This window comes from Crassostrea angulata, chromosome 4, assembly GCF_025612915.1.
Source record: "Crassostrea angulata isolate pt1a10 chromosome 4, ASM2561291v2, whole genome shotgun sequence".
Lineage (NCBI taxonomy): Eukaryota > Metazoa > Mollusca > Bivalvia > Ostreida > Ostreidae > Magallana > Magallana angulata.
This window is the reverse complement of record NC_069114.1, coordinates 37,448,933-37,588,513: the sequence shown is the minus strand read 5'-3', so window position 1 is coordinate 37,588,513 and position 139,581 is coordinate 37,448,933. Positions and strand designations below refer to the sequence as shown.

General features: G+C 33.0%; 8 protein-coding genes and 1 long non-coding RNA gene across 20 annotated transcripts; 4 read left to right on the top strand and 5 right to left on the bottom strand.

The window, feature by feature from the left end:
• Positions 1-2,609: 2,609 nt before the first annotated feature.
• Positions 2,610-14,508, top strand: LOC128181393 (glycoprotein 3-alpha-L-fucosyltransferase A-like). 2 transcript variants are annotated; one of them, XM_052849787.1, is made up of 2 exons: positions 2,610-2,969; positions 11,940-14,508. In XM_052849787.1, exon 2 carries the CDS (start codon positions 11,945-11,947, stop codon positions 13,055-13,057), a length of 1,113 nt encoding a protein of 370 aa, XP_052705747.1. In that variant the 5' UTR covers positions 2,610-2,969; positions 11,940-11,944; the 3' UTR covers positions 13,058-14,508. The 2 variants fall into 2 exon arrangements, with proteins under 2 accessions (XP_052705747.1, XP_052705748.1); XM_052849788.1 differs by lacking the exon at positions 2,610-2,969 and adding an exon at positions 3,006-3,090.
• A 9,791-nt stretch (positions 14,509-24,299) lies between these two features.
• On the bottom strand, positions 24,300-40,541 carry LOC128181786 (uncharacterized). 4 transcript variants are annotated; one of them, XM_052850311.1, is made up of 15 exons: positions 40,407-40,541; positions 40,138-40,261; positions 35,677-35,706; positions 35,046-35,135; positions 31,174-31,272; positions 30,060-30,158; positions 29,833-29,931; positions 29,222-29,341; positions 29,081-29,099; positions 28,552-28,812; positions 27,526-28,140; positions 27,310-27,416; positions 25,954-27,156; positions 25,683-25,755; positions 24,301-25,575 (listed from the first exon to the last, which is right to left on the bottom strand). In XM_052850311.1, the coding sequence occupies exons 3-15, from the start codon at positions 35,689-35,691 to the stop codon at positions 24,995-24,997; spliced, it is 3,381 nt and encodes a 1,126-aa protein (XP_052706271.1). In that variant the 5' UTR covers positions 35,692-35,706; positions 40,138-40,261; positions 40,407-40,541; the 3' UTR covers positions 24,301-24,994. The 4 variants fall into 4 exon arrangements, with proteins under 4 accessions (XP_052706270.1, XP_052706271.1, XP_052706273.1 ...); XM_052850313.1 differs by lacking the exon at positions 40,407-40,541 and having other exon boundaries at positions 40,138-40,375; XM_052850310.1 differs by lacking the exons at positions 35,677-35,706; positions 40,138-40,261; positions 40,407-40,541 and adding an exon at positions 35,471-35,660 and having other exon boundaries at positions 24,300-25,575.
• A 7,918-nt stretch (positions 40,542-48,459) lies between these two features.
• Positions 48,460-55,604, top strand: LOC128181776 (probable tRNA(His) guanylyltransferase). Of its 4 annotated transcripts, none has more exons than XM_052850296.1 (8): positions 48,460-48,494; positions 48,589-48,680; positions 50,989-51,151; positions 53,133-53,309; positions 54,195-54,364; positions 54,568-54,656; positions 54,754-54,861; positions 54,993-55,604. In XM_052850296.1, the coding sequence occupies exons 3-8, from the start codon at positions 51,048-51,050 to the stop codon at positions 55,170-55,172; spliced, it is 828 nt and encodes a 275-aa protein (XP_052706256.1). In that variant the 5' UTR covers positions 48,460-48,494; positions 48,589-48,680; positions 50,989-51,047; the 3' UTR covers positions 55,173-55,604. The 4 variants fall into 4 exon arrangements, with proteins under 4 accessions (XP_052706256.1, XP_052706257.1, XP_052706255.1 ...); XM_052850297.1 differs by having other exon boundaries at positions 48,462-48,480; XM_052850295.1 differs by lacking the exon at positions 48,460-48,494 and having other exon boundaries at positions 48,511-48,680.
• Positions 55,605-57,579: 1,975 nt separating this feature from the next.
• On the bottom strand, positions 57,580-64,793 carry LOC128181936 (solute carrier family 49 member A3-like). Its single transcript, XM_052850519.1, has 11 exons — positions 64,021-64,793; positions 62,738-62,896; positions 62,159-62,375; positions 61,787-61,869; positions 61,498-61,632; positions 61,242-61,358; positions 60,686-60,838; positions 59,975-60,132; positions 59,633-59,724; positions 59,272-59,322; positions 57,580-58,877 (listed from the first exon to the last, which is right to left on the bottom strand). Exons 1-11 carry the CDS (start codon positions 64,198-64,200, stop codon positions 58,705-58,707), a joined length of 1,518 nt encoding a protein of 505 aa, XP_052706479.1. The 5' UTR covers positions 64,201-64,793; the 3' UTR covers positions 57,580-58,704.
• A 2,865-nt stretch (positions 64,794-67,658) lies between these two features.
• On the bottom strand, positions 67,659-78,239 carry LOC128179725 (neurofilament heavy polypeptide-like). 3 transcript variants are annotated; one of them, XM_052847266.1, is made up of 4 exons: positions 78,141-78,239; positions 74,165-74,258; positions 73,899-74,006; positions 67,659-70,423 (listed from the first exon to the last, which is right to left on the bottom strand). In XM_052847266.1, the coding sequence occupies exons 2-4, from the start codon at positions 74,230-74,232 to the stop codon at positions 68,776-68,778; spliced, it is 1,824 nt and encodes a 607-aa protein (XP_052703226.1). In that variant the 5' UTR covers positions 74,233-74,258; positions 78,141-78,239; the 3' UTR covers positions 67,659-68,775. The 3 variants fall into 3 exon arrangements, with proteins under 3 accessions (XP_052703226.1, XP_052703227.1, XP_052703229.1); XM_052847267.1 differs by having other exon boundaries at positions 78,137-78,214; XM_052847269.1 differs by lacking the exon at positions 78,141-78,239 and adding an exon at positions 77,927-78,073.
• A 207-nt stretch (positions 78,240-78,446) lies between these two features.
• Positions 78,447-89,444, top strand: LOC128179724 (nascent polypeptide-associated complex subunit alpha, muscle-specific form-like). Of its 2 annotated transcripts, none has more exons than XM_052847265.1 (14): positions 78,447-78,532; positions 79,007-79,095; positions 79,290-79,368; positions 79,555-79,737; positions 81,440-82,595; positions 82,751-82,773; positions 83,108-83,141; positions 83,411-84,762; positions 85,065-85,217; positions 85,401-85,700; positions 85,844-85,887; positions 86,319-86,477; positions 86,614-86,651; positions 86,919-89,444. In XM_052847265.1, the coding sequence occupies exons 2-14, from the start codon at positions 79,007-79,009 to the stop codon at positions 88,502-88,504; spliced, it is 5,196 nt and encodes a 1,731-aa protein (XP_052703225.1). In that variant the 5' UTR covers positions 78,447-78,532; the 3' UTR covers positions 88,505-89,444. The 2 variants fall into 2 exon arrangements, with proteins under 2 accessions (XP_052703225.1, XP_052703224.1); XM_052847264.1 differs by having other exon boundaries at positions 85,398-85,700.
• Positions 89,445-96,154: 6,710 nt separating this feature from the next.
• On the bottom strand, positions 96,155-106,274 carry LOC128181370 (protein unc-93 homolog A-like). Its single transcript, XM_052849744.1, has 5 exons — positions 103,975-106,274; positions 97,588-97,721; positions 97,250-97,363; positions 96,779-97,043; positions 96,155-96,642 (listed from the first exon to the last, which is right to left on the bottom strand). The coding sequence occupies exons 1-5, from the start codon at positions 105,149-105,151 to the stop codon at positions 96,383-96,385; spliced, it is 1,950 nt and encodes a 649-aa protein (XP_052705704.1). The 5' UTR covers positions 105,152-106,274; the 3' UTR covers positions 96,155-96,382.
• LOC128181371 (uncharacterized) lies at positions 103,575-118,415 on the top strand. 2 transcript variants are annotated; one of them, XM_052849746.1, is made up of 2 exons: positions 103,575-103,711; positions 114,592-118,415. In XM_052849746.1, the coding sequence occupies exon 2, from the start codon at positions 114,644-114,646 to the stop codon at positions 115,826-115,828; it is 1,185 nt and encodes a 394-aa protein (XP_052705706.1). In that variant the 5' UTR covers positions 103,575-103,711; positions 114,592-114,643; the 3' UTR covers positions 115,829-118,415. The 2 variants fall into 2 exon arrangements, with proteins under 2 accessions (XP_052705706.1, XP_052705705.1); XM_052849745.1 differs by lacking the exon at positions 103,575-103,711 and adding an exon at positions 111,345-111,480 and having other exon boundaries at positions 114,592-118,410.
• On the bottom strand, positions 108,074-110,451 carry LOC128181372 (uncharacterized). Its single transcript, XR_008243310.1, has 3 exons — positions 110,123-110,451; positions 109,284-109,424; positions 108,074-108,637 (listed from the first exon to the last, which is right to left on the bottom strand). It is a non-coding gene; the product is annotated as an uncharacterized LOC128181372 (long non-coding RNA).
• Positions 118,416-139,581: the final 21,166 nt, after the last annotated feature.

Sequence of the window (139,581 nt, the reverse complement as noted above, 5' to 3'; positions counted from 1 at the left end):
CCGAAATAATGCCTCCGTCTATCAGTACTTTAATTTTAATTTTGTTGCTGCAAATCCGACTCATCAGGAGTTAATTTGCATTACTGTATGTGTATGTACATAGTACATAGATTAGTTATTGTTTAATTATTGAGGAGGTGAGAATATCATCAATATTTTTATTACGTTTGTAGGACACAATCGGTAATTCTGAGAAAATTTGTCTACATTCTTGTTCTTTTGTAAGAATGTGCCAGTATTTAGTCAGTTTTTGTTTAAGGTGCCATATGGCTGGGTTATATTTGGTGACAAAAACAAGATGAATTTTTCCGTTTTTAGTTTTGTTTTTATTTTTCAATGGACTGTCTCTGCTATATACATTGTATACTTGTTTTGATTTCCTTTTCACTGAAGCCTTTTTTTAAAAGATGCATTTCAAATTCACGTAGAATACTTTGCAGAGTATTTTCATTGCTAGTAGGAGTTATGAGCACTGCTACGTTCCAAATATTGGAATATATTTGTTGGTTTTATATAGGTTTTGAAGTCAAGGATTAAATTCTACATGTATTTCCTTTAAACACCGTTGTATCGAGAAAATTAATTTCTTGTGTAGAAATTAATTCATACGTGATCGTCTGCGATGGCATTGTTTAAGCGAATTATGGAATCCTCTGCTGCAATATTGCTAAACATGTAGAGCCAGGTTGCACCCTTTTTATTCCAATTGGTGAAACAACAAGCATCAACTGTAAAATTTTGAAGAAGAAATCTAACTAATCATCAACAATCTAAAGTCATCGAAGGATACCATTTAGACTAAGTATGAGTTCAACTACTGTACGTATCTTTTCATACATTATTTTGCTCTAACATGCACTCAAATATGGTTAGTTAATAGAAATTGTAAACAATTAAAAACAAGAAACATGCACTATAACAAATAAAGAACACATTTTATTTTTTCGAAATGAATCATATATATACATGTATATACCTACATATTTCCGTCAGCGATATCAAACTCTATTTAAACTGAGCATCTCAACAAAACCTATTGCAATAATCTACCAATACGCAAAAGATAATGCCGAATTACCGATAGAATGAATTGTATTTCAGAACTTTTTTGATACATCAGATTTTGCTTAATTTGCGCAGATAAACAGTTAACTGTTTGATTTACCGAAGTCTCTGTTTGAATTAATACTTAAAAATCACGAAATACAGAAGATAGTTCCCAGCTAGGTTACAAAGCATAAATAATGAAAACGAAACGAAAATCAGAACAAGTTAACACCAACCTCATGTGTGAAAACTGTCAACGCATTGAAATATTTAGCCTCAATTTACTTCACAAAATCGGCACCAATATATTTTGCATGTTTCAAAAATTTCTCTTCATACGCGAACTGTTGCACAACAAGCAAATTCATCATAGTCAGATCGACCCTTTTCCATATAATGTCATGGCTGCTTCAAACAAAGAACCTCGTTTTAGAAGTATGGAATACGAGTCTTGGTAAAATGGGTATGCAAACCAGGGCCGTGGCAAAATGAAAGCCGGGGCAGATCATCAATCGTCAATTCCAAATACGCATTATTTTGCAGCAATATTTACAGCAAATACAAATATACTGGTCCATCAAATATCCTGAAATTTTAATGAGATTGGCAGATTAATAACTGCCAATCTTTTGTTTTGCCCAGGCCAAGTCTTGCCTACCCATTTTACCGGATGCCGAACCCGAAGCTATTAAACTGATTGAAATACGCCTTTCCTTTATTATTATTTTTGTAATAACTCGGATTTGAAACAGAATAAGCCCTTAATTTTTGCAATTTATATTTTCCTTCCCATAAGGAAAATTTATGCTAAACTACGTTGAATTGGACTCAGTAGTTCTTGAGAAGAAGATTTTTAAAAATGCACCCCCCCCCCCTTCCTTTTCCTACAGTTTCAAGGTTTTCTCCGCTTTGAATACAGATCAAACTTTTATTTCTGCAATTTATATTTGCCCTCCCATACGGATGCTTTGTGCCAAATTTTTTTTTTGAAATCGGATAAGCGGTTTTAGAGAAGAAGTTCAAAATGTAAAAAGTTTACAGACGAACAGACAGACAGACAGACAGACGACGGACAAAAAGTGATCAGAATAGCTCTCTTGAGCTTTCAGCTCAGGTGAGCTAAAAAAAAATACCTAAATTATAAACCGATTCCTTTTTCAAAACCATTTATTACTTATTAACCTTGTGTCACAACGCCGAAACACTAAATTAGTGTAGATTGAATGGAGGTGCGTGGCTGATGGGAGCCACTTTTTTGAAAAAAGCATGTACGATTATGAGAAGTTTGATGTTGCTAGAATACAGGTTTTTATATCCATGACTTGTCTGTTTATTTCAGATTTTGAATCTCGTATTACGAATCTGAAGCCTTCTGGGCTTTCGTAGATCTGTAACGCACTGCATTGTAAGGAATGTAAGGAACAATATAAAAAACATTGTGTTTGTGCAACAGGTTGTGGGGTTTTTTGCCCCGATTTCCAACAGGTGCCAGCCTGTCTGCAACACTTGTAGCTATCGAATACACGCATAAACAAAGCTGCTACCGGAAAAAATTACCAAGGACAGCACAAAAACTAAAGAGCTGAAATACTATGTAAAACTTTATAATTTAAATATAGAAAAGCAATATTGATTGACTTAACGTTACTACTTTTTTATGGTAACTGATGTTGCATGCCGGCACGGATCGTCACCCTCGCTAGGGAAGGTGGTTGCATGCTTCCTGTCCTATCAGGAGAGCGATTGCTTCTGTCGAGGTCGAATGGGTAAAGTCGGCAACTCTACGCTAAAGAAAACAAAATATGAACCCAGTCTTTGTTTTAATGTTAATCATAAAAAAAATATCCAGGCATTTAACTATTGAGGACACATTATGAAGTTTTACACATGTGAGGTGCATGCATAAGAGATTGGCCCAAAAGGTAAGCATTTTAATTACGCAACGTTTTTTATGTTTGTCCTGCAACGAAATTTGGAAGTAAAATCTCAGCATCGATTAACCTTCGTCACAATCGGCAAATAATATTTCGCAATTTTTCAAAGGTAGGCATTCTTCGTTAAGTTAATATTCTTGCTACATAATTTTGAAAACTAATGCGTAAAATTCAAATATAATAAATATATTTAATAGGATAAAAAGATTGTAACTTATTAGATGTCTGTAAGCTGAATGAGATCCATGAAAGCCACTGTTAAGAAGGTAAAGTCTCAGACCTTAATGGCTTTCAACCAGCATATCTTCATAGTCACTCAGTATCAAACCTGAATGTGATTTGTTTTTTCATCTATGACCAAAACGGTTTTTTTATTCAATCAAAGTTAAATGAAATAAGACAATGATTTTTTTATGAATTGATTCATTATGGCCGCCATGTTCCTGTTTGTATTTTGCTGCCTGTTGTCAATAGAAAATTAGAATGTAAACACGTGACTATTTTCATCCAACGAAAAAGCGTCATTTTAACAGTTATCATTTGTATATCGGGCAGCATTGATTCTTTCTAATTGCAGTCAGGCAGTCGAGTTTTTTCCCGTTGTGACATAATTTCAAACCTTTTTAGAAATGAAAGAGTAATCATTATGGAAGGGTAAAAATTAAAAGGAAAATTTTGAGAGGAATTGCCGTAGGGCAAAATAATGTTGAAAAAGGTCAAAAGTATTTGATATTTTACTGCGCAGTAGAAATCCGAAACATTAAAAATTCTTTAGAAGTCGCGGTGCTTGCCACATAACAGCACATACAAAGTTTTATATAATTGATGCCTAGGAAAAGAGAAATAGAAAAGATCGTATAACTTCAGTTTCTTCAAAATAAAATAGAAATACACATTATTTCAAAATTGAGCTGTTTCCCAATTTTTTGGCTAGCCTGTTAGCTTTCCAATCGATATTGCGCAACCAAACATCCTGTACAATGTAAGAGGTGTCTAAAAATATAAAACAAAAAATAAGCAAAAAGAAATCCAAACCTGACTAATTTCTTGAAGAAAAAAAAAAGAAACAATCGAGAAGATGCCAAGATCTTAACATGATGTGTTTCATGCACTGATTCAGTATATATCTCCCTGCACTTTAAAAGCAACGAATTATGTTTGAAATAATACGATAACAATCTGATAATTTTCTTTCATCTACATATAAGTACACATATTACCATGTGAATTTGTATGTATCCTATCATTGTAAATCTATACACGTACTTAATCATAGAGTGAATTTGAATTTACCAATAAACTAGGGTTGTCGTAAAAATTCGTGGACACATGAAATTTTACTTTGAAAACGACACCATTTTTAGGAATGTATCTTAATATATATTGAAATTAACTGTAATAAAGTATATATATAATAGTCAGAGTAATGCATCTTCCTATAATGGAGTTTCCATTATATAAACATTCAAGATTCATTTACTCTTTTTCTAAATATGGATCAATCTATTTTATAAAAATTCAACAGCATTGCAAAAAATCAATTCTTATTTTTAAACATATTTTAAACTTAATAACCCCCCCCCCCCCCCAACCAAAACTCCTGTTTTAAGTGTCATGATATTTAGAAGACAGCTTTATAGTCTTTGTTGATAATTAATATGCAGTAAGTGTCTATAGTATTTGATTAATGTCAGTAGACCTAAAGAATATTAATACATTATTTACATTTACACTGTATTACCGATTTTTTCCACCTCCTGCAGTAAAAATCCCTACCCTTGGGGTCATGGATTTAACATTTTTGGTAGAGGGTTTAATAATCTTTTTTAAATATGCAATCAGTTTCAATTCAATTTCAGAAGAGGTAAAGAAGAAGATTTTTAAAGATTATACATGTATATATTAACACTATATAGCTATTGTGGCACCATACTAAAGTCAAAACTCCTACCCCAGGTGATATGAAATTTACAATCTATGTAAAGGGCTTAATGAATTTTCCAAAATATGTAGTCATTTTTTATTTAGTATCAGTAAAAGTAAAGAAAAAGATTTTTAAACATTTCATACATTTACACTATATGGCCCTTTTAGCCTCGTCCTAGAGTCGGAACCCCTACCATAAGAGACCTGAAATTTACAATGTTGGTAAATGGTTTTATAATCTTTTTTTAATATGCAGTCAGTTTTTATTCAGTATCAGCAGAAGTAGAAAATGATTTGTAAACAATAAATGCATTAACACTATACCACCATTTTGGCCCTAAACTAAAGTAAAAACCCCATCTCCGAGGGACATGAAATTTACTCTTTTGTATATGGCTTTATGATCTTTCTTTATATGAAGTTGGTTTCTATTCAGTTTAAACAATATCTGCATGCATTAACAATATGCTACTCTATGACCATTGACTACATAGTATCTTGAATACTCTTTTTCACTGAGACTTTAAACTATGAACATAAATAAATGTTATTGAGAAGGGGTGCACGCAACCAAAATATTTGACTTTTGCCTATTTTGCCTTTCAAGCGTTTTCTAAAAAAATATTTGTCCGGTGTCGTATAATTTAAGGTCCGGTCCGTAAAATGGTCCGGCCGAACGTTTAATGTTAACATTTAAGGTCGGGCTTTCCCCTATAAGAAAAGGTCCTACCCGTAGTCACTTATTGCAATTTATCTCAGAGTTATTATTCTTTTTGTTCATGTGCATTTACATGTATCTAAAATATGTCTGTGTTTATATGAACCAGTCGGCCATTTGCGTATGGTACATCACAGTATAGCCGTATCACCAAATTATTTTGTGGAATATTAAATATTGATAGCGGATTAGATTTTGACAAACTGTTTACGAATCTGAGTAAAAAAAGAAAATAACACATGAGTATTTTTACAATAATTTTAACACCCTATTTAGTCGCTTTGTTTTTAAATCTCTTTCGGTGTATACGGATTAGCGGAGGATTTCACGACACGTACACACGGGTAAATGAAGCCCTGCAGGCATTCACACCTAACCTCATCAGAATGTACACCCCTGATCTGAGAGAGAAACAAGTATTCCTTCTAAAGGAATGATCGGCAATAATGATTTATAGATAGCTAGAAGCAATCAACATGATCAGTTTGATGTAAAATAATTAAAAAATACTGTATTTTTACAAAGTATAGAATATTTTGAATCTGTACACCATAATTTCATCATTATAAACCGTCAACAAATTTAATTTTGAAATAAATTTGGGGAAAACCGTTAGTAAACTCCTTGTCTAGTTTTATATTTTTAACGTAATTATTAAATGTTAATGTATCTTCTTCTTCAGCAGAATACTAGGTAGGGCTCTTCAAAGAGTATTAACACGTATACAAAGAAACAGTTGTATTAAAATGATTTAATGCGACTGAAAAACATTGAATGCCATCATAACTAGCTATTGAGGTCGCATTATAGCTACTATCATGCAACATCAATAGATCGAGGTCAGTTCATGGAGCATCTTCTTATGATCGTGGTCAGTTCATCGAGGTCAACTGCATTACTGCATTTTATTTAATGTATGTTTGCATCTCTTAAGGTAAATGAATTGAAATAAAACTGAGTAAAATATTATATAAATACTAAACCAAAGTTTCAAGTTTTTATAAGAACTACTTATTCAAGCGGAATGTGTGCGCACGTGGAAGCATTTGCCGGATGCCTCATATAGACACAACAGTGATCGGCCGAAGCCGATCACAAAAAGGCTCCACTGTAGTGTTCTGCACAACCAATGATATGCTCTCTCTCTCTCTCTCTTTCTCTCTCTCTCTCTCTCTCTCTCTCTCTCTCTCTCAAGGTTCCAAAAAAAGATAAAAGGTATATAATTTGTGTAATTTTGCTATGGTACAAAGCGTTTTGATGCAGAAATATATTTGTACACTGCCTAGCAATTATCTTCAGATTGCTGTCTGAGCGCCTTTAAGGCACCATTCTAATTTGTTTTACTACTTCACATTTCAAAACCTCACAAAATTAGATGCATTTCTTTACATAAAAAATTAAAGAATAATTTAGTTTAAAGGGAAAAGTGGAGAAAAATTAGGACATTCTTTAATCGGAGTTAGTGATAAATGAAAGAAAAAAATTATCAGTCAGATAATCTCTACCTCATTCGAGCTTGACGTTAGATGAGACTTTCACATGAATAGCATTCGGAGACATTTATACTTTGCAGATCACCATATACACAACACTGTAGAATACGAGGGTTGCTCCAAAAGTAGTGTCACAGTTGCAATAAAATTATAGGTAAGGACAGTAGCCGCACGCCTGCAACTTTGTTTATGTATTTTTGACGTTTTGTTTTAAATTCATACTTCTGTGCTTTACAAAGAAATGGTTGGGATGCTATATCCACACTTTATTGTAATTGTTTCTATTAAATATCAATACTGTGTATTTTATCTGTGACTTCCGGTCGTCATCGGTAACAAACAAAATTCTGTGTTCTATTATTGTAATTTCAATATAATTTTCCAGATTGTTTTTAAAACATTACACAGTATTGAAATGGCAAATACTTGAAAAGTGCATTTCCTCTGTTGAGATATTTCAGATCTTATTGAGATGCTAATTTTCTGAGTTTCTTCGCGCGAGATCTCAATAAAGTCTAGTGACTGAACAACCAATCATTGCTATAAAATAGACCTTAACATGTTAATGTGCAGAATAGATACAGTGTATCAGTTATTAGTCCATCACTTCAGTAGTCACCGAAGGTGACACCAAAAATCGGCTTTTAAAAGTTTTTGCTTTTTTTGATGAAAAATTCTATCTATTTTAGATCCTTTCGAATGAAATATACGTTATCCTCATTTGAGATATTTCAGATATCTATTTGATATGTTTCTTTTCTGATTTTGTACGCATTATATCTCAAAAACAGTAAGTGATTGAGCAACCAATCTTTGCTTTATGATAGACCTTTTCATGAATATGTGCAGAATACGTATCAATAACTTGTCTGTCAGTTCTGGTCGTAACCAGAAGCAAACAAATTTGTTCTTTTTACTTTTATAATTTTCGATAGAATTTTCCAGACTTTTTTTTTTTAAATTTCAGCGCATTATTGTAATGATAAATACATGAGTAATGCTTTTTTTCTACTGAGGTATCTCAGATATTTTCAGAATCTTTTCTGATTTTGTCTGTGCAAGACTCAATAACGGAAAGTGATTGAATAACCAAGATTTGCTATATGATAGACCTAAACATTTAGATGTGCAGCAAAGGTATCAATGATTTATCCGGCATGTCCAGTCGTCACCGGAACCAAACAAAATTGTATTTTTTAAAACTTTCTAATTAATGATAGTATATTCCAGATTTTTTCAAAAATTCAACCCAGGATTAAAATCTCATGGTAAATCATCCTGATGATTATTGCGTTTCTTATGTTGAGATATCTCGGATATATCATTTAGATGTTTCTTTTTTTTTGGGGGGGGGGGGGGGTTATTTTCATGTTTTATTTGAAATGTCAGAGTATCAACAGAGGAACACGTTTTCTTTTTTTATTATGGTTTTCTGCTTTGCAATTGCAAATGCAACGAAGTGTTTAATGACAACTTTTGTAGTTTATAGTTTAGGGTTTTAAAATTCGTCTATGGAAGACCTATTTGTTGCTCGCAACGAGATTGCATCTATAGTTACATTTACTTTTCAGTTATAAAAGTGGTGCCCATTGCATGTACATGCATTGTATCCCCAAAAATACAGTTAAATTAGTGTTATTTAATTTTAAAAAAAAGTAGTAAAACATATTTGTAACTAAGTTTCATCCGACGGTTTTTTAAAAATTAACATTCATCTAATGACTTTCTTATCTTTTTATAATGGAGGGGCCGGCAAGAAATGCATGTTATGATATTTGTGAAAAAAAAATTAATGATACGCGTATATGTGAGTGTAGAAGATTAGACAATTAGATTATTAAGGGGTCCTCTAAGGGGCACAGGTATAAAGGATACCTACGTTCACCTGAAAAGTACAAGAGCTGATTTGATTATTCATTTTTACTTTCGTCATATGTTGAATTCATTTTATTTCATTGTAAAAAGTTACAAGGTATGAACACGATTTCTTAAAGCAAAATGAGCTGTATTCTTTAGAAATTTATTTTGCTATAAAAACCTGTTAACTATAGTATGTTAAGTCTACATGTGACTCAAACTTTTATGATAAATAATGTTGGAAAAAATCATTAATATTTGTCAGAGGAAAGATATTTCTTCTAAGGAACATATAGCATATCAATTTTTGTACAGGACGACAATAATTCAATTTCGCTCCAATTAAGGTTCCTTAACGGCCCTTTTCACAAAAATTGGGCGAAAAGAAATTTTAAAACCATGATATTTTTGTCATTTTAGTTAAAGATAACATTTTCGTTAAAAAAAAATTCATTATGAAAGTTGCAGCTCATATTGCTTTAAACTAAGATGTTACTCTCCTTCTTAAGACTAAAGAGCATTATATATATAGATACCTACTCCAAAATTTCCTAAATGTTTCTATTAGAAGCAAACAAATTTTTATAAGAAAGATAAGATAAAAATATGAAATAACTTAATTGAAAAACTTAAAATATTTTCAAAATTAGGGATATCGTTTTTATTTTGCTCATATTAGTGAAATGTAATCTATCCTTAATTATCGTGATAAATTATAAAAACTAAAACAAAGATAAAATATAAAACAAACGACAGACAAAACAAATGTTTTGCCTTTTTATCAAATCCTAATGTAAGAGATAGAAATGCATTGAATTCCCTTGAGAAGATATTTCTTTTAACAACAATAATTTATAAGATCTTTTTATAGTAATATAAATATAAATATATATATATATATATATATATATATATATATATATATATATATATATATATATATATATATATATATAAATGAAAACTAATGTTTAGGGGATATCAGAGGGATTCGAGACAGTTAGTGCAATTTACATGTACCAATATTTTAAACAAAAATTAACTGGCTAGTATTTTTTTTCTGTACAAATGTCAAATTTTGTATGCTATTCTTTTTAAAGGGGCATGGTCACGATTTCGGTCAAAAATTATTTTTCCGATTTTAATGTATACAATACTTCATTAAGGCAATTATGATAGGCAGCGAAAAGTCGAGTGCCATTCGTTAAGTTATCAGCGATTTATTTACTGAGCTTACAATTCTTTGCTATGTGAACAAACATTTTGCTTACATTCTTAATGTCGAAGACCTAAAATGAATGTGTTAAATATTAGAAACTTTTTTTGGTTAAAATGAATATTAAGAAGATAAATTAAGCCATACTTATCCCGTAAAATTGCTTTTTAGTGCTCAAATTAATCAAATATTTCACATGAATATTTAGTTATGGAGAGAGACACATCATCATGATCGAAACTCCAGGAGGAAGAGAGAGAGAGAGAGAGAGAGAGAGAGAGCAAGAGAGAGGGGGAGCATATGATGTAATGGTTCGGGCTGGGTGGTTGGGTTGATTATGGATGCTGATTCTAAAATGTTAATATGTTAATCAAAGTAACAGAAATTATAAAAATACATGTATACATGGATAATTAAAAAGATAAATTGATTGGTATCCTTCACTTTGGGACTTAAAATTGAATTAAAATTAAAACTCTCGATATTAAAAAGGTAGAAATGAAATGTATACCCCGGACCTTTTATGTTAGGCGGACCTCTTCTTATACGGGCTGGACCCTTTTATAGCAAAGGCGGACCTTAAATGTTGAAATTAAAGGTCCAGCCGGACCCTTTTACGGGGCGGACCTTTAATTATACGACACCGGACCATAACACAAGATTCCTTATACATATAGACTTTAAACTTGTATGTATCCCAAAAAAATACTATATAACCTATCAAACCCTACCCAAAGTTTTGACCTTTACCTTATTTTTTCATTTCAAGGTCAATTTAAATAACATTGAAACCCTTTGACTGAAAGACGCTAAAATCAAAACAAGAGTTTAATCTAAAAAATGTCTGACCTTAAGTCTTTGACCTAGACTTATTATGAATTTCAAGGTCATTTATAATTAAAAAGATACTGCCCTAATAATTACATAACAAAGAAACTCTTAAATTGAAGACTTGTTACAAATATGGATGATAAAAAAACAGACTTATATTTGGATTTTAAAGAATTAGTTTTAAAAAACAAGATTTTGGCTTAACCTGAATGATAATGATATGACATTTGGACTAGCTATCATCATACTTTCTACCTATTAAATTTGCCCCACATTACAAACTAAGGGGAGACTTCTGGGTTTAAAAAAAAAATACCAATCTAATAGTAAATGATGGAAATTGTTGTCAAATCCACAGAAACTAGCAAACTATTTATCTTCTGGGACTTTTTTGGGGTGTAAAATCTATACAAGTTATGTTCAATTGAAATGTAGTTATTATTATGTTTAATGATAATCCCTACAATGTGATAATATCATATTATGTGTTTTCTTTTTTGTTTTATCACGTATAATATTTATTTACACCTATTATGTCTTTTACTTGGTTGTCTAATGATTTTGTAATTATTTGGTGTCTATCTCTTTCAGTCAATATTCTATTATTAATTTCATCTGTGTAATAATAAAGTTTTAACCAATTAACGTGGCTCCTTCAGTCACATGGCCATAATCGGTTTGTTTACTTGATGAGAAAGCCACGCTTAATGTTCATATTTATGTATCTGTCATAAGAACCTTTATTCGTATTTCCACATTTTCAAATAATTTTGTTTTCTTATCTTTATTTTCAAAAGGCCCATGTATCATTCGTATATATTTTGACTTAAAATCTGCTGGAAAATGCCCTCTTTGTTCAACATTCGTTCAACATTCGTTAAAGTTTAAAGTTTATATTCTTATTCTTCTTTTTCCAGAAAACATGCCATTTCAACAACATACCATTTACTTCTTCGTCGTTATAGTGACTTCAGTTCTTGTTTCTGTTTTTTGGATAAATTTACTTTCTGAATTTAAAATGGATTTTATTTCATTCGGAATTACAAATACGAGTAAACAAAAAAATTTGATTGTGCCTAAAAAAGAAGTTGTCATATCAAAAGAAAATTTAACGTTTGATATATTGATTTATAATGGGCCATATCTAAAGCCATACGTAGAACCTTTCCGAAAAAAGAAGTGTCCGTCAGTAACAAACTGCATCGTTACTGACAATGTAAAGGACATTAATAACAGCCATGCTGTTATATTTACTCACACGAGTTTACCTGGAAAGCCACCATATAAAGCTTCCAATCAATTTTGGATATTCCATTCTTTGGAAACCGTGCATTACACCCACAAACCACCGAAACATTGGGATGACAAGTTTGATTACACGATGTCTTTTCGAAGGCACTCAGAAGTACTTAGATCTTATGGGAAAATTGTTCGCCGTGAAAAGGAATTAAAAAGAAACTACAGCGAAGTGTATCGAAAGAAAAAGTTTGGGGCAGTGTGGATGTCGGGCCATTGCCCTGTTCCTTCAAAGCGGAAAGCGTTAGCACAGGAGTTGGGAAAATATATGCATGTTGACCTCTTTGGCTCGTGTGGTACACGTCCTTGTGGAATCAGAACCCCTTCTTTAAGTGATTGTTTGAAAAATGTGTCTCGAGATTATAAATTTTACTTTTCGTTTGAAAATACAATATGTCCTGACTATACCACTGAGAAGTTATTCAATTTGTTTTTGTATGACCTTGAAATCGTTCCCGTAGTGAATGGACCTGCCAATGCAGCAGAGTATATACCAAATGGAACATTTATCAATTATCAAGATTTTCCATCGGCGGCAGAACTTGCTAAAAAGTTGCTAGAAATTGGATCGAATGAGGAAAATTACACGAAATACCTCAAAGAGAAAGATAAATACCACGATATTGGCAATGGCGGAGTCTTTGATCTTGCAATGTGTCAGTTGTGTAATAAACTTGCGACTAATCCGACCAAAAATTCTCTAAATTACTGGACATCGTTGATGAAGAATAAATGTTGAAATAGCTTTATTTTCATGATTTGATTTAAGAAATGAAGATTATAAGTTTTCTATTGATCGACGTATCAAAGAAAAAATTGACCGGAAAACTTCATCAATGTAGCAAAACTTCATCAATGTAGCGCATTGATGAAGTTTTCCGGTCAATTTTTTCTTTGATACGTCGATCAATAGAAAAATTATTATCTTCATTTCTTATCATTTAATAAAACATTTTCAAGTCATAAAACGTGAAGTGTCATTGATAAAAAATGTAAATAATTTAAATGAAGCGGCACGTATGAATACAAAACAACAACATCAACAATATTCAAAATGGATGCGCCTTCAGGTAATGCAGAGCTATTGAGCTGAATTTAATGGATTAAACACAAATAGTGAGTCAAAATCTGAACCGGCTGAATTGAAAACGAAAGGAAAATACATGCGATAGCTTGTGATGTTATTCAATTTGCAGAAAGATTCGTTAAAACTGGTTTTCATGTGAGATCGCTGGAATATGCAACTGGGAATAACATTGCAAGGAGAGGCGATCGTGAACGAAAATGGTTGATATGTCGACAAAGAATAATATGTATAAGCGACTTTTCTAAACGTTGTGATAACTAGATAGCCAGTGATGTACTTAAATCAGTAAATGGTATATCTGCCGCTTGGAATGCGCCGCAGGAGTTGATGCATTACTCATAGCTTTGCTTTACGATGCTTTTTCTGATGACCTATCATGTACATGTGTAAATTTAAAAATCATCGTTACCAAATTTGAACAGCAGTGTTGCCGTGAAATTGTATAGGCCTATATGTTTGTATAATTATTCTGGAAAAGGAACAGCCAGCTTCGCAGTAATGTTGATTGATCTCAAGCAGACGAAATCGTGACAAGACGCTTACAGTACCGATCAGACCCAACCTAACAGAAAGTAAACACAAACTAAATCCTGGGTTTACTTTCTGTGTTTACTTCGGGTTTACTAGAGTGGCTCCAGAGTAAACCCAAGTAAACCCAGAGTGGACACAGAGAGTAAACCCAGTCAGAAGAATACCCCTGAAAGCAGACACTAACTGTGTATGCGGAATATACAAAGGGTAGGAATTACAGGCAGTAGGATGGTAAGATAAAATACTAGTCTGCTTCACACCTCAGTGCATACAGTTGACCTCAAAAGCAAAATCAAAGAACATTGTAAACCCAAAGTAAACCCCGAGTAAACCCAAAGTAAACCCCGAGTGGACCAAAATTTTCAAAAAGTAAACCCAGATTAAACCCAAAAAGTAAACCCGGGGTTTTGTTGGGTTTTACTCTAATGTTAGGTTGGGTCTGATCGGTACTGTAATTTTCTCTTTCGTGAATCAAATAATGTGTTTTGTTTATTTTTGAAGGTTAAACTTTCAAATTTTTATGTTTATAAAGTTGTATTTTGTTTGCTGACAATAAAACAGACACAACTTTACATTTTGTTGACAGTGTTTATTTTGGAAATTCCTCTTCTATAAATAGTGTTAGATTAGAACAGTTTAAAAAAGTAGATCCGGCTAAATTTTATTGATGCAGGTATCAAAGAAATTTCTCGACCAATCAGAAGCGCCAATATCTCATCAAACGAATAAATATTAAATGATATCAGTTTTCTAATTGTTTTCTTTTTACGGCAAACTACTGAAAGACTTTGACGATATTTGCTTGACATGCAATAAAATTACAAAAATCTATTTCGTTAAGTTTTTAGTTTCAGTTTCAATTCAAATTAGTAGAATGAAGAAGCGTAACACACACTGTACATGCTATGAGGTGAGGTCAATATCCATTGTCCTGAAAGTAAAATTGCAGTCAAAAAATAATTGTCTAGCAAATAATCATTTGTTATGTTATGCTTTACAGTAGAAACTAGTCAATCTGAAATATAGAGTAGTTTTTTGTAAGTCAGCATTCGTGATACTGTGGTTTCATCCATATTTTTAGCTCACCTGAACCGAAGGTTCAAGTGAGCTTTTCTGATCACCTGTTGTCCGTCGTCCGTCCGTCCGTCCGTCCGTCTGTCTGTCCGTCCGTCTGTAAACTTTTCACATTTTCAACTTCTTCTCAAAAACCACTGGGCCAAATTTAACCAAATTTAGTACAAAGCATCCTTATGGAAAGGGGATTATAAATTGTTAAAAAAAAGGGCACAGCCCTTTTCAAAAGGGAGATAATTGCGAAACAGTAAGTATAGGGTGCATGTCTTTAAAAATCTTCTTCTCAAGAACCACTGCACCATAAAATGCCAATATTTACACAAAAGCTTGTATACATATTGAAGATTCTAAATTGTAAAAATCGTGACCCTCGGACCAACACTGGGGCCCCAGGCGGGGTTCAAAGTTTAACATAGAAATACATAGGAAAATGTTTAAAAAATCTTCTTCTCAAGAACGACTGCACCGGAAATGCCAATATTTACACAAAAGCTTGTATATATAGTGAAGATTCTAAATTGTAAAAATCGTGACCCTCGGACCAAAACTGGGGCCCCAGGCGGGGTTCAAAGTTTAACATAGAAATACATAGGAAAATGTTTAAAAAATCTTCTTCTCAAGAACCACTGCACCAGAAATGCCAATATTTACACAAAAGCTTGTATGTATAATGAAGATTCTAAATTGTAGAAATCGAGACCCTCAGACCAAAACTGCAGCCCCAGGCGGGGTTCAAAGTTTAACATAGAACTACATATGAAAAATGTTTAAAAATTTTCTACTCAAGAACCACTTCACCAAAAATGCCAATACATACACAAAAGGTTGTATATATAGTGAAGATTGTAAAAATCGTGACCCCCGAACAAAAAGTGGGGCCCCAGTAGGGGTTTACATTTTAACATATATAGGAAAATGTTTTAAAATCTTCTTCTCAAGAACTATAGTGCAACTGTTTGGGATATTACTATGCATACATGTACATCCTTAAATAATGTAGATTCAAAAAATTGTAACTCCCGGACAATTGATGGGCACCAAGAGGGGTTCAAAATTTAAACATTTTAAAAAACATAAAGTGGAATTTCTATGCATGCATCCTTCGCTTATCTAGATTCCTAATTGGTAAAATCGTGACCCCCGGACCAATACTGGGGCCCCAAGATGGGGTCAAAGTTTATTATAGAAATATAAAGGTAACATGTTAAAAAATCTTCTTCTCGAGAACTACAATGCTTCAATTTGTGAGATTACTATCATGCATACAACCTTGGATAATGAAGGTTCGACAGTTTTAAAATAGTGACCCCTGGACTAATACTAGGGACACAAGATGGGTTTAAAGTTAAATGTAGAAGTACCGGTATATATGGAAAATGTTTAAAAATCTTCTTTTCGAGAACTACAATGCATCAATTTGTCAGATAACTACGTAAGCACCCTCAAATAGTGTAGATTCGAAATTATAAAAGCCGTGACCTCAATCTAATACTGGGGCCCCGAGAGGTGTTCAAAGTTTAGCATAGAAATATAGAGGGAAAATGTTGAAAAATCTTTTTCTAGGGAACTATAATGCTTCAGCTTGTGAGATAACTATGCAAGCATCCTTAAATAATGTAGATTCCAAATAATTAAAAAGTTTAGCACTGGACTAATACTGTGGCCCCAAGAGGGGTTCAAAGTTTAACATAGAAAGATATATTGAAAATGTTTTTAAAAAGTTTTTCTCGAGAACTATAATGCTACAGTTTGTGAGATTACTATGCAAGGATCCTCAAATTGTGTAAACTCTAATGTAGTGGAACCAAGAGTTATCTTTCTTGATGTTCTGTACTGTCTGAGAGTTATTCCTCTTGAAGTGGAACTCTTCTACGTTCAGTTTTTCAGGTTGTGTACGTGCAGTCCCACCGCAGTGCTACACATTTTCATTCCTATGTTACTATTTATGTTGTTCAAGCCAACCATAAACCTCGGACCATAACTGGGTCCCCAGAAAGGGGTTCAATATTTAAAATAGAAAAACCATATGCTACGAAATGTAATGTTACAAGGAACTGCTGTTCAGGTGAGCGATATGGCCCATGGGCCTCTTGTTTTAATACAAATTTTCGTGGATTTCGTTGTTAAGTTTATCATTGAAATCAAATGTTCATTGAAGTGCAATTTTTACTAACAATTTGTATTGTTAGGGTCATTTGCCAGGAATTTACGTATCCTTGATATTGTGAATTTCACTTTATTTACGAAATTAGATATTCTTGAATATTAATGAAACGACAGTAGTTTGACTTAGGTTGTGGTAAACAGATAGGTCGTTAGACGATTTGCGTAGTTTTGTTAAGCATAATTACCTATGCGACTTCAATCACTTTCTGTTATACAAACTAAATGAGTTCATACACTGATATATCGAGAACAAAAAGACAATATTTTATATGTAACAAATATTTGCATTTCTTTTCATAAGGAATGTTGTCTTTATCCTGTGAATTCGGACATGCAGAATAATTGAAACATTTGGAGATAATATAAGAGAGAAATTGAAACATTAATTTAAATATGGTGATGTCCTGATACTTGGGCGAATGCTTAGGTATCGAATAAAGAATTCTTCAGATGATATATTTTATTGCGCTTTTATGATGAAAATGAAGTTTGTAAGGGGTATATGTTTTCAATGACCATGTTAACATTTTGGGGACAGCAAGCATAGATATATATATATATATATATATATATATATATATATATATATATATATATATATATATATATATATATATATATATATATATATATATATATATATATATATCAGGCTTGGGGTAATGCTAAATGTAATGGTAATGCATTGCAATGCATTACATGTTTTCAAAGTAATGCTAGTAATGTGTAATGCCTCAAAATTAGCATTACAAGTAATGCTAATGTAATGCATTACTTTCCAAAATCTAGTGTAATGCTGGCATTACATGGCATTACTTTGCATTACTATGCATATTTATGCATGTTCACTTTAAAAAATGTGATGAATAAATGATTAGTTGAAATTGAATTTGATTAAATTTATTTTTAAAAAAGAAAGAAATAATTCTAATTAAGAAAAAAATGTTTTAATTGTACATGTTTTATTAAAAAAGGTTTTTTAAAATTCATTTTTGAATTGTTTATATTACTAAAGATAACAGCACAATTTCATAACATTTTTAAGAGTGTTGTTATTAAGAGTTTTTAATCATTTAAACAATTTACTCCAATTAGTTTGCACTTCAATAAGAAATGTCAACAACACACTATGCCCCCAGGATAATCTAAGTATCAAAACAATCTATTGTTATAAGAAGTGCTAAACACCCCAATCCCCTTCCCTTCGCTATGTCACAATAGAATAGGAGACAGACATGCACCTTTAAAAGCAAAATGAATGCACTGTCCATCCAAGATGAAAATCAATATCACTTCCAATATTATAACCCATTTGAAAATAATCTTACTTATTTTCTCTCTCTTTCTCTCTGTCTCTGTCTCTTTGTCTCTCTCTCTCTATCTTGTATATTAATTACACTGTACATTAGTTTGGACTGATAGAAAATACAAGATTTATGTATTTAATCTATTATTGCACTTAATATATCCTAAGATAAAGATCGTCAAACAGTATTTTCCAGCCCAAGCTTTGACTGCTCCTGCAAAACATTTATTTAGTATAGCCCGGAAGATGGATGCATTTAAAAGATGAACCCTTTGAAACTTCGATCATAAGTGCAACAACAATCTTTTGTCTTAAAGTGTCCTCCGTAAAAAGAAATACGATTAAAATATATTAAGAAATATAACTGGGAAAAATCATCTGTTTATAAATTACCGGTAATAAAATGAAGTGTCCAAAATTATAAAGATTTGTGTAATCTGGGGATATATCTATATTTAGCTTTTAAAAACCGCAACATTATTTCATAAATTGTTTTTTGTTACGCATGTTATCCTGTGTCTCTATTTCATATCTGATATTGTATCATGCCAAATGTCTATAAATATCATTTTACTTATGTAATATGTTGTTCATATTTCCACAATATGATTATATATTGAGCAAATAAAGAATGACTCTTGAATATTCATTGAATTTGAACCTGATACTGAGCATGAAGCTGTACATATGTTAAAGAGTGTTGTATATTTGAAACATTTGCAAACACTCTTTATTAGCTTCACTTTAAAAAAAAAAGTAATGGTAATGGTAATGCATTACTTTACTCATGTAATGGTAATGTAATGCATTACTCCAAGAAAATCAAGTAATGGTAATGGTAATTTAATGCCAAAATTCATGAAGTAATGGTAATGTAATGCATTACTTTACAATGTAATTCGCCCCAAGCCTGATATATATATATATATATATATATATATATATATATATATATATATATATATATATATATATATATATATATATATATATATATCTATATGTATATATATATATATATATATATATATATATATATATATATATATATAAAAGCACTAAAAATAACCAACGACACGAACAATAAAGTAAAATATTGTCAAATTTTCGGGACAACCAGTAAAATATTGTCAAATTTTCGGGACAACCCGTCCCTGGACGGGTTGTCCCGAAAATTTGACAATATTTTACTTTATTGTTCGTGTCGTTGGTTATTTTTAGTGTTTTTTTATATCTCATCTTATATCCGTGTATCTTTTGATCCGGCACTTTAGATAACGAGTGATGTTGGTTTGCTAGTGCTTCTTATATATATATATATATATATATATATATATATATATATATATATATATATATATATATATATATATATATATATTTATCTCATACGTGTGGTGTATATTACCCGTGTGATAAACCTTTGCTATATCACACGGGTGATGCTATATCAAATACTTCCGGTCGGAACTACTTTTGACACAGCCCCTCGCTTCAAAGCTTCAGTGACCTATATTCGAAGGGTTGCTAGTACTTTCAACATAACTATATATACTACAAAAGTTAATATAAAATTGATTTTGTTAAAGATTTAAATTACAAATATGAAGGAAAACACATAACTGCGTAGCACAGGCGTCGGAACCGGGGGGCTATTGTGAGTGGGGGGGGGGGGGGTTAGCCCCCCCCACCACACCTTTTTTGCAAAGTTATTCATAACCGTAACCACAAGACCCTTTTTTTTTGTCAAGAATTTTGATAAATATAGCCCACTTCCAACTTTCAATTTGCTTTGTGAAGTTTATAAAACTACAAATTACGTTAACTATCAAGGAGTTCATCCTGACGACGCGATGAAAACAGAGCGCTCTGGTTGTGTTTATAAACAAGAACTTACCGAAATAATGTTTCATGAGACTTTTATTCCACCACCAGTAAGCATCCTTATTCACTATTTTCAATTTTGAATCATAAGGCTAGCCTAGTGTTTGTTTTATTAAACATCATGCATCAACAACTGTCTTCGTTCGAGTCAATTCAAACTAACGAGCATTCGCAACTTTGTGTATGTCAACAAAACTGATTATTCAAGTCTTCTAATCGGAATTTCCATTTAATCAAGTGAAAAAGCTCTAAGAAAAATTATCTAGAGCTAAAAATTATTTTAAGGTTTATTTCAGTGAAACTTTACATTAAAAAAGTTAGATTTATCTCAGGAATGACGTACTAAATTGTATTGCGCAAGGTCACAATAGCCGCATAACACAACGTTGCATCATCGTTTTTAATCTTTGAAGAATAAAACCAATTTGGGTCACACAAGGGACTGTCTCAAAAGCTTCATAATATAAATCAAATTGTATGAGATAAATAGAACATCTATAATTGTGTGATTTTATATTTGCTTTATCCAACTCGTTGAAATGGTTATATTCGCTCGGCAAGCCTCGCGAATATATACACCATTTCAACTCGTTGGATAAAGCAAATATAAAATCACACAATATAGATATCCTCTATATATATATATAAAGAGCTACTTAATATATTAATATTCTAGTAAATATAAGAATTAGTAACTTTTTTTTATTTTACTGTCCATGTTTTCTGCCGGCCGTCTGGAGGCGGTTGATTATGATATGAAACTTTTAAGTAGCTATGTGTTTCTGCGGAGCTGTTATGAACAAGTCACGTTCAACAAGACACGTTTATGCAATAATTTGATTCAACAAAAACTTACGTTATTCAACGACTGTTCGGGCGAGCGCAGCAGGAATTATACATATCTCTTGTTGGCTGTATATATAATGTGACTGTATAAATAATATTAACCCACTGCCGTAAAGGATTGTGCATTTACACATGTAACTGCTCATGCATGAATGCGTCCCTATACTTTCAAATAAATGTATACCCTTCCACATGTGCATGACAACTTGGTATGTGTTATATCAGATGTAACAGACTATGCTCACTTATCCACTACTATCTTTACATATGCACACTCTCTTGAAAATCCTTGCTATAGTATAGTTGCAGTAAATAACCTTGCTCCTTATGACACATATGTTTTATCGTATCCAAAATCATTTTATATACTTGCAACAGACTATAATGCATAACAGCTTGTAATATGGATCTGGACAATCTTTTCATATATTTAAATATAGCTACTTTTTATAATCATTATTATATCATTGGTTTTTTTTTAAATAAATTGGTCCTTCTCTCCCAGCAAATTATCGTTCCCATGAAATTATTTGACTTAATAAATCGACATGCATGGCTCTCGTGGGTAACCCTTGCCCGCTAATTTAGATCCCCACAACGTATCTGCAAGCACATGTTTTATATTGTTTTAAGGAATAGAACTTAATTGCTATCAACGAAATTACGTCCCCACGAACAAGGAAAATTTGGCTACCCACGAACATTGACCCCCCTGAATAAAAATGATTCCACAGTAAAACATTTTTAAGTTAGCAAAGCACTTTTGAACATTAAATAATGTTTTTGAAATCATTTGGTTATTCATATAATATCATAATGATACATTTGATATTTACTCTTTCACCAATCGATCGACAGTCTCTCAACTTCAGGCCCCGGGGCCATAAAACTAAGACGAGCTCACTTTTGATCTTAGTCTCACTTCTCACAAATACTTATGTCCGATGTGTTTTGTCAAAGACACTCAAAAGTACGTAGATCTCACGGGAAAGTTGTTCGCCGTTATTTGGAGTTCAATAAATATCACAGAATTTATTGCAAGAGAATTTATGCTGATTTAATACCGAACAGTGTACAGTATCTTCGGAGTATGATCATTTTAGAAATCAATGGAATACCTGCATTATGACCTGATTGGTTCCTGTTATACCAGTAGACGCTGTATACTTGTTTCCTATCATATCGCGGTATTTCTGTTTACGTATAGTAGCATGCGCTGAAATTGACATCTGACGTCGGGATATTTTCAGACAAAGTAAACAGAAACACACTGAACATCACTGAGGTGTAATATGAGGAAACTCCCAAGTGTCTGAAAATATTTCCGTGTTGATAGATTTTTCAACAAAATTATTTAACTACCGCGAAATCATGGGACCTGCTCATACCATAATAACTTCTCACCTTGTTCCTCCTTTAAAAAAGAGTGTGATTTAACTACGTATCAGGAAAGATATTTCGTTTGAATAAAAAATTGAAATCAATCCAGCGGTTCATGTAACTTCCAGTGAAATAGACCAAACGGAATCTTTTCATTGCTATCAGAAGTTGCTTTAAGCATCGAAAGCCGTGCACAATAGAGTGAACAATACATGACCTAACCACCTTGAGGCAACAATCGAGACTGATGATGCCTCATTTCATGTGTCAAACTAGCAAAAAATCTGATGATAATATCACCCCTGGGAATGTTATTGTCATTCAAATTTTAGACCACGTGGTTTTATTTGACCCTTTCAGTTTCGCAGTAAAAATCGTACCTCGTGTATAAAGTCTATTTCACAGCAGATCTAGGTTCTTGTAGTCAAATATAAAATCTAGAGGTTTATTGATTTCAAACTTTATCTTCATTAATTGGTTGATAAAATGTGTTCTAGAAATAAATGTGACTTCAAAAATTAGTTTTTGTCTGTTGTTGCAACAACTAACATGCTTAAAAGAGATCCCTCCTGAGGATTAATTTTCGATCCGCGCCTGACCTAGTAATTACATCAATAGTGAAACAGACTATACCATTTTATGCAGAACGTTCCTTGAAAATGGCTCGATATACTAAGTTTTAATGCAAAACAGACACCCATTACTTTTTTTAAAACATGGTATTGCACACCACAAGCATCAAACATGGCTATGGTTTTATTAAGCAACCCAATGTTTATATTTTCAACCAATCTATACGTGGTTGAACGCGAACGATAACTCTGTTCTGAATATTATCGTTTAATATAAATAACTGCTAGATGGTGAAATAAGACATACATCTTGAAAGCTTTTCCCGTTTTAAAATAAATCAAAGTAGGATATGATATGAAAAACGACCAGTACTTACGTATTTTGAGAATATTATCCGAACACTTATACTTCTGCTCGAAATTTCACAGGAACTGAACAAATCTCGGTGAAGTCTCGCGAACATTCATTTGAGCACCTCTGGATTTATTACGTACTTAGCAACGATAAAGAAAACATTCCGAACACATTCGCAGGGGTGAATATTGTGGAATTACATGACATGCACATAATACAATTTAGTTATTAAAAAGGTATGATTTATATGTTTGAGGTTAATTATATTCATAGCAAATTGTCCCCAGCAAAAACGATATTATTCTAAGGCCGGTGAGTGTAGTTTAATTCATATAAGAATATCGTATGTGCATTTAAAATAAACAATACGTGATAAATTGCCATATTTTGGGGATATGGATATAGGTTGTAATTTGGTTGTATGAATACCTTAAGAATAAACGTAAAATAAAATTGATTTTATATTGGCCTTTTTTGTTAATTTTATATCCAGACGGTAGGGGATTAAATCTACGTTTTCTTTCTAATGCAGCCCATAGCCATATTGTAATTAGTTCACAATTTTAATCAGAAAAGCTTACCTTGGTCTAAGGCTTTCATGTACGTGGTGTGCATATTCGAGAATTTTATTTCAATCAGCTTTATGGATCAATATTTTCTTATTTTTTTAATTGGGTTTAGAATAATGACAATTTGTTGGTTTAATATAGTGTGTTTACTGACAGGAAAGTTCACGAAGATTATTTTTAAAAAACCCGTTAATTTCCATTTGATAAAATCAGAAAAGCGCTTCGTGCTGCAAATAAAGCAAAGTATTTTTCGACAGCGACCAAACCAATTTTCATTGTAATTGTGAAAGACCGTAGCGAGTCTTGATAAATAATGCACATGTAAGATTATTGTTAATGGAGAATTATCTAAAAGATAAGCTAAAAAGATACTTCGTCAAAATTATACATTGTTGCTTAAATAATCATGATGATCCATGGACCTTCCTTTTTATTTCTTAAGTAAAATTGGGCTGTGGTGGGCAATAAGTTTGTATACGAGTTATCAAGGTCACACATTTTTATGAATTTTTTCTAGAATTTCGATATTTATATTTTTAATAAATCTATACTAGTAGATGCTTGTCAAATAAGTGTTGATTCTAATAGGCTTATAAATAAAAACAAACTTGGATATAGTATATAAAAATGTGAAAGATTGGTCTCTTCCATGTGAACACAGCGGTCAACATTTAACTGACATTCTTGATTGTCAAAAAGAAGCATTTTTTATATCTAAACTTTTTAATTAAAACTTTTTTTAATATATATGTTTGTCATGGTTGAGATCGTGTATAAATAATACTTGGATATATACAACCTTTGAAATACTATCAAAACATAAAATTCACAGTTCTTAATAGAAAATTCAAAAGTTTTAGTAAACTTCTAACTAAAAGTATGTCATCTAAATTGTGTCAATGTGTATTATACTTTCCACTGTGTTACCAATCTATCGACTAAGTCTCTCAATTCCATATATAGCAGGGCTGCACAAAGATTTAATCTAGTTGCATTGGAATTCAATGATTTCCATCTTGAAAGCGATATTAAAGATATGTAATCAGCAGCTTCTCCCTTCAATTCTCTTTCACAATCATCAATGTCCTCTTGAGGAACTTTAAGAAACCTAAGCAATCGTTTGAAGTGTTTCACGTTTTTAGACACAATGACTAAATCTTTGTCTGAAGTCTGTTCTTCGGGTCCTGAAATGTCCAGCAGAGACGCAGAATCCCAGTATTTTTTGAATGAGAAGGTTTTCATTTCTTCAACCATTTCCCTGTGTTCCGTATTCTCCAGAGCTTGTAGTAACAAATTTTTACTGTGAGGAAAAGGGTGAGATTTTTCCCAGTTATAAAGAATATTGAAAACCAATTCATGTTGACTGGCGAACTCATGTCGCTGTTTTTCCACAAGATGTAAGCCAAATCCAAGAGCAGCGGCAAGAAACACACAATCGGTTCCTGGAAATCTGCTTGCAATATAGTCCAAGAAACACTCTTTGTTTTCTAAAACGACAAATCAATTGTCACATAAAAACATTTTGCATTCAATTATTTAGTTAAGAAAACAACGCATTAGAACTTCTTTAGCGTACTAGTGTGTAAAAAAATACCTTTAATGGCCGGGATTTCATCAGATGAATGGTTTTCTGTAGAAATGACGGGGTCTCTATCCGCCTCTATTTCCTAAGAAAAAAATTACAGATTTTATAATAATTATGAAAAAAAAATCTTTCATATAAACCTTTTCAAAAGTTGCACATAAAAACCCCAATCCATGACCAATTTAGGAACTTTATGGACTCAGTTTTTACATTAACTTGATTACGTGTTTTTCTTTAACAACTCCCATTTAGTATTGCTATTTCAAGTGCTAAAAAAAACCTTTATTCCAAATATTTCTTCTAATACTTCAACGCTACAAAGGTAGTCTCCGTGATGTGGACATTGGTAGCGACTGAGACCATGGAACACCTCTTTGCTAATGTAACAAAGAGGACTTCTACAACCCTGGCAATGTATTTCAAATGGCAAGTCGTTCTGTCGTAGAGCAGGATTCTGGAACGCGCTGTATATTTTCAGAAGGTCTCTGAGACAGTCTAGAGTAATACTGTAGACACCGCGGAAAGCTTTCAAGTCTGCAGCTTTACCTCTACGGTCGCTGATGTATGTAAATACCAGAATTTCATGTCCTTCTTTACAGAGCATCGTCCATCTGCTGCGCGACAGTTCAAAAATTGCACAATCGTTGAAAAGTTGTGTTGACAATGGTGAACTATTCTCAAACATTGATATGAATGCTGCCACCATTCTATTGTAGATTGCAGGTGGAAGAAAATTGTTCTTAAAAGAAATCTTAAAGGAAACTAATCCTATCTTAGTTGCCGATTGTATATCGTTGACAATCTGAGCAGGACACTTTTCTGTCACCATTCCAGGAACGTAAAAGACATCTTCGCTCTTACTTTGGGTAATCATATCAAGTCTGCAAAGAACGCCCAGCAAGTAATCTTTAAATGGATAAAAACTGGAATGTCCCAATACATCTTCTATAAAACTACTGCTTAGTTTTCCTTTGACTCGGAGGTTGGTCCATTCTGCAGATTTGGTATTTGTAGGGTATTTGGTTGTTCCTTCGTCAGTGATGAATGAAGATAACGCATCTATTACCCAACATGGATCTAAGATGACATTTTCAAAGAGATGACTTTCCTTGAAGTAAAGAACCTTGCTGTATGAATGTTGGAATGTTAAGAAATCTTCAATTTCCTGGCGCTTGAAGTAGAATTCGTTGGATAACACAGATTGCAGTTTCTCTACAGATACCACTTTGCACCCGGATGATTTCATATCTGCTATTAGGTTTTCTAACACAACCCACTTATGTGGAATGGGTAAGCCCCAGTCCGGCAAAGATTCGGCAATTTCCATGACACACTGACGTAGAATGTCAAATGGAACACCCTCTGCATCCCTAGCATCGATAAAGTAACGGGGACTAATAACCAAATGTTGTCTTTGAACGCTTCGTCGGAAGTATTTTTCCAATCTCTGGAAAATTTTCCATAAAGACGATCCTTTCTGCTCCTACATGAACAGGAAATGAAATAAAGTGATATACATGTAATTGCGTTTAACTCAAACATTCTAAACTTGCAAATTGTGAATTAGATGGTGAAAGTATGATAAAGAATGAATGTAAATTTATAGACTTATCCTGAAGACATATAAGATACATACTACGGGGAAGCAATCAGCATGAGTTCCAATAAGGACAATTTTAGGGTATCCCAACACAGAATGCTTTGCATATGTGATCACGGAATTAATCCAAAATGATATTGTATCTAGAGAAAAAAATTCCTAAATTAAATTTTTGTGTTATATAATTTTTTTTTCAATGGATTTTTTATAATGAAAGACTTCAGTTAGTTTGAAAAAAATCAAAATTCTTGCCTAAAGTAGTATTTGATGTTTTCATGGGATCAGATTCCTGCCAAAGTTCGAACAAATTAAAGGCCATCATGTAGACACAACTTGAAGACAGGAAGGTTTGATGTGTAGTGTAAAACACTTCTTGTCCTCCAAAATCCCAAATAGTAATGGGCACAAGTCTCTCTGGTTTTTCCTCGGTTGATGACAACTTAGCTCGATTGACTAGACTTTTAACAAGTGTTGATGACGTAGGTAAAGAATCTTGGGTAGTTACGTCAGACATCGAGTTTTCGATGTTCGACATTGACACTGTAGGATTCGTTTGATTCATATCATCAGTTACTACAGTGCAAGTAAATGAGTCTTGGTTCGCATGCGAGGATGCCGAGTATGTTTCTGAATTTCCTTGAAAACTTGCGGAATCTAATAATTGAGGATCTATCTTTGTATAGTTGTCTTCATGTGCCGCTGTCACACCTTCACATATTAATTGTTTCTTTTCATGAATAAATGAGTAGTTTGAGGGATTTTCCAAGGATTCCTCGGGAACCCTGCCTGAACATTGTACGGGAGTTCCTTTCAAGGACATCTGTATCAAACTGCCAATTCTCTGATTTAAGCTATGATCACTGTTATCTGTGTGGTATTATTGAGGAATTATATTATTTATTCATGAATGTTTTAATGTGTGGTTAGCTAACGATGACCAGTTAAACATTATGCATGCATGAATAGATTTGTAAAAAGCCAAAAACTATTATAATTTTTTCTATTATAAAACAAATGAGAAAAATGGAGAGTATTTTATAAAGCTATCATACAAAAGACAGTATGAAATGTCAAATAGAGATGAATGATAATCTTGAAAGAAGATAATATAATTATTCTCAAATGCATATTTTTACACAGTAAACAATAAATTCGAGAAAACAGATTTAAACCCGTTAAACAGTACACTTTGGACAGCAAGCCATTTAAAATGACTCTTCAAAATTGACATGCTTCAAGAGAAATTCGAGAAGGAATGAATATGAACGTCAAACAAACCTTCGGATACAGGGTAGATATGTCTTGTCTGCCTGTCGTATTTACACCTGTGTTGGTGAAGGTCAATGCCATTGGTGCTGGCTGGTATTACATGAGGGTCTAGTTCTCCTAACAGCCCTTTGGTAAGTGTTGTTTTCCCTACACCCGCCTGACCAATAAACATCAAATTGATTTCGTAATGATCCTCCGAACCTTGCTGTAGGTATTTGTGAAATCTGGACTCCGCATCTTCTCCAAAATTTTGCAGAATACTTGGTTGCTCTTTTGAAAATATTTGCAGATTTGTTTATACGATTTAGCCATTAAATATTGGTTTACAAATAATAACCAAGGACATTCAACAATGATAGAAATTGCTTTTGTCTCTTGTATTTTAAACGTTTCGAAAGCTATCCTTATTTCTGCATTCTCTGCAAACCTTGTCTTTATATATATTAAAATAAATATAAAAAGGCATCTTTCTACATTTCTACAGGGTCTTTAACACATTGTAACTTCGATGATTTTTTTCAGTTCGAAATCTACCTACTGATTCTGTCCACTGCTTTCTGAAATGAAAAAGAGGTAAATCGATGCATTTTAATCACTAGTATTTAATTTACACATGTACCTATCATATGTTTGGGAAGGCAAGAAAAGTCTTTTGAGTTAAAAAAAAAAAAACAAATACCTTGTGGGAACTTTCCAGAAGTGCTACTGCTTTATACAAAGGTTCTGCCTCCGCAGTTAGGCCTTCGTCCTTTTTCTCTTCTATCTTTTTTCTAGCTAAATCCAAGGGCGAGTGGCCATGCTGTGAGTTAAAAGCTAGCATTTCTACCAAACCATTTATACATATAGAACATATGGCTACTGTCTCAAATGTAAACGATAATTGGGAAAGGGCAAGTAATCTGTCAGAGGCTTATTATCTCTTATACTTCAATACAGTAACAAGTTACTAGTATTCTATCCATATGCCTCTGTAAACGTAAATTGTTTTTTTTATGTTGATACTATAACTGCTGATATATTTTATTACATATAATGAAATAATTTTTCAAATATTTTTTTTCCTTTTTACATAAATGATCCATAATTATTCAATGAAAGTTTTAAATTAACTATGTTGGTGTATATACATGTATACAATGTTTACCTTAAAATATTATTATCTATTATTTATTTATTTTGTATTTCCACATACAAAGTAAATTCAAAATTAACAACATAAAACTCAAAACACGACTTTATTTCACTGATTATAGCAATGTACTCTAGTATATGTTCCCTATATATACACACTTTGTCTAGTGCCTCAATGCTTGCCGTCTCCGAAATGAGTAATTGTATTGATTTAAAATCTCCATTTATGGCAGCGATGTGTAGTGGTGTCCGGCCGTCCTGTAAAAAAACCCAAAAGGCATTATGGCTTGTGAAAAAGACTGAATAGATGTAATTATGTAATTTTTCAATGTAAATTAAAAATGTTATTGTCTTCACCCGTATTAATTAAGACCAAGCACGCATACCCTGTTCTGAGCGTCAACACAAGCTCCAGCTCTGAGCAGATGTTGCATGATTACCCGGTGTCCATTAGTGACGGCCATGTGGAGAGCAGTCAGACCGTCCTGAGGTAAAACGGAAACTTATTGTTAATGAGGTTTTCTAAAAGATTGATTAAATTATAAACATCTACGCCACTTCTTGAACAAAAATAATGTGTTATCTCAGTCTAAAATGTTCAACATGATTTTACCTAGAAACACGTTTCCTTGTATATAAATTTACATGAAGTTTGAAACAAGTCGTTAACATTTTTCATCCACTCTAAAAATTTAAAACTCAAAGGGCAGACAACTCTATCAGCATTATCTAGCAGTGTATGACCCTTTGAAGACTTCAACAACTACATAAAACCGTCATTTAATGTAAAACCTTAATTAATGTGGTTGTAGACTGGGCCTTGTTAAAAAAAAAATAAACATAACTATGCATTGAATTTTATCAATATACGATGTATTTTGCTATGGCTACAATTACACCCTAAAACTGTTTGGGTTTTTCGACTTCTTCTGGTGGCCGGTATAAAAGTTAAGATTGAACAAGTTTTCTTTTTCAACATTCTAATTTTTTTGTTATTTTATTATTTTCTTGACTTCTTTTCACATTTTAATCAATGTTTTTTTTTTTATTTTGATAACATAAGTATGATGTGTTCGTTGCATTTAAAAAGAAATGAAGTTTGTTTTGAGAATTTCATTTGCTGCAATAGGTATCTTAATGATAACTATGGTTGTAGATTGGGCCTTGTTAAAAAATGAAACATAAACTAAGCATTAAATTTTAACAATATACGATGTATTTTGCTATAGCTACAATCACACCCTAAAAATGTTTGTTTTTTTTCTAATAAAAATATGAATTGTATAGGGAAGTTTATCGACCCTTATCACAGAGGAACAATAACATTGGCAGGTTATAATGCATAAAAATTACTGTGTATTTAATACAAATACATGTAATTTTCTAGATGAACCAGAAAAATCAGAAAAAGATGATAAGTATTAAAAACCTGAAAAATTACAAATTACAAAATATTTGTGAAGATAAAAATATTGGGTTTGTGTCGCGTGCTCTTCATACCCCATCCTCCTGGTTGATATTGGCGCTAATCCTCAGAAGGACGTCCACAGCGGCTGACTTGCCCATCAGTGAGGCTCTGTGAAGAGCCGTTGCTTTAAACTAAAAATAGGTAGACAGTTTGATTTCAGAAGTATTTGTAAGTAAATTGTTATTTGACAAGGCATTATCTCATGCTATATACAATGTTACATGGTAGTGTGCCAACATGTTTAGTGAATCAATAAATCAAATCAAATCTGTTGTTAAAATGGTTCTATTTTGTTAATTTTTTTCATAAAAAATCCAATAGCTGGTTTTCAGATATCAGGGCTATATATTTATAGTGTGCATTTTTATTTATTTATTTTTTCATAACTTTTGTTGTTGTTGTTTTTGCTGCTTGTATATCCATCAGGCTAAAGAGAACTTTTTTTAAACATCGATCTATATTTATTACTTATGCTTGTCCTATATTTCCGATGATATGTTTTACTTTTTTTGCGTGATTCTTGTATCAAAGTCCTCGTCTTTTTTTTAGAGTTACGCAATAAGAAACATTTAACCTCTGTTTCATTTTCTCTGTGCTGGCGTTACAAATTCGTGGCTGATATGCCCGCAATGCAATCTTTGTTTATAATTGCAGGGTTTTTTTGTGTAAAGTTAGCTACTTTTGTGCATTTGCTTACAGATAATCAAATTTATATACAGCTGATGATATGAACGAAGCGCAACAGATATGCAAATAGGTTAGCATAAATGTTATTTTTAAAAGACTTACCTATGCTACTGTATTAAAATAATAGACTCGAATTTTTGGGCTTTAATGCCGATAAATCAGAAGAGTACTGTCTTTTTTTATATATATATTTTAAACATCATTGGTACTTGAAGATTACCAATTTGTTTTTATTTTTTCTCAATCAAGCTTCGCCAATTATTAATCAACAAAAATTCCTTTTAAAAATCTGGAAATAATCTGGATTTTTTGGATTTTACAATCTTACACATGCGCATTACATTCACGCTAAATCACAGGAGGCTCCTTAGTTTATGTTTCCACAATATTCACATTTGCATGGATAAACTCAGAAACGATAAAAATTTGTCCTACATTCTGTTCATCAAAGGAATACGGGAGATAACTCTAACTCAGTGCATTTAATATGAAATTAATAGCATTATTGTAATCTTAAAGCTTGGATATGTAAATGACAACAATACGGTGTGTCGATGTATCTATTTCGTAAAATAATGTTCGATATCATGTGCAATGTCAACCCGTGCACGCACGGGTCAAAATCTAGTTTTAAGAAATATTTTAATATATTTTTGAGATTGGTCTCTCTCTCTCTCTCTCTCTCTCTCTCTCTCTCTCTCTCTCTCTTCTCTCTCTCTCTCTCTCTCTCTCTCTCTCTCTCTCTCTCTCTCTCTCTCTCTCTCTCTCTCTCTCTCTCAGTTTTAGTATCTCTTTAAGTAAAGATACCTTAACAAAGTATTAAACAACAATTCTAAAATCGCAGTATAAAATAACAAGAGGCCCATGGCCCACATCGCTCACCTGAGCAACAATAGACGATAAAATTAGCTTCGTTGAGTTATAACACAAAATATCTGGACAAGGTGGTATAATACATGTAGATCCTGTATTAAAAATAATAATGGATATTCTTATATTTAATCAAGTCCCTTTTCTAACAGGATGATTTTATAGTCATATCACATTCAGCATTGCAGTTTTCAAAAAAATCCCTAACAATTGTTTATATACTGGATATAAATCTACATCAAACTATGAACCCCTTGTGAGGCCCAATTATCGTCCAGGGGCTAATCCTATGTAAAAATTTGTCTCCCCCCCCCCGGTGACCCCATCCTACCCCCTTGGAATCATGATTTGAATAAACTTGAATTTTCACTACCTGACGATGCTTCAACACAAGTTTCAGCTTTGCTGGCCAAATGCATGATTTTGAAAAGAAGATTTTTAAAGATTTACTTTATATATTCCTATATGAAAATTCATCCCCCATTGTGGCCTCACCCTACCCCTGGGGGCCATGATTTTCACAACTTTGAATCTACACTACCTGAGGTTATTTCCACAAAAGTTTCAGCTTTCCTGGCCTAATGGTTTCTGAGAAGAAGATTTTTGAAAATGTCTCGAAAATTTTCAATAATTCTTAATTATCCGGATAGACGACAGACAAAATGTGATCAGAATAGCTCACTTGAGCTTTCAGCACAGGTGAGCTAAAAATATCAAACAAGTCGCGAATGTACACATGTACGTGGGCAAAATCCATGTACGCCTCTACTTTTCTCTGGATACAACTACTCGGCATAACTTGATTTTTTATTGTGTTGTTTTTCAGAGAACCGACTTTGGAGAAACCGGTAATATTCAAAAAACAGAGACTAAAACACGTAGTTCTAGTATAATTAATCCCGACCTGTGACATGTTAGCAAACAAAACAAAGGAGTGGGCCAACGTCATCGCCGATTAACTGTTACCGTATCGAGTCTGAAGTGGAGAGAGTGCGTAGATATTTAGAAGTTGAAGTGCATTCTTTTATATAGTTCAGATTCCAGTAAATTCTTACGTACATAATTCGGGCTTTTCAGGACTTAGGGGCACATCATCATGTCTTAAGAGAGATTATGGTCGGGTCCATTTTTACATTGTTTTAATCTGCTTTAGACGGAGGTGTTTGAATTATAACATGATATAGGAAAATATTCAATTTGCAAAAAATACCAATTTATTAGGATTTTCCCTTTAGTATGCTGTAGTACTCTGTGGCTAAAAAATATCTTAATTTTAAGGATTTTTTCTTTTTCAAAGTAAAAATAATTAACTGCTTAAAAGAAAAAGTGTAATAATATCTAAATTTTTAAGGTAGATCTGTTTGATTTTTGTTGATAATTTATTGTTGTTGGTATGTTTTTTATGTTATGAATATATTTAATTATTTATCAGTCAATACTTGCAGATTTATTATTTTAATTAACATGAAAGTAATTTCATATACAGTTTTATTACACAGAGAATTAAAGACCGTTATTTACAGGTGTGCGGAAATGACGCCTGAATTTTATATATCAGTCTGATGCATTAAAGGCTCTGCATTCGAATTGCTGCAAGTAATATGATGTGATAAAAGGTGAACTTCACAATATTTGAAATCTAAAGTTATTAGTTTTATTATCAAATAGAAAAACAAGTACTTTTCCGCACGTTGACACAATACAACTTAAGCGTGGAAAAAAAAGAATTGCAGTGGTTTGGCATGTATGAATTACAAATGTTGGTTTGTAGTTGATGCAGGCTTGTTTTTGATGTTGAAATGTTTAGTGAATAATTTTAAAAGAGAATCGTTTGTTCGACAGACCAAAACGCATAAAGAGAAAAAAGTGTGACGACTGTGCCCAAGTTGAGCCCTCGGGTCAGATGTAAAAGCTTCGGGTCTTTCGCATGAGATTCTCGAGAAGAGCTGGTCCATTATTTAATGGTCGTACATTCGCGCCGAGCAAATGTCTAAATTTGAAAATTATAATCGGCATTTGGTGCCGTCTTAAAAGAAAAAATCTAATTTCGAAGGGGCGTTTAAACAGCAATAAATTATCAAATCATAATAAGTTATGCCGTATATAAAAATAAGACCTGTTGGAATTTTACGGCTGTAACATCGCGTAAAAGCACTCGTGTCTCATTTCTCATGTTATGCGTGAAATGCATTTCAGCTTTAACTAAAGAAATAACAAGAAAAAAGCTACTAGGTACAGGGCTGATAGAGATTCGGAAAATTACAAAATGATAACCAACAAGTCGCGTACATCATGTAAACACCAATCAATCACAATCAACCAATGATTTATAACCAATCGAACCTACCAGGTCAGTAGCTGCGTTGACATTGGCACCCTTCTCAATCAACTCCTTCGCTTCGTCCGTGCGTCCATCCAAAGCTGCAATCCACAGTTTCTACAATTATAAACGAATGTCATTAAAGATATTTCAGCTTAAATTTGTGTGGTATTAGATCTATTTTCATTTTGTTATTTTTAAAGCATTTTATAGTCCTTCCTTTCAAACTCGAGAATGTTATAGATTTATTAAAATTGAAACATTTTTATTCATGATCATAAATTGTGGACTAGATCAAATATGGTGATTCTTGATCAAAATATGTCCTTTTAAACTAGGAAGGAGGTCGCGTAATGGTCAAAATATTGTCTCAAATTTAGGAAGGGGAATGTGATAAGTAAAATTCACTTAATAAAATATGTTTGACCAGTATTTCTAAACGATAAACTCACCTCAAGAAGAGGATCAGATTTTGAGCTACTGTCTACAGAAAACATCATCTATGGTCAAGATCCATTCATACTTTTGAGCTAACAGATACAAGTACTTGAAGACCCGGACGTACGGTTAATAAATACCCGGATTTCTACAGAGTTTTGGGGAGTGTCCAAAAATGATAAATATTGACCTCATTTCATTCGCAGAGAGAAAAGCTCACCTGTTGAAGGTCCATACGTAGAAACTTTATCTGAAATGAAAACATAATATTTCAGTAATTTCATATATGTTATCATCAAGACTACTTGTTTTATCAAGTGAAGATTTTATTGTCTGTGGTGGTTTAAAAGCATACTAATGATGCGTTCTTTTGTCGCATAATGCGTATGAGAGAGAGAGCGAGAGAGAGAGAGAGAGAGAGAGAGAGAGAGAGAGAGAGAGAAAGAATTCCACAAGAGTTAATTCGTTTCTTTAATTTACTCTTCTGTATCTACTTCTGGATAAGTAGGTTTATCATTTGAAGGAGTATTTCCTTTTAATTCCCTTTCTCTGGACACAAATCAGTCTGATTAGTCTCGGTGGGTTTGTTTTGTGAAATTTCAAGAATTTTAATAATTTAAGAAGATTGCTTTTTTTCAAACTATTAAAGAATCTCTCTCTCTCTCTCTCTCTCTCTCTCTCTCTCTCTCTCTCTCTCTCTCTCTCTCTCTCTCTCTCTCTCTCTCCCAGGGTTTACACATTGATTGAAATCACAAGACATCGAATTTTTACAGTTCATTGAAAATAAAGATAGAAAAATGCGGAACTGAAAATGAGTAAAGAGCATGTAAGGATTTAAAAACAAAATCGTTTAGTATTTGAAACATATGATACATATATTGGGTATTTTCTGACGATTAAAAGTGATTTGCATCGCATGCTTAATTGGTAAAACTAGCGTGAAATCTCATCATAAGGAAGTGTCGGAATAAACAAAGGGCATGCTTATCTCAAGAAGCTATATGTAGATAAGTTTTAAATGTAAAAACCTTGAGGCGAATGCTACACCAAGAGTTTATTTCATATATCGTTGAAGTATACAGTGCACAGGTATCCTAAAATAGAACACATATTTAATTCAATATTTCCAAGTGACAATTCACCCTGTAGTTTTCAAGATGAAGTTAAAATTGTTAATGGATGACACACAGAATACCTGAAGTAAAAATACATGCTAAATATACCAGTTTTGCCATATTTATCACCCCCACCCCAATAAAAAGTCTCATCATGGCATGGGCAGTGAATTTCACAAATCAACATCTGGACATTATATGAACATAATAAAAAATATGCATGATTTTATCTCCCATGACTGTGATAGTAAAGAAGAAAATAATATTAAATCAGCACATTTTTATTATATGGCCATATTCCCCCTACCCTAGGGTCTGAGCCCCTGGCCCAGAGGCTCCGTGGACACCATAACAATGCATTTAGTTTTTTAACCGAGTTTTCCAACAGAAAAATCCGGTTATTAAAATATTGAAAATGACGGGCGGGCGGGTGGACGGGTGGGCGGCTGCCAAAATGGTACCCACATTGTACGGATAACTCCTCCTACAGTTTCAAGATAGAAAGTTGTTCTTTGAATATCAACTGTACATATATCGGAGGTGTGCATATTGCTAGGATTTTGCTTTCTGATAATTCATGAAAAAATACCAGCTTTTGAACTTAGTCATTTTTGGCAAAATATTGCTTATAGGGTACCCTCATTGTACGGATAACTCCTCCTACAGTTTTCAAGATAGGAAGTTGTTCTTTTGCAGATCAATTGTACATATATCAGAGGTGCGCATATTGCTAGGACTTTGATTTCTCATAATTTATAAAAATATACCAGCTTTCGAACTCAGTCATTTTTTTGGCAAAATATTGCATATAGGGTACTCCATTTCACTGGATACGGTAGGTAGTGATTATCAATTCAGGGTTGATATGGATTAAGGATACAGTTCACATGAAAGAAAACCCGGTTTGCTGTCACATTGACATCTTTTCACTTATTTCTCACATGTGTTGGAGTAGAGAGGATTTTTTTAATTGGCCATTTTTGCATGTCTGGCCCCGCCTATGAGGCCCCGAATTGGTAAAGCCATGGATTTCACAGTTTAGATTGGTCTTATCTTAGAGATGCTTCACACCAAATATGGTAACAATTAGTTTTGTAGTTTTCACGAAGTCAAAAATGTAAAATTGTTAATGCACGACGGACGATGAACGACGCATGACGACGGACGGAGACCTAATGCAATAGGTCATGTGAGTGACTCATGTGACCTAAATCTGAATGTGTCTAAAACCAACCTTGTTAATTATATTTTGGAACGGCGGGAAGTTAACAAACATGAGAAGTGAGTGTATAAAGCACAACAGCTGGAAGCAACAAATATATCTTAAGTATCTTGCAATGCAATTTAACTTGAATAAGGGGGGGGGGGGAATCAAACACAAAAACACGCATTTTGCAGCATGTTATAAAGCATTTTGGCAACATCTTGTACTTAATTAAAGACCATTCTTTAAATATTTAACCCGTGCTCTGTATTTAAGTCTTTGTACATGCATATTGCATTTTCTTACGTTTGTATATATTGGGTTTTCAAGAAACGCCTCATGTGCACCTTAATTGAAAAAAGGGTTAGGTGTATATTGTACCACCCCCTCCAAAAAAAAACAAAAACAAAATATAACAAAAATAAAAGATAATACTTTGGTGTATTTTGAACTTGGTAGATTTCCCCTATACATTAAAAGGAAATTTTATGAAAATTTCAATGCTAGTTGTACATTTAATACATGTACAACCAAAACCTACAGATCTTAAAACATGATTATAAACAATGATAGTTGGGTTGTAAATATAAGAGATGAACTGTCTATATAGGGTAAATTTCATTTTTTTTTTAATTTACAGCATGATAGTTTATAGTGGCTTTGAAATTAAAAATTAGATAGTGTATAATGCCAAACTGCTTTGTAATTATTTATTATTTTATAAACAAATTATTGTGTTAATCTTTCTTTTCTGACTAGTCATCGGTTGCTTTTTATAGAATTTCCATATATATTTATTGTATATTTGAAATATGTACTAGTAATTTGCATTCCAATGAGTTGAATAACTCAATGATAATAAATTAAAATTAATTGATTTTCGATGCTATTTGAATTAATAATTTTATTGTTTCTCATTTGTTGAGTACAGGAAATTCCATACAAATCACATTAAAACATAAAAAAATAAATAATCTTACCTAGCTGAAGAAATTAAAATGATAGGTCAACAACTATGTCCAAAATAAGGTGATACGAAGACGGTATGATTTAATTAAACTTCTTGGGGCAGGGGTGGAGGTACATCGTATCAACCTATGACTATTGTTATAAGTACATGTATTAAGGTCAAACGACATGTCCTCGAGCATCTGTTGAAAAATCATAATTATTTTTCAAATTTTCAACGTCCTGATAATATACCAAATAAAATGATCATTATTCATCCGATGCTATCCGTGGCCTTTTGTTCATATAGAAAATTTATACAACAGTTATGATCTGTAGATTGATATCTTATTATTATTTATTCAGAAATTCAACCATGGGTAAAACAGCCTATCAGTTTACAATAATTCACATATTACAAAAAAATATAATAAACATTAGACTCTTTGGAGTCTAAAATGGGGGGGGGGGGTGAAACCCTGATCAAGTGTTTCACAATTCCCATATTTTCACACATTACATATAATAAACTAAATGTAAAGTTGCATATTATCTACAGATTGAAAATACAGTTTTGAGTCAACAAATGTTACACATAACAAAAGGCACAGTATACATGTATAACATATGTTAACATACAAGAGAATATGTTTCTAAAATACATTGTAGCCTGCCTGCCCTAACCTTGGTAACTTCCTGTTTCAATATTAAGCAATGTGAAGACAGTCTAATGCTAGAAATATGCGTCTTAACATTATTCTGGATTGGTTTTGTTAGGTATGATTGGATTTTGGAGTAATTGTTTTCTTCAGATATCTGTATATAAAATACACTCTGAAAATTTTTCCATAAAGGCATTACTTTCTTACATGTAAAAATAAAAAATTCTATTTTCATATATATATGTAAAAAAAAATGCCAAGGATTAGGTGATTGCTGTCCTATCCAGAAATTCTCCTAGACCGACATGAAACAACTCATTTCTGACATCTCTTGTCCAATTTACACTAGACGCTGCACAGTTCTCAGCACTATTTCGTAAGTAATTGTAAAACGATTTTAAAATACAATTTTCTGTTTCTAGTAATTTACACCATCCTTATGCGCACGTGTGCTTAAATTTTAGTGAGATTGTTTAAATCATGACAAATGTTTGTAGTTGATGCCTGTTTTCAATTGATTAATTGTGTCAAAATACGCGTGAAATTTCTTAAACATGCAGCCGAATGTTTTCGTCGATAACATTACACAAGCATATGATATTATTGTACATTATGGGTATAAGAGAGAGAGAGAGAGAGAGAGAGAGAGAGAGAGAGAGAGAGAGAGAGAGAGAGAGAGAGAGAGAGAAAGAGAGAGAGAGAGAAAGAGGGAGAGAGAGAGATTTGTTGCTCTTTCATTCAAAATAAATTACCTTTTGTACTACCTAAGTCAAGCTGTCTCTGGTAGTATGTCGAGACTGCATGTAGAAAACAGCGGGCCGGTCTCCAGTACAAACACAAATCCCCAGAATATACTGCATGTGATATATATTTTACCTGCAGGAAACGTAAACATTTGACGGCTGTCCACAATGTGATTACGCTACGCGTCAGTTCATTTAAATTAAACAACAGAAGACATTTGATATTACAGGTGCATAGTCAACTCTGTGTATAATACAGACTAAGACCAAACACTCACGTGTCTATTAACACGTCATCAGGAAATTCCCTGGAAATTCCATAGCTACTTAAGGGTCGCTTCCTTCTTCTCCTAACGTGTATCGCTCATCGTTTTAAATATATTTTATTATTTTAAAAATATTCTCTTTGTTATATCATGGGATATTTTCGAAATCACAGTGGTAGCCTCATTTACAGTCGCCAGTCAAGCGAAACCTATTTCATCAGTGTTAAACCTAGCTAGCAAGTCGGGTTTTTTTTTTAAATAGATGGCCTTTGTTATAGAGGAGAAATGCTAAACCACCAATTCATATAAATATGATTTAAAGAAATCGTAAAGTGAAAAAGTGTATAGTATAACTGTTAAGATTTTTATTCAAAATAATAAAATCTATTTTTCTTGATATTTGTGCATGTGTTCAATATTTCCTCTCGATTGATATAAAATGTTTAAAGACACAATGTGCATCTAGTTCTAACCAGATGAATGTTTGTTATATCACTTGCAAGTCCACGTGTACACATTTGTAAATACTGGAGAACTCATAAAGAACAAGGAATGAATCGTTCTTTTAAAATAAAGCTTTTGGGGACATTTCGCATTCTTAGTCCACTAGAAAAATGTCAATATGCATCCAACGCGAATAATTTTCTGCTGAAGATAATTTAGAAATTTAGTTTTTTTGGGTGTTTAGTAATAAAATCCTTTTCATATAGGTCTTTGTAATAACATTTAGTTCAACAGGGATACCAAATCACAAACACAAGATGAGTGTGTCGTTTTCCCTCCTTTTAATATTTCGGGATATTTGATCGCTACTCATATATATTATTTTTCTGAAGGAAAAAAAGACGATGAAGGGGGTGTAAGGTAAAGGTCAATGGAGAGAGAGAGAGAGAGAGAGAGAGAGAGAGAGAGAGAGAGAGAGAGAGAGAGAGTTTGGTTTAAAAATTGAAAATTGTCAGGTTCCATGGAGAGTTCATTTGATTTTAAAATTGTCAAGTTTTATTTGAGGTTTCACAATTTGTTTAATATATAAGTATTTAATGGAGGCTCACGAATACTGACAGTTTTATAGAAGAAGGTTTTGCGCAAAGTCCATCGTTGACAGACATGACTACAAGTATATATATATCAGGCTTGGGGTAATGCTAAATGTAATGGTAATGCATTGCAATGCATTACATGTTTTCAAAGTAATGCTAGTAATGTGTAATGCCACAAAATTAGCATTACAAGTAATGGTAATGTAATTCATTACTTTCCAAAATCTAGGGTAATGCTGGCATTACATGGCATTACTTTGCATTACTATGCTTATTTATGCATGTTCACTTTAAAAAATGTGATAAATAAATGAATAGCTGAAATTGTATTTGATTAAAATTATTTTAAAGGAGAAAGCAATAATTCTTGAGATAAAAATGTTCTTCAGATAAAAATGTTTTGGTTGTATTATAAAAAAAGATTTTTAAAAAGTTCATTTTATTACTTGATATAACAACACAATTCCATAACATTTTTAAGAGTGTTGTTATTAAGAGTTTGAAATCATTTAAACAATTTACTCCAATTAGTTTTCACTTCAATTAAGAAGTTGTCAACAACACACAATGCCCCCAGGATAATCTAAGTATCAAACCAATCTATTGTTATAAGAAGCACTGAAGACCCCAATCCCCTTCCCTTGGCTATGTTCCAATAGAAAAAGGACAGACATGCACCTTTAAACAAAATTAATGCACTGTCCATCCATGATGAAAATCAAAATCACTTTCAATATTATAACCCATTTGAAAATTCTCTCTCTCTCTCTCTCTCTCTCTCTCTCTCTCTCTCTCTCTCTCTCTCTCTCTCTCTCTCTCTCTCTCTTATATTAAGTACATTAGTTTACACTGATAGAAAATACAAGATTCATGTAATTTTTCTATCACTGGTCTTAATATATATCCTAATATAAAGATTGCAAAAAAGATGTTCAGTCCCAGCTTCCACTGCTCCTGTAGAAGGTTTATGAATTTAGTATACATGTTCAAATCTAACAGGATGCAGTTAAGAGATGAACCCTTTGAAACTTTGGTGATCATAAAGTGCAACAGCAATCTTTTGTCTTAAAGTGTCCTCAGTATAAAGAAATCCGATTAAAATATATTAAGAATTACTGGGAAAACCCTCTGTTTATAAATTAATTAAGTTTCCAAAATTATAAAGATTTGTGTAATCTGGGGAAATACCCCCATTTAGCTAAAATAACCGCAACATTATTCCATAATTTGTTTTCTGTTATGCATGTACTTCTGTGTCTCTATTTCATACCTGACATTGAACCATGTCAAATGTCTATAAATATCAATTTACTCTATGTGATATGTTATTCATAATGCCATAAGATGATTATATATTGAGAAAATACAAAATGAATCTTATATAACTACAAGTCATTGAATTTGAACCTGATACTGAACATGAACCTGTAAATATGTTAAAGAGTGTTTTTTATTTGAAACATTTTTCAAAAACTCTTTTATTTAGCTTCACTTTTTTAAACCAAAGTAATGGTAATGGTAATGCATTACTTTACTCATGTAATGGTAATGGTAATGCATTACTTCAAGAAAATCAAGTAATGGTAATGGTAATTTAATGCCCAAATTCATGAAGTAATGGTAATGTAATGCATTACTTTACAATGTAATTCGCCCCAAGCCTGATATATATATATGATAATGTAGTCCCTTGGAGCTACTTCAGTCAACATTATTAAAATTGGATGCAATCCACTTTTACCCGCTTTTTATAATCTTTGCATATCATGCCTTGTGGATTTTGTTTGTTCATATGAAATGTTTAGACCTTTACACGACAATCATATAAAAATGAGCTAGAGAAGATCGACTAGCGAAATCTTTCGAATAAAATCCGGAACAATTAATTTTATCAATTTCCAGTTTTGATATTTAGATTGCATCTCACCATATCCTCTTGCACAACAGACAGGTAAGCATGGAATGGATTGATACTCATGGGAACGGATTTATCATTCAACCAAATATATCTATATTAATGAAACCATTTTCTATGTAATTTAAAAAAAAAATGATTTTGGACGTTTTCCTGATGATCATCTTTATAACTGGGGGGTCTCTGAGTCTGACAGTTATCAGAGACATAAATAACATGTTTTTTTTAATAGTTATGTCTCTGCACTTATAAAAGGATACAAATCAACTGCATCCGGTATATTGCAAACTATAAATGTGTTTCTGTGTTTAAAAAAAAGATCTATTATATTCAAAATACAACATAGCCAATGTCCTTGGACTCTGTACAGTAAAGTCGCAATTCCTATTCGTCTCCAATTCAGGGACACTCCTATAAATTCCATGTCATATTGTATAAAATGAAGCAGTTAAAAACTTTATAAACATATATTGATCACGAACTATGGACCTTTCTGTATTTGATTAGGAAAAATATTTAAAAGTAAACATTTACAGACCAACGAAGAAACGAAATTATGAATCAAGTGCTTTCGAGATGGAAATTTTCACTCTCCTTTAAGTACATGCTACTTTCATTATTTATGCTTTTGCATGGTTGATGTAAAATTTGTAGTTAAGTGCTAATATCTGCAAAATATTGCACATGCATTCATATAAATCAAACTGAAGGAGTTTTCCCAGTTGTAGATCAGTTGACCTGAAACCTATTTTATTGTGATTTTACGATAACACGTAAGAGGGAGAGAATAAATTTTTCATGCCACTCTGTTGTAATTGTATCTATCTTATTCTTTATTTTTGTTTGCTTATGTTATTTAGTGTCACACATTGATTATTTTATTATGAATCACTATTCTCATTTACATTTGGAAATGGGTCCCTTTTAAATTGTATCAGTGAAATTGGTTTTAAATATATTTTTCCTCAATGGCAATATTTTATAGTGCTGCAGATAGATAAAAAACGTATGTCAAAACAATTCCCAGACATCAGAGACCTCGCTGAAGGTCACGTACATGACCCGTTAATTGAGGAAATGATTCGAAAGGGGGAATCTGGCCTTGTCACAATACCTCTGTAAATATTGTTCCTGGGAATTTATTTTGAAAAATAACTGTTGAATAGCTCACAAACTATACTTTCAATATTGTTTGAAATAAAACAGCCTGACATGACCAGTCACTGTACTGTCAACCCACAGAAAATGATTATCTTTGATTACATATTGCAAGCTCATTTTTAGATGGGGGGGGGGGGGGGTGTCTGTTTTCAGAAAATTCATTTTTCTAGTTTTAAAAAATATTGAAATCTTTACTAAACTTCACTGAATGGTCAATGAATCTTGATCAAGAAATACATCTGTAAGGAACAACAGATTTGATTTGATTCAAAAGATTTGAATGATGAGTTTTTTAAAATTAAAGTGTTTGAAAATTTAAGAAAAATCAAATTTAAATTTAATATGAATATACATGTATTTAAATAAGAATTAAAGATTAAAAAATAAACTGGCTTTTTTTCTTTTTTTAAAAATAAATGTGTGGGCAACTTAATGGTAATGTGGGCCCCTTGGATAACAAAACTCAGACAGTCAGTGGTCCAAATGGCTAGCAAAAAAATTCAAGTTACCGTAGTACTGAACAAGATTATTGTGATAGACATTTAAATTCTTTTTCATGTTTAAGGTTGAATAACACACCTGGAAAAAGTCACTCAAATTAACAGGAAATTTTTTGATAATGAAAGATATAATGATAAATAAACTGTACAAATGTCAAATAAGCGAAATATTTGCACTTTGGGGATAAAAAATGAATATCTAAAATAATTATTCCAGTAAGTAACAACAAAAGCCCCTGCGGGATTCGAACTCAGGATGTACGGAGCACTAGTCCATCACGTTATCAACTCGGCTATGAAGTATGTTACATGTTTCAGTCCATAAAATCCTTTTAATAAAACGAAATGTGGTTTCGATCAGCGGTCAGCCATTCTGTGATGATGTACGTGTTATTCCACCTGAATGAGGATATGATTTAAAAATTTGACCTTATCAAATTGAGTTCTTTGTTTATTCTCTGTAATATTATATATAAATAGTTATATTAAGCTTGTGCTTTCATCATTTTACTTAAAATTACAATCTGATTATAACTTTAGGTATGGCATTACAAAAAAAGATGCATCAGGTTTTGACATACATCAATCTGTAAACACCATTGTCATTCATTGTTTTTGTTTAAGGGTGGGTCTTTAGCGGTTGTACATGTCATATGAAAATTCATGAATTTGTTTTACTTGACATCTAGCAAGTTGACTAATTTTGACTTTAAAATGAAGATTTTTTTTCAACTTTAAAAAGAGTTATTTCCCTTTGTTCATTTGTGGTGAAACCATTGTAATTGTTAAATACATGTAATTAAAAGTAATTGCATGATGAATTGCTTGTAGAAGCAAAAATATGTAAAAAGGTTTAATGTATGATAATAATATGCAAAAAAAGTGTTTTATAATTTTAAATGGTCCTCAGAATTTAGAATAGAAAATCCAAGATTATACAACACAAACCTAACAGACTTAATTATTTGAGTAAATTTGATTGAAAACCAGAAAAGCCGTACAGAAAGGTAATCATACAGTGATGTTGGGAATCCCTAGGGGAAGAGAGAGACGCAAGAAGTTCTCCATGATATTAGATGAAAGTGATCAAGTATGGTTTCACTTGGCGTGCTAAATTGTTTCCCACAGAATTTTTGTGTATATTTTCATTTCTATTGGATGTGAGGTACTTATATATTTATGTGACATTGTCATACTTTCTTCCCCTATGGAAAGTTGAATGAGAGAGAGAGAGAGAGAGAGAGAGATGTATAGGAAGCTACCTGTATTGACGTTGCTTTGAATACAAAAAAAGGCTAATTTATAGGAACTAATGCCCAGGGTCAATTTCAAATGGATTACCTACATGTCCATGATAATGCTATATGTATTAGTGAACACCTGATGTTGGATTAACCCCACTCCCTCAGGTTAATTACAACTTTCGAGCTTCCTAAGGCTATCTGATTCCTAAATGATATCATACCTATGGATTAGACTTGTATTGTGTTAAATATGGTAATGTTGTGTTAACTTCACTTTAATCATACAGTCTAGAGGTAGGATCATGATGCAACAATGGGTTTAGATATATAGCCTAAGAAAAACTTACCAGATTAATTCAATCAGCAAATATGATCTTTCACCTTTGTCAAATGACCATATATCAGGGCCGTGGTACACCTTCAGAATAAGAATGGGCAAATTTTGTGTCTCAGGACTAAGCATGAAGATTCCAATCACTTTTTATCAGAATGGGGCATCAATTACAGTATTCCTGAAAATGAGAAAGGTTAAATGTGTTGGTCCTTGGTCAGTGTTGGCCCTTGGTCAGTAAACCTATGGTAGACTGGCATTAGGAAGGGCAGTTTGGGGGGGGGGGGCGGGTGTTTTTTCAGGAGTTTACAAAAAATGAACTCTAATGTATGTTAAATTTACCATCCCCACAAATTTTAGGGGTTGGTGGATGAGAGAGAGAGAGAGAGAGAGAGAGAGAGAGAGAGAGAGAGAGAGCTAAACTATAAGAACCATTTTAAGGTCAGACGACACGTTCCTCGAGAATCTTTTTTGTATCTCCTCGTAATAAAGAGTTCCAATAAAAAATATTAATTTTATAATTACTTTGAAAATGATCAAAATTTACTTGGATATGTTTATATTTCTAGATGGTCGAGTGGTTAGAACCGTGGCCGCTCACTGCCAGAAGCGTATAGGTTCTAGAGGTCGTTAGTTCAAAGCCCCGCCCCGGCGGAGATATTGTTCTAATATAGTGAATTTGGCTGTGCTGTAGATGTATTTATTTTTATATCAGCAATTCAAGTGTATTTTCAAGAAGATTATATAGGAAATTGCATACTCTAGTACTTTGCAGAAATGCCTGGTAAGGTACCCTAATTTTTTGCAAGAAAGCTTGTCAAAGTAGTTGGAAACCATTAACAAATTCCTGGAAAAAGTTATCTAAAATTGAGGAACATGTCGTCTGACCTTAACAAGGCTTTGGACTTTTAGTAGGACGTAGCTACATATATATCTATTTGCATCAAAAACAATTAATAAATGACACCGGTTTCAAGCGAAATATACACCGATTGCGTGGTCTTAGCTAAAAAGCCAGAAAAATCTTGCTGATTTCAAAGAGCCATGGCTAAGTGGCCCCGCAATGAAAAGACAGGCCTACATCACATTGCTGTTTGACATAACTACCCAAAGTCCAAGCTCTTGTTAAAATGGTTCTATCTCCTTGTGGGCTTTCAACTACAATTTGTGTTCTTACTACCGTATATACAAGTCGTGTTTTCAGTGCTTTACAGGAAAATGTATTTTTGATTGCTTAAACTGAAAGTAGTTTTTGTGTAGTTCACAGGTATATGAACTAGCAGGACTATACCTAGATTGACAGTATTGATCAAATACAGAACCTGGTCACCTTATCAAAATAAAGTACTACGGTCAGACTATGTCATAATACTCTGAAGACTATGTCATAATACTCTGATCAAGCTTGAGGATTAAAGTAAATGTGCTGTGTGTAATAAATTTACTGGTCATTTGATATCATAAAGAACTGAACTGAAGTGAATCATTATAGAGAAAAGGAAAAAATCAATTATTGTGTGCTTGTCCATAACTGGGCCACTGTTTAGAGTATATTTAAATATTGACAAAACCACTTAATTCTTATGAGTCTAGAATATAGACACCTCCAGAACTGACCAATCCAAACTTGTTTTGATTAAATATAGAACTACTATGCTAAAGTACACAGGACTAAATCTTAATTCACATAGTCGTTTGATAAGCCAAGTTTGTTTGACCAGAAGTCTTTGACAAAACTTTAAATGGGCAATCGAATTCTCGCACATTTTATACTCCTATTATGACCAGAAATGATAATGTTTATTCTAAATATTTTAGCCAGCATTCTGTATTTTACTGCTATCAGATCAATTCCTGGTGAGCTCAGTCGAGCACGGAATCTAATTTGGCATCGAGTAAATTTCTTCATGTACATGCCTTTTGGAGGGCCCTTTGATGAATTCCTGAATAGTCTGTATAGAGTTGCTAGCACTTCATAATGTTTCTGTTGTCCATGTTTGTAGATGACAGCCCAGGCACGCCTCAGACGTATATCTGATCGAGGGTCCCCAGTGTATTGAGACAATCGGTTCTAAACCAAGCCGTCCAAATTATGGTATGTTTTTAAATTCTTTTTTCGCCTTCTGAATTATTCAAAATGAAGCATTGCCGAGCTGTAAACAAATTCCTATGTCTGCTTGAATATTGGCTGACTGTTCTTTTCAGCATATTTACAGGTGCTTGATGAAAATTTTTATTGACAATATGAAGATGTTGAAATGGTTCAACTAAGAGCTTTAAATGACTAGAAATGAAGTTGTTTACATAAATTATATATATAGAAGCTCCAATAATGGCCGGACTCAGATTTCAACATTGGCTGTAAATTAACTGTTGCTTTGCACAAAACATGACATTCCGGTGTTTGTCTTTTAAATGTTATTCAAGATGTTGACAAATATAACCCTATAAAACCCCCACTAGAAGGTTGTTGGGCCACTACAGAAAAAATATTATCAGTTGGTGAGATACCTTTAAATCTTCCTATATGTGTTGTCACCCTCAGAATGACCCACTGGTATATTTGGTGTAGTCTTTGTATGTAAAGCAGGGAATATTGGAATGCAGGGTGAGTGTTGATTTTATTGATCCAGGGGAATTTTGCCATAAAACACCTGTTAGGAAAAATTCTGTAATTCTGTAATTATTGCTGATGTTATTTTGTCAACCCTTAATAGGCATTTAAGACAAATGAAGATTAATTAAGGTAGTGCATTTTTTGTGCGGGATTGCATCTATGTATCAATAGTGAAAATTTTTAACTATTAAGAACAAAGGTAACGTAATAGTATGAAACTTTTTGAGCAACGTATATAAACTAGTCTTGGATACTTTTTTCTTTTAAGTCATATTGTTATATAGAGCATTAGAACTAAATCATCAAAGTTTGCTGTAAGAGTGACCAAATATTTCTTAACCTTAAGAAAAAGTACCTGTAGATTTTATCATATGAATCATATAATACAATATTTCTGGTGTTGTAAATTTGATCTTCAAATTTTATTTAAAAATAAAGAATGCAACAGCTTGATGTAAATAAGTTAATTTGCTGGATGTTTAAAATAAAACACGCTGTCTTTGTGTGTATTTAAAAGAGAGATTGAAACAGAGACAAGTTTACACCTGACATAGGTGATCTAGGTAGTTTATAAGACAGTGACATTTCAAGTTCCGCTGCTCGTAAGTCGTTAAGAGATAATCTACCTGTTGGCACATAGGGGAAAACTTCTGCCCTGATCATTACAACACTTCAGAAACCTATTCATCATTTAAATTGTTTATTTGCACCTATGTGGATGTCAGAAACAAAATAAAAATTGAAAACAAGAATTTCAGCTCAGAAATTTTTGAGGTATGATGCTTACAGGTAATTCTCTCTCTTGCTGCAGTGTATGAAATTTTCTATTAAGAAAGCTTAATAGAAATGATTCAGAATTTTTAGTTTAAAAAGCTCTTTTGTTTCGTTGTAAAAGCATTTAATTGGGGTCTTTTTTATCAAATTAACAATGAAAAATTTTGTCTCTATACATGGTATGCATAAAACAGTGCATAAATAATCAGTGTGAATTGTTCAATGCCATTTCATATTTCAAAAAGGTAATATTGATTATACGTTGTATTGTTATCTTGCATTACATAATAAATGATCCACTATTTCAACAGGGGAAAGTGGTAAAAAATTGATCAGAAGCTAATACAAGCAGACGTTAGATTTTTTTTTTTTATAAATGTGGTTACAAGAACATTTACTACCAAAGGTCTTTCATATTTCCAAAGATAACAGTAGGTCCTAAATGGGCTGATTACTGGAATGAATGTATTAAGAAAATGGATGCTACATTATATCTTGAGAGCTGGCAATTTTTCCTGTTTAGAGTGGGGGGGGGGGGGGGGGGGGACTGGGAGTAGGATATCAGATGTTGGGACAGTCCAAGATTTTTTATCACAATAATTTAATAAGTCTTTTTTTGTGGAGGGGATAGGCATCTTGACACTAACCCCCCCCCCCCCCCCCCCCCCCCCCCCCACACACACACAGCCACTCCCTCCCCGAACAATATGGCATGGTGTGGTATGAAATATTAAGATAAATGGTCTTTTGGTTCTTAATATTGTCTAATTCAGATGGGATGATCAAGCAAATATTTTCTTCTTTTTAAAATTCTTTTTTATTATGGATTGTAAACAGATTTAAACTTTCAGCAAGAGTAATTTTTATGATAGTTACACACCATTAGTCATTTTATAGCAGAAAATTACAGGAAGGTTTCTATATAAATATGTAATTGAGATTACCTTTCCAAAACTGTGGAGCTTTATATGGAAAAATTGATTAAAAATTATTTTATAATTTTTATTTGCAGTGAAAATATAAGGATGAAGTGAAAATTAGTAAAGCAAGAGAGAATCTTTCCTTGAAGAAATGGCGAAGAGCAAGTTTGAATATGTGAAGCAGTTTGAAGCAGAAGATAAATGTCTGCCCAATTGCTGGATAGTAATCAGAGTTGATGGAAAGTCCTTTCACAGGTTTGTCTTCTGGCAATATTTTTGTATGCTGGTTAAAGGGGAGATGTGCTACATTGCAGGGATTTTATTCTGTGCGTCATTTAAATTTAAATTGTGCCAAACATTAAAAGTATTATTAACTTCCATCTGTCCAAAAAAATATGAGTTTGTGTATATCCTAGTGCTACAACTGTTGCAATAAATAATGTTCAATTATCCTCTCTAAGGTTTACTTGATGATCAAGAATTTTGTAAAGATTTCAAATGTATGAAAGTACCTTATCTCCTTTACGGTAGGTTTCGTTATTACCATAACATTCCTGAACACTTGGCATTGAAATGTAAAAACTAATACATGTAATTTAAAAGTTTTACAAAAATGAAGACTTTAGCTTAAAAAAGAGAATATGATTTTTCCAAGTAAATGAACATATAGGGAAATGTATTTCACCATTTAAATAGATTTTCTTGGTTGGGGTGAGAATGAGGGGAGAAAATATTTCATTTACTATGTACATTTGTAGTAAAAAAGGTATCATTGGTTAGTTTTAATTTAATCCTGACCCATTTCAATTTTCAGTGCCATTGATCTCAAGTGTAAGCTTGCATTTTTTGCCCTGCAGATCCATTTAAATTCCTAAATGAATGGTTTGAAGTGTAAAAATCTGCCAACTTCCTAAACCGTCATTAAATCTTACGGCACATTTAAGAGTGAAGGACTATGAATGTAATATTACCAAAAGAAAATAAATTGGATCAACTTTATCTGGCACTTACCCAGAGCTTTCCCAAATAGAAAACTCCAGTGTCCCATAGTCAGGATAGAAAGAAGAAAGTAACATCAAATATTTAAAAAAATCTTTCATTCAGTTAAGTGTAACCTTTTTCTGCAAGTGCAGAAAATTTGGTCCTGATAAGAATTGAATATAAATTGGGCTTTATTTGTAAAAAGTATTTTATTTGAATTCATAAAATTATGAATGCTTGAATGGCAAAGTTGCAAATTAAGTAAATTTTTGGTTGTGCCATTAAGAATTTGCAATGTTATTGGGGTTTTCTCTTCCAGTGATTGTATGTTGGCTTTTAAATGGGTATTTGTTGATAAACACATTAAAATAGAGACATGTACATTGTGTATTGGGATTTTAAGGGCATAGTATTTATGACACATTTGCATCATACAAAGCAATCTGAAATACCTGAAGATATTTCTTAAAGTAACTAGTATAAAAATCTTTTATTAAATTTTGTTCTCTATATATTGACTAAGGAAGTCAAAAGGACCAAACTATTCTGTCACTTATAAAACAAAAATTGATTTTTTTAATATCAGTTGTAAGACACTGCTAGCATGGGGACGAATCTAGTACAATAGTTCATGATAGGAACCACTTTTTGAAATGCTTATAGAGTATATGTATTACATGCAGGTATAAATATACAGCTTATATCCCTTTGATTTGGTCAGTGCATTGTTTTATAGACCTTATGAGAGTACTATAAATTCCTTATATTACGCAAGTACTTAATCCCACGATCTCGCTGGTTTGTATCAAATCGCGAGAATGTAAAATCACGAACGCAGAACTTTTTTCATTATTTCTTATTGTTTTCAACTTTCAAAAATTGATAGCGAGATTTTAAAATTCGCAAAGGATGTTTCTCGCGATTTTACATGGATATTAATTCCTCGCGTTTAATTAGGAATCTACAGTATATATATCAACCTAGAGCAGTCAATTGGACATGCAGCAATTGACCTATCATATGCTTGGGAAGAATATAATATTATAATGATAATAATTCACACCATGTACACAATTGTAAAGAACTGTGGTTTCATCAATATTAATTGAGTACCAATTTTCGTGGATTTCATAGGTTTCAAAAAGAGAGAGAGAGAGAGAAAAGAGAGAGAGAGAGATAGAGAGAGAGAGAAGGAGAGACTTTGAATATAAGACATTATTTATGTAATAAATGTAATTATATTTGCCTCGAACAGATTTGCAGATGTGCACCACTTTGTGAAGCCCAATGATGACCGGGGTCTGAACCTGATGACCCGGGCGGCCCAGTGTGTGATGGACGAGTACAAGGATGTGGTACTCTGCTATGGACAGAGTGATGAGTACAGTTTTGTCTTCAAGAAAAATACAAATGTCTTCAACAGACGTGGAAGGTACAGTTTAAAATTTGATTCAAACTTGCAGTAATTATTTATTTTCATTAATGTCAAAATTTATGGAATGAGATGTTATGAATCTTTATTTGGTAAATAGGTACATTTTATTCAAATATGCCATTTCTAAAAACCACAAAGATACCTTAAAAATATACTAAATTGCATGACGTTAGTAAATTTTGTGTTACGATTACTTTGAAGAGGTAAACTGTAAGTGTATGTTCCCTCCTTCTTTCTTGACAAAACAGCATATGGCCACATATTGTGTAGGGAAAAAATCAGAGTGGGATTTGAACATGGGTCCTCTTTATATTTCCATTTTGCTGCTTTACCAAGTGAGCAGTCTTGGTCTCAGTCGCATACTGTCATTAAATATAATCAAATGAATGTATATATACTGTAAGCCAACTTTTATTAGCTTGCAGGAAATTTTCGCGAGAGCCTCATCATCAGTATTATTTCTCACCACAAACTAGTGGTTGTAGTATGGTTGCAGGAACAACATGGGTCTAGATAAGACTTTTTCGTTGTGAAAAATAGTCCAGTAGTCTACAATTAAGAGCTAACTGCGTTAAAGCTAGCAGTAATGTCGTACATCTGACTCTGCCATCTGTATCTTGCAGAACGTAGGAAATGCTAATAGAATATCACTGCACTCTAAAGTTAACCTTAAAACTATTGGAGTGTTTGAAACATGTCTATGATGCCAAAGCAAATAATCAAAATTTCTCTTTTTTGATTAAAAAAAAACATTTTGCCAAGCGGAGGTTGCTCCTTGCAGTAAACTCCCAGTACTTATCTCCTTATTTAGGATTTAGACATTCATGCATGAATTTTTAATAAGAAATACAAATAAACATAATGAAATCTTTCTGTTTTCAGTAAAATAATGAGTAATGTGGTCAGTTTGTTCACCTCCTCCTATGTCTTCTATTGGCCGCGATATTTCAACACACAATCTATGCAGTACCCCCCAGCATTTGATGGGCGTGTTGTCTTGTATCCTGGGGACAAGAATCTCCGAGACTATCTGGCATGGAGGCAAGCAGATTGTAAGCAGATTTATTGAGCATGTTTTTGATTGGTCATATGAGATCAAGGTTATGATGAAATATACCGGTACAGTAATTAGAAATCTCTTTTATTGCTTAGATCGGGTGTTTAAAACTCGTTTTCTAATATTAAAGGAAAATATTTTTAAAAATTTCATTGTCTTTAATTCTAAAGATATTATTAGACATATATTTTTTTGTAGGTCATATTAACAATTTGTATAACACATGTTTTTGGAAGCTGGTGCAAGAAAGGGGGCTAACTCCTGCACAATCCCAGGAAAAGTTGAAGGTCAGTATAGGAGTAATATTAAAAATATCACGACATGTATTGTATCATCCCTCAATATTTTTCAAACAGCTAAATAAACAGATTGATTTTCTTTCAGGGCACCTTGTCTAGTGATAAAAATGAGCTGCTATTCAACGATTTTAGTCTGAACTACAATAACTTGCCAGAAATGTACAGGAAAGGAACAGTCATTATTCATCAAAAGGTTGATTTTGCTTCTTGAAATATTTACTGTATTTTTTATGCATGATGAAAAAAGTATGTTAATGATTCAATGCTTAATTTGAATAGAGTAATATGGTTCAAGTTATGCATTACTTGTTTATTTGATTGTAGGAAAAAGAGCTGGATGCAAATTCCATGTCACCATTGGAAAGGAGTCCACGGAATTCTGTCTCATTTAGTTTCCAAGGCGACTACATCCCTCGGACACGAGTCCAAATTCTCCACAGTGATATCATCAGCGAAAAATTCTGGACTGAACATCCACAAATTTTAGATGGAGTCAAAAAATAGTAAATGTAATGGTAGTGTGTGCTGAATGGTGATTTTTATTTTTATTTTTTTTGGAGGGGGACTTTTTTTTTAATAACTTTTAAAAATGATGGTATGTGTATGTATGGACAAAAAATCATTGTGAACTGTAAAAACTCAGGCAGCCATTCAAATAGTTTGCTTGGAATGTGTCATGAATGTTGTTTTACAAAGTGGAGTGGACATTTCTACATTATGTTTTGTACGATGTACATATAGTTTATTTCCCGTTTTATTCATGTTTATAATTAATTACCATTATACTCAATTACGCAATATGTACCATAGTGTCTCTTAAAGCAATGTGCATGTTCAAGATTGTTAACATAAATGTATATCTATAATGTTATCATTTACAAGCATTGTTTCATTTCTACTGTCATTTATTTAATTAAATATGTAGATAACCCAAAAGACTTTCTCATTTGCAATGTAGTAGTCTATTACTCTCATCTTTATAGCTGACTGAAGGCTCTAATCATATAAGGAATCATTTTTTGAGTATTACGAGGTGATAATTTCGGTCGGGGCGTGATCAAATCCAATAAAGCCCGAAGGGCTTTATGATAGATTTGATCATGCCCCGACCGAAATTATCACCTCATAATATTCAAAGAATGATTCCTTATTACTTATATTTATATAATTTTAAGCCATCGTACGATTAAATATTTAAATATGAAGAAGCAAACCCCGCCGGCGCCTCAATTTGGCATCATTTGTATTATGGGTTATATAGTACAAAATCGATAAGTAGTGTTATCACAGTCAAGCCACTGGAAAATGTAAATATATATCCATAGTTGTGTTTACAATTCATTGCAATTTGACAAATTCAAGAAGTGAAGACAAGACAATCAAAATCTTATCTATATAATTTTGAAAAGTTATATTAAATAATTTATATACATGTAGTCTATGAATATTATTGCTACGAGGGTCAATCAAAAAATACGAAGACAATGTGGATGTCTATCATATATTTTTAATGAGAGTCATACTTAAAAGATTAATCTATGCACCAACACTTATGTTATTGATATGCAAAGTCTTAGTCCATTTGATGAAACGGTATTTTTGTTATCCCTTTTTAAAAACAACATGTTTTGTCACCACGGCGCACGGTAACGTTCAAAACACGACGTCAAAATTAAACACGCACAGGTTATAGATATACCCCATCTTCATATCACGCTTAGTCTCTTGTGCCTTTCTCCTTACAATTTAAAATGGCACTGAACCACTTAACATCTTACTTGCACACATTTGTTCGAAAATCATAAGTTAGTTCTTCAAAGATTTCATTTTTTTCTAACCGTGTATCTCTTAGTTTACAGCAAGGATAACCCTAGAAGTCGGTTGACGTTACTTATTTTTTTTTGACCAAATATTTACAGATATTCTACTCTCTTTCGGACTGTTTTATATTCAAAATACAATTATCACCACCCCCACAAAATTTATTACAGTTAAACACAAACTTGCAAATAATTGTTGACTTATTTTTTGCACCATTGAGCATTTTCACAGCTTGTGTCGGCTTTTTCCTGGGTTAAATCCATTTTGTTTGTACCCCTCGTTGCGCCGTGACGTCCGGCGACGTCGATGTTTTTAGTCAATTTTAAAGAGGACTATCTGTCTTTAGTTACTAATATCTGTTCGACAAAACAATATATCCTGTCATTGTTTAGAACTTAGAATACCAAGACAAAACTTAATTTGAGGTTTCAATATCATTTGTTTTTAAGCCCAATTTATAGAGATATTACTTTCAACATTAAATGGATTATTGTTGACATTACACAAATTTTGACCGTGCGCCGTGACCTCATTTTTGCAGGATTAGATTCTAAATAATTCTTAGAAATAAAGGAATTTATTAACTTTTTTTCTTGGAAACTGTTTGAAACTGTTGCTAAATTATGTCTAACAAATTTAGTAATGATATGACGTTAAATAACATAGCTATGACAAAAGTCTTCGTATTTTTTGATTGACCCTCGTATATTATGAAAATTATCATAACTGAAACATTTTGCTTTGGTTGCAAAGATCCATTGCTTCAATAGAAAGATTTAAAATTCAAAACAATTCTTCGTTTGCTTTAAAGCTGAACACTACTCGTAAAAGGCATTGTCACCATATTTCATGGTAGAAAATTTTTAGATGTTTACTAAATTTCATAGCTTCTCTATTTTCTATAAAAGTTGAAAATTCATTTCTTTTATGTTTACCAAATCAGAACTTGGAACATTACATTTCAGTCTAAACATTTTGGCATTGAATGAATAATATTATGATTAAGATACTGTGCAATAAGGCTTCCAACAAATTTAAATCACTTTTAAAAGCTTACATTATTACAAGTCACACACAAGAACAACAAATATTCATTTTTTTCTATTTTATTGTATATTTAAATTAAGACTTGTTGGTATCAGTACATACATTTAGGATGTATTACCAAACATTCAAATTAACATTCAACATGCACTCTCCACAGACATACAGTTACATGTAGAGTGAATACATTTATAAAACGCATAAACTACGCAAAAGTCTCTCATTCTTATAGTGTTCATCAACCTAGAACATGGTATACATGTACATAAACAATTTTCTTCATGATTGGCACAATCAAATAGCACATGATTGTATAAAAAAAAATCTAGAGGGACATTTGTAAATTGAAATATCAATTTTCTGATCACATTGTGCCATATTTAGAATATGTACTGGATAATTAAATACTTTAGAAAAAAATAAGGAGACACTTTTAATGTTATGCATAAAATTCACTGTATATACATGTATATCCACTTTAACGGAACAACAGAATTTACTATTACAGTTATGTGATAGACTAAAAAGTCACATTTGTGTGACAAAAAACTTTGATAAGTTTTTTAATCAGAAGGGAGCAAGACCATGTCACAAAAAGTACATAGGGAGGGCCCTTACAGTCCATTCAATTTCGTTTCTTTTCCAACTTGAATTTAAAGTTACTTCATAGAACAAAGTCTCTTTCATCCATTCATTTATCATGATTTGTTTAGAATTTTTCTTGTTTTCTTTCTATCCACATATACGTGTACTTTTGTTTTGCTTGGTTTTTTTATTGAAAGGTGTCATGATGTTTTGTGATGTTTGTTCTTCAATTGCATTTCATCATCAATGTGAAAATATTTTACAATAATATGATAGTACAGTGTACTCATCAGAAATTTGGTTGGATCATGTCCACACAGCCTTGGACACATTGTACACCTTCCCAGAAATTAAACATATAAAACATATATATATATATATAATTAAGATATCCCTGGGATTAAGAATTTCATATCACAGAAAAAGAAAATATTCCAATCGGAACTATAACCACTTCTTCTTTGAAACTCCACAAAGACAAGCACAGTGCCTTCGACCATATTTTTGCTATCCAGTACAATGGTGTAACAGCAAGTCCTGAGTTCTGCCCTTTAAGATTTGCATATCAAACAACTGGCTCACTTGCTTATGGGGAGGTAGTTTGAACATCTATTACATTAGTGAGACTATTAGTACTACTCAAGACTTTCTGTGCATTTAGATGTTTTTCGGCTTTCATTCGTTTGTAGTCTCCCTTCATGAAAAGAATCACTGAGCATACAGCCAATGTAGTCAAGGCATTCATGAAAAGACCCGGCACTGAAAAAGAAAGAAAAGAATGTACACTTGTCCTTTTGCTGTTCAAATTACATAGAAAGAGAAATGGTCTCAATCTGTCATATCTTAGAATTTTAAACATTTAATTACATGTAGTTTTTCATCATAATTGTTTACAATGTAAAAGTACTGAAACCTGATAAATCTAGAAGTCAAATGGTCATTCAAAATTTGAATGTTAGTTGTTAAGATGACAAGCGAGATACTAGTATAGTGCACACAAATGTCTCTTTAGAATTTATTTTGAGGTTAGAAGTAAACTGAAGTTCATTACATTGTTACATAGAAATGTATATAAATCGTTTATAGTGCAAGCCTATCAAATAATTAATACTTGGGATACAGGCAGCAAGATATATATATTTGTTTTATTTACCTGTCCAATCCTGAGGGGTGAAAGAATTACTTCCACTACTGCATCCAGACCCTGGGAGAAAAAGTTGAAAGTTCATATACATGGTACAAGAAGAATACATGCAAAACACAATACACAAATGTTCTGGTCAGAGGTAAAAATATACTGGGGTAAGTAAATTGAAAAAATGTGAGTGAAAAATAATAATAAATCATCCATATACTTATAAACCTATACATAACATAATTTCATCACTGGCCAAGGGTGAAAATCTACCCTTCTTGAAAAGAGAAGACTGTCACCCTCGGTTATATACCGGTACATATATTTCTTTCATCAAGGACTTCTATAAACACGGTTTTACACTGAGAATGACTCTCACCTTGAGCACAGGCCGAGTCGGCCAATTGTGCCGCGGACAGTGGCTGTGTCAGGAATTGGGTCACTAAGATGATGATGATCCCCTGGACTTGTCTGCAAGGAATTGAACAATATTGATAGGAACATTAAAAACAAATGAAATTGAGAGAAAAACTACTTTACGGAATATAAAATGTTCTTGACCTTATCTTTAAAATGATATTAAATTGAACATAGGTATTGGGACTAGTTTTTTTTTTATTTCCAATGGAATGTCAAGACAAAAAGTACAGGACAAAGAAAGATCGAATCAAAATTACGATGTCAATGTGGATCTAGCATTAAAAAACAATTTGAAACCTACCCGGACACTATCAGAAGACCAGAGCTTGTGGCTTCAGCAACAGGGTAGGTTATTTCAACAGCTAACTCCATAGAGATTGGATACATGGCAAAAGCAAAGGTTCCAAACCCTGTCACCATCACAGCTATCAGTACCTCCTGGTCCTTATACCTAGCTGCCTAAAACACACAAAGAGGACATACATCTAATAAGGACAAGAATCTTCTTTAAGTCTACTCAACAGTATACCTGTTGCAATGAATATTTCAAAGATGTCAGCTTGTTTCCATTTTGATAATATAACTGTAAAACATTTTTTTTTTAAATTCCATAATGCTAAACAGTAACATCATCATCAGAAGCTGTTTTGCTGTGAACCAGTCCTATAACGCCTTTTGTATTTGTTACCATAATATGTATAGGCTCTGGCAGTTTATAAATTAACTTGTTGTCAACCAGTATAATACTGGGAAATACATTGTAGTAAAAATGTCTACTAAAAAAGTTGGTTACAGTATTAAGGTACCAAAATTAGCAATATTTACCTAGAATACAGTGCTTTTTCATATTTTATATCAAATTAATAACAGAAACCAAAATTTTAATTGCAGTATGTATAACCTCAGAAAACACTATGCAGCATAGTGTATAGTAATGACTGGAAACAATTACATTACTATTACATTTATTTATTTTAATGTAAAATAATTAGCACAGTATTTGATATGGTACCTGAAAAAAGGCTACTCCAAATATTACTGCAAATCCGTAGGAGACCTTCACAACTTCCTCAAATCGCTTGGTTTTGTCCACATAGATTCCAGCAATAATAGCCCCCACCACACCACCCACGATCATCAGGGCCCCACAAAGCCCCGCATAGTCCTAGAGGGGAGCATGATTGATTATTATTAGATAAAACAAACAAAATATCAACTTAATACTCATACGTACACATTTATACATGGTCTTGAATTGATTAAAGAGATCATTCATGCACAGATACTTAGATGAACATTCCATAGGCATACTGTAAAATTAATGTATTACAACTAGCATGTACAATATTCAATGGTAATTGATTTTTCAACAAGTTAGCCTGGATTTAACTTTTCAAAATGTACCTTATCTTATACACATGCATGACATTTAATAGTGAAAGCTGCATTCCACCAAAAAAACTAAATAGAATACACAGCCAAATGTAATACATTTACATCCTTGAGAACAATGCTGTACAGCTAGTAGTACATGTATTTCTGTCCCTATGAGATCACAACATGCTTACATTGGAGTATCCTCTAGGACACAGTGCCTGGTCAAGGAATGATGTCACTGCCGAGAAGACAGCCAGGCCTGTCCCAAAACTAAGGCACAGGACCCAGTAGTTCTTGCTTTTAGCAATCTGCAAAGAGCACAAGTTCATTTCTATTGTACATGTACCAATAGGTTTGATCTTTATCATTTTTACATTATGGGCCTAAATACTGAAACATCAAATAGGACGTGCTACAAATTTAAACAAAGTTTTCATAATTGGGAACCTTTTTCAATCCCTCTTTAAATGGTTCTGAGTCTTCCTCGGCGCTGGCGGTAGGAGGGGTGGGGGGAACTGATGAACACACCCCGAATGTTGACATTACGACTACCAAAAAGGCTGGAGAGGATATAACCCAGAGCTATTTAAAAATAAAGTACATTGTACATGAATGGTACTTGAATGTTGATATACATTTAAAATGCAAAATTTGAAGTTTTTTATATTGTTTTGTTTTTAAACAAATTTTCATATCTTGAAAAAATATATGACATCATTAAAAAGACTTTTCTTACAGCTCTTGGAAGCTCTTCCGAGTTGCATCCATTCACCATAGCAGGTGCTATAAGATTAGCTGCTAAAATTCCTAGAGGGTTGGCTACAAATCAGAGGTAATACTTGAATGATTTAATGTTACAAATTTTGGTTCTGTTTATGTAACAAATAAAAGATATTTAGGAACAAAATTCACAAATTACATTGTTAGACCTACATGATTTTATTCTTAAAATGATTTTTATCACATTTACATTTATTAAGATTTTACAAATGAATCATGCCTGGGTTTCTTTCAGTAAAAATAAAACCCCAACAAACATATTATGGTGTATTAAATGATGGATGAAGGAAAGTCTGAGTAAACTTATTCACAGATAGCCTATGCCTACCCATGGAAGCCAGCATGTTAGCTGTTGCTCTTTGGGAATCAGGAAACCACAAGGCTGCTAGTTTAGTGGGTGCAAACATCACAAAAGGTTGAGAGATGGCTGCCAATGTTTGCCCTGCCAGCAAGATCCAAAACCTCAGTTCTAATGAAATTCCATCAAAGGTACTCACATTTCTCAAAAAGTTTCCTATACCATTCAGCCATGCTGACATTAGAATCTGTAATGGTAAAAATGTGGCTTCTAGTGAAAATGTAAAGGATGTGTATAGTATAGTTCAATATATATTAAGATAAATTCAGTTTCTTTTTGCTGAATAAAAAAAATTGATATCCAATTAAAAAAAGAGCTCTAATAGATATTAAATAACACTTTAAAATTTAACTCTAGATTTTTTCGTATTAAGAGAACAAAACTGCCAACAGATTTGATGGTTTGACACAATCTCTGCATGTACTATCTTTATAATTATATATATGTGTATAATTGTTTTTCTTTATTTCTACAGATTTTGTCAAAACCAAGCTTTGAACTGCTTGAATGCAATTACATATCATACAGCTGTGTATTAATGACACTTACACTAGAACGTAATCCATAAGTATCTAAAACCCATGATGCAGTGAAACCAAAGGGAACCGATGCTACCATAAAAATCAGTGACAACACATTGACTTTAAAAGCATTTATATTGTAGTATGTACTGGTAAGATCAGCAATTGGTGAAAATGTTATCCATGTCTGAAAAAATAGAATTTAAATAAAATGACTACATAATATCAATATGTATTTTCTTTCTCTGTACTAATAATTATCTACAATGGTAGAATAATGTTTGTTCAATTCTTAATGGTGAGCAATTGTATTTATTTTGAGTTCGAATTAGTAATATTACTTATTTGAAATCAAAATAAATACTAACATAATATCATTTTAAATAAAATATAACAATGACTGCTGCAAATATATTTTGCTTTAAAAAAAATCGCACTGAACATTTAATTTCCTACAGATTCACAGTTGCACTTATAGGCCTAATATTAATAAAAATCATAATAAGATGCATTTGTCCTAGCTGCAGGTCTGTAGCTCCCGGTCTGAAAAAATTTGGATGGACGACCTGGGAGCTACAGTCCCTCCCATAGTAAAAAACTGCAATTTACGGAACACAAAAAATTGCGCTAGTTTTGGACTGATTAACCTTATTTATACACAAACTCTGTGAAAACAATTAGTACCATTAAATTTTTTAGACAATTTACTACTGATATTACTTGCCTCAGACTTTCTTTGAAACATGCTAACCGACCTCGGAAAATAAAGTATATTAATTCACGTCGAGATCGAGAGTCGCCATTTTTACATGAAACAAACTGCACCACTTCACTTTACAGGGCTGGTGATCGTGTTTAAAAGAATATAAGAGGCAAGTTAAGTGACGATATCTGTAGCAAATTGTCCGAGGAATTTTTTTGGATTAAATATTTGTACAGAATATGTTCGGAAATGAGATGAATCAGTCCAAAACTAGCGAAATTTTTGGTGCGCCATAAATTTCCGTTTTTTTACCATGAGAGGCACTGTAGCTCCCAGGTCATTTATCCGAATTTTTTCAGACTGGGAGCTACAGACCCGCAGCTACATTTGTCCTTGACATCTAATGTAAAAACAAATGTAATCAATCAGACGGTTTAAAAGAAGCATTTCAACGTAGCTATACATAGCCTTAGAGCTGACTCATTTTAAATGCATCTCGCATAAACAATGATAAACCTGACTGATATTTTTTTTAAGATAACAAGCTACTGATAACTCTGTTGCCAAGAGACTTAGAAAGTGTTTTTAGAAGTTTCTTGGGTACGTACCATTGCATTTGACAAATTCAAAATAACAATGACGATAAGAATGAACCATCGTCTTGCATATACAACATATTCTTCCTCTGGTTTAGAGACAATTGATTGTTGACTCTCTGATTTCATCGGCCCGTTATTTTTTGATCCACCGGAGGGAGCCATTTTGAAATCATGTGACTTTAACTCCATATCAGGATTTCCTGCACTTCGAGTTCGATTGAAATAAAAATCCTTGAAGTTGTTTTCCTTGTCAGAATCCTCTTCTAAATGACTCACATTTGAAACAGAATTCCTATTTTCGAATAGAATAAACTCTTCTGTAAAAGTTGGCCTTTGACTTTTCTCATGCCGAGTAACTTTGCCCTATGCTACTATCAGTATGATAGCGCCCGACCACTCGATGCATTGTCGAAAGACATCCAATTTCTTATTTCCGTTTAAAAAGTTTAAATTTTTTCGTTGTTAGTCTGGAAATAACTTGAGCGGTGATAAATTAATTCACCTTATTACAGCAGTGTTTCTTAGTGAATACCACTACTGAAAATTGCAGTCCAATTTTAAACGAATCGCTTGAGGAATTTTTTAAATTTATCAAATCTTAATTCTAGATCGATTTATCGATCAAATCGGATTTTTTTTATTACCTCCTTTTCACGATATTGATTTCATCTTCCTCTTAATGCCTGGAAGTCGAAGTCAAACGAATACATACCGAAGTTTTCAAACCCCACTCTTTCCCAATAAATGATTGTAACAATCCGTTTGTCGGGTGCTTACATGATTTTATCTGTTGAGTTTTGGTTGGATTAGTTGCATTTTTATCTGAAGTACTGTACTCTAAGCATGCTAAGATTTGATAAGTTCTCGCGATATCTTGGTGACGATGACTAATAATTTGGTTAAAAGGTTTTTCTTAAATATTGAAATATGAAATTAATCTTTCCAAAAGTCTATAGACCTAGCTTCGATCGATTGAGAGGAGTTAATTTTGCATATATATATTGCAAGGATTTCCACGCTGTTCTAATGCCCGTCAGGTGTCCAATATTCATAAGAAGTCTTACATGATTTATTCTCGTTTTTATATATAAATTGTATGCTGTATAAATTAAAACCCTAATTGAGACCGGGTACAAGAAAACTATATGCATTGTGTGGATCCAAAATATCTGTATCATCATGCAAAAGCAAAATCTCTTATCGCTCTGACCAAAAACACAAGATAATACGCATTTAAACTGAATCGACTGTTTTTCCTATCTAAAGATTTGCATATAGCCTATATAAACTATTTGCATATACAAGTGTTGAATTATAACTCCCTGGATACACTAGCTTTATATGGCTACAGAAACGTGACATCGGGAGGAGGAGGACAGTTTTTCCCCCCTTTTTTGCGGGGGGGGGGGGGGGGGGCTATAAAAAAAATTTTGAACGAACTGCCGCCATTCCATTATTGGGGCATAGTGTTGGTAAACAAAATTTAAGATACAACGCACCCCCACCTCCGATTTTGAAGATGCGCCCGCGGCGTGGCTTTTTTCGTGTCGACGTTTCCTCCGCCCCTCCCCGCCCACATATCTGATAAAAAAAATTAATAATAAAAAAAAACGATGCTACGTGCTACAATTCATCGACCTTTAACCAGTTTTACAATACTACATGTAATTCTTAAAACAACAATACGATTTTTATTCACTATAAGGCAACCAGATACTCCAGTCACTTTGAACCACAGAATTACGAAGAACAGATTGATACGTCTAATCCCCCATCCCTTCTGATTTTTTTTTTTTTTTTAGGGGGGGGGGGGGGGTCATTTCTCAGAAAAGGGGACACACGCATCTATTACATGATTCTAATTCCATTGATGAAATCATGGTACACTTTTGTTACAATTTAGCATAGGGGTCTGTATACCTTATTGTGTACATGTATCACGTACATGTAGATCCTAAGCTTGATTTAGGAGATTGGTCTCATTCCGAAATAAATTAGAGCACACTCAGGCACTTTGACTAGTATGAATAATCCATTTTAATTAAGTTAGTATGGGACATCTGTCGATATTACTGTGGATAAAAGTACTTTATAATTAAAATACTTTCATCGGTTTAAACATTTCAAATTTGTCAATATTTAACCAAAAATACGTTTTAAAAATGTTAAAGGGGCATGGTCACGATTTTGGTCATATTTTATTTTTCTGTTTTTATTATTTACAATGCTTTATGAATGCATTTCTAATGATCAAATGAAATTTGGGTGCCCGTCGATGAGTTTTAAGCAATAAACAGAGCTCACAATTCTTCGTCATGTAAACAAGGCTTACTGGTATATTGAACCTATGTAAACAAAAGCAGGCTTACTGGTATATTGAACCTATGTAAACAAAAGCAGTGCATGCTTTTGTTTACATAGGTTCAATATACCTGTAAAAAATCTTTTTCAAGATGTTTTGTCTATACTCTTGTTCATTTAAAGCATAACTAAACAGTTCCTTGCGATTAACACAATCATTTTAGGTCTAAAACTGGAATTTTTACTTCAACATTCAAAATGTAAACAAACGCTTTGTTAACATAGCGAGGAATTGTAATCTCTGTAACTCGCTTATAACTCAACAAATGACACTCAAATTTTAGTTGCCTATTAAAAATGCCTTACTGGAGCATTTTAATCAATAAAATCGAAAAAATAATGTTTGACCAAAATCGTGATCATGCCCCTTTAAAATCTCTAACGAGATTCGAACTCACGACTTACTGATTCGTATGGTGAATCCTTTGACCTACTGCGCTACACTTTTAAGTGACAAAACTGGGAAAGAAACTATTTATAAAATTACACTTGATTAAATTGTTTATTTCAATACATAGTACGTCACAACTTGGAGGTGCCCCATACCACCTAATTTTTTTTTTACATATAAAAATATCTGAGGTGGACACATACTTTTTTTCTTTATTTTCATAAAATATTTTACCGAAAGTGTAACCTTTTCGATTCTATCGACGACTCCATAGTTTTTGTGTCACTGGACGAACACAATTAAATAGAAATAGTTGCAAAAGACGGACAGGTTGCATATTCGATGAAATATTAAAAAGCATTTCATTATCAATTGCCTTGATTCTTGCAATTGGGCCATGAATTTTACAATTTTGGTAGATTTCTCTAGATGACAGGAGTAAGAAATTAATTTTACCGTTTCATTTATGAAGTGGGAGTGGAGGGAGTCATAAATCTCATAATGTATCATCCCCATCTCATTCAGACTAAATTTGGTAATAACTGGTCTTTTAGTTTACAGAAGTTCAGTAACTCAGGTAACTATTTTCCCTGATTTGCATGAAAAAATAAATAGATCATTAAGTTGCATGAACAAATTATAACACTTTACATTGTGTACCCTAATACATTCAAAGTTGCCAAAACAAAAACAACAACTTATCCATTTTTGTCAATTTTCATTGGCTTAATATTAAACACGAAGATTAAGCATTCAGGTATTTTTGGGGCCCAAGAATTTTGACCAATGGCTTGCTTTGGGATAAGTAAAAACAATGTCTCCCGTCTTCTGAATCCTAAAATCTTTCAGTCTCTTGATGGTACAATTACTCTCCTCATATCAAACAAAAACATCAAAAGGTTTTAGAGATGTACTCTTATTTATCTAAAGTACATTTTAACAATGAATAATTTGATGGCAACTTTTACAGGGTAAGATGGTTACAAAGTACAATAATTATCATGTAAATTAGAAGCCTGAATTCAGATTGTTTTCGGCAAAATATATACATTTCAATAACATTCTCATTTAGTTAATAATCAAAAGTTTCAGATTCATTAAACAAGACTATATCTCTTAATCGTTAACCCACGAGTACATTATTTTAAAGATTAAAACAAAGCTGGGGGTATAAACTTGAGTTGAAATCCTGAAGGAATTTTACAAAAGACTGTCAAAATCGTTTGTTTCCCCCACAATTTCTTACAATAGAACGCATAGAATCTGCAATATAAAACTTACAAAACTAAAATGCACCAAAATTAAAACTAATTAAATTAAAACTAAGTGAAAATAAAGAATTTATCAGTCTGATTAAAATCAAACCTTCACCAGCTCCTTCTTGGCGGTAATTTGATCAATCAAAATAAAGAGGAGCTGGTGGAGGTTTGAGCTTTTTAATCAGACCGAGGCTTGAAATACTCTCCCTACCATAAACTATACTAATTAAAATAACAATCTCTATTTACAATACATACAGTTCTTTGTACAATACATATCCAATTCTGCACTATATATGACAGGTGGGGTTACATAATGACAAAGTTTGATAGGATAATAACAATTAGAAAAAATAATGTACAACAGCATCAGGAAAGATAGCCAGAGTGAGGTCATAGAAACAACAATAAGGATGTTTTGTATTGATTATACAACTTTATCTACACCTGATAACCATCAATAATATAGCGCATGTAGGTGTTGATTGTAACTCAGTTGAATATTAAGGTGAACAAAATAGAGTTCATGAACAAAACATAGTTAATTCAGTAATTTCTTGCTTCAGTTTATCCATTATATTAATTCTCTCTTTTATATGCTCCTCTATGAAACAATTTGCTAAAATATAAATGAGAATAAAAGGATTGAATAAAAGTCAGAACGAAGGTAGTATGAAAACCTGAGACATTTGCTGCCACAATTACATATAAAATAGGGAAGGCGGTTCCATAAACATCAAAAAGTCCACTGTTCTACAAGATTGTACATTTGGCCCCCACACTGGTATGAGCAGAAGTATTCAGAGTGCCATTTAGTGATACAGTAGCAGCATTTTCTTTCTCTTTTGACTTGAGTTTCTTTACTTTGCTCTCCTTCTTGTTTTTCCCTTTCCCATCTTTCTTCACTGCATCAGGCTGGACTCTTGCGGGGGTACTTTTCCTTTCTGCTAATTTTCCGTTGTGATCCACAGGAGAGCTGAGAGCAGGAGATAGAACCTGTACTGATTTCTGGTGCTTCTCCTCTTTGCCTGTTTCCATTTTTGTTTCTTCATTTGGGACAGGAAGCTTGGTTAGCAACACTTGAGGTGTTTTAGAAACTGCTTCAGAGGTATTTGTTTTTCTGGCAGATTTCATCACCCGTGGAGTCTTCATGGGGGTTTTGAATTCCACAGATTCATCAAAGGAATCATCTACTGTGGTCACAGCATCACCTCCTTTCAGCTTGGCTGGAGTCTTTCTGTAGGACTGCCTTGATTTTTTCTCTGTGGTGTCTGACACAGCGGGGGTCATTCTGACTTTCTTTACCTGAGGAGTGTCCAATTTTTCAGTGAGATCAATCTTTTGTTTAACTTCTGTGAATTTTGGACTTTCATCCTTTTGATTGTTGCTCATCTCTGGTGACAGTACGACTTGGTTTTTCTGTACATCCTTGGTGTCCATCTGTTGTGTTTCACTATCAGTAGCATCAGCTTTTGGCTGCTCTATCTTTCTCTTCCTTGTGCTTCTAGACACAGCTGGAGTTTCAGATTTACTTTTAGCTGCAGACCTCAGCTTTTTGGATGCAGACTGGGCTGGAGTTTTCCTCATGGATTGAGGGGTTTTGTTGATAGATGAATTTTTGGGAGTATTTTGTTTAACATCATTCAAGGATTTTGTAACCTGGGGGGCTGGAGTCTTCTTTGCACTCCTTAGTTTCCTTGCAGAGACAGATTGCTTTTCCTCAGAAACACTAGACACTGGACGGACAGGGGTCTTAAAGACAGGATCATCAACATTCTCGGACAGATTTTTTTTTGGTTCTTCTGTTTCAATGGACTTGGAGACAGAACGTCTTGGAGTCTTTTTCATCTTCTTTTCAGCTGGAGAGTTTACCCCCTCTGTTGTGGATTTTACTGCATTTGGCTGGACAGATCTTCGCTTGGTAGCTGCTCCTTTGACAGACTGTGTAATGGAGACATCTGCTGTCTGTGATGTTCTTGATGAAGGCCTAGATGGCGGTGATTTTGGACCGACAGATCTACGCTTCACTGCAGTTTTCTTTGGTATGACAGTGTCTGTTTTGGTCGTTGGTTTGTTCCTACCAGTAACAGTGACCTTCTTGGTTTGGGAACAAGCCTCCTGCAGAGTTTTACCTTTCTGGTACACTGAGGACCTTCTGGTGCGAGTCGTTACTCCTTGTGGGGAGAGCACCTTTCCTGGACCTTTCTTTGGCTTTTCTTGGGGAGTAACAGCAATGGTTAGTCGTATTCCTCCTTTCCTACTCTCTACATTAAAGATGGAGGATCGTCGGGATCTGGTGCCAATAGGGGAAGACCTTACAGGCTCGGGGAGTTTGAACAAAGTATGCCTTCTAGAGTTTGTGGGCTTTTGAAAAGTTTTCCCTGTTGGCATGACTGATCTTCTGCAAAAAAAAAAAATGATGGATTAATTTGGTATTTAAAAATCAATATAAAAAGTAGGCACAGTCACTGGTTAACATGATTAATACCATTCAATCATTATATTTTGAAATATATTGTTTTTAATATAGCTGCATGGGTGTTTACATACAGAATGAGTAACATACATGTATGTTAATATCTCTTATTCCCTTTTTTTATCCTGTGGGTGAGTTCATATTAATGTAACAACCACAACCCTGAAATTGGATTTTAGCCTGACAGTGTGATGATATACTTTTAACAGCATTCCCAATTTGTGACGTCAAAATAAAACTTAGATTTCAACCTTAGAGCACCCTGTCTGTTATAGTGATATGAATGATGTAGGATTCCACACACTTAGGGTGCAAAACACAGTTTTATATGTAACGTTATAAGGATGTTTTCAGATGAGGGGCAAGCAAAACTGCCCCCTATAAAATAAATTGTTAAAACATGTTACATATATATATATATATATCAATAGAAAGATAAAATTGTGAATTTTTTAAATATTTTAAAATAATGCACATGTAACTTAATGCTAGAATTTATTTGGCACTCAAAACATTCATGAAATTCTGCATGTGTAAAATCCGGATGTTTTTGGAGTTATCGCCCTTTATTTTAGAGTTTCACAAAATTAATTATTAAAATTTTTCTACATACTTTTTTCATGTATTCGAAAGATAATTAACTATATTATGCAATTGAGAATTTAAAAATTTGATTTTCATGTATACCGCATAAAAATAGCAGGAAAATTCCTACCCATCATGCTTTTCCCCAGAGAAAACCCCCCTGGATTTTATACGAAACTGTGTTTAATAGCTACCTTAATACAGACAAGAATGTGGAATGTAAATATACTAGTATACATGTACGTACTTAAGTGATTGAATAATTATCACTGATATTCAAATGTCAAAATCAATATTAAACATGCATAGCATAACAATTTCATTATGTACCAGATCTTTCAGCATTTCTTGACTTCAGACAGTAGAACAAGTTGTATTTCATTCCTGATCAATTAAGGGCTTTTGATTATAACTGATCATGAATTGTGTAACATTACTGATTATCTCACACAAATGTACATGTACAAGCTATTTGACAGTCAAATTAGTTACAAGGTACCGTAATCTAATTTCAGAAGTCTCAAAAAAGGTGCCCACAACCTAGGTTACAGAGTTAGCTAATACTCTTATATCAGTAATATGTATAAAAGATGGCTTATTTATGGTCTTGTGCAATCGCAACTTATCGGGCCTTTCCGGCAAGCTCAAAAAAACACCTCGAATGTATTAACATCACCGGATGTTAGAATTTTATACAAAATGGAGTCGCTTCCCATTAAAATTAATATCGGCTAGACAGCATTGTAAGTCACTTCTGTGGTATATTTTAGGGTATATCATTGACTTTAATGAAGTATATTTACATTTTCCAGTGTCTTTGCCTGTGATAACACTACGTATCGATTTTGTACTACATAACCCATCCCAGTGGGCACGCAACGTTGTTTCAACGTTGAGAAATGGTTGAAATCAAGTTGCAACGTTGATCAACCATTATTCAACGTTGAATCAACGTTGAAGTTTAAACGTTGAAACCCAAACAATAACTCAACGTTGATTCCACGTTGAAGACCAAACTTATTTTCAACGTTGAAGACATCAACCACTTTTCAATGTTGAAACAACGTTTCAATATATTAATGAAACTGAACACATATTTTCAAATTTAAACTTTCTTATCATTTGTTTAATTTAGGTTTTTCTTATATTTTGTAAAGCGGAAGCATTAAATGACGTGTTTTTACAAATATTAAATGTTAATCTGAATACAATTTTATCTTAATATATATATTCCAATTAAATTAATATATTAATGTCTTATCCAATTAAAATATCAATTTTCTTTTAAATGAAAAGTTAAATTAATATTTCACATTACATTTTTATAAAAAAGATTGTTTTCATACAAGAAATTTGAGATTGAGCTGTGCGTACAGCAAGTGGCTAATTGCATTTTAACTGGGTCAGTGAGAAGGGGATGCGCGGACCTATCACTACTGCAAGCACTACTGATCAAGGGAGTTATGCAATTTACCAGGATGCTCTATGTCAGCTTGACCGCTAAAGACGCTATTTGTGAACAAAGAAAGTCAGTTCTTAGGTACACCTCGTGCAGTCACTACACAGATTTTATGTACAGTAAAATGCCAGGATTTTAGCTTTTGGACGATTAATTTGTGACTATTTTATATTTTACACTGGAGTATCTTGGGAGTTATCTTTTTAATCAGTCTGCAGAATGCAAATGATGAACTGACTATTGTGGATTCTACGTTTTTGTGTTGACATCCTTTGTTTCATGTTATGGAAAACAAACATGGCTACCATTTGGCGGAATGTACGTGGTTTCTCCTACAGCCTTATTTAAAACATTTTGAAATGTCAAGTTCAACTTTTTAACGAGGACTTAATACACATGTACAAGTTGTTTAGCAAAGGATATACTCAAATACTACTGCGATTGAAATAAAGGCTGACTTTATACATTTGGATTTTTTTAATAAAGTGTCAAAACACATATAACAGCACAACGTAATAAAAGACGATATGTTTATAAACAACATTTTACAAAAATCACTTAATTTTAACTTTTTTTTCATTGTCATATCTTTATATTTTAAACCAGATTTCAACACAATTTATACGTTGAATCAACGTTGAATTTTGACGTTGAAACAACGTTACATTTTCAACGTTGCCTCAACTTTCATATGCAACCTTATTTCAACGTTGATGCGTGACGTTGAAACAACGTTGTTTCAACGTTGAAATGCCCACTGGGATAATACAAATGATGCCAAAATGAGGTGCCAGCGGGGTTTGCTTATTTATATTTAAATGTTTAATCATACGATGGCTTAAAATCATATTATAAATATAAGTAATAAGGAATCAGTCTTTGAATATTATGAGGTGATAATTTCGGTCTGGGCGTGATCAAATCTATCATAAAGCCCTTCAAGCTTATTGGATTTGATCATGCCCCGACCAAAATTATCACCTCATAATACTCAAAGAATGATTCCTTATTCCTTATGTAACTCACATTTCAACAGATCTTAAAATGTGTTGAATTTATATCAAGTTTTATAAAAAGGGGGGTTGTCATGGACACCTAGATACGTATTACATTCGAAGTGTTTTTCTGAGCTTGCCGGAAAGGCCCGAGAAGTTGCGATAGGGTCTTTGTGAACTGCCATCTTTGTTTAAATATCAACCACAAACTGTAGTAAATAAATAAACTATCAAATGGTGAGAAATACAGTATTTGACCAAATAATGATTTGTATTCTACACATAAAATCAGACCAAAGATTCCTATATGCCTCAAGATAACTAAGACAGACATATATTTCAATTGTTTATATCCTCTTACCTTCCCTTATGGATTTTGTTAACAGGAGAGTCATCTTGTTCAAATGTCATCTGACTACCAGAAACCCAGCCTGGAGTTTTGGGACTGTAAAACTTTGCTGGTGACAACCTGCAATAGAGTCTTGAAATTTATATAACATCCATATCAGAATCAAAGCTTTCCTAAAGCATGTCAAACTAAAATCAAAAAGCAGAACACCATAATAAATAATAAAAACATATAATGGTACATATAAAATAATTATAACTAATATTGTAATGTCTAACCCTGTGGCCTTTTCTGGGGTTTTGGTGAGTCCTCCTCTCCGAGGGGTACGCTTGATGGTGCCAGGCATTGTGTTATTCTTATTTATACCTTACCCTGAAAAACCAAACAGCTGACTTGAGTAACCTGTTCACGTGGATATACTGTAAACCTGCACTGAACTAGATCTAATACAGTCATTTGGGGTACTTTGAATAATCCTGCATTCAGTGTTTTCGGAAGTTTGAGGTATCACTATGGCAGTATGCAATATATATGAAACATCAACCAAAAAAAAAAAAAAAACACACAACAGTCATCAGCAACAATAAATCAGTTATCTATACAAAATTTTAAGAGGAAATATTTATACATTATATCATAAAATTATTTGTGAGATAATTAATACACAGTCACTTGCTATCCTCTATGGAGGGAATTAGCAAGGTGAAAATAATTTTCAATATTTCTCATTTATGTTGTAGCCTTAATAGTCAAAGAAAATTGCGTCAAACTGTGTACTGATAGATCAGCATCATAAACTTTTAGAAATTAAATGTTCTGACTTTTTACAATCTTTTCAAATAAATTGCTGCATTTTCAATTCCCTTCCTTTTGGGGTATATCAAATCAGTGACACATGTTACTGTGTACACATACTACACAATAACCCAAACTGATTTAATAAGGGCTTGCCCCTTGTTGTTTGTAATGCAAAGCAATGATCATAGTACAATGCTAAGCGATTAAAGAAAAACTTTCAGTAATGTAACAGCATCGTCGGTGACCCACGTGTGATTCACATCAGTATAAATGCACAATGTCTTTAGGATCAGTTACAAGCTTAAATAGGAAAACTTGCTGGCCAAAAGTTGTCACATTATATTCATGTGAATTAAAAAAAAAAAAATACTTGATATCAATATCAAACACTAGAGAGCAACATGCCAAATATATGATTGTCAACTTTTCTTTTTTCCCTATATATTTTATCGAAAACAAGACTTATTTCTAGAGTCTATAGATTTTGAAAAATAAAGTAGATTCAATTTTTGACATACATTGAAATTTGTTTTTAGACAATTCTTTTGTAAAAAATTATATTTCAAACAAAAAAGAAAATGTTTAAGTGCTCTACTCTATAGATCTATATATCTTTGGCAATATGCGAGCCAAACTCTGGATTGTGAAGAACTGAAGGTTAGAAAATTATGTCAAAATGATGCCAAAAAAGCTAGAGAAATTTTGAATTTATCAATCCAACTCTTTTTTAAAATTGGTAAAGGGATTATTTTTTAACTATTCTTTGAAAAATGTTGGTTTTAATGAAATAGAGAAAAGAAAAAAAATTGACATAGTTTGGGCACCCGAGTGTAACAAGGGATTATTTTTTAACTATTCTTTGAAAAATGTTGGTTTTAATGAAATAGCGAAAAGAAAAAATTGACATACTTTTGGCCACTGAGTGTATAGAGTAAAAAGAAAAAAAACTAGATACGATCTCGTTACGAGTAACGAGTAGGTCTTCCTTGCGATTTCTGTTTTTAATCATACCATGAATAATCGATACAATTTTAGAATTATCCCCCCCCCCCCACTTTCAGATAATGTATACAAATCCATTATTACGTAATAAATGGGTGTGGCAATGAGTTTTCCAGATAGATATTGCTACAATTAACAACTTTGCTTTATAATGCATTACGAAATCTTAATCGTTTTTATGTAATTTGTAATAGACTTTACGAGTTTCTTGCCCCCCCCCCCCCCTAAAAAAAGGGGGCCAGCCCCTTTTTCTTGATTTCTTTGAAAAGGTCTTAAGAATACTAACATTTTTTGTTCTTACACCCATCTAAAATTGTTGATCATTTTTGAGATACAAATGTATGAATATTTTAGGGGCCAGCCCTCTAGATCCTTAATGGGGACAGGAATTCGTGTTTTGATAAGTGGAATCGATTTAAATCATAAATTCAAACATTTTCTCTTCTATCATGTCAAACAGAAAATGTCTACTTCTCTAGTTATATTGCGTCAAAGTTTAAGTACTTTGGCCCCTAAAAATCCCTAATTACGTAATAAATGGGCGTGGCATTAATTTTTTCTAATAGATATTGGTACGATCAACAACTTTGCTTCTATATTGCATTACAAAATCTTTATCGTTTTTAAGTTATTTGTAATAGAGTTTAAGAGTGCCTTGGCCCCTTAATAAAGGGGCCAGCCCCTTTTTATTGATTTTGTTGGAAAGAACTTTTAATTCTCTACCACTTTTGTTATATATGTCTAAACAAAATATCAACTGATAAAAAGATATAAATCAAAACGTGTGAAAATTTTGAATGAAAATTCGTGCCCAATTTTCGTGCCCAGGCGAGCTCCAAGAAATGGTGCAACAGGCATTAAACAACTACATGCTGCACAACTTCAAACTATAGTCTACCTATCCTGAAAATTTCAATTTCATATCTCTTATGGTTTCCGAGTTTATAGCTGCACAAAATGGGTCGTCAAAAATTACAAAATGGCCGACAATTCGGTACCGGAGGTGACTACGAAAAAATTAAGAAAAATGTATGAAGTTTAGATCACGCCCAACCATCTGTGAAAAAATGGTTGAGATCGGTCGAATAGATTTCGAGAAATCTCGTGCACAAAATTTGGAAAAAAAAAATAATAATAATAACTAGAGCAAAGCTCGTTGCAAAGCAACGAGTGGGTCTTCCGTTAATGTCGGAAGTAAAGCTGAAAGTTCCTGTAAGAAGCAGAGCTCTTAAACCAGTAACAAGAGAAAGTAAAATAAAAAGATGAAAAAATCGAATAATTCCTGGTACGACTTAACAAAATCCGAATGATTTTAAGTACGACTTAACAAAAACCTTCTTGATTTTAAGAACAACTTAACAAAAAAAATCCGAATGTGTCTAAGTAAGACTTAACAATTATTTTTGGTACGAGTTAATTTTACTATTAACATTACGCTATTTTTTAAACCAAGGACGCGGAAACAAAATTTCCGGAAAAATTAATTTTTAAACCCCGATATCTCTGTAATGCATCGTCTGATTTTCAAACGGATTTCAGTTTCGTATTCAGCATGACGAACTCTACAAACCTCGTAAACATTTAAAATTAAAACGAAAAATTCGAAAATTCGAAAATGTTAAAACACTTCCGGTTTAGACCGGAAGTGACGGAAACTAAATTCCAGCCTTATGTCCAAATAAAAACAATCAATGCTTCAACACAGAAAATTCCAAGTCTCTATCTTGAAGCGTTTTTGAAAAACGCCCTGGACAAAATCACTTTTTTAAAATTTAAAAATTGACGTAACGTTGAAACGGAAGAGACGTTGTAGTTGAAAATTTAACATCTTTTAGGGACGATGATGTTTCATAATCCCTGAAAGTTTCATGTTAATCCGTTGAAAACTTTTTGAGATATTAAGCTTTAAAAAAGTCAGAAAAATAAAGAAAAAGAAAAATAATAATAATAAAAAGAAACAATAGAATAACAAGAGGGTCTTCCGTTGGAAACGGAAGACCCTAATAAGAAACAGTACGAAAACAATAAGGTCTTCCGTTGGAAACGGAAGACCTTAATGACATACTTCTAATTTTGGACCTGGGTGTATATATTCACAGTGACGTATATATACATGTCCGTGATATTCAAATGTATATAAACAAGGGCAATACATATGAATATCAGGGACATAAATGAGGAACACGCAAAATGCTACTAGTGTCAGTTCGCTCGATATACGCAATACTCGCAAAGCTCACCGGAATTTACAACAAATTCACTTAGGATTTGTGGATTGTCAAAACCCTATCCACGCCACGAGCTTGTGCGGGACCTACTGTTGAATCGGGAAAAGACAGTGCCCCGCTAATATGAACTTAAACTCTTAAAAAAGATTATTGAACAAAAAAACATATAACAAATAATTTAAAATGTTAATTTTTAGCAAACGAAAAAAAATGTAAACATACATACTTTTCTAATTCGCCGCCGGAACTACGTCAAATTTAAACTTTTCTGTTTTCGATCTTATTCAGCCAATGGGAATTCAAGGACACCGAAATTCAAACGTAAACTGAGATATTACTACGCTGAAAGCATTGAAATCATATCGCCTTGAGGTAAATATTTGATATATTATCTTTTAAAGATTACAAAAATTGTTTTTTTGAATTTTTTTTTATTTTTTGCATACATTTTATATACAATTTATTATCAGTTACTCATGTTATATCTATTTATATATGAGAATTATTTTATGTATCGGATGTTTATTATTTGTGAATGCTATACGTCATCAATTATTCGCGCTTCGATTTCGATGAGGACATGAAAACCGTCGTGTAAATTAAATACATTAGTAAAAGGTAAGTGATCATTTGAAAATCGACATTGATTAGGTTTTAATTTTCCCGCATCCTCCGCCCAAAATGTTATCTGTTCATTTTGCGAAATACTGACAAACAGCAAATTTAGAACTTGTTTTTGTCATAATTTTATGAAAAAAAACCTCAGCTGGGTTCATGTTGTGAATTGTTGTTTTTATGTATAAGTATTGTCGTGCTAGAAGAAAAGCACGTCGATTAGTCATATTATATCTTCATATGTCTTCGATAACCATAATATCATCGACCTGTTTAGATATTTACATAGCTGACCCAGCTGTTCGAATGTTTGTAACTCGCGGTGTATATAGTGAAAGTCAAGGCCATTGTTCAAATAACATCACTAAAACTTAACTCTACTCATCCTTTTTTTAACTGTATTTAATAAATTTTAAGAATATTATTTTCAACAAAACCATTTGATAGAAACCAATTTTTAATGTTTTTATATTGTAGATGTTGCATGGTAAAATTGTTGTAATTAAAAGGACAGGTGCAGATGGGGCCCAGTTTCCTTTGACTGCAGATACTTGTGTGTTTGGAAGGTATGGTTTACTGATTATAAAGATTATATATTAAGGAATTAAAATATTTCTTGGGGGTTATTTTTTTTTTTTACAATATTATTGCATTTTCATTTCAAGAAAAACAGGTTTAACTTTTTATGTGTTAAACCCTAGGGGTGTATATATTTTAAAGATTCTAATCTTTTATGTTTACTTCATTTTTTGTGCTTTAGGTCCAGTGAATGTGACATAAGAATACAGCTTCCAAATGTTTCAAGGGAACACTGTAGGGTGACTGTTGAAAATGGTCAAGTAAGTTAAATTTTACTGTGGGGTGGCTGTATTAAATTTTTATAAAGAAAAAAAATCTTTCTGACATTGCTTTGTTTTATTAGTGATGAAAAAATATTTTAAGCACATTGCAATGATTGTTTACACTTTGAAATCAAGTAAAATGTTATGTAAGGGTTGACTTTTGATTGTGTTTCATTTTCCAAGGTGTTTCTGACAAATCTGAGCAACTCCAATCCTGTCTCATTAAATGGGAAAATTCTTGAAGGAAAGTCGAAACTCGTCAATAAAGATGTGTTCACCATTATAGACCGATCATTTAGATTTGAACTCCCAGATCACTTGCGTAACTCTTCACCTAAAAAGACTCCAATAAAATCTCCTCACAAGGTTTGTATTTATGACTTGTTTTTAGGATAAGAAAGCATTTTAATGATTGTATTAATAAAAAAGATAAATTCATCTATGCAATGAACCAGTCTTAGGATGAAACATTATTTTGCAAAGTTCTCAGTAAATTTGTATATATTTTAAGAAGGTTCAGTCCCAGCTAGTTTTGATGATGACCAAAATAATTTGTCGAGTCCCATTTGTGCACAGGGTGTAAATTCGTATATTTTGAGAAGGTTGAGTCCTAGCTAAATTTGATGAGGACCAGAATGATATGTTAGACTCATTTTACACTGGTTATATGTTCTAGTATGATAATGTAAAAATGAGTATCCCAAATAGTTTTGTTGTGTCCATATGATTTAGTGTGTTTTTTGAACTTTTTTTTTCACCACAGGGTTTCATGTGTTTACATAAGATAAATGATGAACACATAAACTCTTTTGCTGATTAATTTCATTAAAAAATCATTTTATAACCTGATATATTCATGTAAAAATGTCATATGCAACATATTTTATCCACCGTTACATAAAGCATGAATATTCTAAATCATTGGAAACAAACCTTAAGATGAATGAAAAAACTGTATCTAAAGATCTTTCAATTTACAATTTTACATTCATTGTAAATTTCCCCTTATGTTCACATTGGAAATGTGCGACGTTTAATTTCAAGCGAATAGGCTTTATAGCCTTTTCTTGTTGCATGAACACAAATAAAATGTCATAATGCATTTAGAATTATTGTAAGATTTAACAAAAGGTTTAAACTTACGTAACTAGTATGATATGTATTTTTAAAAAAAATGTTCTTTTAATTAATCTATTCCATTTATTACCAATTGCCAGGAGTTAATTCAGATGTGATTTACAAATCTGATCAGTAATTACAGTACCGGTAGGTGTGTAATATCCACATTTATATAGGATAGCTGTGTATAGTCCTCCTAACTGGCTTCTTCAGTTTACCTGTATCATCCATTCTCGGTCTCTTGTTTGTGAAGTCCAGAGAGTTTTAACTTTGCAATAAAAACAAAGGGCAATGGTAAATTTTTGGGGGGGGGGGTCTGCTTGAAATAAAAAGGCAATACCTTTATTATTTTTAAAAAAGGGCATGGCGTTTAAAATAAGTGCATGGCACCATTAAAAATGGGTGTGGTGCCGCGGCACGCTAGTTTGCTTCATATTCAACACTACACGTTTTGATGTGTAAATCAAAACAGAAGAAAGAAACTATTTGAAATAACAGGGGCTAGACTTGATACATCTCGAATTAATAATGTCGCACATTTTGATGTGTGAATATAAATAAACAAATTGCAGTTTTATTTTTATTTTGATGGTAACAGTAAACACTCGATAAGTGTCAGTGAATTCATATCATTTAGTTGTTGTTTATTTGAATTGTCTTGATGAAAAGTTTCTCTGAGTTGTTAGAGACCAATTTTGCTCATATCATCAGTTAAACATTGAACTTTCTAAGGCTAAAGATATACACGTGTTATAACTTGCTAGTACTTTGAAACATGCAGCCTTCGTTCTTATTTGAACCATTGCTTGTTTAAATTCTAGGTGCCTTTTGATCATTTAAATCTAGTTATAATATTGTATTTAAGTTTGGAACGGTGGTACTGACATGAATAATTTGATTCAGGATTAAAAAAAATATTCTATTGTAGAAGTATTCAAATTTTTTATAGATGAAGATGGACACAAAGGTGCTGACCCCATTGCAAAAGCCACCTTCATCTCCCCAGAAAATGAACAGGACACCTTTAAGTAAAAGTCCAAACAGAAGTTCAACACCTAAAGTAGGTTTATCAAACACTATCACCACTCCCAAATCTAGGGTACAATCTCCCAAGAAAACTCCAGCAACTGTTGGGAAGACACCTGTATCAATAGCAAAGTCTCCTGCTAAAAAGAGTCCAGGGATGAAGACCCCTACTGTTACTCCTGCTAAAACTCCCAAATCAGGAAGGAAATCCAGGAGTGTGTCGCCCACGCCTAAGGCCTCAGCAGTTGCTACTCCCAAGTCCAAGAGAAAGTCAAGGAGTACCTCACCAAAAGGTCTGACTGTCTCTCCTAAGTCTCGGTCACCCAAGTCTGTATCACTTCAAAGAAGCACAACCCCCAAGGTCAAAACACCTGTTGTGTTTACTTCTGATATTCCCCAGAAAGATGCTAAGAGTACACCAGCAAGAAATTCGAGGAGTACTTCACCAAAGGGTAGATCACCTAAGTCATCTTCTCCTAGGTCAAAATCTCCCAAGGCTAAATCTCCAAGGAGTGCTTCTCCTAAAGTTAAGTCTCCAAGGAGTGCTTCTCCTAAAGCTAAGTCTCCAAGGAGTGCATCTCCTAAAGCTAAGTCTCCAAGAAGCGTTTCTCCGAAGGCAAAATCACCAAGAAGTTCTTCTCCAAAGGCTCAATCTCCAATAATTACAACTCCTGTCCAGGCAGCCAAAATTGTCTCAACTCCCAAGTCTGGAAGAAAATCAAGAAGTGTTTCACCTAAAGCAAAGACTCCTATGGCTAAATCCCCTGTTCCTGCAAGCACTCCCTCAAAATCTGTTGGAGAATTAATGGCAACTCCTAAATCTGGAAGAAAATCGCTGAGTGGATCACCAAAACCCAAAACGCCAGTTGTTTCTTCTACTCCATCAAAGTCTGCAGAGCAGCCAATGTCTACCCCCAAAACAGGAAGAAAATCTAGGAGTGTTTCTCCAAAGAACAAAACACCTGCTACCTTGCCTAAATCCAGGAGCCCCTCTCCTAAGGCCAAGACACCTGCCAAAACTCCAGCTACTCCTCAAGTGCCAGTTTCGGTGGAAAAATCACCTAAATGGACACCTGTGGGTATGTGTTAAAAATGTAATGTTAGCAATACTATGAAAATGAATCATTTTTTAAAATGCATTCTTTTTTTTATTTTGTTGTGTGTATAAGAATAAATTATATTTATAAACCTTGTTTTGGTGAAATAGTATATCATTTTATATTTTTTTTTTTAGTGAACAAGAAGAAAGAGAGAAGGGTGAGTAAATATATATGTGTAGAAAGCTTTATCTTCATTAGCCCTACAGCCCAAGCTTTAAAATTTTGATAATTATGTGTCATAACTCTGAGTGGATAATTACAAGCTATTAGCTTTTTGACTAAAATTCACAGAGATTTTGGCTGTCAGAGTGACATTTAATAACTTCAAGAATAATCATTTAGTGTCATCAGACATCATATATAAATTATACACAAACAGTTTTCATTATTTTTTGACTAACAAATATTGAAAGACATTTTAAATGATAATTCATTAAGTGGATCTTATTTTACAATTTGAAGATACAATAACATTTATTTCCTTTTTTCAGTCTTTACCAGTTGGGACTGCAATAATCAGTGCAGGTAGGAGAAGTCACATTTTTATTCCTCTGCAATAATATATATGTATTTATCTCTGTGAAATTTTCATGGGAGTATTTTGATAATTTGAATTGCAGATCTTTTGTTGAGCATTAATATTAAGTACCTGGGGATTTAAAGCAATGCATGATAGATACCTTTTCAACATGCTTTGGAGAAATCAGTAATATTAAAGATAAAATTTTAATTCATTTATCAATTATCAGGATATTTTGTAAAATATCTCAAAGATATGCTTTGCTTTGTTATAGCATTGCCAAAGACACCTGCAAGTTCTGGAAAGAAAAGAAAGTCAACAGAAACTTTAGAATCCAGGTCCAAGAAAGCCAGAGTGTCATTTGGACCAAAGCTGAGCCCTGAACACTTCCTGAAAACTCTACCCCCATCAACGCCAGTCAGAAAAGGAGCAACACCTAAAAGACCAGGAGCAGGAGCTGAGTCTCTGAAGCCTCTTTTGAAGAGGAAATCTATTGCTGCTTCCAAGAAGTCCCCAATTAAGGAAGAAAGTCCATTTAAAGCAAAGAGTCCAGGAAGATCTCCTAAGGCTGGAGGCCGTTCACCAAGGAGTCCAAAGGGGGTTAAATCTCCTAAAGCTAACAAAAGCCCTATTGCTTCACCCAAAACACCAGGACAAAACAAATCAGTAGAAGAAAAACCTACTAGTCCACGTACAAGGAGCCCATCTCATGGGAAATCACCTGAAACAACACCTGCTGCACTGAAAAATACCCCAGCCAAATCACCACGCAGCAAATCGCCGCAGGCTAAAGCAACACCTGTTGCTGCAAGGTCACCCAAGTCTCCAGCTGGCAGCAAATCGCCACAGGCTAAAGCAACACCTGTTGCTGCAAGATCACCCAAGTCTCCAGGTGGCAGCAAATCGCCACGTAGTAAACCAGCAACCCCAATAAAGTCTCCGAAGAATACTCCCAAAAAGTCTCCAAAAAGTTCCAAGAAGTCTAAATCAGTTGATTCAATGGATGAATCATTTGCAATTGAAGGTTTGTTTGAGACACCAAATGTTTTCACAAGTACACCAATGACAGGAAGTAACAAGAAGAGAAGATCAGCAGTGCTGACCAAATCTCAATCCAAGAAAAAGCAACCAGTCAACAGAAGAGCAAGCACTGGAAATCTTGATGGCGTGAAGAGGTTGCTGAAGACTCCTAAAAGATTGCCAGACACTAGTTTTACGGGTTTATCTGAAATGATGAAAACACCAAAGGCAGCTTCAGCAAAGAAAACTACAACTCCCAAGGTTAAATCTCCCAAAACTCCATTAGAAACAAGTTACAGTGGAATTGCTGCCATGATGGCATCTCCAAAAGCACAAGCAGTCTCTTCAAAGAAAGGCTCTCCTAAAACCATTGTTGCTTCTCCTGTTGTGAAGAAGCTTGACAATACCATGGCTGATTTGAGGAAAGCTGTTGCTATTCGAGCAATCCTCGGAAAGGGGGCTACTCCAAAGATGCCACAGGTTGCACCTAAATCCTGGGCTGATGTGGTCAAGAAAGGCAAGGCTAAGAAAGTTCTTACCCCACAAGCTAGAAGAGTTGTTCATGTCAAGAGGCTTGGGAAGAGTAGCAAGAAAAATCAAAGAAAGGTATTGTTTTTGTCAGTCTTGTTATTTCATTAGAATGGAGTATAATTTTCTAAAACTTGCATCAAAGTCCAATTTTTTGCATAATTATTTTTATTTAAAATATTGTGTAACTTAGAAAAAAAAATTCTGTCATCCAAAAATTATATCACTAAATAGAGAGAGGGCAAACAGATTTTAAAAAGCTTCCTAATGTTAATATTCTTAATGTATATCATTTATAAAGCTTAAGCAAACTGTTTTGTTTGTGGCAAAGTTAACCATTGGATTGATTAAGAGTTTTAATTTTTTTTGAATTCCTCTAGTCCATTACTAAGACACCAAGAACCATTGCCAGAGCCACTGCACCTACAACAGGACATGCAGATTCACCCATGACCATTGTCATTGGCAAGAAGAGGGTGAAGACTCCAGCTGCTCTCCCCAAAAAGGGACGCAAATCATTAGGAAAATCCAAGGTATGTGATTAAGCTGAATTGTAAACAATTTTTTCCCTGGGATTTAAGGGTTATTTGCAAGAAATAAAGAAAGTTCGTACAACCTGCAGGTGTATAAAATAAGAATGCCATATCCATCCACAATTTGGTTAAGAAATTTTTACTTTGTTTACATTTAAAATGTATAACAATTTGTTTTAGCAGGCTATGAAGAACAATGCTGTCAGTCCATCAGGAGTAAAAGATCTGTTTAAAACTCCAAAAGCCAAATCGCCTAAGGCTAGATCTCCAGCGGTCGCCACTCCCATGAGTGCAGGAACTCCTCACTCCCTCTTCTCGGATATTCCTGACACTCCTAATGGACCTGGTGAAATGGCTGTGTCCCCTCTGAACAACAGCATTGCTGCAGCAAGTCCACGATTGTCTGGCATGAAGAGGCTGTTTGCTCAGCCAAAGGGAGCTAAGTCACCTGCCAGTCCACTTGGAATAGACAGAATGATGAAGGTAAAATTGGAAATTGAATGAAATTGATTTGAAATAGGAAGAGTAAATTGAATATAAACATTAAAGGCATCGATTTTAATAGTAATGAAGAATTTGGAGAGAATTTGAATTAATATGATTTTTTATTTATTTTGTGTTTCTAGTCGCCGGCATCAGCAAAGGCTGCAAAAAGCCCCAAGTCTCCAAGGTAATTTTATTAAAGTATAGAAGGAAGTGAAGTTTTATCTTTCTATATGCAAAAAGAAGGCTTGAATGTTTTCCAAACAATTCAAGCAGTGTATATTTTAGACATTTTTTGTTTCTTTTTATTTTTGCTGTTAGAATCACTTCAAAAGTCCATGTGCTTTTAAGTAATTTTTCAAATAAAGCTTATGTTGGCCAGTCAACTAGCTAGTACATGTATGTCATTGTTGGCCATCCTTATACTGACTGAGAAATCTAAAACATTTGTCAGACTCATTTTTGCAGACATAATTTGTGCAAATTGCACTTGTGACAGGCATCAAAATGATTTTGTTTTTATGGGTGAGCAAGACACATTTAGTAACATAGTACCAAATTCTACAGTAAAAATGAAAATAGCTCTAATTTTATGTACATATACAATGACTTTTACAGAAGAGGAACAAAGAGAGGGGCCAAAGTTTTAGCCACTCCACCTCAGCCAACCAAGAAGATCCGTGTGACCACCCCACAACAGAAAGCTACCAGTCCTGCCGTAAAGATGACAACCCCAGTGGCTCCGAGTCCAGCTAAATCTCCTGTAGCTAGAAGAGGGTAAGATTTGTTCCCCTAGTAGTTTGCATACCACTCAATTCAATTTTACAAAGTTTGTCCAACTGAACATTTCATTTTAAGAATGAGAATAAAATTGCTGCCTGATTTTTTTTATTTTTATTAATTTGATTTTCAGAAGGAAAGCTGCTGCGAAAAAGACACCTACAACTACAGGTAAATCTGCATATTTATGCCTAAAACATCAAAACCAGAAACAAATATATTTTGAAAGAAAGAAAAAATATGTGAAACTTATTTAATCTAAACAAGCCATACTTTCCACACACTTCTGTAGCTGTAATTCATTTTAAATTTTGGTCATTTTAGAAGGGTTTATATGCATTTAAAAATGTTGGAAATATAAAAATATATTTTTTTCCATTAATTAATCAATAGTGGACACATGAAAAATTTATCATTGGATAATGTGAAATCTTGCAGCAGAAAAAGGGACGAGAAGAGGAAGGCGTGCACAAGTCGATGTGGCCACTGTCTCACCTGCTGTTGTCCAGACTTCACCCAAACCTGTTGCTGTTGTGGCACCTATGAGCTCAAAAAAGAAGGTAGAGGAGGAAGCCAAGCCAGTCAAAAATGGGAAAGATGTAATGAAACCCATTGTAAACATAACTCCAATGAAGGAAGCTGTCGAAAAGGAGCAAAAGCGCACAACAAAGGAGAAGAAAGCTGCAACTCCAGTTAAGGATTCTCCTAAACCTGCACCTAAAAAACGTGCTACAAGAGGCAAAGCAAGTACTAAGGAGGATAAGGAAAATGAGCCTAAAATAATCAGTCCAGCAAAAGGAAGAAGTACAAGAGGGAAAGCAGCTGCAAAGGTGTCGCCCAAAAAAGCAACTGCAAAATCAACACCCAAGAAAGCAGCATCACCTGCTAAACCAGCAGCTCGCAAAAGAACTAGGGGAGCTGCCGCAGAGGAGACTGTGCCATCTAAGCAACAAAAAGTTGAAGAGATTGTTGAAAAAGAAACTACCCCTCTCAAAAAGAGTCCTGCTAAGGGACGTGCAAAAAGAGGACGAGGAGCTGCAATCAAATTGGCAACTAAAAGTAAGAAAGCTGCAGATCAAGAGGTTCCAGAGGAAGTAATCGTCACTGCTGTTAACAGTCCAAAAGCTCCAAAGAGGAGGGGTGGAAGAGCAGCAGCAAAAAAGGTAGCAACACCAGTGAAACCTGCTGCACAGGAAAAAGCAGCAACACCAGCAGTCAGTACAAAAAAGAGGACAGCAACTAGACAGAAGAAAGCTCAACCAGAAAATAAAGATTTGGTTGTTAGTGCAGCAAGTCCTGTAAAGGCAGCATCCCGCAAAAGGACCAGGGGAGCAGCCCCAGTGAATTTGAGTTCACCCAAACAACAAAAAATAGAAAGTGAGCCAGTGGCAGCGAGTCCTGTTAAAGCAACACGTCAGAGAAAGGGCAGGGCTGCCGTTGCTACAAAAGCAACACCCACTAAAGCAGCAAAGAGCAAAGCAGTGAAAAAGTCTCCTGCTAAGGAAACTAATACTTCTATGAATGTAACTGTAGCAACACCAGCTAAAAGGGCTACACGAGGAAAGAAAGAAACACCGAAGAAGAAAGCAACACCAGCTAAAAGGGCCACACGAGGAAAGAAAGAATCACCTGCAAAGGAAACTGATGTTCCCATGGATATCACTGTAGCAACTCCTGCAAAAAAAGCTGTAAGAGGAAAGAAAGCTGCAGCTTCAAAGCAGGCAAAGAACAAAGCTGCTACCCCAGTAAAGGAGGCAACACCGACAAAAGCAAGAGGTACAAGGGCCAAGCAGGCAAAGAACAAAGCTGCTACCCCAGTAAAGGAGGCAACACCAACAAAAGCAAGAGGTACAAGGGCCAAACCTGCAAAAGTTTCACCTGCCAAGAAAGTCACACCCAAGAAAACAGCTGCTGCTAAGAAAACTGCTGTCACACCTAAAGTTTCTACAAAGAAAACCAGGGGTAAAGCAACAGCCAAGGCTTCTTCTCCAGCTAAGAGAGTTACTCGATTAAGGAAGAAGTAAAATGTTGAATTTGTGGACTTGTTCAGGAGTTACAAGTTTATGCAAGATTTCTTTTCATAATCTTTGAATGAGAGGATATTAGAATATGAATCTTGAGAGCAAAAATTGAATAAGGCAGCAGCGATGTATTATCAATTTTATTTTTCGATTTTTATCTGTTAAAGTCAGAAATTCTAACAAGTGAGAGTTTTTAAAGTTCGGAAGATGTTGATGTAAAATGATATTCATATTTATTCTTTGTTTTGTATGAAAGAAATTTATTAGTGTGAAAGGTCAGGGATTTTAGAAAAAATTGTACAGATATTTATGTATAGTCAGCATTGTAACTTTGTTTCTTTTACATTTCTCCCCTTTTCTTCTCCGACTTCTTCTGCAATGTGTTCTTATTGATCTTATGTGTCTATTTTATATATGTTCAGCATTTTATCCAGTGTTCATTTTCAATATTATCCACCATTCTGATGTGTTCAGTGTAGTTATTTTTGTAACCTTAGACATTCATTTTATCACCATGTTTATTTTTAACTAGTGCAGATCTTTTTATTTTCATTTTGTGCATGTTTGTCATTTTTTGTGTATTGTCTATTTATGTATGTAGAAGTATTGGAGATGCATACAAAACTCGGAACCAGCATAGCTGGTGAGGTAGTATAGCTGTAAGAAAATAGATTTAGATCTCTAGTGGACGGATTAATTACTGTTTAAAACTCGATTGCTCCTTCTGATTTCAACAACTATTAAAGTGTATGAAATGTAATTGAAAAAAAACTTTTAACTTTCCATCAGTTTGTATAGCAAGATAAACCATACTTTTAAAGGAAAGAAGACCGTTTTCTGTTTTAAGTAAAAACATTTCAGATAAAATTGAGCTATTTTCAAACCAATAAATGTTTTGTATTCTAAATCTCATATGGATGATCAAATAAATATTGGAAGAAATTGTTTTTCTGATTTTTTTCAATGCTTAAAATACGGAGTAAATGTAGTAAGGTGGCATCATTTTTGCTATGACAATCGTTGCCCATTGATATTGACATCATGACGCTGACATCTGATGTGTGGACACCCATAATAAATCACAATTTATCCAAAGAATCATTGGATACGAGACTCAATTTTTGTTTAAATGAAGATTCATTGCATGCTATGGTTAGGTATAACTTTGCCAAAAAAAAGTGTGGGGGGGGGGGGGGGGTCTAAGCGCCCCCCCCCCCAGCCCACCCGGTTCCGACGCCTATGCACTGAGTTAGTTTTGGTTTAACGTGGTCTTCGTACTGAAAATTAGACAAATATTTCAATTATTAGTGTCTTTTCTAATACAATTATGTATATAGTTATATTTATTGAAAATGCATCTGCTGAAAATGTAAGAAGCGTGGCCTACTGGTAACGCGGAGTTCTTTTTGATTTTGTGGTCGCTGGATCGAATCCACTATAAGTAGTAATTTTTTTTTACTTAAATTGAAACATGGACAGAATAGAGAGGTTAAGTTCATGTATCTATTCTTCTGGATTCTTTTAAAATTATCTTGTTTAATTCAGTCTGAGTATGAGCATACCCATATAAACATATCTCTTCATTAACTTAGATCCATTGCATTTTGCCTGAACTTATCACGGTTCAGAATATCAACTACTGTTATACACAGAGTTTCCCGAATTTATGACAAATCACATAATTTTTATAGAATCAGTACAGTGTATCCAATTGCGACAGCTGGTTCCTGAAGCTATTTTTAGTAACAGGTACTTTCCGTCCAAACACAGTATACCTCTTTACATTGGGAGTATGTAAAAAAAAAAATTATATGAAAATAAGGAAATTAGGAGTGAAACTGAAGCTATAGATATACAACCCCCCACCCCCCACCACGGATTAGGATTTTGAAGATTTTGGAAAATTCAAAAGTCCCTTTTTTTTGTTGCTTCTTTTGGCGGAAACCCGCTTCTGCTTAATCAAGCACATCGCTGTATGCTATAGAATTACGCATTGAAAAATAATAAATCCACGATTCTCCGCCAAGCATCGTACACACTAAGTATTATATAATTACATGTACTTTTACAGTTATTACTGGCCCTAACAACAAACTACTATGGATGGTGCATCTGGTGATACTAGGGGTAGTGTGTCCCATACTACCTTAAATAATAAAAGTTGTGTACCGTGATTCATATTTGTCTGTTATTACTTTACATGCAGAGGTCCATCAGGAATCAGTCCACTTATTTTTGATATACAAATGTATGTGAATGATGAAGAATATTTTATGTACACATTCATAGGCGTCGGAACCGGGGGGGGGGGGGGGCTAGGCGGGCTTAGCCCCCCCTTTTTTTTTGCAAAGTTTGACCTAACCGTTAGGCACATAGCATCTGAGAGGGGCAAGCCCCTCCCCCCACTTTTTCTCACAGCAAACATAAATGACCACCCCCTTTAATTTAGAATAGAACAAAAAATGGATGGGATGGACGTCAATATTTGCTGATTTTTGTTTTCTTTTGTATTTGTTATTTTGAATTGGAAAGTTAATCAAAATTTGCTTAAATTTAAAGGTATATGTGGCGTATTTTTTCATGCTAAGAAATATTTGATTGATTTATTTATTTAAATAAGTTATATAAAGATATATCTTCACAATAAATTAAGCAGTTTATATCATTCGGGTTAAAAAGATATAGAAATAAATTTAAAAAAAAAATTATAATTATAATGGAGTCGATAATAAATCCAGCATTTGAATAAACCCCGCCTTAAATCGGTCACGTGATGCCACGCTCAGTCTATCACAACAACAATGGCGACGACGAGAAAAATAGGGAAAAGAGTACCAATTCATTTCCCATAGGGCTCAATGTTAACCTAAACCCACCTGGCTAGTTTGCTATTATACTTACAGACATATCCTTGGTCACATTTGAAAGTTCATTCCAAGCACTAACACAAAATCAATAGAAATACATAGGGTCCCATGGCGTTTATAGGTCAAAATTGAGCTTGTTTACAACTTACAGCGATCCGCAGCAAATAAATCCAAGTCCCAAAATTGACACCCATCCCCTATTTCAACCCCTCTTATTTCTTCACTTTTTGCAGTACTTCTTCAATCCATCATTCATTTTAAACAGTGATAAATTTACTTTGAAATAATCATTATTTCAGCAATTAATTCAGCCAATCACCTTAGCCATACCTTTTTCTGCGCGGCTCAATCTTGTATTAACACTTCTCTGATGTCAACATCCGGTGCATTGGTACTCTATATAGTAGCTTTTCCCCCATAGTAGGGCTTCTCCCTCGCGTTTTTGGTTCAGATTTTATAAAAAATATTTATGGAAACCCAGTAAGGATTAAAATCAATGTTTCTACACTTCCAGGTTGTATATCTGCATCCATCTGTCAGGTTAAGTTTCGTTTTGCCGATTTATTATTTTTATAGACAATGCCGAAAATTGAACATGTGTATAATGGAATAATACGTAGAACTTAATTAAATTAGGCAATTAATTGAAAAAGTACTTGGTTTCACAAGATATACACTTACATGTATATGTGAGTGAAAATGATTTGAGAATTTTGTAATAAATCTATCACTCCGTCTGCAAATTTTATTCAAGCTAAATCTCTGTTTTAGAGAAATTTTGTTTCCGATGTTTGAAATCCTGTTATAATGAATATAGTGCATATTCTTTAGGGTGCCATATCTCATAAACTAGAGATAACCACATCACCATATATTTACAGTGGCAGTGGTTAACAACTTGTTGATGACTCTAAAAATTTGAGCCCTCATGGTAGGGGCCCTCATTGTTTCAGGGCCCGATGTTTAAAACCCCATTATAATGATTGAATAGTGATTTATAAGTGGGGGCCCGAATATCAAATTATAGAGATGACCACTTAACCATATTTTTTCAGTGGTAGTGGTATAGCACTAGTATATGACCCTGAAAGTTTTAGTCCCAAGGGTAGGGGCCCTTAATGTTTCCAAGCCCGATCTTTAAAATCCAATTATTACGAATAGTGTATTTTTAGGGCTATATATCTAAAAAAAAAACAAAACAAGAAAAAACTAGAGATGACAACATCAGCATATTTTTACGGTCATTAGAAAGTAAAAACATCATTTGAAAATACACACTCACTTATATATTTCCTTATCAAAATGGTTAAAAACTACGTTTAATTCTGCTTTTCTTTTTAAATTTACGAGCAAAAATATAAAAAAAGGTACGCGGGTAAAATCATTATTTTTCAAAACATTTAATCAATTCATAAGATGACTAATGATATAATAAATAACTAAATAAATAAATCAATGAATTTTTATTCATGAAAGTAGCAACCGAAAATTTGTATATTTATAAATCACTTTGCAAAATAAAAAGCGGGAAATTTTGCAGGCAGTGAATGATAATATTTACATAAGGTTAGTTAAGGCTCCATTTCACATTTTCCAGAGTGACCAGCAAAGATACCGACTTTGTTCTGGTTGTAAAGTTACATTACAAAAATCTTTACATCATAAAACCTCGCGTTTCGTTAAAATTGTGCTTAAAGACATGTGTATGAATATGCGTGACTTTAAAACAAAATTGTAAACACTAACTTTACACCAGGCTTGGGGCGAATTACATTGTAAAGTAATGCATTACATTACCATTACTTCATGAATTTGGGCATTAAATTACCATTACCATTACTTGATTTTCTTGAAGTAATGCATTACATTACCATTACATGAGTAAAGTAATGCATTACCATTACCATTACTTTTTTTTTAAGTAAAGCTAATAAAGAGTTTTTGCAAATGTTTCAAATATACAACACTCTTTAACATATCTACAGCTTCATGCTCAGTATCAGGTTCAAATTCAATGAATAAACAAGAGTCATTCTTTATTTGCTCAATATATAATTATATTGTTGCAATATGAACAACATATTACATAAGTAAAATGATATTTATAGACATTTGGCATGATACAATATCAGATTTGAAATAGAGACACAGGATAACATGCGTAACAAAAAACCATTTTTTGAAAGTAATGTTGCGGTTTTTAAAAGCTAAATATAGATATATCACCAGATTACACAAATCTTTATAATTTTGGACACTTAATTTTATTAATTTATAAACAGATGATTTTTCCCAGTTATATTTCTTAAATATATTTTAATCGTATTTCTTTTTATGGAGGACACTTTAAGACAAAAGATTGCTGTTGCACTTCAAGATCGAAGTTTCAATGGGTTCATCTTTTAAATGCATCCATCTTCCGGGCTATACTAAATAAATGTTTTGCAGGAGCAGTCACAGCTTGGACTGGAAAATACTGTTTGACGATTTTTATCTTAGGATATATTAAGTGCAATAATAGATTAAATACATAAATCTTGTATTTTCTATCAGTCCAAACTAATGTACAGTGTAATTAATATACAAGAGAGAGAGAGAGCAAGAGAGAGAGAGAGAGAGAAAATAAGTAAGATTATTCTCAAATAGATCATAATATTGGAAGTAATATTGATTTTCATCATGGATGGACAGTGCATTCATTTTGCTTTTAAAGGTGCATGTCTGTCTCCTATTCTATTGAGACATAGTGAAGGGAAGGGGATTTGGGTGTTTAGCACTTCTTATAACAATAGATTGTTTTGATACTTAGATTATCCTGGGGGCATAGTGTGTTGTTGACACACTTCTTATTGAAGTGCAAACTAATGGGAGTAAATTGTTTAAATGATTAAAAACTCTTAATAACAACACTCTTAAAAATGTTATGAAATTGTGCTGGTATCTTTAGTAATATAAACAATTCAAAAATGAATTTTAAAAAACCTTTTTTAGTAAAACATGTACAATTAAAACATTTTTTTCTCAATTAGAATTATTTCTTTCATCTTTAAAAATAAATTTAATCAAATTCAATTTCAACTATTCATTTATTCATCACATTTTTTAAAGTGAACATGCATAAATATGCATAGTAATGCAAAGTAATGCCATGTAATGCCAGCATTACACTAGATTTTGGAAAGTAATGCATTACATTAGCATTACTTGTAATGCTAATTTTGAGGCATTACACATTACTAGCATTACTTTGAAAACATGTAATGCATTGCAATGCATTACCATTACATTTAGCATTACCCCAAGCCTGCTTTACACATGCCTTTAATACATAATCAATTAAAATACCCCTTACCCATGATTTAGAAACCCATCAATCGAAGTAAAACATTTCAGTTTCTCATCATATCATTGCACCCTTTCTCTCGTTTGATATTTAGAAGTAGAAATATACGATTATATTTAAGATCGTCAATTCTACCGGTATTAAATTATTCTTATTCCCTTCCTCTACAAAATTAAGTCAAATTTAGTCAGTTTCCTGGGAGGAGCTTATACATAGATGATAGTACATGGGAAAAATAGAGTTCCAAACCGGCATATTTTCATTCAAATGTATTCTGACGTGTTCTGTGAAAATGTCAATGTCATAACGTCGAAGTCAAAACTGTAGATAAGCATCGATTGGATGAAAAAGATTCGAGGTATTCTGAAATCCATGTAAAAGGTGTTGCAAAAAGGTGCAACAAAAGGTGAAATAAATGGTGACGACACGGGAATGTTATGAAGGAGCGTGCCTTTGTTCATATCAGGGTCGAACAAACCATGTATTTTATTCTTTTATGAGAAATTAAAATCATATCAATTATTGCAAATTATTGCCACGAATGGTCCGCCATAAACATGACCGGAATTTTAAAAAAGGGGGAAAATCTACTATGTAGTAGGTTTTCCGTGGGGGTAATCTGGCTATAAAAAGGGGGAAAACCCACTATATAGTCAGCTTTCCGTGGGGGAAAAACTGCTATATAGCCATTTTTCCGGGGGGGGGGGGACTGCTATATAGCCATTTTTCCGGGGGGAAAGATGGCTAGGGGGAAAAGGCACTATATAACACCGGTTCATACGTACTCCATGTGTTCCATGTCTTTACTTTATAAGTTATATACCACAGAGGAATTTTTTAATAAAGAATAAATAAACACTTTCAGTACATGCATCCCCCAGGGAGAGGGGATATTCACTTATTTTACTGTGTCGTTAATGATAAAATCGTGTTTCATCTTTATTAAACATAATTAGCAATTTATCGTTCTACCAGGGACGTATATACTAACGTCCCTGGTTCTACATTAATGAAATAAAGGAATAATAATGCTTCGGGTATCATCTGATATAAGAATTATCTAATTTAGGACATGAAAAACGTGATTCTAATTTGTAAACAAACTGTTCTTTCATCGTGTTTTCAATACTACTAGGGTTTCCCGCACTCATGCGCAGTGGTGTTACAAATGGCGGATCACATTGAATATCAGACGTGTAGTAAAGTTTAGAGACAAATAACTAAAGAAAAAACATGTTTTACGGGCTTAGATTTTGTGAAACGTCTAATTATAAAAAGCAAGATGTATATTTTTACTCAAACTCATGTCAAAAATTTTACTCCAAATACGCCACATATACATGTACCTTTAATCCACATATCTGAAAGTAATTTGCGTATTGCTGATTTCGCAATTCAAATAAACTGTATCATTAGAAAATGTCTAGAATTATAAGCCAAGACACAATTGTTTACATAATGTATTTTAAATTCACAACACTTTCATACAACTCACTCATGAACATCAAGCTTCAAACGCATTTTAAACGAAATCACACTCCAGATATTACAAATTGTTACCAACAACTAACATCACAAAAGGGAAGCACGAATCATAACAATACGGATTAGATATTGGATAGACATATACATACATACGCACGCATTATATTATCAACTTAAGGGCAACTATCAATTGTCACGTGATCTGTTGACACTGGTTTGTTCTTCGAACACGTCATCAACAACGTTGTCGATTTGTCTTACTCGATATTCCGCTAGAACATAAAACATTGTTGAAACAACGAGCATTATGATAAGAAAGTACAGTTTAGAATAGACACACATAAATCTATCGCTGACGAAGGAGATGAAAAGTCCCAGGCTTTGCAACATCCTGTAATTTGCGAATGCAATGTCGACTGCTTCAGGACAAGTGATGCAAATCAAAGCTACAAAATGGTAGAGAAAAGGTTAATTTTGATCATGTTCAATTAACCATGCAGTGTATTATCAGCTGATTGACATCCATCTCTCTCTCTCTCTCTCTCTCTCTCTCTCTCTCTCTCTCTCTCTCTCAATACTTACTATTGCACTGTGTTTGCCACACTGCGTCGCAAAGACCCAGGGCTGCGGCAATAATAAAATGAACCAGCATATTATCGTCCGGGACCCATATGAGTATAATTATCATCACACCAATGTGAGTTACTCCGCCCACCCCAAATACCGCCTCCCGTGGCACGTGATTGGCCCCTACACCAATCAGCACTGCAATGCAGACATTGGCAACGCCCATAACTATCATAGTATAGCCGACAAACTGGAGTTTCAATGAGCAAGTAACATATGCCTGCAAGATAATTCACATAGATAGGTATAGATCTTGTTATTCTACAGACACGTTAATAAAGATACTTTTTACTTAATGGTAAGTGATTATTTATCTATGTATTTTATGTTTTTATGGATATGTCAATATTTCATATTATCTGAAATGATGCAGTGGAGATAAATGGTCAACATTCTACACCAACATGGTTAAAAGAATCTGCGTACCATGTTAAAGTCGGCATAGACGAAACCTTGTTGTAGTCCGCTAAATATAAGTAAAGGGATGAGCAGACGGAACGTTTTGTGGCTCACAAGTAGATCGAGATGTTGAAGACATATCTGTGGAAAAAAATAGCCTTTACAATTATTTACGATACATTCAAATCACATGCAGTTTTAAAAATTAAAGTGCCAAAGGGTTCTCGAATCTATCAAAACCTTTTTCTTTTGTATGATAACCATTTACGATACGTCAATATCACAAGCACTTTGAGCAATTCAAGTGCAAAATGTTTCTCAAATATACCGAAGTATTTGGTGTTTAAAATTATAGCGATAACCACCTGGAAACCAGTTTTTTCTGGATAGACTCGTGCCCCTATCCGGTCCAAACAGAAGAAAATCAGACAGAAGCCGATGAAACCAATGGTTAGGTAGGCCCCCATCAGCTTCCATAGCATCGGGTATTTGTCTTCATCTGAAAGTAATAATTTCATAAAATAAATAATAAGCACGTTTTACACTTTAATCGGTATAATTGTTATTTCTGGGCCTAATGGTTTTTGCTTGTTTGTTCGTTTTCTGTTTGGATTATTTTAACATTGTTTGCTGAAAGGTTTTCCTTTTAGTTAATTTTGTTTTGGTGGATTTTCCTCTATCGGTTTATCTGACAAATTGCCTGTGGAATGGATTGGGGTTGATATGCAGTTTTGTAAAAAAAAAAAATCTTAATAAAATAAACATTTGAGACTTTGTAAAAAGATAATTTAACAATGATCCTTATTATAAAGCTAATTTATTTTGGAAATCTAACAAAATTAATTGTATCGTTAATTAAAGGCAGTGTGTGGGAGTTTTGTTTGTAAGTTCATCGATCACAAGCCTGTATCTATAAAAACCTACAAAACAAACTTATACACGTATCAGATAGACCGTTTACGACCGCCAGTTGACCCTTTTTTGTCGCACAAGTAACGGACAAAATGTAAATTGACTGATCTTCCCACGCATAGAAAAATAAATTGTCTTGTAAAACGCTATATAAGTTCATTGCATTGCATGTTTTCCATAGTTGTAGTTCTGCAGCTATAATGTTCCGAAGAATCTTTTCATTGAAAAAAGGCTAACTCTTACAAAATTTGATTATCACGTGAACTGTTAATTCAATATATTTTCTTTTCAGAGAGAAAAAAATCTTTTCTGATTATTACTCGCGTTTTTCCAAACAAATAAAATTGATGTGTTGCATGTTGGGAACCAGAGTCTAAGCAATAACAATTCCTATCAGAGAGCCCGAGACATGCAGATACACTCCATGATAAAGTTTTCTGTCAGTACTTCGCATCAGGGAGGTTTTTATGAACCTCAAATTATCTGTATTCTTAAATCATTGTATTCCCATTTTGTATAGCCCAGTAGACAAAGTACCATATACCAACCAACATATTTCAAATTGAATCCTATTAAGTGATAAAATAACGGTTAAATTTTGCAAACTGTGTATTTTCCCAAACTTTATATTTTTTTTTTAAAATTTCAATATCATTCACAAGCCAGACATTCATATCTTTTAGCCAAAAAAAAAAAATAATAATACAATAGTGCTTTTGTTGAACACATAACATTTCTTTGTGTTTCCTTGTTGATTTGATCTATATAAGAAAACAATTTTCTATTCATAAAAAACCCTTATAACATTTTTATCGGGCGTACTTGTGTCCATACACTGATATCATGATACCAAAACCACATATAAAGCTAAATCTAATGAAAAAAAAAAACTAAATAAAATAAAACCGCAAATCACATTCTCTTTAGAACACATCCTTTATCAAGCCGTATTTGAAATACACTTTTGAGGTTTGGAGAGTGTGTTCTATCGCAGACTCGAAAAAACTCGAACAAGTACAATTATCTGCTGCCAGAATATATAAGTAGTAACCGGTTTACCAATATCTGCCTCTACAGTCTCTCTTTATTTCGAATCAGGTTGGAGTACCCAAATGTCCGATTTTAAGAATACAAATCAGCATTAGTTCCAACTGGGCGTATGGAATTTCATACCTCTGAACATTAGCAAGATCTGTGACGATAATTTCAAATGCAAAAAAGAACTCCACCACCATTTTTTTTTTTGGAGACAGGATTCGAAATACTAGACGTATAACACGCACTAAACTTCGCTATGATTGCATACTAAAGTGTGACTTATTCAAATACAATATTCTTCTAAGTCCCTTATGTACACGTTGAAAGGTTCAAGATGCATATCATTATTTTTTTCTCATGTAATAAATATGCTGTTCAAGCCAGAGACGAGTTATTCAATACTCAGTAATGTTTTTAGCGTAGGCGATTTTAATATTGTTTATACATACATTTTGCTTTGGGGAGATGACAAACTTGGTAATACATGTACCGTGAATGATCGCTTGTTTTCCTAAGTTTACGTTTTAATAGAACAAAAATCCCAAAGATTTTGATTGCGTATTTACATTTGTATCAAAACGTGCAGAAACCTTATTGTAAATTATTTTAAATCTTTATGTTTACATACACAGATGTGACTTCTTTTTTTTTTTGCATGTGAAAAATTTGTTGGTCAATTATTGTAAAGGGAGAGGGCTACATAAGTTTTAGAACTTGTGTCCAATCCAGTTGTAATTATACTACAAACAAAAAGTTCAAACCAAACCAAACCAAACAATTGTGCATTCTCGAAACAGTATACCGGCTATCTACCTAAAACTACACAAATTAAATATACCAGGAATTTTATTGAAATCACAGAACCAGTATATATATACTTTTTAAAAAACTTAAAGGACCATCAGATAAGCATGGCAAAATATTAATAAAACTCAAATTAAAACCGGTATACGGACACTGTCAATCACTCCTTAACCACGACCACATGATGAAGATCTGTCATTCAGTCAAATGAATGGTGACTTGCATAAAAACCTTAACGGTAGCCTAGAGGTGACTGCCATAGCTCTTTTAGTCATACATATTTGAAGACCTTGGGCTACACATACCGTTTAAGTTCAGTCAACTAAATAGCACAAACTCATCTATGATTTCAACGCAACATCTATATCATATACTGATATTTCCATTAAAGAATGAAAAAATTTAAAAATTACAAAATAATCTACAAAATTGTATGTGCGTATATAGACTATGTTTGGATTAATGTTCATGAAAAAACCGACTTTTCATCACCACACTCTTTGTAATGCCTCTGCCATTCCTTTATAATTTATACATTAATCGTTTTTCATTCGTGTAAATTATTGGGGAATGATTGGCCATGATTCAATAACATTTATTATTTAAACAATAAAATGCTTTCTTTGGTGATTCATGCTGGATATGTAGGTGGTGAGATAGCAGAAAAAATACATAATCCGCGCTATGTACATTTTTTTCTGCAATGATCGCTACCTTGGTAAACTGCATGAATCATCAAAGTCAAAGAAAGAATATTATTGTTTATTCATGTGTTTACATCTTTCTTTAAACAAATTAATAGATTGATCACAAAAACTAAGAGAAATTAACTTTAACTAACTAAAATTAACTAACCTAGAATGTTTTTAATGTACATCAGTACGTTAGATAAAAGAAACAGCCATGCAAATCGTCTCCTGTGAGACTTTGAGTCTGACATCATCATGATTATTTCGTGCAGTCCGTGATTTTTTTTAGGTTGATTAAACGATAAACGGGGCGTGTAGATTTTAGTCATGTCAGTTTCTGCAGTGCTACGAATTACAATGAATTTCCGTATGAAATAGAGGAAATCATACTTTGTGGATGTAAATATTTAAGAATTACCAACGCGGATCCATGAATATTTCTAGCCGTTAACACCTATAAATGAAGCCCCTAATATTCAAATCGCCGAATTTATCTATGCATCCATTTTTCCAATGATTAAAATTTTTGTTAATATAAACTTTATTTAAGCACAGAAGCCAAAAATACAACCGATATGTGGGACAATTTGCATTGTTGTACTTTCATGTTTAATACTGAAATCTGATTGGCTAAGACGCAGTTAATAATATTTTCTATTACCCTCAGCGTTAGCAACGCACTTAGCAACGGGTAACATTAAAAAATGTTACATGCGCGAAAATTATGCGCGTACGGTTCGCTGTAGAATTCACGTTATTCCTATATAAAAGCAGTAAAATTTTCTTAAAAATCAAGACATTCAGTATAATAAAATAAATAGTACCGGTTTGGGAGGATAACAGTTAAAATTAACACCCCTCGAAAACCATTGTCAACCTCCGCTTCGCTTCGGTTGACAATGGTTTTCTGGGGGTGTCAATTTCAACTGTTACCCTCCCAAACAGGCATTATTTATATAATATCCAACGTCCACTATGCAATGCCCTTGACAAAATTTTTCTTTTCACTTATTCATTCAATTATAATGTGTTATAATAAATTTGTAATCTCATGGGATAATGATATATAATAAGTTCGAAAGTCTATACACAGGGACAATTTAGGTGTAAATTAACGATTTTCACTTTGTTGAAATAAGAAGCATTTTAATGAAATTTATTTACATCTGGCCAAAATGTAAATAAATTTCATTAAAATGCTAACGTGCATTTGTTTTTCAATTATTCATCAGTCTTAAAATATGCACAATATTATCCTAAATATACGACTCTATATGCAAACAGAAACTTTCTGCATGGTACGAAACTATCTAATTTAACGCACGCATGCGAAAACCCAGGCATACATGTATATGTCCCAGAAATGAATTTAACTGGCACGTTATAATGAAGATAACATCCAGCTGGTTTCCTTTCAAGTCGTTTAGCAAGCATTATTTGGGTTTCGAGAACGTTATCAATTAGAGGCCATTAGTACTCTGCATCTCCATTCGCAAGTCTCAAAGACCAGTGCTATCGATCTTCACCGCGGACTGATAAAAACATTCTCCTTTTTAATGTGAGGGACTGTAGAATTGTTTTATTTTTCCCCACGTTTTATTCGAGGCGAAATATTGCGAACAGAAAGCTCGTATCGCTTAATCTGAAACGTTACGAAATAGGGAAATATTGCATAACAGCCCGTATCTTCCAGCAAAACAAATGATTCCCATCCATGCAACAAAAATGAATTACTCATATTGACATAAATATATGGCTCAGGGTACTTAATTGGAAAAAAGGGAAAAAAAGGAAAGCATCCTTTTATTTTGCCAGAATTGTTGTCAGACCCATTTCGAAAAAATCAATTTTTATGTAAAAATTGTAAATCACTACTATTTTTATCGAAATAAACGTAAAAGTAAGTTTTAACTTCTAATATTCCCGCGACCAATATATATTTGTTATGTCAAGTAGTTTTACCGAAATGTGGGCCTTGTGACAAATGTCATAATATCGATTTTTTCATTTAATGAAATACCGATGATTGTGAGGTCAGACTGATTTTGTATACTATCAATCATGTGCTTTATTAAATTAGTTAGATTTCATTATTTCTAGTATGTTCAAATACAAACTGCCCAATTACTCGTTTATCAAGAATTCAAAGCAAATGAAAGCATATACGTGTACATAGTTAATCTCATAAATGTCAAGTAAAGTCATATTTCCAATGAAGAAGTCGCGTTTCCGGCGGATGTGCTTGAAAAGTTAAAACATGGTTGACCAAATTTAAGCATAGTCAAGTTAGATTATATCAATGTCATAATAATGCTTATTGTGAACATACATTCTTATCGCTAGGCAGCTTTTTAATATCAAGGAATTTGGCATTAATGAAAGACCTTATAGAAATAAGGGGCTTACCTACACATTATCAAGCCTCTTTCTTTGTGTACATTTGATAAAAGAGAGGCCATATATTATCGTTTTATTAAGCTAACCGATATATAGGTTCTGCGCGGTTTTGCAACGAAATTTATTCAACTGATATTTCCTCACTTGTAAAATAAAATCATTATAAAAGCACTCAACAAGTAGCACTTCTAATTACATACTAAAAATGATGCAAAGTAGGAAAACCGTCATAGCGCTTAAAACTGTTTCTGATGGCATCATATCACGTAATCACAGGTTATTTTCTTCGAGTGCACTCAACATTTTATTTTTCAAAATGAAGAATAAGGGTAGCTATGAATTAACGTGTTTGGTTCTGTCAAGATCTGTTCAGATTGTTTACCTTTGCTAAACCCTTTAGTAGCAAAAGACAGACAAGTTAGTTCTGGTCGAAAGAATTTTAGCTGTAGTTAAAGGCAGAAATTCAATGTTAGATTTTATCACACCTTATTGGCTTAGGTTTTGGGTGCATTAAATTCTATAAAGAATGAACAATATTACACCCTAAACATCTAGATCTGATGAACAGATCTTCTTCACGTCTTGTTCGTAAAGTCCACCCTTTTTTGTCGAAACAGAGGCCAGTGGCTTAAAACAGTATGTTTGACAGGTAAGTCTTTAAGGAGGCCGGCTAGTCAACAAAACTAGCCATAATGTCTACCTTAAAATTTTAAAGACGGTTTCTTTATTTGTATATACTATTATTTGGTAGCCAAAAAAATTAATTGCCGTTAGCATTAAAATTTATCTATTTTCCTTTATCTCTATAATGAGCTCTTCTTGTTAAGGAGATTAATATGGTCTTAGATTGACCCGACAATCCAGCCCTCTTAAATGAACATTATCCGACTTATACACTCCTTACTCACAAACCTGAAACTTGCATGACACCCCCGGGTACAGGACTACAGGGATACAGACCCCCGCACTTATTAATGGCGGTGGTTTCCGGTGGGCTCGTGGTACTCCAGTTGACATTCAGGTCACCAAGCATACCGCTTCTTTGGTCTGTCGAGGAAGAAGATATCACGATGGATGATATCAAATTACCCCAAATATGTGTCGTCTGAAACCCAGCAAGGAAAAATCCATTAAATCTGAAAACCTCTTTGTCAATTGCTTCCTTTGTGACACGTGACGAATCAAAAGCTAACTTAAGGATGTAGGAGGCCTCGGCCGTCCACAGTATACCCTGTCCCCACCCTGAAAAAAGGGCCGTGGGAATAAGGGTGTAAAATTTGGGATAAAAGTTGGCACCGGTCCAAGTAAGGAAACTAAACATCCCCAAGACGATTGCCCATTTGGCAGACATTATGTTAATAAACGTGGGAGCCCACAGGCAGGTGAAGAACATGGCACCATGGATACATGACATGGCCGTTATTCCAAGATATTTCTGGTCATTTATAGAAGTCTGCAGATTCTGTATTGCTCTAAACACTGAAAACAAGAGGATGAAGCTGATGCACAGAAACACGAGATTCTTCTTGAAGGTGAACAGAATGATGGAAGGAACATTGCTACTTAGTTCTGAGTTTGGCGTTCCGGTGGTATCGGGTTTGTTAAAACTGTGATTGTGGGCTGGTAAATTTAGCTGGTCGTTGGACACACTTGAGGAGGCAATATAGTTATCGGGTATCATACGACCCTCTCCTTCTAAACTTCTTGACCGTCTGAGAATCGCCCTTTTCAATTCCTTAATGTGCTCGTCAGGGAGTTTGTTCATAGAGTGTCTATTATTTGCGCTCGTCTGTTCCTCTTCTGAGCAATTTGGCGGGTCCACTTTGATTTCCACAGGAGTCATTTCAACATTAACATCATCTCGCCGGGTAGCTTGAAAGTAACTCTCCTTTCGACCTCTTTTAATGGTCATTCCTTCGATAAAGTCGGTGTGCTCGGCATCGCCCGTGCTCTTGCGAAGGGCATACCTGTAACTCTCCGTCCGTTGGCGATAAGGTTGGGTCGCGTATGTATAGCTGGGTCGCCTGGGTCGGTATATACCCATACCGTACCCGAGCCCAGTATTAGAAAATGGCGACAATGATGACATATTAGAATAGTTAATATGAAAGTTATTTTTGTACGAGAGCCCACATTTTTGCACAGACAAGTAGTTTCTATAAACTCCTGTGACTAAGGTCCATTGGCATCTGTTTGTCTTAACCGTTCCTTCAGAAAGCGTTTAACTTAATTTTGACGAGATCAATACAAACACACACACTGGTATGATCAAGCTTCCTCCATGGCGCGGGATTCTTCTTAATTTTGTCGTTATTTGTTAAGATTTTGATCCAATATTTTCCTAAACCGGTGATGGTTGGCTCTGAAAATGATGGAATAACTACGCGGATCTAACGCCTCTGAAACAAACCAATTCCACAATCAATAGATTTTCTTCATAAACCGCCAAGACTCCAAGGCCGCGCTAACTCCTGACACCCAGTCGCCAATGAACGCCCGAGTGAGACAGGTCGGAGCTGTAGTCTACAATGTAAAAAAACAAGCATCTACAGGACTGCCTCGCTCCAAAATTGTTAATTCGATAACAAAGAGGGGGAAATGCCGATATTCCACCTCATCGGCTTGGGGGCGTCTCGTATGCTGAAATCACAGCCACCGAATCCCGTGTTTGTTTCAGCAGCATTCCCTGAGTTGAGGTCTCCGGAGACTTGTTTTTACTTCCCTTTAATACCTAACAAATGTCAAGCAGACACATTTGGTCCTCCTACAATCGCCAAATGGCTAAGACGATGTGAGAAAAAAGGAGTCGCGCGCTTAGACGATGTCCTCGCTCCCCTGTTCCGACTCTGTACAAGTAATCGACCGCTCACATACATTTCTATGCGAGGAAAATGCATGCTGATGTATTCCCTAAGGTGGACTAGAATCGACGCTACCGAAATAAAAAGCACTTAACTCTCAGATGCTGTTCACGAGAAACAACGTAATTTTCAAAAAAAAAATCCAGTGCGTTTTTACTGGATGTATTCTAGTTTATTCCTTACTCGTTAATGCTCAATCCGTACAATCGATTTGCAACGTTAGAATGCGAATCACAATTTCTACACATTTGGTAATTGGTGGAAATGTGCCTGGTTTTCCAAAGGCCCCGTTTTTTGTAATTCTATTTCGCAAAGTGAATGAGCATCATAATTAATATCTGCGCATAGCTACGTCTGGACCTCTTTTTAACTTCTTCAATGCTTGGTGTGGATCGATAGGCGAAAAAGAAAAAGCGTTATCAAGTGCCGGTAATGCAGTACATCCAATGTCTGACCTCGCCAGTGACACGAAGCCAATTTCCACGACTTCCATCATTCACAAGGATTACCAATCAGAAGTCATTATCTAAGATTTCATTATCTTCCATTATATAAGAAAATGAAACACTTAGCCGGGAGAAACTGTATTCAGAAATATTCAACTTTATCAGTATCTACCTAAATTGCTGATCTATCTATCTATCTATCTATCTATCTATCTATCTATCTACCTATCTATCTATCTATCTATCTATCTATCTATCTATCTATCTATCTATCTATCTATCTATCTATCTACTAGATATATTTTGTTAAAAGGTACGAAAACATACGACAACCTCGCCAGATCGATGTCATAAGTAATCTGCTTACATTTAATAAGATATCTCAAGAAAAAACACCTTAATGTAAAAGCTAAAAATATCAAAACTAATATAGGCTTGATTTATGAATATTTAATTAAAATTAAATATTGTTGGAAAACCTACGAGTAGTACCGCATGCGCCTTTTGAATTAATTTATCATATCTTATTTATCATTATATATATTCATTTTACAATATTTACATTCAGTGTAAATTTCCCCTTATCTTTGCATTGGAAATCTGCGACGTTCAATTTCCTGTGAATACACTATGCGTGCTAACGCGTGGTATTCAATTTGTCTGCACTACCTTGGTGTGTTATAGGACCGACGACATCCAAAAATAAGCAATCAATCAATGCTTAATTATACGATATGTTTTCAAAACCAATGACCTGTAAAGACGTATAGACAAATATCAGTATTCATTTGATTTCTAGATTAATTTCTTTTTAAAGGTACTAGTATATATTGTGTATTTTTAGTGAATTACATCAGTAAAATACATTACATACTTTTTTACTTGCCGTAAGAAAATACAAAAAATGTTAACAACCCCGCCTTAAATGGGTCACTAAGCACAACAATAGCGATGACGATGAAGAAAAGTATACCGTTATGCAGGGAGAGAGAGAGAGAGAGAGAGAGAGAGAGAGAGAGAGAGAGAGAGAGAGAGAGAGAGAGAATGGCAAGGATAGGAACAAAGAGGGATCTTCATCGGAGACCATGTAGAAAGATGGATTAAGGTTGAAGCCGAATAGGCTTTAAGTGGGTCGCCGTATGTTTCGACAAATCGATAAACGGGGCGTGTAGATTTCAGTCCTGTCAGTTTCCTATCAGTTTCAGTCACTGTAGGTTTCGACTAATTGATAAACGGGGTGTGTAGATTTCAGTCATGTTAGTTTCTATAGAGCCATTTAGAGGGAATCATACTCGGTAGATGAAAATATATACCTTTAAACACAAGCACATTTTAATTATTCAAGCTAGCTTTACTGCCTCCGAAGTTGTCAATGAACATATAATTTAATCATGGGTAATTAAAAAAAATCTTAATATTAATTAAAGTACTGAGCGATTGCCGATGATAGAGTGAAATATAATTTTCTGTTAGAGTACTATCAGTACTTTGATTATATTACTTTTCTGCAGGCTTAATGACTGCAATTAGTAGCAGTCTGGTCGTTTGGTATACATGTATGGCAGATTTGAATTTAATTCATGAACTCTGGCTGTTTTCCTTATACGTTATGAAGTTTTGAAAATAACCCTACCGGGACACCATATATACTATTTGTATTCTTGGGAAAAGAGTACCAATTCATTTCCCATAGGGCTCAATGTTAACCTAAACCCACCTGGCTAGTTTGCTATTATACTTACAGACATATCCTTGGTCACATTTGAAAGATCATTCCAAGCACTAACACAAAATCAATAGAAATACATAGGGTCCCATGGCGTTTATAGGTCAAAATTGAGCTTGTTTACAACTTACAGCAATCCGCAGCAAATAAATCCAAGTCCCAAAATTGACACCCACCCCCTATTTCAACCCCTCTTATTTCTTCACTTTTTGCAGTACTTCTTCAATCCATCATTCATTTTAAACAGTGATAAATTTACTTTGAAATAATCATTATTTCAGCAATTAATTCAGCCAATCACCTTAGCCATACCTTTTTCTGCGCGGCTCAATCTTGTATTAACACTTCTCTGATGTCAACATCCGGTGCATTGGTACTCTCATTCCTATACTCATAATTTTACTCACCTCAGAATTAGGCAAATTTGTGTTTTTCATGAACCTTATACATACCTCTAATTGTGTATGAAACTTGAGTCCTGGATTTTGATTTATATTTATGCTGTGCTCATCTGAGTATCAGGCTCTCTCCCTCGGCAAATGCTGTAATGAGAGTGGGCTCACAGTGAGACTCAAGATGAATTGACTGCTTTTTAATGACTTTAACAAATAAAATACATGGAAAAACGGAATGAATGTGTTTGTTTAAATGTATTTAAGGGTATCATGAACAAATTTGATCATTTTTTTAAATAAGGGTGGATTCTACCCAGAATTTGAGAAAACCTCTTAAATTAGATGAAAACCTGGTGAATTATGCAAATTAAACAGGCTAAATATTGACTTATAAGTAAAAAACATTCATATCATGAAAATTTAATCATTATTGACTCTGATAAGCCAAATAATCCTAATCTGGCCTTTCCTGTTGATTTAGCAGGTGTGAACAATATCACCACCCCCCCCCCCCCCCAGTCTAATGTAGCTTAGAGAACTAGCAGGTGCCCCCTGTCATTTTGTATTACAGTAATTTTGAAAAAGGAGAGGTACATATTTTTGACATTATATTACAGCTCAGTCATTGTAGTAATAAACAGAACTGATAAATTGTAAAATTTTTGGAATTTACACCTAGAAAAAGAGAATTTTTTGACAATGTTAAAAAATCTAGAAGGGTAATTGTTCTGGTTTGATACCACAAATATGTCTCACAGTAAAGAGACAGAGACTAGTATACTAATAATTTTACCTGCATCATGAAGAAAAATATCTGTCATGATGGATCTGATGGATACGGACTCTCTATCAGCGTTATAAAGGGACAAAATGACTCCGCTGCCCTGGTGCCACCATCTCCAAAGACAGAGGAGGCAAAAAAATGAAAATCCTCCTAAGTGCACGAATGAGAGAAAATCAGTGTTACAAGTTATTCATTGCACAAACCAATGTTTATACATCAATTTTTATCATACATGTCTTACAAATATACATATATATCAATATTACACACATAAATACAAAATTAAATGATTATTCAGGGGTGGGGTACATAAAAAGCACAATTACATGAAATTACATGTAATTACATGTATTACCACATGTGATTTATGCAGTCAGAATAACATTCAAGGAAAAAAATTTAAAATCAGATGCAGCTAGTCTAAATAAAAGAAATTGCATTATGTTGAAATTTTGCAACACTGACCAGTAAGCCAAAGGGAAGTAACTCTAAAAACTGCTGTCTTGTTCTCTACAAGTTGACATTTTCAAGCATTTGAACCATTAAAACTTCACAAAAAGTCCCCACTCATAAAATATTATCATGCAAATAAAGTATATTCCATATTCAGTTGACATGAGTCCCAGGTGTCACTCCAAGACTAGAAAGTGGTCCCCATTCTGTTTCATGTGTAATGATCATGTAAATTAAACATTCCCTTTCCCAACCCTGGGGGAGGGGGGGGGGGGGGGCACTCATTCTACATTCCAGACTAGACATATTCCCAAACTCTAAACTGTATTCCTTCTAGCCCAAAAACTCCAAATCATTGAACTGGGGATAAAAAATAATGAAACATGGCAACCTACCAGATGCTGACACTGTTGACAGTGGATGTAGTCTCAGGGTGTGTGACGCAAACCTTCTTTTACATCAACCTCATTGCACGAGACCACTTCAGGCTTGAAAGAAGACTGCGGAACTCCTCTGCAAGGATGGCTGAAAAGTATGGGAGGCAGTATTTGATCCGAATCACTCTTTCGATCAAGCTGCGCAATCCATGTACAATAAATGGTCTGCTGAAAAATAACTCAGACGAATTAAATTGGCATTGGCTAGCATCATTTAATCTATTTAAAAAGACTTTAGACACTTCTGAGAAGTCAATGGTAATATGGAGCACACAAAAATAACAGAATATCAGAAAAAAGTCTGAGTTAAACCTAAGTTTGGTCAAGATTCTATATTGAACAGCTGGTCAGTCAAGATTTATCTCAAAAATCTTGTACAATTAAATTAAATATACAAGCAAAGAACTGAAATAGTGGAGTGCAACACAGGTGATCAACAATTATTTTATCCAATTTACCATAAAACCCCACATGTTTTTGCTTTTCTTGCCTGGTCACCCTTATATTACCCTTTACACTCATTCAGTACCCCCCCCCCCCCCTTATTTTGAAAATGACAGCCACTCCCACCATCAAATTTACACTTACAGTATTAATTTTACTTCTAGTGTTTTAAAATGTTATATCTGCTCTTTTCATTATGAAATAATTAACCTTTTTCAATTTTTAAGCAACAAAACATTTAAAAAATAGGGTCTCTATAGGGAAAAGAGTACCAATTCATTTCCCATAGGGCTCAATGTTAACCTAAACCCACCTGGCTAGTTTGCTATTATACTTACAGACATATCCTTGGTCACATTTGAAAGATCATTCCAAGCACTAACACAAAATCAATAGAAATACATAGGGTCCCATGGCGTTTATAGGTCAAAATTGAGCTTGTTTACAACTTACAGCAATCCGCAGCAAATAAATCCAAGTCCCAAAATTGACACCCACCCCCTATTTCAACCCCTCTTATTTCTTCACTTTTTGCAGTACTTCTTCAATCCATCATTCATTTTAAACAGTGATAAATTTACTTTGAAATAATCATTATTTCAGCAATTAATTCAGCCAATCACCTTAGCCATACCTTTTTCTGCGCGGCTCAATCTTGTATTAACACTTCTCTGATGTCAACATCCGGTGCATTGGTACTCTCATTCCTCTTATGCTAATCAATAAAGCTACATTAACTGGGATTTAAAACCCTAGTTTCATTTTACTTCTTTCGAAGAAATTAGTTTTCATTTTTTCTCTAAGACTGTCCATATTTTGTCAGAAGACTAGCTGAGGAAAATTTGAACCATATCGGTTTTCAGCTAATCCAGGTATTTATTTCCATAAAAGGTATTCTCTTTTGAGAAGTGGACAGACTTTGCCGGATGTAGGCTATGCCAATCCGCTTCTCAAAGGAGAATACATAAAAGGTAACCTTGTCTTAAATCTCTGGCTGCTTCGATCTTAAATTTGATAAGTTAATTTAATCGCTTTCAGAATACCACCACAATTGGTTAAAAATTATTCATATTTACACATATTAATTCCAATGATGAACCAAAAGGAAGAAAATTATACATTTTTCTATGTTTATGTTTGTCTTAAATGGACAAAGTCGGTCACGTATAACATGTTGACAAAATGCTCTTTTTTTCGTTCTGACAGGGATTGAGATTAAAATAAGTGATATATGTTTTCAAAAAACCTAGAATTCGTAAAGTTAAAGGGGGTGGGGGATACTTGGTTTGTATGGATCCCAATTGTTTTAACGTTGGACATTTATATCTACAAAAGAAAATTTTGTACATGTATTTTCATCTATACTGGAAATGTCTCTATATATTTCTCTATAAACATCAGGGGCCCGTTTCTCAAAAAGGCCTACGTCTAGGCGTAAGCTTAGTCCGGACTAAATCAAGGACTAAACCTCAAAACCAGACTAAGTTGCGTTTCACAAAAAGGCGGAAACTTAGTCGGGACTAAATTCGGGTTTAAATCTACGCCTGCTAATGGGAAGGCGTAAGTCCTTAGTCTGTGCACAAAAATGGCGAGTGTTTTGTTTCTAAGGCAAAATGTACGGAGAATTTTATTTTTTGGTTTGTTTTATGTGTTATTAAAGAAAACATTCACATTTATTTAAATATTTGTACATATAACTTTAGAAAATACCTTTTGTTTCTATTTCTAAATAAATTAAGATTAAATCAATTTGATAAATAATGGGCTCACCTCATTAAACGTATGTAATATACATTACTAATCGTAATGAAATTTACCTAAAGTGCAGACACGTAGCATCGGGGGGGGGGGGGGGGGGGGGGCAGCAAATTTTTTCGCAGCAAATTTTTTTTTAAAATTTACATATAAGAAAATGAATTATAATGGAGTTGGCCCCCCCCCCCCCCCCCACTTTTTTGGAAGGAAGTAAAAAATTGATATGAAAATAAGGAAATGAGGAGTAAAATTGAAGTAACCTCTACCCCCCCCCACCCCACCCCACGGATTAGGAATTTCATAATTTGGAGGGAAAAAAATTTTGGTGGGGAAGAATTTTTATATTTTGGAAGTATAGTTTAGTCTACCCCCCGCCCCCCCCCCCCCCCCCCCCCCCCCCAGCGAACCAGTGATACGAAACTGATTTCAAAATTATGAATAGGAGCAACTCAAAACGTTTACATTTGTAATTTGTCCTTGTGTGTGGTTGTTTGTTCTTTACCTATACATGTATTACTGAAAACTTTACAACACGTATGCATTCTCATTTTCATTTTTTTACTCCTAGTATCTTTACAAAACCGTATGAAAGCTACATGTATTTTGGAATGTTTATGAACTCGCATATATTTAGATACAATCAATTTTTGTTTGTTAAAATATTACTTATAAATATGTTTTAGAAGCGTGCAGAGTGTGCATCAATTTTAGATCTGTTGACAAGCGTTTGTCAAGGTTATCAAATATTATAAAATTTTACATGCACACCTTGAATTTTTGGAAATCAAATTCATTAATCTTATTAATTCTAGGATGAAGTGATCAATTGCGTTCATATTTAACATCGATCGTAATTCTATTAAAATAGGTATGGGGCACATGTTCTATCAATGATCTTCGTGCATATTCATATGCATTGTTTATTTGTACTCATATAATTGAATGGATCTTTAATTACTTGAATTCATGATAGTTTTGTTTCATCATATTTAAAATGTACGTATATCAAGGGATTTTTTTTTTAATTTCGAAGTTGTCGACTTGCAATACAAAAGCGTTGTTATAGCAGTTTTACAACAGTGTGCATTATTTACAAATTTAACTAGCTTGCATTTGTCATACTTATTATATAACCAATTGTATACACCCCCACCCCAATAACCCAAAGCAAATAGGGAAAAAAGTAAAACTCACATGCACTTGTTAAAACCGCAAAGATGCAAAATGTCTTATCCGGAAGGAGTAGGGGATTTTTCGATGCCTTTTCCATTAAACCCCGAGAAAACCATTGTCAACCGACGCGAAGCGGAGGTTGACAATGGTTTTCGAGGGGTGTCAATTTCAACTGTTATCCTCCCATACAGGCACTGTTTATTTTGTTATACTGAATGTCTTAATTTTTAAGAACATTTTACTGCTTCTACATGTATATAGGAATAACGTGAATTCTACAGCGAACCGTACGCGCATAATTTTCGCGCATGTAACATTTTTTATTGTTATACTTTCATGTTAAATACTGAAATCTGATTGGTTTAGACGCAGTTAATAATTTTTTCTATTACCCTCAGCGTTAGCAACGCACTTAGCATCTATACATGTTTAAGATGCCTAACATCTCGTTCAATTAAACTCATTTAAACTCTTCAAAATTTTCAATCCCACCTTTCAAATACCCTTTAAAAACTTTGCTTCACCCATGTTTACTTACAATATTTTGTTGCTATTCAATTTTAAATGCTTTCTCCCTTTTCTCTGCAGAGATTTGAGCAAATTTCGACGCTGCCATTTTATTCTGCTCCAGACAAAACAATGTGACGTCAATATTCTAAGGGCAACTACTCTAATTTTAAAGAATTTTAAAGGGCAATTACTCCAAATACTTTAAGAACTTACAGCATGCAGTTTATGTATTAAATACTATGAAATGTCCAAATGAGTAAGCGAAGCGTCGGCCAATGACGGCCATATTGCCTAAATTATTTCTCACCGAACAAATATAGAGATATATGAGGCAATCACGTGCTATGACATTTCATTCCAAGGGAAAACAAAGGTAGGCCTATATATTTCATTTCAAAGCGTATATAAAACTATACAGAGAAATGTATATATATATATATATATATATATATATATATATATATATATATATATATATATATATATATATATATATATATATATATATATAACACAACAGTGGTATCATTTGACTTTTATTATAGGTGGAGACTTTTAGGACACGTATTTTGAAGCAAACGAAGAAACATCATCAAGATGCACAAATCTATCTTACTATTGATTTGTATGTTGAGTTGTCTTCCGCTCTTGTCCAATGCATCAATATTTTCTAATATTCTGGGAGGGGTGGTATCGGTCGTGAAGTTGGTCAGGGAGGTCATTGATATGTTTACAACTTCTACAGAGGAAAAACAGCTGGAGCATCTTACCCAAGAAATGTCAACCTTAAAAAGAGCGATGAATTCGAGCAACGGTAGATTGCTTCAGATGATGAAGGAAACTTCTTATAAAACAGTCCTAACAGATAGTATTGACAAAATTGAGAGCTGCGAAAAAGATTATTACAACTATCTTGCTAACAAATCCAATGCAACGAGAAAAAACTTAGAAAAGTGCCATGATATCATAGAGAACGTACGCACACTGGGTAAATACCTATCAGGCAAATCGATTCTGAACACTCCACCATTGTTAGATCTTTATAAAGAAAACGGCGTTTGTGATGGGGCGGTCATTAATGGCGTTTTCAAATATGTATTTTCCAACTTGGCTGTTGGATGCAGTGTGGTGAGAACCACAGAAGCACTTACGCATGAAAGCAGAACGAATCTTTATGACGATGAATGCAAAACGATAATGAATGATGTCCTTAATTACATGGAAAGCGAGTACAATGGCTGCGCACCCAAATCTTGCAACACTTTTCACAACCATATGAATAATCAACTTGCAACACACTCGTCACTCACCCTTGGCGCTATTCATGGAAAACTCTCTGAAATGTACCCATGGTTTAATTTTCTTGTCTTTAAATTTGAGAAAGGCGGCAAAGCAACGGAAGCTGGGAACTTTTCGTTAGGGCACGATGATGGCATATGGCTGCTGGGACATAGATACGATATATTTTATTTCGATGCACGGATACAAATTTCACAACAGAACCAAAAATACCTACTTCTCATCGAGGTCCATGAAAAATATTTAAACGGTAGCTATTTCGGAAACGTTTCCATGGAAACAACTCATTATGCAGGGGGTACCTTCAAAGTTTTTCAAGGATATGCCTCCGAAAACAATGTATATTGTGCGAAGCCAAATACCTACACTGTGGTAGGTGAAGAAGGCAAAGAGGGTATTCAAAGTAATGGTGCTGATCCGCGACGTACTCAACTTCCAGTTATCTGGTGCATCCTTATTGTGTTTTATTTTCTGTGTGGATGAACTAAAACCAACTATGCTTCTATTCCCGCGAATGTTATATATTTAATTATACTCACGTGCATTGATACTAGATAAGTGAAATTTAAAAAAAACCTTTACTTCCGGTAAGACATTGATTTTTGTCGGAGTTTAGGACAAATATATTCATATACCTTTGTCTTAATAGCGAGATTATTTAAATTGTAATATTTGTTCGATCATTATAAGTGAAACCTTTTTTAATGAATACTCCAGTTTTGCAGGTATCAAGATTAATACTACATTTATTTTTTAATTATTTGTTTTAGTTGGGTTTTTTTGTGTTTTAATTTTAATTTTTCTGCTGTTTTGTTAATTTGGTTTTTTTTTGGTTAAAATGACAGAGAATATATATACCAAATCTTTCAAATGATGTACATGTACAAAGGACACTCAATGTTATGCTTGTTGTGTATTTGTTTGAATTTGAAAATAATCCAGATATTATTTCATAGTCAAATGTATCATTGAACAATTTTAATTTTAAAAAAAAAAGGGGCGTTGTTTTAAAATCATTTTTGAACAAAATCGCCAAAAGTAATATATTTAGTAATAATATGTAAACGTGCATTCCACGAAAAATTATTTTTTAAGTTCAAGTATATTTAGTTAATATTTGACTTACGTACATTTTTGGATAAAAAGAAATTTTTACAGTCATTTAATATGCACGTTGATACTCTAATTTTTACAATGTATTTATTTTACTTGTTTCACTTAATATATATGTTTTATTAAGCAAATTAAAAGTTACTAAATTACTAGTGCTATAACCAGAGTTATATACCTATTTGTTTTATTTTATTTAACAATTATTTTATTATGCAAATAAATACATAATAGGATTGGAAATCAGGCTATGCCTATTTTAGTCCTCTACCCAAGGATCAAAGTTACAACTGATATTCCAGTTACATTTGAATTATATAAGAATAAAAGTTGCAGGATATAATAAGTTCATAATATAATATGAAAATGTAGCATTTAAGAAGTTGGAATTCATGTAGGATTAAGAACAGAGAAAAAAAATAAAGAACAACCAAAAAACCCCAAAACAAAACAAATCAAAACAAAGAACAAAAAAAAAAAGAATGGAAGAAAAAAATGACAAAAATTGGGGTCATATAAACAATTGAAAATAAGAAAAATTGTAATGATAGTGAATAGCTTATATAAAGTATATGATAAAAATAAGAGGAAAAAGATATTGAGTGCATGTATATATATACTGAAGTAAAGTTTAAGATGATATTATACACAAGATTATTAATAGCAGGTACAATTTAGAATCTTTTTTTTTAATGAACTGCTTGAAAAATTGAGCAGTTGGTTTTATAGGGAAGTTGTCTATCGCCGAAAAGTAAAACATGTAATACTTGCTTATGATTGTGATTGTTTAGGTTTATATTATTTTGAATACTGGTAATAGGGAATGTTCTGTGATCAATGTAAGCTGGACAAGCAAGGAAAAAATGAAGATTGTCTTCAAGTGTGTGACCACAATTATTACAAGTTGAAGTGTCACTTAAATGTTGATTAAAAAGGTAAGCTTGTAAATTACTGGATTTACCGGTATTTATAAGTTTACAGTGAGCAATATTTTCTTTGCAATTTCCATAATTGTAAACTATTTGTTTATCTATATCGACATGCATGTATATCCTTTTTAGAGGAACTAATACTGTTTGAGCTCAAAATAAAAAAAAAAATTAGAAATGCTAGTATCGGATTTTTAATGCCTCGTCAAAATGTGAAAGGTCATATACTGAGTTACAAGCAAGACTCAGTTTGAAATTCTTAGTTATGATAAAGGCCCAAGCTATATTATTGTTAATATATGTGGGGGTTTTTTTTGGTATAAGTTTTCAATGTTGCTTCTTCTGTTGATAATATTATTCATGAACACATATAAATAGTTTATCTTGTTTGCCATAATTCATTTTGTCAAAGAAATGGTTATTCCTTACTTAACGTTATTTGTAAACAAATATATGTCTGGAGCTTTGTTTACGTAACAATGATTTCCTCCCTTTGTTATTCAATTGTAACTTAACTTCCAATATTTAATTTTTGTCAGTCATTCAAATTGCACCAGTTAATAAAAAATAAAATAAAATTTAGATTTCAAAGCGTATGCAACCCCCTTTTAGATCCAAATAATTCTCCTCAAGTCACGATAGCTATCTAAGCAAGTCAAGATAACTTTCATGTAAATTCGACAAACTCCCATCTTATATGGGTTTGTTTTTTTTGTTTTTGTTTTTGTTTTTTTTTTATTAAAAATGAGTTTTTTTAATTTAATGAGGGATTTTTTTTCGAATTGACAAGTTAACTATCTGGTATCTCGATTAAATATTGCCCTGTAATATACTAGTAAACGTCTGTAATGTGTGAAAATGAAATGAATTTAAACACTAAAATTTGATATTAAAAACCTAATTTATTTACCTAAGCATGTTGCGTTAAAATACTACATTGAAAATATCTTTGATATTAAAATCAATACGTGCATGTGCTTGTTACTACATTTAATTCCCCTTAGATGGCGTTACTTTAGTCATTCTTAATTTAATCATGTTTTCACATCTGTTTATTAATTTATCTTTCTTTTAAAATAGATGTTATTTATGGTGGCATATTAATGCCATCCAATATTGTTTACCAGCAAGATTTAAAAAAAAAGAAATGCCATAAGAAACTTGGAACTTGGAAACTTGTGTTGTGGTATCCAGAGTCTTTTATGTACAGAATGAATTTGCGATATTAGTAAATTAAATTTTATCTATAGGGGATCCGAATCGCCCAGCGCTAAGCGATTTAATCGCAACATCGCGTGCCTCTCTGGCAGTACTCGTGGAACACCTCGAATGTATTCACATTACCCGATATTAGAATTTTATACAAATTGGAGTTGCTTTCTATCAATTTAAGGTATCTGCTAGACTTTCTTGTATATCTTTTCTCTGTTATTATTTCGGGTAATTCATTGAAATAAAAGTCCAGCTCAACCCTCAACCGGTCGTATGAGGAAAATTGTCATGAACATCTATGTGATCGATTCGAGGTGTTTTTTCTAGCTCTGCTCTGTCTTAAATTGACAAAGTCAGTCACGTATAACATGTTGACAAAATGCATTTTTTCCGTTCTGAAAGGGATTGAGATTAAAATAGTGATATATGTTTTCAAAAAACCTAGAATTCGTAAAGTTAAAGGGGGTGGGGGATAATTGGTATTTATGGATCCCAATTGTTTTAACATTGGACATTTATATCTACAAAAGAACATTTTGTACATGTATTTTCATCTAAACTGGAAATGTTTCTATATATTTCTCTATAAACATCTGGTAGAGATGTGTATAGAGAAATATACGTGCCATACGATAATGTTACATATCTATCTGATGAATAGGAGGATATAGATATATACATGTAGATAGATAACATTTTCAAATACAAAAAAAAAAATAATTACCCACTCTCTTTTTTTATATACACTGTATTAATACAGGTATATATTTCATTTCAAAGCGTAGATACATAGATACGATATATTTTATTTCGATGCACGGATACACATTTCACAACAGAACCAAAAATACTTACTTCTCATCGAGGTCCATGAGAAATATTTATAGGGTAGCCAATTCGGAAACGTTTCCATAGAAACAACTCATTATGCAGGGGATACCTTCAAAGTTTATCAAGGATATGCCTCCGAAAACAATGTATATTGTGCGAATCCATACACTGTGGCAGGTGAAGAAGGCAAGGAAATCAAAGAGGATAATCAAAGTAATGGTGCTGAAACGCGACGTACTCAACTCCCGGTTATCTGGTGCATCCTTATTGTGTTTTATTTCTGTGTGGATGAACTAAAACCAACTATGCTTTTGTCATATATTTAATTATACTCATGTGTATTGATACTAGATAAGTGAAATTTAAAAAAAAAACCTTTACCTTCGGTAAGACATTGATTTTTGTCGGAGTCTATGACAAAATAATCCCTTTGTCTTAATTTTGAGATTATTTTAAATGTAATATTTGTTCGATCATTATGGGTGAAACCTTTTTCAGTGAATACTCCAATTTTGCGGGTATCAAAATTAATAATACTACATTACATTTGTTTTCTATTTGTTTTATCTGTGTTTTTCTGTGTTTTGATTTTTAATTTTTGCTGTTTTCGTTACTGTTATTTGTTTTTTGGGGGGTTTTTTTTTGGGTTTTTTTTGTTTGTTTGGTTTTTTTTTTTGGGGGGGGGGGTTAAATAGACATGGAAGAGAAATTCCCAATCGTTTAAATGATTTACAAAGGACACTAATAGCTATGCTTGCCTTGTTGTGTGTTTGTTTGAATACCTTTTGAAAGATATTTTATTTTAAAGAAAATAATCCAGAAATATTTGTCAAATGTATCATTGAACAATCTTAATAAACATTTAAAGTTTTACCTTTCCTTTTTTATGTTTAAAATGGTTGATATGGATAATTGTAATGCCGCATCAAATATTGAGTAACAAACAAGATACAGAGTTTGGAGTTCTTTGTTTTGTAAACAAAGCTTGAGTTTTGTTATTGTTAATATGTGTTTCATTGGTATCTTCAAATCAAATGTTGCTTTCTCTGTTGATAATGTTATTGATGAACACATTGAATCAGATTATTTTGTTTGGCACTGGTCATTTTGTCAAAGAAATGGTGTTTGATTACTTTAAGTTATTTTTAAACAAATATAAGACTTGTGCATTTATGATTTAGACTTAGAAAGGACAGTGTGTTTTGGCACCAAGAGTCTTGTATGCAGCGGAGGATGATGGTAATTTGACTTCCATAATTCAAATTTTGGTCAATCATTCCAATTGGCAAGTTAACTATTTCATACAAAAAATAAATAAAAAAAAAAAAACAACAAAATTTTAATTCAAATCATGTCAAGTTCCTTTTAATGTTAGCAGTGACTATCTTTCATTATTCTTTTAAGATTTTTTTTTATTTTCTTAATGGAAGGATTTTCAATACGTTATTCCTCAATTTTATTCCATGTTATATGATTTTTTCTATTTAGATAAATAGTTTCAATGTAAAATATTTACGAACATTAACTTGTTTGAATGGATATAAATAGCGAATAATATTTCAGGGGAAGTTACACGGAAGCGTATCGGGACCTTCACTTGTTGTGTGTCAACTTGTAAGCTGACCTTCTTTTTATTGAATTGTCAACATATAAAGTATTGTGACCTCTTATTTATGCAAATTTATTGAATTATATCTTGTGATTTCTGTATCATTAATGTCACCTTAATGAATTTTACCAGTTTACGAAGTTTGAAATGTTGATTTAAGAATGTGATTAAATCGTATTGAGATAGAAATAAAAGTTGTTGAAATAGAAACATATTTATGTCGATATACCTAAAATGTATACATTTTCATTGTTCGATATCAACATTTCTTTCTCAATATGACTAAAACCCATTTCAAAACTATTATTTCTAACTCCGCATTTTGTGAAGTCGATATAGCAGATAGCAAGAAAACTGATAAATTACAAAAAGGTGATTTAAAGTATGTTAACTTACTTCAATACAATGCAAAATATGTGCGTAATTAAATCGACATAATAGTTTATATGTTGATAAGACGATAAAAAGTATGACAATGTATCAGTTATAACACAACAAGTGTAGAACCCGATACGTTTCCGTATAATTACTAGTATCTAAAATTGAGAAACTTCTGACAGGTGTCCTTTATTGTCGCATATTTCTGCCAACCACATAACTTTAGGTCAACAACAATTACCTTCTTTTGTCACGATAACTATATTAAGAAGTCAAGATAACTTCCATGTTTTTTCGACAAATTCCATTTTTTATTGGACAAACAAGTAAACAAGCAGCAAGCGATAAGACATACAGTTTGACCAGAATAATCAGAAAAACCAAAGGACTAAGTGCGGTTTTGTGCAATTTTTGCCCCCCCCCCCCCCCGCCCAAAATCAAAGTTTTAGAAAGAGCTTTAAAATAAGATGAAAGATAGTTAAAAATCACTTTGGAAATAAAGGTGTAAAAGGTTATCACCACAGTGCACAGTGACGTTATAAGGTAGAAATGACGTCATGAATATTGCATTACTTGGATAAATTGATGTTTTGTAGCAAAATATGGGTGTTTTCCGATGGTTTTTCGACTGGGAAACATCGAGCGCAGCCTTGCTCAAGTACTATTTTTTAGTATAATATGTATAACTGTCTGAAGAAAAACATATGTTAAAATTGCACTTGAGCAGACCTGCGCTCTATATTTCCGAATGCAAAATATAGAGCAAAAATGAGAATATCTTCATTTGTTTGCATATTTGCGGGAATTAGGTCATTTAGGTGACGTCATAGATAAATAGCGAGTGAGCAATGATGACTTAAATCAAGATTAAAGTTATAGGCATCCTCTATAGAATGATTTGTGAAGATTTCATTTTTATACGATACTATTTAAAAAATGGTTGAAATTTGACCATATCGCACATAGTCCTTTGCTTACAACTTATAAAGAAAAAGGAAAATATATCAGCAATTTAGGAGACAACAACAATAAAGAAAATGTGCACACAGTTATACATAACTGTATAATGTTAAATTACAGGAAATATAATATTTTCTCTTATGCACAACTTCTAAAAAATAATAGATAAAGGCATTGTTGCTCTGTAATGTAGAAAAGAGAAAAGGACAAGGAAAGGGAAAAAATTTAGGAAAAAAAAATTGGGAGGGAAGTATTTAAAAATCACATATATACTATGATATATAGTGATTAAAAGATCCAATGAAAAAAAATGTCATTAAATTAAAGTATAAGAGACCATTTCTGCCAGAAAGTATTAAAACTATTGATATTTGTACTGTCATGAGCATTGTATTTCAGGGTTTTAAAGTAAGAACTGAAAATATTTACATGTAGGAAACCTTTGATAGAGGGACAGGTATTTTGACACCGAGCCTTATAAATGTATTGTTTTATTAACATTAGCAAATTATTAAACAGTTCTGAGAATTCATTCTTATTAGTTTGTCCAAAAATAAAAGTGTCATTGCTTAAATTTAATTAAATGTCTTTTGATATACATATACTATGCAGTTGTTCTAAGAATCTTTGAACAATGGGACATTCCCAAATCAAATGATAAATTGTTTCTTCTTCCAGCTGTTATCATTTCTATTCAAAATACGATATGATTTGATAAGAAAGCTCTCTTGACTTGAGAAGAACACTATATAGTACCTCGCGGATCGTCAAGTCTAGATAACTGTCTAGTTTCCCTATCAAGACCAACTTTTTGTTGGAATAGTTGACTAAAAATCGTGGCATTTGTAAACACTTCTAAATAGAATTTTGAAATCCATTACCCAGGACTCCTTTGATCTGCATAGAAGATCATACATGAAATTTTTAAGGCCATCCTCAAACTATATAAATACACTGTATGCTGATTTCTATTTTTCCTTTTAAAACACACTGTATTTTGCGTCATTTCATCATATTTATAAAGTTGCACTGTCTTTAAAACTATATGAGATTGAAATTGTTATGCCAAGAATATAAAAAAAGTCATGTTTTTAACCTTTGGTTCTATTTTGATGAATTCTTTCAAAAAGACGGCATTCAAATGCTTAATTGAATTCAGTAAAAAGAAAGAAAGGGTTTTCCCCCTAAAGGTCACTCAACATTGAACTAAATGACAGGAGATGACATCGAAATTCATAAAACTAGATTAATTAATGAAAAGCAAAATCAATTTAAACAAAAGTCTTAGATTGCTTTGCTGTTTGAAGACAAATGACAAAAATAAGACCCACAGAGATTTTTAACTTACTGTGACAAGCATACACAAAATGCATCAAAGAAGAGAAAATGTTGATAATAAAAAAAATCTCCCCCCCCCCTCCCCAAAAGAAAAAAAATACGCCACCATGCCACGATAATTTGTTGTTTTTGAAATATACAATTAGAGTGATCTTTCTTACAATATTATCAATTTTTAGACACTTCTTTTTTATCGAGACTATTTAGTATATTTCATCTATTCTATGGTTCCACATTTATAATGACACTTTATCTGGTTTTAAATGGTGGGTGTTGCTCAAAGTCGACTGGTTATGACATTGCATTAATTTCATACATGTACTAACATATCCACAGATGTATTCAAGCAGGGACAAACCTAAGACAGGGTTAATATTTATCAAATATACTTCTTTATAACATCATGAACTCGTTTTTTGTACTTAAACGCGATTATTCAGGTAAGACTGTCAATCACTGAACCAAATTCAAATAAGCAAATCTTTTTTTAAAGCGTTTTAGTGTAAAACTCTAGATTATTCATTTTTTTTTTCAATATCCAAACTATAGAAACTTCAATCATATATACATGTTTTTAGATATTATCAAAATTTCAGTTTTAAATAATTTCTTGTAAGTACAACAGTGTACATTATATTACAGGCTACTGTGTCTGAACGAAAAGTTTTCATATTAATAAGATTAAAAATACTAAAACTAATACAGTATCAGATATTAAATATCCACACAATTTTTTGTCAAATCAATGTAGTCTGAATATATAAATCAATACTGTATACAGGGAAATATTCGCCCCCGGTTTATTTTCGCCCTTTTGTCTTCGTCGTCAGCGGGTAAACTTCTGACTTAGAAATTTCAATGTCTGATAAAATCTCTTTTTAAACCCTACTGTGTCTGGTTTAATTCAAGACGGGGCGAAACTGTTTGCAAGTGAAAAAATAACACAAGTCGAAACTATTAATTTGAGCATTACAGTGAGTAAAAAAACTTTAAACATTCGAATTCAAGTTATCTATCTGCAAAATTTGATTGAAACTTATACAAATACAATACGTATGTCAACAATAACAAGACTCGAAATTTGTTCACAAAACAAAGAATTTCAAACTTTGTATCTTGCTTGTAACTCGATATTTTACTTTAAATTTTTGAAGCATTAAAACTATTGTATTTACACTCTAAATACAAAGACATAGAGAAAAAAATCAAAGGTTCTGATCTCAAATCGTGTCTATTATCCTTTAAGGTCAAGATCTAGTAAATGAAAGGTGCCTACAAGTTTATAAGATTTAAGATATTGATTTTTTATATACATAAACATATAAACAATGGTGCTGCTTTATAACAATAACTTTGTTTGATAGGGTGTACCAGGGCTAAACATTTTGGTAAACATAATGAAAAGTCATGTTTTAAACTGTCAATTTCTGTGTCATATAAAGGAACCAAGGAACAAAGTTCGGAGTTTTGTCCATTTTTGACTAATCAAAAATATTTAGAATGCCTACAGTCTCCCCCAAAACGGAATTAAATAAGCTCTTGACTTCCTCTTTAAAATGATGTAAAAATTGAATGTATCGGGATTACTTTTCCCATGATTTAACAAAAAATGTCAAGAAATTGTTTGACTTTCTACATAATTCCTGTAAAGCCGTAAAGTATGGGAAAAAGATTTTTCAAATCAATCATGACGTCATAATGGTTCTAGCACCAAAAAAACACTCTGGAATCATTTACTAGATCTTTACCTTAATGATAAAAATAGAAATTTCCCTCTTTAAAAGGTTGGCCTTTTTAAATTTATCCTAGACAATTACTTCTTAAAACTTGGAATCCTTTCAATCCTTTTCAATAGAAAAAATTATTATCTTCATTTCTTATCATTTAATAAAACATTTTCAAATAAAAAAATGTGATGCGTCATTGATCAAAAATGTAAATAATGTAAATGAAGCGGCGCGTATGAATACAAAACAACAACAGCAACAATATTCAAAATGGATGCGCCTCAGCTGATGCAGAGCTATTGAGCTGAATTAAAGGATTAAACACAAATAGTGAGTTAAAATCTGAAACGGCTGAATTGAAAACGAAGGGAAAATACATGCGATAGCTTGTGATATTATTCACTGTGCAGAAAAACTTTGAAAAGAAAAAAGGCGATCGTGGATGAAAATAGCTGATATATCGACAGAGAATAGTATGTATAAGCGACTTTTGTAAACGTTGTGGTAACTAGATAGCCAGTGATGTACTAAAATGGTATATCAGCCGCTTGGAATGCGCAGAAGGAGTTGATGCATCACTCATAGCTTTTCTTTACGACGCTTATTCTGATGACCGATCATGTACGTGTGTAAATTTTAAAATTATCGTTACCAAATTTGAACAGCAGTGTTACCGTGAAAGTGTATAGGCCTATATCCCTCTGACTGCGGCAGGGACATATATGTCCTTTTACCCCTGGCTGCGAGAGGGACATATATGTCCTTTACGACGTCATGAACGTAAAGTTACTTCTCCCTTTCATTTTCAATGGATTTTATATCATTTTTACTTGATTTTTACTATATAAATTGATTTTAATTTTTAAAAACATCAACCTTTTGTTATAGTTAATAAAAATTATTGAATTTTTTAGCAAAAAGTTTGAAAATACGCATAAGATACAGTAACTCGCGACGACTTGATGTCGTAAGTAATGAGTGTTAAAGCAATAAGAGTTGCAATTTTCATGTTGATATTTTTTTTAAGAGAATCTTATTTTCTACTAAAATGACATAAAAATATCATGGTTTTTAAATATCTTTTAGCCATATTTTTGTGTGAAAAGCTCTTTGTGAGAGGCGGAGCGGATCAGAAACCCTTGACTTGCAAAGATGGGCACTGTGTTCTGTTAAGGTAATGCTTGTGGCTTACGTTGGATTTTTCATTCTAAGAAAATGCACCCAAGTTACATGATATTTTATTCATATTCACAGTCTTTTTTATCAATAAATTCAAAAGATTTTGTCCGTCCCATTTTAGAACTATTAATGGTCAAATTTCTTTATTTTAAACTGCCGATTGAATTAAGTTGCAACATTTTATCAAAATCTACATCATATTTGGGTACTGGAGAACGTTTGGGAGTGATACATGTATATCCTAAAAATGGTCAATTATAATGTTGCATTTATCATATCGATCGTTACTTGTAATTTTAAAGCAATTTCAAACAATACACTCCAAATAAGATTTGAAAATTTGGTCCGTTTCCGCTACTTTAAAGGTAAGAATAAATCAATTTTCAATTGTGCTACACGATACTTTTTTAAATAAAAAAAATATTTTTTTACTATAACCAAATATCTTAGCAAAACAAAGTTTTATTTTCTAACAACATAAAAAACAGCCCGCTTTATATGTAATGATCACAGTGACTATTGAAAAACTGTTTCTTCTTGTGCTCGTGTTGTCTGTTGTAAACGGTATACTCTGACCAGTTACAATGTATTATTCACCACGTGATTTCTAAGTCAATGTAACTTGTGATTATAGTACCTCAACTCTAATTTAAGACCATTCATCACAATATTAGTTCCACCCTCCATGCATATTTATGAATCTTCTCTTCAATCAAAGGCAGACAAGTCTAAATCCCAGATATTTGCAGACCAGGAAGAGGGAAAAAAAGATTCAATTTATTGCAACGCAGTTTAAAACCATTATGACAATAAACTTCTATTGGAATTTCACCAAACTTTTTAAAAAAGAATTAACGCAACAAGAATGACCGAAAAAGGACCCAAAATGCGGCGATCATCGCAGTCATCCTTTTCTGATCTTCTTTTAATTGTAACCTATTACTGCTTTTATTAAAATTGAGAATACTGTAAGTTAAATTAATTATTAAGCCTCACATGCATTTATGATCTTTTATAATTATGTATCAAACAAATGTTGCTTCTGTTTCTGGGCAACTGCAATAAATCCAAGGATACAGTCATGAAATCTTGGAAATATTAGTGGAAAAGACACGTAGAAAATTACGGCATTGTAATCCGCACTTTGCAATAGAACGCGCACTTGTTATATTCCTTGAACTTTGAGAAAATCCCGCGTAAAAACGTCAGAAACTTATGACGTCGTTTTTAATGTCACAGTGACGTAAAGTTGTCTGTTCAATAACGTCGCAGCCAGAGGGATATGTTCGTTATAAAATTCCTGGAAAAGGAACAGCCAGCCTCGCTGTAAATGTTGATTGATCTCAAGCAGACGAAATCGTGACAAGACACTTAATTTTCTATTACGTGAATCAAATAATGTGTTTTGTTTATTTTTGAAGGTTAAACTTTCAATTTTTTATATTCACAAGGTTGCATTTTGTTTGCTGACAATAAAAGAGACACAACTTTACATTTTCTTGACAGTGTTTATCTTGGAAATTCCCGTTCTATAAATAGTGTTAGATCAGAACAGTTGAGAAAAGTAGATCCGGCAAAAATTTTATTGATGCAGGTATCAAAGAAATTTTTCGACCAATCAGAAGCGCCGATATCTCATCAAATGAATATGAATAAATATCTTTATGAACTTTTTCATGACGTCACAATGATTATAGCACGCGCTTATCGCTTGTCGCTTGGATTATTGTAATCTTAAAATATTGGTAATTTTAACAGGTCTGAACGATTTGTCTTTTTCAAACGTAAATAACAGCAGTACATATTAAAAAGTTCACCGGGATATAAAGGTGGTTGGTACGTGATCAAATTTAGTGAGACCTTCGGGCTTCACAGAATTATTTAATTAATCGCTATTAATAAATTTAAGTAATTATAGTTAAATAATATTTTGTAAAATTTTGTCGATTAAGAAGGGGCCGAGGGAAGCAAAGCGACCAAGCCCCTTTTTAATTAGATAGATTTTACATAATCTAACTTACTTATAACATAACCCACTTTTTCATTGACTAATCAAAATTTTAAGACCAATAATATCATCATCTTTCTTTTGTTAATGGCTCTATAAACTCAACTGTCAATCGAAAATGTATCGTTGCTGTGAAGTTTGAGAAATTCTTCTTGTTCTTTGTTCTTGTATCAAGAATTTCTTGAGAAGTATATAATTGAAATCCGTAGACAAAACATACTTAAACAATACAAAAATAATGGGGGGGGGGGTAACTTTTCATCCCTCTGAGTTATGGCCAATTTAATTTGACCTTTTTGCACCTAAAATGCAATTTCAGCATGATTAGGATTTGTTATCAGTATTTTTTTTATCAAGCAAACTTATTTCTTCAAATGATGTTTTAATCATGCACAATGGTCACACTGTATAGAGGGATTACGGAAAAAAAATTGTACGAAGCTGCATTAATTTTTGTGACCTTTTCGCACTGAAGATAAATAATTTTTAAAACAGTTACAATTTGATTTGAAATAAAAACGTTTTGAATATCAAGAGTTTTATAAGATTAATCCAGTTTGCCTACATATGTGTTTAGTATCATTTTGACATAAATAAAATATGGGGGTCAGTGATGTCAAATTTTAGATATTTGGCTTCTGACAAAAGTAAAATTCTCGCAAAATTTGGCTTTAAAAAATCAGACATTTTCTATAGACTTGCATTAATGTATGCTTAACGTCTATCACTCTTTCTAGATTTAATTCAGTACATGTCAAACAGAACGTATAGAATATGTTAAAAATGTGAATAAACTGTAATTTAAAAAAAGTTTACTGAAAATTCATAAAAATGCTTGTTTCCGTCATTTTCGTGTAAAAAACCTTCCACACGAAAAAATTGTTCCCCCAAAAACTTGTTTGTTTCTCGAATTCAGACGGATTTTCTTTATGAATGTTATGTGATAAAGAAATAATAATCTTTCTGCTATGATTAAAGAAATAAATCATATTCATTCAAAATATAATGATCATCTGCGCATTGAAATCAAAAAGTGAGGAGTGAGATATCTTAACGGAACATTTAGCGACTGCTGATTGGATGAATCTTAACTAAACACATTTTAAACCGCACATGCAGACGAAAAAATAGTTTTATCCAACTGCATTATTTATCTTTTGATCGAAAAATCCAACCGCCAAGCCAGCGTTGACATTTTGACAGTACTAAGCAAATCAACTCGGCAAATTGCCATCCAAATCGAAATTCAGCCAACTAGATGTATCTAATCAAACTAAAACTGCAACTCGTGTATGAAAAAATCCTACTCCTTTTAACAATTGAGCCAGCCAAGGAAAATGTTGGCCAAATTTGTTTGAAACCTGTTGATAAAACTTGTTTAATGTACTCTCTACGTGGTTAAAATTAATATAAAAACGACTTTGTTAGATGGATTATTACCTTATATGGTACAAAACGTAACATAGCATACAATTCTTCCTAAATCATCAGCAAAATTTGGTGTGCTAGTATATTTACCTATGATCTGTATAAATATTACGTAAAAACCCATAAAATGCCCTTCAACTTATACCTGCATGCTTCGACGCTCTCTAACGAGCTAAAATGGACTCAATGACATTCTTGAAAATATTATCTTAAAGAGAAATTCAAAGCGCTGAATTTTAAACATTAATTGCTAACTTGTTATTGTATGGGCTACAAACCGAAACCGAAAAACCTGAAATTCCAATGACTAAGCAGTCAACGCTTTCAGTATGAAAAATATTAATATTAGAAGTTAAATCTCAGAGAGGCGATAGTGCATCTGTGTCAATGTACTAGGGTTGATCCAAAATTAATGTCACAGATGATATTAAATTGTACATTAAATAATTTTTTACACCGTTTGTGTTCAATAGATAGTGTTTGGATTATCTTATGTGCGATTCGTTTTGGCAATACGTATATTATATTTTAAACTTATTTTTCAGCACTACATGGGCTTTTTTTCAAAACATTGCAACCACATCGACGGTCCCCTTTTCACTCTCTGTCTCACTTTTAGCTTCAAAACATTGCAACCACATTGAGGGTATCCAATTCACTCTGTGTCTCACTTATAGGTTAATATATCGTTACCAATACATTTCCTGGTGATTTCTTTCTGTTTAAGCAGAAAAATGCACCGTTTTACTACTCACATTTCCGGTTTTTAGACGGGGTCACGTGGCCCCGTCTATTGGTTTACTGTCAGCCGAAGTCTCAAACCGGAAGGCACGCGAAGAACACATAAATTGAGTCTACGCGTAAGAAAATAGTGCAGAAAGTTTTCATGCATTTCAGTAAATATATATTATAAAAACACGCATTAAATCTTTTTAAGTCCTCTGTGTATAAACCAAATTCTATTTAGAAAATAAGCAAATAGTTTTATTGATTAAAATATTCTTGCTAGGGTTCAAATGTGGAATGAGTTACGTAACTGAATGCACAGCGCCGTTGACGATTCAGTTGGTGTACGAGCTCATTAATCAATAGAAGAGGTTGATGGTGGAATCGAAATTAAAGTTCCCAAACGCAATGTGCCATTTTTGAAAAGTTGTGAATTCTATTTTGACAATCTTTCACCTTAATACTACCAAACTTCATGCGCAAGCCGAAGTTAAAATCGGGACGGGTTATACACAGATGTTTTACTAATTAAATAGGTGTTTCATTGTCTTCCAGTCTACTTGCGGTATGACTGCTGTTCGTCTCTAAAGGAATTTTGTACAAAAAAAAAAATAAAAACAAGTCTGAAGTTGCCCTCTCGTTTGTTGCCTCTTTAGTTGATTAAACTGAATTTAAATTTTAAACAATGCATTGGAAGCAAAATCTATATTAGATTATACATTTTGGAAGACTTATACATCATATAATATATACAATCTTATCGATTGAAGAACCAAGTTAAATGTTAATGTTCATGTTTTCCGACTTAGTTGGAATCAGGTTTGGTGTGAATTACATTGTAAAATAATGCATTACATTACAATTACTTCATGAATTAGGGCATTAAACTACCATTACCATTTCTTAATTTTCTTGAAGTAATGCATTACATTACCATTACATGAGTAAAGTAATGCATTACCATTACTTTGTGAAAAGTCAATAAGTTTAAAAAAAGTGATTTAAAAACTAAATAAAGAGTTTTTGTAAATATTTCATAAATAAAACATGCTTAAAATATTTACAGGTTCAGGTTCATGTTTACTATCAGGTTCAAATTTAATGACTTATACAAGATTGCTGTTGCACTTGTAGTTCTCAAAGTAAGGTTGGTCCCGTAACATTTACACGCTAATGGCGGAGTTGACAATCTCTGTTATTTACGTCTCTGATTTTCGGAGTATGATTTTTAATGAAAGGAACGGTTGTATCGTAATTCGTGTAGGTGATGCACAAGTTTACACAAAAAATTAGCAAGTGGCGAACGGATTTATTTTTACTTATTAATTTTGCATGAATCGCAAATGAAAAAAATCGTGTCAGATAAGTCGGTCTTAAAAATCAAAATGGCGACCGTGACAAATCTTTTTATTGTCAAAATTCTAGGAATCTTATTGTAAAAAAAAATATTTCTAACATCAGGTGCCTGTGTTTGCTATCGGTATACAAATGTTCACTTTGTTTGCTAATTCAGCAGTTTTAGAGTTTTCGGGGTTTTCATAAAACTTTTATTACAGATACCGTCCGACTTGTGGATTTTCCCTTGGATCACGAAATTGAATAAATCTATTGATTAAAATTATCTACTTTGATATAGTTGTTTGATTTTCCCGGTTATCAGTAATTCTTCCTTGGGGTCTTATTTTACATAATATATATACCGTTGTGTCAATTTTCTACAATTATGAAGGCCGGGATAGAGTAAAATTTAGACAAAGTATCAGACAATTGCAAAAAAGCCGAATTAACATAGATTGTAACTCATAAATTTTGGAAGCATATTCGAGGAAATCAAGGACAATTACAAATTCAAACTTTCAAGACCCCGTCTTTCAGTACTCTCAGTACTTTGATTTATTTCCTGATTTAGAGATTAAGGCACTGCGTAGTTAACAGAAATGGTCGGTAACGTTTCTTGTTTTGTTTAAACAGTTAAAAAAACTTTATGCTACATCTCTTATGAAACATCATGTTGTTTGGAGCGTTTCCAAATTTCTAAATCAAGTCAAAATATTGGTGAGGCAAATTTTGATATATCATTTTAAATGATACAGCGCCCATGAGAACAGGAGTGCAGTGTGTGAAATTACTTTTGGATCAACTCTTGTAGTGTATCAAATTTTGAAATGAAGGATGATACGATGCATTTTGTGACATAGAAATATTTTGAAATATGAGACCTAATAATGATAATTTTGAAAAATGCTAAAAGCTAGTTTGAAGAAATAGATCTATGTAATCAGTTATGAACTTCAGTTTAATTTGACAATTGGTTCAATGAAATAAGGTTATTATTAACCTTAGAAAATTCGGAATTAACATATCACAAATAAAAATATCAATATTTTACAAATATTTCATAGAATATATAAAGTGCATTATTTTTAAGTTCGTGATGTAAGCAAATTTTAAAAAGATTGGTCGTTTGAGATACAGGTGGAATAAAGTTAAACGACAATTTGAGAGGATCGAAACAATACACATTGCATAGATATATACATATAATAAGCACAAACATTGCAATAACTATCAATCTGACACATACCTGCCCACAGTGATATAGATATACATAAAGCATAAATTGTCGATTAACTGTATTCCACCTGTATCTCAAACGACCGTTAATATATATATATATATATATATATATATATATATATATATATATATATATATATATATAAAGAGCAAAACCATAAATTAACTTTATTTGATAAAAAAGCAACGGTTGATTAACAAATCAATTTCAAAGTTGTAAACAATCCGTGATTTCATTATTAATCTTTAATGTGCTATACTTTCATCCACAAAGAATTCACTCTTTTTCACTAATTGCACGAAATAATCATTATGATGTCAGACATAACTTCCCATTGAAGACGATTGAGCAGTTCCTTTTATCTAACGTACTGATTTATATGAACAATAATTTCATGATCAATTTATAAATTTGTTGAAAGGAAGATGCAAACAAAAACAACAAATGCATACATTGGTGACTTATGCGGGTTATGAAGGAATTGATCATTATAGGTGATGAATATTCTTCATATCTCACAAAAATCACCCAAGAAAGCATTTTACTCGTTTAATGACCAATGAGCTGTAAGTTGTGCATGTAAGTTTAACGGTTACTAATACCTTTTTGTATCTGTGAATTATGGTGTTTGGTGATTTTATAAATATGAATTAAATATAAATAGAAAGGTTTTCATTATGGGCAAGGTGAATCATAAAAACTGTAAGGCATGTATGTCTATCGTTTTTGGCAATGTTCCATGATACAAATCGAAAGCACCTTTTTTGCTGAAAAAAACCCAACAAACATTCTATGAGTGTGCAGGAGGTAATGAAGAATAGACAAACGATAAAAGCATACGCTGTCTGTCAAATCCTCCGCACACATGAGATTTAAACTACAAATGTATATATCTTACAAAGAAATCTCACATCCAAAGGTGTGAAAAAGTGCACGTATGATACAGAACAACATTTTCCGAGATATATATATATATATATATATATATATATATATATATATAAACAAGGATTTATTCTGTATCTAACACATATCCTTTGCTTTATTTCGTAGTTTTGATACATATCAACATGGTTCAATGCTAGTGTTTTCGAATTTTCAGGCTACTGTCATGAATATTATATATTTTTATAGCGATATTTGTAGGAATCTTAATATTTTCCAAAATAATTTCATTAACTTATGATCGACATTTCTAAGCGTTATGCGTATCCAAATCAATACAACACAGTCTTAACGCCATTTCCATGACATGTTTTACCGGTATTTTATATACTGACAGTTGATAATAAGACCTAGGTTTTTGTTCAGTTATTTATTGTACATTTGTACGTCAGTATGCTTTGCAGTAAAAAGGTGTAATTAAGAAACAAGGGAATTACACATCTGCAAAATCTTAACATTGTTTAAATAAATACAAACTAGACAATTGACTGCAGAAAAATACTGACTTATACATATAAAATCACTATGAAAAAAGTTTCGTCACATATAGAATCGTTGTTTTTAATAAGCATTAAGGGGGATGTGCAGCAATCTTGTACATTTGAGGATAAGAATGTAAACATTTCTTAAACTGGCTTGTTTCTGCCCAAAACTGACCAAAAATGTTGTCAAAAGATATAAAAGCAATTAATATGAGATCGTACATGTTGTTTTGTATGCACATTATGCATACAATTACAGGACAATGCCTTTTTAATCACTTTAAACAGCTGTCGAACTGCCGGGCATATTAAGCATCCCAGTGATGTCCCTTTCACTTTTTTTATTTTAACATTTTACAATAGCATTACAAGATTTATACTCTTGTGTCTTCGACTCACACCATTTATAACTCAAGTTGTCACATATATCACGTAGTGTTTGTTTCCTTTGCTTTAGTGGTTTCCACGGGAAATTTCTACACTGATTTTATGAATACTGATTTCATGAATTTAAAAAAATGGCAATTCTAAAGGCTCAAGTGAGCTATTCGGATCACATTTTGTCCGTCGTCCGTCTGTCTGTCCATCTGTAAACTTTTAACATTTTGAACTTCTTCTCTAAAACCGCTAGAACAATTTCAACCAAATTTGGCACAAAGCATCCTTATGGTAAGGCAAATTCAACGTAATTAAGCATAAATATTGCTTATGGAAAGGAAAATATAAATTGCAAAAATGATGGGCTAATTCTGCTTCAAATCTGAGTTATTACAAAAATAATAATAAAGAAAATGCCTATTTCAATCAGATTATAATTTCGGGTTCGTTATTCCATACTTCTAAAACGGGACTGTGTAAAAGTAAGTGCTTTATTTAAAGCAGCCATGTCGAATGATAAATGGGTCGATCTGACAAATGTTGTGCAACAGTTCGCGTGCAGAGGGAATCTTTGAAACATGCAAGATACATTGGTGCCGATTTTGTGAAGTAAATTGAGGTTAAATATTTCAATGTGTTGACAGTTTTCATATTTGTTGTGTTGTTTTAGCTTGTTTTGATTTCCATTCATTTTCATTTTATTTATGCTTTGAAACCTGGGGAACTATGAACTATCGCCTGTATTTTGTAATACGTATCGAATCAAATATAGACTTCGGTAAATCAGACAGTTGACTGTTCACCTGTGCAAATAAGCAAAATCTGATGTATTAACAAAGTACTAAAATACAATTCATTCTATTGGTAATTCCGTATGATCTTTTGCGTAATGGTTGATTAATGCAATGTGTTTTGTTGAGATGCTCAGCATTTTCTCGAGTTTATTCAGTTTAAACAGAGTTTAATATCGCTGACAGAAATATGTACTAAGTATATATATGATTCATTAAAAAAAATTGTGCTCTTTGTTTTAGTGCATGTCTCTTCTGTTTAATTGTTTACAATTTTTATTTACTACGATATTTGAGTGTTAAGCTTCAAATTATAATCAAGATAGAGCTTTGTACACAGTTATGAGGCCATTCGTTTGATTACATTTTAGATGCTGAATAGGAAATACCAAATTAAAAATCTAGCAAAATTGTGAGCTCTGTAGCTTGCTTATAATTCTATGATTGACACTGACATTTTGGTTGATCATGCATTAGAAATGACTCGCTAAACGTCAAATTTATTGTACAAAAAACGATATCCTGTAAAGACTTTCTGGGGCCCCCTCTTAATACGATGATTCAGAATTATATGAATTCCACATTAATTTTGATAGTTTTTTTGACACGAGTAAATAAAAACGACACCCTTAAAACAGTTTCCATAGTTCTGACACATTTTGTTACGGGGATAAAGGCATTATCGATATTTCTAAGAAAGAATTACAGCGTTAAATCATCCTGGTTTGTAGCCATTTGTTGTTTTTGTCTATAATGCATACAAAATGAATGTTATTAAAATTTGAATTGACAGTTAACAATACCTTGAGATCAAAATTTGAAAACATTCAGAATTTTTTTTATAAAATATTGAACTTTCTGGATGGATTTTTTATATACAATTCCGTGTACCTCGGTAATCGTACCATGTCTGCGACAACGATTTGCCTAGTGGATATTTGTCAAATATAAAAGTTAACACTCCTATTATGTAATCTACATTTAAAAAAAGGTAATGACAAAAAGGAAATGTTATACTTCTACACTCATTTTGTATGACATAATCGTTTTAAAAACATTTCCCCTTTCTGTGAAATGATAAGCACAATTAAGCATACACAGGTGCCACTGGTTAGAATTACCATTTAGAGATAAACTGAAAACCTTTCAAGCCGATCATAAAGAATTAAAAGAAAAGATTAAAAGATAAAAAAAGTTTTATATAATAGGCTGTACAAACCGGAGCAAGGACGAAAAAAAAAACCCTCCTCATAGGGCAATGAGTAGAGAGTAAAATGTTTGCTTAGATAAAATTGTCACTTATTTAAGAGAATTTTAAATAAAAAAAACATTTAGCAAACCTATTTATCCTAAACAGGTTTAAATACTTTACCAGCATATCACCAGGTATCCAGTTATAATTGAATTCGATAAAAAAAATTTCTGTATTACATACAAAATGAATGCTATTTAAATTTGAATTGACAGTTTACAATATCTTGGGATAAAAATTTGCAAACATTTGATGATTAGGTACAGACACCACTTAAATTGTCACCTGAACTTAATATATATAAAAAGCGAGGAGGAAACTCCAAATTAGAATTTTTATAACTATACTTAACAATCAATAATAATGCTTTATTTTTTATGGCTCATTAATGATACGTGTATAGTAAGCGTAAGGTTAACCTCTGACCCCGTTGCGTGGTTTTCAAAGTTTAAAAACGGAGATAGTAGACAAGATTATTTTTGAAAAAAATCGTTTTTATTTTAAGATTAACATAGCTCCGCTATAACACTACAGTCCTTTACCTTTTGGTCATAAGTTTAACCATCATTTCGATCGCGACAGCCTTCCTCGTAGACGCAGATCTCGGTCAGAAAAGAATTAGAATGTCGTAAATCTAATTTTTTTTTCCGACCGGGAGCTATAAACATGCAGCTATATTAGTCGTGAAAACTTTTAACCAAGTTTGTTTGCTGTTTAGTAATAAAAGATATTATCTGTAAAAATTAAGACATGTTCACTTTATGACACTTTTTTTTAGCCCCGTTCTAGCATCAAAACTCACAACCTTATGTTCATTAATTATAATTTGGCAGAGGCACGCAGAGGTACAGAAGCTCATTGAGGCCAGCTTAGCAGAAAAAAATAATTTCTTTTGCCTTTAAACGCAATAACTATTGCGTTTAATCGCAATCTTTTGCGTTATATCGCAATAAGATTTGCGTTTAAACGCAAAAGATTGCAATTAAACGCAATAGCTATTGCGTTTAAACGCAAAAAAAATTGCGTTTAAACGCAAAAGAAATGCGTTTAAACGCAAAATAATATTGCTTTTAAACGCAAAGATAACATTGCATTTAATGCAATATTTTTTGCGAATAAACGCAAACATTTTTGCGATTAAACGCAATAATGTTGCGATTAAACGCAAAAATTGTTGCGTTTAATAGCAAAAGGTGTTGGGTTTAAACGCAAAAGTTATTGCGTCTTATTGCAAAACAGTTTTTGAATTTGAACATGACTTTTTTACTCAGACCAAAAGAAGAGGTTAATGTTGTCAGGACATACTAATGTTATGCCACAATCATCCGTCAATCTGTCCATCAAACGCATTGTTAGACATTTCTCGCTTTTCTCGTCGAGCTCTCTCCTCTATTTCTAATGGTTTTACATATTGTTTCTTATATATCGAATCTTAATTATTCAATGAAATCAAATAATCCGCACATACACTATATAACAGCCATCCATAATGCTTTATTATATCATTGTCAAATGAGAGTGAAAATGTTTATTCAATATGACGGACTGATTTATTGTAATTGTTATATCACTGATTTGAATTAATGATATCACCTATTCAAAAAGTGATAGCATTTATTAGAATAAGTATTATCACCTATCAATCGCCTATTTATCTTATAATTTGAACAAGGGATATCACATATTTGAAAAAAAAATGATACATGTATCACTTTTTGAGTTTGAATAGATGAAATCACCTATTCAAATAGATGATTTTACTTTTTGAAAAGGTGATATCACCTATTCAATTTGATAATATCTTGGCGACAATAAATTTTCATAGTATAGCAATCAATGCAACTGTTTGTGCAAGTTCCATTTGTTTTAATTTGTCACACGAATCGACATGCCTCCATTAAAAAGACACCTTAGCATAATGCTCTTTTTTCAATTCAACTGTTTCACAGTCTAGATACCAAGTATCCGGCAAGCTTACATCACTGGTGCATCCATCAATAGCCATTTTGCATGTCTTCTGTAAGGAAGAATTTCTTAACAAATATAAGAAAAGACTTATTTTATTCTCTTGTATTTATTTATATTGCGATCCTTCTTTTCAGGATACGTTTGCTTAGAAGTGCCTGATGCTTTCAAATTATGACAGCTTACTATGTCATTATAAGTTAATCCAAACCAAAACCAGAAATTGAGTCTTTGTGATGTGTCAAGTGTTGTCATCAAATCAAGGTACATATACTAAGTGTATATATAAGCAAATGCAAAATTATAGCATTTAATCGCAAAAATTATTGCGTTTAATAGCAATTTTTTTTGCGTTTATTCGCAAAATATAAAGCGTTTAAACGCAATAATTTTGCGATTAATTTTTTTTC

Excerpts from the sequence above, each read along its gene's own strand:
- LOC128181393 (XM_052849787.1), top strand. The coding sequence starts at position 11,945 with ATGCCATTTCAACAACATACCATTTACTTCTTCGTCGTTATAGTGACT.
- LOC128181786 (XM_052850310.1), bottom strand. The coding sequence starts at position 35,518 with ATGATGTTTTCTGTAGACAGTAGCTCAAAATCTGATCCTCTTCTTGAG. Across the intron at positions 27,157-27,309 it reads ATGCTGATTGCTTCCCCGTA|GAGCAGAAAGGATCGTCTTT; the intron begins GTATGTATCTTA and ends CTGTTCATGTAG. Across the intron at positions 25,756-25,953 it reads AAGAAATATTTGGAATAAAG|GAAATAGAGGCGGATAGAGA; the intron begins GTTTTTTTTAGC and ends TTTTTTTCTTAG.
- LOC128181776 (XM_052850296.1), top strand. The coding sequence starts at position 51,048 with ATGGCGAAGAGCAAGTTTGAATATGTGAAGCAGTTTGAAGCAGAAGAT. Across the intron at positions 54,657-54,753 it reads AATCCCAGGAAAAGTTGAAG|GGCACCTTGTCTAGTGATAA; the intron begins GTCAGTATAGGA and ends ATTTTCTTTCAG. Across the intron at positions 54,862-54,992 it reads CAGTCATTATTCATCAAAAG|GAAAAAGAGCTGGATGCAAA; the intron begins GTTGATTTTGCT and ends ATTTGATTGTAG.
- LOC128181936 (XM_052850519.1), bottom strand. The coding sequence starts at position 64,200 with ATGGAGTTAAAGTCACATGATTTCAAAATGGCTCCCTCCGGTGGATCA. Across the intron at positions 61,359-61,497 it reads TTAAAGAGGGATTGAAAAAG|ATTGCTAAAAGCAAGAACTA; the intron begins GTTCCCAATTAT and ends TGCTCTTTGCAG. Across the intron at positions 60,133-60,685 it reads TTGGAGTAGCCTTTTTTCAG|GCAGCTAGGTATAAGGACCA; the intron begins GTACCATATCAA and ends TGTGTGTTTTAG.
- LOC128179725 (XM_052847266.1), bottom strand. The coding sequence starts at position 74,232 with ATGCCTGGCACCATCAAGCGTACCCCTCGGAGAGGAGGACTCACCAAA. Across the intron at positions 74,007-74,164 it reads ACCCCAGAAAAGGCCACAGG|GTTGTCACCAGCAAAGTTTT; the intron begins GTTAGACATTAC and ends ACTCTATTGCAG. Across the intron at positions 70,424-73,898 it reads AACAAAATCCATAAGGGAAG|AAGATCAGTCATGCCAACAG; the intron begins GTAAGAGGATAT and ends TTTTTTTTGCAG.
- LOC128179724 (XM_052847264.1), top strand. The coding sequence starts at position 79,007 with ATGTTGCATGGTAAAATTGTTGTAATTAAAAGGACAGGTGCAGATGGG. Across the intron at positions 82,774-83,107 it reads ACAAGAAGAAAGAGAGAAGG|TCTTTACCAGTTGGGACTGC; the intron begins GTGAGTAAATAT and ends TCCTTTTTTCAG. Across the intron at positions 85,218-85,397 it reads AATCATTAGGAAAATCCAAG|CAGGCTATGAAGAACAATGC; the intron begins GTATGTGATTAA and ends AATTTGTTTTAG.
- LOC128181370 (XM_052849744.1), bottom strand. The coding sequence starts at position 105,151 with ATGTCATCATTGTCGCCATTTTCTAATACTGGGCTCGGGTACGGTATG. Across the intron at positions 97,364-97,587 it reads CAGAAAAAACTGGTTTCCAG|ATATGTCTTCAACATCTCGA; the intron begins GTGGTTATCGCT and ends TTTTTTCCACAG. Across the intron at positions 96,643-96,778 it reads GTGGCAAACACAGTGCAATA|CTTTGATTTGCATCACTTGT; the intron begins GTAAGTATTGAG and ends ACCATTTTGTAG.
- LOC128181371 (XM_052849746.1), top strand. The coding sequence starts at position 114,644 with ATGCACAAATCTATCTTACTATTGATTTGTATGTTGAGTTGTCTTCCG.